The sequence below is a fragment of the Sceloporus undulatus genome, chromosome 2 (genome assembly GCF_019175285.1).
Source record: "Sceloporus undulatus isolate JIND9_A2432 ecotype Alabama chromosome 2, SceUnd_v1.1, whole genome shotgun sequence".
Classification (NCBI taxonomy): domain Eukaryota; kingdom Metazoa; phylum Chordata; class Lepidosauria; order Squamata; family Phrynosomatidae; genus Sceloporus; species Sceloporus undulatus.
The window spans coordinates 148,846,375-148,990,553 of NC_056523.1; the positions used below are offsets into that span (position 1 = coordinate 148,846,375).

At 42.4% G+C, this 144,179-nt stretch overlaps 3 protein-coding genes across 3 annotated transcripts in view; 1 reads left to right on the forward strand and 2 right to left on the reverse strand.

The window, feature by feature from the left end:
• Nucleotides 1-23,501: 23,501 nt before the first annotated feature.
• Nucleotides 23,502-52,088, forward strand: FSCN2 (fascin actin-bundling protein 2, retinal). Its single transcript, XM_042452693.1, has 5 exons — nt 23,502-24,321; nt 43,161-43,317; nt 46,206-46,327; nt 47,906-48,073; nt 51,319-52,088. Exons 1-5 carry the CDS (start codon nt 23,502-23,504, stop codon nt 51,522-51,524), a joined length of 1,473 nt encoding a protein of 490 aa, XP_042308627.1. The 3' UTR covers nt 51,525-52,088.
• Nucleotides 52,089-60,865: 8,777 nt separating this feature from the next.
• On the reverse strand, nt 60,866-87,578 carry FAAP100 (FA core complex associated protein 100). Its single transcript, XM_042453564.1, is given in 11 exon segments — nt 60,866-61,850; nt 62,726-62,812; nt 64,434-64,550; nt 70,444-70,580; nt 72,706-73,511; nt 74,307-74,460; nt 79,926-80,109; nt 80,111-80,852; nt 82,005-82,123; nt 87,270-87,380; nt 87,382-87,578. Coding segments are annotated over 11 exon segments (2,637 nt in total). The 5' UTR covers nt 87,436-87,578; the 3' UTR covers nt 60,866-61,724.
• Nucleotides 87,579-101,926: 14,348 nt separating this feature from the next.
• The window catches only part of NPLOC4 (NPL4 homolog, ubiquitin recognition factor), a 64,812-nt gene continuing 22,559 nt past the window's right edge, over nt 101,927-144,179 (reverse strand). Inside the window, exons 5-17 of the mRNA XM_042449143.1 lie at nt 143,055-143,103; nt 142,178-142,272; nt 141,281-141,404; nt 138,602-138,781; nt 131,171-131,257; nt 128,174-128,245; nt 126,705-126,831; nt 124,030-124,190; nt 109,306-109,377; nt 107,860-107,955; nt 106,570-106,686; nt 104,384-104,486; nt 101,927-103,920 (exon numbers count right to left, since the gene is read on the reverse strand). Of these exons, the coding sequence (XP_042305077.1) occupies nt 103,763-103,920; nt 104,384-104,486; nt 106,570-106,686; nt 107,860-107,955; nt 109,306-109,377; nt 124,030-124,190; nt 126,705-126,831; nt 128,174-128,245; nt 131,171-131,257; nt 138,602-138,781; nt 141,281-141,404; nt 142,178-142,272; nt 143,055-143,103 (1,441 nt within the window). The 3' untranslated portion in view covers nt 101,927-103,762. The remainder of the gene's footprint in view (nt 103,921-104,383; nt 104,487-106,569; nt 106,687-107,859; nt 107,956-109,305; nt 109,378-124,029; nt 124,191-126,704; nt 126,832-128,173; nt 128,246-131,170; nt 131,258-138,601; nt 138,782-141,280; nt 141,405-142,177; nt 142,273-143,054; nt 143,104-144,179) is intronic.

The window sequence follows — 144,179 nt, forward strand, 5'->3', positions numbered from 1 at the left end:
CTACAGTATAGATGTATCCTAGGATTCCAAGCAGTTAAAGTAGTGTCAGACTGCATTGTCTCTATACCCTAGGATTCAAGGAGACCAGGGAGTTTGGCGCACAGCTAAAAAAAGCAACTTACCAGTGCCAAATTTAATTCTAATTTAGGATGTATCCTGATATCATCACACATGTTTTGCTGCCCACACTGCCTGCCAGGTGAATCCCGGGTAACTTCCAGCTAGAATCTGAGTTCAGCCAGCCTCTTTTCAAAACTGGGAAGCTCCTGGCTTTGCAAATCGGCTGGCTGAACTCAGATTATTATTATTATTATTATTATTATTATTATTATTATTATTATTATTATTATTATTTATATGCAAGTACAATACATTATTCTAGCGAGAAGTTACCCGGAATTCACCCAGCCAGTACCGGCGGTGATAATATCAGGATACATCCTGAATTAGAATTTAATTTGGCAGTGGTAAGTCCCTTTTTTAAGCTGTGCACTAAACTCCCAGGGTTCAAATTCCTGCTTAACCATGGAAGCCCACAGGGTGGTCTCAGCCAAGTCACATGCTCTCAGCCTCAAGGGAAGGCAAACATCCACTGAACAAATCTTGCCAGGAAACCTCATGATAGGTTCACATTAGAGTCAACATAAGTTGGAAACAACCTGAATTTACCGCATATACTTGTCTAAATCGACCATGTGTATGAGTCAAGGTCAACTTTTGGGGCCAAAAATGTGGATTTTTATATGATCCATGGATACATTGAGGGTCCGACTTAAGAGAGCAGCCTAGCTGGGGAGAAGCTGCTGGCAATCGCTTGCCCTTGGAAGCCTTTCCCCAACTGGGCTTTCCCCGAGGAAGAAGTCCAGTTTGGGAGGGATTCCAGGGTGAACGCGCATCCTTGGAAGCCTTTCCCCAACTGGGCTTTCTCCTGAGGAGGAAGCCCAGTTTGGGAGAGACTCCAGGGTGAACGTGCACCCTTGTAAGCCTTTCCCCAACTGGGCTTTCTGCAATGGAGGCAGCCTGGCTGGGGAGAGGATGCGGGATGATCAGTCGTCTCTCCCAGCTGGGCTGCCCCTTGCAGAGGCAGCCTGGCTGGGGAGAGGTTTGGTCGAAGGACCTATTGCCCCATGCATAAGTCTACCCAGGATTTTGGAGGCTCTTTTGAGGCAAAAATTTCTCGACTTATAGTCAAGTATATACGTTATACAACAACATTACTAAACTATATTTCCCCTACTTTTTTCTGCCTACCAAAGAAACCTGAGTGTTCTGAGCAATCCTAAAGACAGAACTAGATAACTACTGGCTGTTTACAGTCCCAAGAGAAAATAAGACATACTATTTTGTCCTTTCAGCCTTTGGCAGAACTCAAGTGAATTTTTCAGGAGGGTAAGTCTGCTCATCAATTAAATACCATATAGGTACCAGATCCTATCAGATCTTAGATGCTAAGCAAGGTCAGCCCTAGATAGTACACTAAGGAATCCCAGGTGCTGTAGGCTGTTTTCCAGAAAAAGGAACTGGCAAAACTACGTCTGAGTATTCCTTGCCTAAGAAAACTCTATGAAATTAATGGAGTTGCCATAAGTGAACAGGCAACTTGAGGGCACATAGACACACACAGACACACACCAACACATATACAGAACGAGATTTGTTAAACTAGGGTCAAACTGCATTATTTCTACAGTGTAGATGCACCCTCACATTCCAGGAAACCAGGGTTCAAAACCCTGCTTAGCCATGCAAATCAACTGGGTGGCCTTGAGCAAGTTGCATGCTCTCAGTTTCAGGGGAAGGTAATGGCAAACATCCTGTGATGAAGTCTTGCCAAGAAAACCCTAGGATAGGGTCACTGTAAGTTGGAGTTGACTTGAAGGCACATAACAACACCAATCTTTCTTGGAGTAAGCTGTTGTTGTTTGGAAAATTCCCTTTGAAAATAGTGGATCTCTGTTCATGCAGAGAGCTGCTATGGGTGTAGCCAAAGTCTCCTGTGGCATTGTGTTCTATGGGTTGGGCTCCACTACGTCCCATTTTTCTCCCAGACTGAACTCTGAGGAAACTGGTTTTGCAGAGTTAGGGCAGAAGCCAGGTGTGCACAACCCTGATTAGCTGGAACAGGTGACCTCACAAAATCACCTACTCTTCCCTTGAGCACTTTTTCCGGTCTTTTAAAATGGATTATGTACTTATGTTTTCAAAGTTAAATGCACATGGCTCACTAAAAATAAAAGAAGCTGACAGCCCACCTAAAGCTTGAGGAGAGTTCACTGATGAGCAGTCTTCCCCCCCCCCCAGCACTTCAAAGCAAAGATTGCCCTCCCTTCAAAAGGTACAACTCTTGGGCTTTGGGACACATCTATATATACTGTACCCTATAGTGGGGTTGTGTGGCTCTGAAAGGACAAATATCCCTTGCTAAGGGATGAATTAAATAAAGAAACATAAATAGCATCTGGCAGTCTTGCCAAGTGCTCTAACCATTCAGTATTCTGCATGGCTGCTAGGCTGCAGCATCTCAGTGCAGACTACCCCCAACTAGTACCCTTCAGATGTATCAGACTCTAACACCCACTACCTAGTCATCATGGCATTCTGGCTGGGAATGATGGGAGCTGTAGCCCAAAAACACCTGAAGGATGCCAGGTTGTTTGTAGGCTCTTTCCTGAACACTGTGACCTGGTCTGCCACTGGTTTTTGTTTCTTTAAAAATCTTGGTTAAATCTATAATAGAAAAAAACCCCCATCTATCTGGTTTGACTTTGGCTGTTGACCTGAGGAGACTGTACTTTACAAGCCTCATCACTCTAACAAATCCAGACATCATTTTAGTGATTTCCCTGGAAGTAGATGGACAACACTTTTCTTTCTGTACTTATTTAAAGATTATTTTTTTGAAAAAAAATCCTTCATGATTCAGTAAGGATGTTCACTGGTAAAACTCATACAGACATCATGGCTGTGATCTGTGGGTGTTGCTGCTGGCTGCATCCATGTGCCTTCCTTGTTTTAATGTTTTGGTTGGAGCTCTGTAAAATGTATGCCTGCCTGCTGTACAAATGGTTGAGATTACATCACAATGCAATGACTGGAAAAATAAAGAAAGTGAATCCAGGGGGGGTGAGAGATAAGCAAGCCCTTCCCACTCCTCCCAACGGAGAGGCACACTGAAAAGCCAAGTGACACATGCACACCCACACAGAAACTTATGTTGCAGGTGGAAAAAAGACACCCTCTGAAACCACAACCCAAAGTGGCTGTGCATCACTCCAAAGGAGGTCCAGGCCTGGTGAAACCAATCTAAGGGAGCTGCAATCAGACATGCCTTACAACTCAGATCCAACTTTCTTTCCAGAGTAAATCCATAGGAGTTCCCCTCCTTTCACTTCAAGAGGAGCTCATTCACTCCTCCCACACTTTATGATTATTTGTTAGAAGGCACTCTTCTTATTAGCAGCAATCACTAGATACTGAGAGAGAGAGAGAGAGAGAGAGAGAGAGCAGCTCCTCATGGACTAATTACATATATTAGTATCTGTGTTTGAATGGGTTTATGGGTCTGGCAAGAGCTGGCCTATATACACTTTCTGAGGAGCCATTCAACTTTTCCACCTGGTCTCTTTTGTCCTCCTTTTGTAGGGGGAAACCTTCTGAGAGGAAGAACCCTTGCAGACAGATCTGCCAAGGTGTGCAAATTCCCAGGGCCCATTCACACTACAGTACTGTATTTATAGCCCATAAGCTGATAAGAAGAAAATCAACTCATTTGAAATGTGGTGCTGGAGAAGAGTCTTACAGATACTGTGGACTGCTATAAAATCCAATAAATGGGTTCTAGAGCATATAAGGACTGAACCTTCCCTAGAAACTATGATGACTAAACCAAGACTGTTGTACTTTGGGGTTTGGTTACAAGACCACCACCACCACCTCCCTGTGGATACCAAAATCCATGGATGCTCAAGTCCTATTATATACAATGATGTAGTAAAATGGTCAAATCACAAAGGATTTGAGACAAACTGGATCTCAAGGCAGTAGCTTTTTGCCTTGCAAATGGAATTTAAAGTTGAATTCCTGGACTGAATCTCTTGGTACCCAGAAGGCAGTTCTTAAGATGCCAGCCACAGATGCTGGCGAAACGTCAGGAAGAAACTCTTGTAGAACATGGCCACATAGCCCAAAAAACCCACAAAAAACTATGGATGCCGGCCATGAAAGCCTTTGACTTCATTTTGCTAGTTTTGGCCCAGCTTTCTAATCTTAAGGTCATTTTGATTTTTGATCCTCTCCTCTGGAGATTAGCTACTCTTCCTAATTTGGGATCATCTGCAAATGAGCATGCCTTTATTCTTTCCTCCAAATCACTGATAAAGATGTTGAATAGCTCTGGGCCAAGGAAAGAACCCTGTAGCACTCCACTGGTCACTTCTCTTCATGATGAAGAGGAGCCATTACTGAGCACCCTTTGGGTTTGGCTGGTTAAGCAGTTACTAATTCACCTAACAATTCCATTGTCTAGCCCACATTTTACTAGCTTGTTTGCAAGAATATGAAGTGAGATCTTGTCAAAGGCCTTATTGAAATCAAGATATGCTATGTCTACACAGCATTCCCTTCATCTACCAAGCTGGTAATTATATATATATATATATATATATATATATATATATATATATATATATATATATATAATCAAACTAGTCTGCCATGACTTGTTTTTGAGAAACCCATGTTGACTATTTGTGATAATGGCATTCCCTTCTAAATGTTCACAGACTCTCTGTTTAATGATCTGCTCTAGAATCTTTCCTGGTATTGATGTCAGAATAACTGGGCAGTAATTGTTGGGATCCTCTTTTTCCCCTTTTTGAAAATGGGGACAACGTTTGCCCTCCTCCAGTCTGCTGGGACTTCTGTTCTCCAGGAGTTCTCAAAGATTATTGCCAGTGGCTCCAATATTATATTTTGCCACACTTTAATATTCTTGGATGTAGTTTATCTGATCCCAGAGACTTAAATTCATTTTGATTAACCAGATATTTGTGTACTACCTCTTTACTTATTCAGTGCTGCATTTCCCCTATTGTGTCCTCTGTTCCATTTTCCTCAGGATGAGCACCCTTTTCTCCGCCTCTCTCCGTACAATCCGCCCCGCACACTCAGATCAACTGGGCAGCAATTATTAAGAGTTCCAAAGGCTAGACTAGTTACTACCACCAGGAGGGTCTTTACTACATTGGCCCCCAACCTCTGGAACTCGCTGCCCATTGAGCTCCGCTCGGCCACTTCCCTGGCCCAATTTAAGAAGGGGTTGAAAACATATCTTTTTGAGCAGGCTTACCCCTGACTCTACCCCCCGGTATATTTTCTCACCCCTCCGTCGTCAGCTGGTTGAGCTGGCATGAGTTTGCTTGTTTTTATTGCAATGTTTTAATGTATTTTAATATGTTTAATTGTATGGATTTTCTTGTTGTACACCGCCCTGATTTTTAGAAGGGCGGTATAGAAATAAATTTTTATTATTATATTATTATTATTTCTTTTTCTGAGAAGACTGAGACAAAGAATATGTTGTATTATTCTAGTGTTGCCATATTGGAAGAATACTTTAAATAAATAAACAAATGGATGAATAGTAAGAATGCAAACTGCAGCAACTAGCTGGCTGACTAGAATACCACAGAGAAGCCACTAAACACCAGTCGTGAACGCATCTCAGGAGCACTCTGGCAAGAAAGTTCACATCCTCACAGAAATCTATTCTTCTTGTGTCAAGGAAAAAGTAGCCAAGGAGCAGGGAAGGAATGTAATTTCTCTTGAGTATTTCTAAATTATGACATAAAACTGGCGTAGATAGTGCAGCATTATAAATTTTAGCAGTCAGCCTAAACAGTGCAGTGGAGAGACATGACTCTTGAAATGGTTTGTAGATCAGGCATGGAGAAGTGGCAGGACTGGAGAATGTGATGTCTTTTGTAATATTTGCTGGCACTGGAAGTAAGGAAGGTTCCTCCTCTCAGAGGGCAAATGGGTGCATGTCACAGATGGCCTGGGAAGCTGGCTGATGGTTTTGGTGATTTCAGCCATAGGGAGCAACCCTTGAGTTGACTGCTGGCTCCTCTGTTAGGCTGTAAGACTAGATTTTGCTCCCACCCATGCTCCAGGGATAGCCTTTGACAGTCAAGAGACTGATAATGAACAGTATCTCATTAATTCTTCCAAAACATGGTAGACCAGCCCAAATCATGTGGCTGTCTGAAATGAAGGATCACATGAAGCCTACCAGAAGCCCCAAGTCAAGATGCAAATTACCCAGCTCTGATCAGGCTGTTCTAGCTCCAAAAACAGAAAATGTAAGAAATACCTCTCAGCTCCAGGGTTGCCAAGCAGCAGGACACCTGCTGAAATCTCAGGGAATTGCTATGCTTTTGGGGTCTGCAGGCTAGGAGGGAAGTCTCAGGAACAGTGGTGCTAAAAGAGAAGAAAGATTTATTTTTGTACTGAGATTCTGCCTGGGCACCCTTTCCAAAAAGTGTTCAGTGCCTGGGTGGTCATATTTGTATTACAGTGCACAACATCAGTGCATCAACAAGACAGTAATGAGGGGAAGAGAATAGAGAAGGAGAACTGGGCCATAAAGCAACTGAAAAGTTTGAACAACTGTGTCTGCAAAAGGGACAGTTTAAGGATAGGCTTTAACCCTTTGGATGTTTTGGACTGCAGTTTCCAAAACCCCTTACCATCAACCATGCTGGCTGGGGCTTCTGGGATTTGCAGTCCAAAATATCTGAACTTTCAACAGCCTTTTCTTCTTATTTCTTCAGCCTACAGATGCTTTGAAAAAGACAACGGCCTGTTACAGACTGCCAAAATAAAGCTGCTTCGGGTCTCTTTGGAGGTATGCTATTTAAATGATGCATGCATCCTAAGAGTCTGGAAGCTGCACCAAAGCTGCACTCCAGTGCTTAGGAATGGAGTGTGGCTTTGGCGCGACCTCCGGACTCTTAGGACCCATGCATCATTTAAATAGCATATCTCCAAAGAGACCCGAAGCAGCTTTATTTTGGCAGTCTGTAACAAGCCAACAAAAGCACCATTTCAGGAATGGGTTATTCTGACCAGAAGAAAAGGGGGACACTGATCCTTTACCATCCCTGCCATCTCCCCACTCCTCAAGACCCTCTTCCTTCACAGGGGGTCAAACCTGTGCCCACTGCAAAAAGAGATCTTTTTAAAACAAAAACAATACTTATGCAGTAACCTCAGTTCTAGATGATGGATTTTATATTCCAAAATATTATCTCCTACATTCAGAGAACCTGAATGACATTGTTCGAAGTTACTGCACAGAGTAAGAGGAGGCACATGCTGATTTTACACCCATGTTTCCAGATTTGCTCCTGTGCCAGCTAGCCATTCTGGTGCCTTTTGATGATCTCTGTCCCCTTTCCTGGAAGATAGAACATATTTTAACAACTCTACACACACACAAAACATTTAGCTGTGCATCTCTGAGTCACACGTTCAAACCTGATTCTCTCCTTGTGAGAAAGTCTTCCAGGAATTCGTAAACACATTGCTTCTGAGGATATAGTTTATGTTACTGAAATGATAAATTCACTGTTTATTAGTGAATTGCACTCATAGTATTTATTTATTTATTTGAAGTTTTTCTGTATTGCCTCCCAGCTTCTAAGGGCTCCCACAATGATGAACAAATAAAAACCAGAACAATGCAAATATAAAAACATTTTAAAATATGTTAAAATACTCTTTACAAACTCTTAAAAGCAGTCTAAAAATAATCCAGTTTTGAAATAGTTATAAATACGTCTCTCTACCCACTCTAAGCTGGCAGCACACACCAGTCCAGTTTCCACCATCCTATCCCTTGGGATCAGATGGAGCAACACTTTTCAGGGCTGGCCCATTTATCACTCTATGAAAAACCTTAGAAGTAAATCAAACAAGCCCTGGATTCAGTATCCTCCTTCACCCAGGCCAGTGAAGCAGCCCCTAGCACTACTATTATAGAAAGATTCAGCACACAAGGGGGGAAAAGCCTGTGTTACAAACAAGATTTGGCTCTTAATTCTGGAAAGGCGTTCCCAGGCTTTTTAGCCCAATCCTCTATCTGTTCCCTGAAAGATAAGTCCCCTTGACTTCATACAGGGATGTAGCTAAGGGGGGGGATCCTTGGGGTCCGGACCCCCCCTTCCATTAGAAAAATGAATGGTGTGTGCTGCTGCGCCACCACACCCAAGCCCCATTATAATGGTGGCACTTAGTCTGGACCCCCCCCCTTCCTAAAATCCTGGCTATGTCCCTGCTTCATAGTAGTTTATGAATATGCCCCTGCAAAACTTGCAAAACTGCAAAACAAAATGGCATTTAAAAATTAAAACATGGTACTCACAGAATACAGTTGCTGCTTTGGGTCAAGTTTCTAACCAGCTCTCTTTCTGGACATGAAAAGGAACTCAATTAGAACCCTTATCTCCTTAATAACAAAGTTACATCAGATTTCATCCTCAGCACTATGCTTTACCTTTTTATGCAAGTACAATTGAGTCTCCACATTTTCAGCTTTGATTTTTGCAGATTTGATTATTCATGGATTTGATTAATATGTTCTCTCTAGGAATCTCTAGGACCTCCAGCATAATTCTGCCAGAGGTTGACCATAGAGTCACACTGGAGAACCTAAATATTTCTAAATAAAACAATTATCTGGGCATTTGTAGGTCCTCCAGTGTGATTCTGTGGTCAATGTGAGCAAGATGCTGACCACAGGGTTGCACTGGAGGACCTAGAGATTCCTAGAGAGCTGTTCTCTTGGGTAAAAAATAGGGTTTTAAAATCTGTGGTTTTACCACTTTCACAGGGGGTCCTGCACCCCTAACCCCAGCAAATATGGAGGGCCTACTATATTAGGGGATCCTGAGAGGCAGGACCTGGCAGGGTGCTGATACTCATACAGTAGATGACTAAAGCCTTGGTATTGACCATTGACGAATGAAGTTCATGTCCCTCCTTAGCCACTGGACTCACTGGTTGGCAAGTAACAAATCACACATCCTCAGATGCATCTGTACAATGGGCATAATAACTGCCCACATTATATAGAATGGTTGCAAACCAGAAGACTACAGAATTGTTTGCAAGTGTAATAAATCATCAGCACCATCACCAGTAGTGTTAGTTATTTATTGTTGGTATAGTGGTTTGAGCCTTGGACTACAACTCTGGAGACCAGAATTCAATCCTCCGCTTGCCCTTGGAAACTCCCTGGAAGACCTTGGGTGTGTCACAAGCTTTCAGCCCCAGAAAGCCCCTGTGATAGCTTTGCCTTAAGGTCTCCATAAGTCGGAAACGACTTGAAGGCACACAACAACAACAACAGTAAATTGCTATTGTTTCCTGGAGCATTGTCTCAGAAAATTATTTCCATGGTCACTTCAGAGACTGTGGAGTTTTGCCAACAGCCTTTTGCTTGTTTGGGAGTTCAGGTGCTGCAGTTTCTTATCTGATCCACCAGGTGGGTCCATGGGCTGATACAGCTCAAAGTCCAGTTTTGCTCAATCTCTCTCTCTGGTGGAATGCATCTCCACTTCAGCCTGTGTTGCACAGCCCCGTATGACCTTATCACAAGCCTAAGAAGAAAGAGAAAATGCAGGTTCGCATTCCATCCCTGAAAAGGGAACTTAAATGACTCCAGGCCAGCTCAGTGAGGACAAAAGCGAACAAAATGGGACAGGAAAGCATATACAGTGTGTTTTATAGTGAATGATTGGAAACTACAGTTGCATCTCCTTGGAAAGAGTGTTCCTGAGCAATTTTGGGAAGGAGGGAGTAAATACTTTATTAGATCAACAATGTAATGTTGTACATGTCTGTTCAAAAGTAAATCGGAAGTGAGTTCAATGGGGCTTACTCCTAGGAAAGTGTTATGCTCACTTCTAGGTGTAAGTACCATTGATCTCAGTGAACTTTACTTCTAAGCAGACATGGAAAGATAGAGTGTTGTCTCTCTTGCGATCTGCTGCAGTTACTACAGAAATTCAGCCATTTCTGGGTGAGAATTAGGGTGGTCAGATGGAAAGGAAGATGGGCTTCCTGCGTCTTTAAGAGGTATGTGGAAGAAAGAATTTCAACAGATCCTTGCTTGTCATACAAGCGATGCCTGCGGAAGTGTTGTCTTTTCCACAATTATCAAAGGTTCAGCAGCCTGCACTCCCTTATATCTGGTTCTCCCTAGTGACAGCCCTGTACTTAAACATAGAGGTTTGCACTGGGTAAGCTAATATGGTTTTAAAAGGAAAGGGAAGCTTTAGGGACAAAGGAAGCAGAAATGACAAGAATATAGCAACCTTCTTCCAAATCAGATTTTTTTACTCTTTCTTGTGGTTCAGGAATGTTTTAATATGCAGCTGTTTAGAAAAGGAGGTGCAGGAGAAAGAGACTTACCCAGAGTAAGACGGCAACTCAGTGACAGAGAGACAGTCCCTTTATTTTGCCAAAACTTTTAACTGACCAGAACACTACTGCCAAAAGAGATGGGGATCCGAATGTGACACCCAACCCAGTCCCATGTTGCTCCATGCATGCCTGAAAAAATAATCTATGGGCTGTGTATCTGTTACAGTGCTCACTTAGCCGCATTAAGTGTTACAAGAAGCTGTTACACTAAACCCCATAGCAGTGCTGCCCAGGTAACCTACACCTTCTTGGAGGGAGGAGATCAGCCAGTCTCAGGAGATTGTAAGCAGAGCCTGGGGAGAAAGAGAACGCTCTCAAGCATAAAAAAATTATTAGGCAACCAATCCTTTGGACCTATTTTCAGCAACAATGCCTGCTACTGGGTACCAATGAAACTTGAACTGCCCTTCCAGGGAGAAATCAGAGCCTTGGCCTATCTGAATGCCCACCTCAGGAGAGCAGCTAACACAGAGGAAGCAGTGGACCATTGTGTCATCATTTATGAGTTTCTGTGGGGGGAGATGCTTGCTGTCCGGGCAGGGTCTGCCCTACTGCTTTTTTGTATGAGTCGTTTGGCTCTGAAAGTTGTACCACCACATCCAAAGTACTTACAAGCATCTTCACTGCAATCTGCTGCAAAGTTTTGGCTTTTGACAGATTTTGCCCAAGACACACGCTAACAAGTGGCATCAATTTTGCTAGTGAAGCATGCAGTAAAGCAGGGGTAGGCAACCATTTTGAGCCGGGGGCCGGGTTGCTGTCCCTCAGACAACTGGGGGGCCAAAGCCAAAAAATAAATAATTAAATAATTTTTTAGATAAATAAATAAATAAATATGGAGGGCCTACTATATTAGGGGATCCTGAGAGGACAAATGTAGGACAACATTTTCAAATGGTGGACACTTTTTTTAAAAAAGCGGAGGACATGCAAAAAAAGTTGCTGATTTTTAAAAAAATGTTAATATAAATGCATGTTTCTGAGGCGTCTATAGACAATTGCCCCCCCTGCCCCTGCGTGCAAGAGGCCAAAGGCCCCGGCGGCAATTGGCGGCAGGACCGGGCTGGGGTCGGTCCCAAGGTCTCGCCGGGCCGCATCTGGCCCGCGGGCCGCAGGTTGACTACCCCTGCAGTAAAGGATATCAAATGGCTCTAATTTAAAAGACTCATATTTCAGAACCTTCCAAATAAATAGGAATACAGGGAACTAGAAAATAAGTAGGAGTATAGGGATATGTGTTGGGGATATACATGCACACATACTTGCTATCTACAGAGATAAGCAGCCTTGCAAATAAAGGTGCTAGCCCACATACACCTATGTTAGTCATTTGCAGCATGTTCATATTCTGCAAGCAAAACCAAACCAGTCAAGTCTCTTCCAGTTTACAATTGCTTCTCCACATAGGCAGTTTTTACTGTCTGAGATGAAAGGAATAGCTGTTCGAAGCCTCATAAGCAGGTGGTGGCATGATGACCCACAGCACCGCTTGCAGTACATTTGTCCTTTACCTATGGCTGCTTTTGCCTGGGTACCAGATCAAAGCTGAGAAAAGGGGTAATATGTGGTGTGTCATGACTACAGGCCAGTATCTGAGAGCCCCATGCCAGAATTGGATAGCCCGAAAGAAGGCAGGAATCCTGCAACTTTTAAACAGTTGTACAGAAGAGGGACTTTGAGCAAATGCTGTTGGCCAAGACCTATTGAAATTGGCTATTCTACCTAGTAGCTGAAGGTTCAGGAGTCTCGTCCCCCTTGCAGCTGGCTACCCCCTCACAAAGGGAGATGAGACTTGTGTCATTTCAGAGCAAAGAATCAGCCATGCTATCAGATGCCAAAATGAAACCTGTAGCCAAGCAGTTAAATCCAAGGTGCAGGATGCAAACAAATGCCCAAGAAGAAGGCCTGGAGGAGAGTCAGCAGAAAGAGACTTATCTCAGTGTTAAACTGGGAGGAGAAAAGATGACGCTAACACTGACGAGATTTAGGGGTTATTTAGATGGTGAACATAATCCAGGTAGAATCCAGGTTGAATCTTTGTTGTCCACATGCATTTTGAATGTATCTGTTGTGGGGGGTTTGGGGGGAGTGGCCAAAAATGTACTTAATCCAGGATAATCGACCTCATTTTTCTCCCCCCGAAATTTTCTAAAAGATTGGTATTCTCAGCTGTGTGAATAACTGACGCGAATAGATCTGGGATGAACTAGGATAAAACTATGCATGCCTTGAATGTGTTTCAAATACGTTCACGTCATCAACTCCATCTTTATTCAAGTGCTGGCACGTGTAAACAACAGAAGTCGCAGAGATGTATTTCCGTAGTGTGAACAACAAACAAAGCCATCATCTTGTGCATCCCCACCCCATTTAGTCTTTCCTGTGCTTAGCTGCAATCCTCATATTACTTGGGTGGCAAGGGAATGAATTCTCCCAGCAACCACATATTATTATGAGCTGTGTCCCTGTTGTAATTCAAAGTATTTTGTGGGCTCTTGGTTTTGAATTAATGATGAAGGACCCTTAGCTTTACAAAAGACCTGATCCTAGTGAGGAAGAAGACTGCCCAAAAATGGATTTGTTGATAGGGATTTTAAGATGGCTACAGGGCATTTTAGAGTGAGTGCTTCCACAAGTTATTCCTACAGTCCTAGTTAAGGGTGCCATGCACCCTGAAACAGGGCTCCCCTAAAATGATCTGGCAAAATTGAACCACGAAGTCATCTATATAGTTGAACCTCCTAAGGATTTATCAGTCAAAGATGTACTAAATGAGCAAGAAATATTAAGGCTGTGGTTGTTGTTGAGCCCTCCCAGAGGCTACCTGTGAGCAATTGTGTTTACAGTTACTTGGGAGCAAGCTACACTGTACACATGAAGAACATTTCTACATATACGCTGTGCTCATAAGAGTCTTCATGTTTATGGATGAATGATAATGGAAAGAAAAGTAATTTGCCCTGCAAATACATGTAAGGAAGCAAGATAAGTAACAACATCTAGGGCAATGTTGAGTCCCCATTCTCCACTGTTAAAACAGTTCCAGAGTTACTTGATGAGGGTCCATCACAAAAGGTAATTAGGGCACTACATGCACAAACTGGACACATACACAAGGTTCAGGGTGAAAGTAAAATAAAGCACTACCAAGGCTCAGGCACAAAACAAGGGTTTAATCTGCACTGCAAAAGCAATGCAGTTTAACATCACTTTAACTGCCATGGCTCAATGTTATGAAATCCTGGGATTTGTAGTTCTGTAAGATATTTAGCCTTCTCTGTCTGAGAGCTCTCATGCCACAATGAATTACCAATCCCAGGATTCCATGGGATGGAGCCATGACAGTTAAAGCAGTGCCAAACAGCATTAACTCTGCAGTGCAAATTTGACCAAGGCTACACAAGTTTGACCTAAATCAAGGTTAGATAAATCAAGGGCTTCCAGGTGTCAAAGAATTTCAATTCCTATAATTCCACACCTTGGTTATACCATCTACAGCTGATGGGAGTTTCAATCCAACAGTGTCTAAAGGATAACATATTTCCCTAGCCTGATTGCCAACAAACTGGAGTGAACTCATTCTCAAGCCTGGCTGGAGAGACTGATGGTCTCAGGCCAGGATGGAGTTGAGAAATGGCTATATTTGTGTGTATGTGCTTTCAAGTAATCTGTCAGTTTACTACAGCCCCATGAATTTCATAGAGCTTTCTAAAGCAAAGTATGTCCAGGGGTGCTTTTGCCAGTTCCTTCCTCTGAAATATAGCCTACAGCACCTGGTATTTGTTGGTGGCTTCCCATCCATATATATGTATAGTAACCAAGGCTGAACCTACTTAGCTTCCAAGTTCAGACAGAATCTGGTGCTTTTAAGGTATTTAGGCCCAATGGACTTATTTAACACCAGATAAACACACCATTGAGAACAGAGAATGTGCTCATTTGTGCCTGAACACCCATTTAGTTTCCATTGACCTCCCACTCATTTTTCAAAGTAAGGGAGAAGCAGGCGGGGAAGAGCCCTTCCAAGTTTTAATTGTTACTGTTTTGCTCCACTGTTGTTGTTTTAAGAAAATATTATAAAATATGGACAGCTTCTACATATTCTGACGCTGCTGGATGGTGAGAGAAAAAATACCTTATTAAGAGAAGGAAACAAGCTACGCTAGCGGAAATATCTGTGGTTTCCTTTAAACTCCATCAAAGAAACCCACGCTCATCTAAACAAAGGCTGCCCAGCAGTTACAGTTGTGAGATTGATCTGTGAATACCAGGGTCGCATTGGTGAAAGGGATGCCTTCCTGTTTGTTACAGCAAGAAAGTGTATAAATAAATACCCTGAGCTATTCTCTTTCCTTAGGTAACCAAGCAATTACTTTGGCGGGATACACACCGCCATATAGTACGTACTGTATACATACTAGGGTTAGGAAGGGGCGGTGCTTCCGCACCCCCCTAACCCTAGTACGTATACAGTACGTACAAGATGGCGGCGCCCCTTCCACATGGGCGCCGCCATCTTTACGTACTGGACGCATAGCGTCCAGACGTGTCGCGGCGCTTATGACGTCGCGAATGCGCCTGCGGTGCCTCGCGACGTCATAGATGCGCCGCAGAAAGAAGCTCCGAAATGGAGCTTCTTTTTTGCTCCGCGCGGGAGTCGCGCGGTTTGGCTGCTGCGGCTCCCGCACGGAGCAAATGGCGGCGGCGGGGGAGCGCCGCAAAGCGGCGGTCTGTATCCCGCCATCGATAGATATGGACAGAGAAGGGTTGACTTCTCCATGTTGTTATCATGAGGTGAAATAAAAGATTTTGATTTTTAAGCAAAACATGAACAGGAGTAGTTAGAAGAAGAGGGCAAGCTTTGTGAAAGCTATAAACAAACTGGTTGGAAGGTGCTGGATCCTATGGGAGTGAAAACATCTTTTCCTCCAGACATTTACTGTCAGGTCAGATTGAGTCAAAATGGGACACCTCCCTTCCATAAAATGTTTTGCCCCTAGCAAAAAGGAAGTGTTTCAGGGACAACTGATGAATGAAAAAGTGCTTATCTATGTGGCAGCACTGTGTGTAGCACCCTAATTTCCCCACCTCTCTTGACAAGAAAGTGCCTGCTACAGGCACTTCGAGGAAGGCAATTCCTGGGAACCTGGATTTAGGTCAATTTTCCATTCCCTCATATGTGATCATAACAGTTTGTAACTGGAAACATATTCAGGGATAGTGGTGCTGGCCATATAGCAAAGTACAGTAACATCCAAAATGCATAAAACAGTGATACCATCATTTGACCAACCATCGTGCACAGAACATATGATGCAAGTTTTTGAAGCTCCACAGGCTTCTTCAACATGCAAATGTGTTAAGAATAGTTTTTTGTGGGTTTTTCGTGCTATGTGGCCATGTTCTAGAAGAGTTTCTTCCTGATGTTTCGCCAGTATCTTTCTCTGAAGATGCCAGCCACAGATGCTGGCGAAATATCAGGAATAAACTCTTCTAGAATATGGCCACATAGCCCGAAAAACCCACAAAAAACTATGGATGCCGGCCACGAAAGCCTTTGACTTCACAGCGTTAAGAATAATACAGGAGAAAAAAATGATAAAATGATGATATTTGCCACAGACTTGCATTTTCTCAAGGTGTTGTGTCGTTCTGTGGAGGGATATCTATGCAAACTGGTCCCTCCTCCTCATTCTGGCCATATGGCACTGGTGGCTTCCCATCCATATACTGGGAACAAAGCATTCCAAAGCCAAGGAGATAACATTTGAATTCTATTAGCAATGCAAAAAGGGACTTCTTCTGAGATCCCAGATGTCTCCATCCTTTGTGAGGTCACAGCTCCCTTTATTTGGTAGAGAACCTTGAATCTCTCAAGTTAGCAAAAAATTAGTGCTGTTTTGATAAAACATACCAAATTTAGTCCCAATTATTATTATTATTATTTTTTAAAAAAGCTTTACCTTTCTTGGAGGTAGAAACCCCTAATAGTAAAGTTCCAGTCCATTGGTTCCCTCTTTAGGATCCCCTGTAGTGGCTAAAATGCGGTTATAACATATTCTGGGGTAGCTGTGTTGGCCATGTAGCAAAGTACAATAATAATAATTGGATGACAGTCCTTTAGTGTTGAGGCGTTGGTAATTTAAAGACTTGGGATGGGAAGGGATATAGAACCTGACTCACAAAACCATGCAAAAACAAGCAAGCAGCCAGTCAATAAATAAATGTGTATCAAAAAGTTACATGAACCTCAGGCTTAATCTGATAGAAAGAACGGGAAGATTATAAGAACTTAATGTAGAAATACATCTTACCCTTTTTATTTTGAAGGCTTGTTTAGATCCACCAATCTTCCTTCCATGAAAGATCCATGTCCAACGAACCTTCACATCTATTGGTACTAAAATAATTTGAAGATTTGCCCTGAAGTCATTTGTGGGGCCTTCAAGTTGCCTGCTGACTTGCAGAGATTCCATGAATTTCATAGGGTTTTCTTAGGATGATATCACATGACTGAAATTGGAAGTATAATTCAGTGTCATCCTCAACAGAATCATGCATATTCCTGTTATTGTGCGAAAGGTTACCACACACGTTCACTGGCAGTCCGAATGCACTCCGAATGCAATCACGTGTCAATCCACAGTTAAATAAATTCAGTGAACTAACGGAGTCGCAAACCCTATTCCTAGGCAACTTTGCATTCAGTGCACTGTTGTTTGGTGTGATGTGCATGTCTTCTTTGGTCTTGGTTTTTTCCCTCCCAATCCAAAGGAGGAGGGTTTCCCATAAAGCCACGCTGCAATTCCACTTCAATTTTGCTTCCGCTTGTCCTTCAGCTTTGGGGGGGCTGCTTCCTGCTAATTAAGAGGCATGGACTGGGAGCTATTGGATAATTATTATATTCATGTTATAACGCGACAAGAGTGAATATATGCTCCTTTTAACGTGAATAGAGATGTTCTTTCAAACATTCTTCCCGCCTCCCCAACTTCTTTTGTAAATTATGGGGTTCCTTGGTTCCTCTCTCTCACTCGCCTAAATATGCTATGCTCCAGTCATCTGGAGTCTCACTGAACATGCGCAAGGGGGCCAATTCGCAATTAAGAACCCATCGATGTGATGACTTACTTTGCACAGAATGTGGGTCGCATTCAGGGAGGCCATTACAGCGAATTTAAGGTATGATAAGTAATCATGTAATTGCGTGAATTTTCAAATTGACCTCACTATCTTCTCTTTCGAAATTGAGAGCCTCCCATCCCGTTTGATAAACTCCTTAGGCAAGAAATCAGTGGTGATCTAGTATATTCAACACCCAGTGTGGATAATTTTTTTAATACCCCCCTCCTCTTTTCAACAGTCTTTTCCAGATCTGGCAGAGCTGCTGGCTGGGCAGCAAAGGTGTGTGTGTGTGTGTGTGTCTCCTCACTGCCCACCCAGCAGAACCACCAAACCCAGAAGGCAGCCCAGTCCCACCAGCAGTCACTGCTGGTTGTGGCTGCTCCTGCCACCCCACAGCATTTTCCACAACTGGCAGCTGTTGGGTGAATAGGAAAGGGGGATAATCTTTTTACTGCTTGGCCAGCAGCACCACCAGACCCAGAAGGCAGCCTCTTCCTACCAGTGTATTGGGTGAGAGGCCCCTCTGTTTGAATCCCCTGCACTCCCCTAATGACACTCTTGGAAGGAATACTCAGAAGTGACTTCCCATTACACTTCTCTGAAATTTATCCTATTGTACCTGGTATTCTTTAGTGGTCTCCCTTCCAAGCACTAACCCAACCTGACCCTGTTTAGCAACCAAGATCAGATGGGATCTGGTGCCAATATACGCTACAGCATATCCTAAGTCTGTCCTGAATCTGCCTCTGTTTATTTCTGATCTGGATGTGTCTATTCATAGATCACACTGAAGTATTTTAGGCTGACTCTGCACTGGGCTTCCAAATCATTTGGATTTCTTTCAAGTGTAAATTTGGAGTAAGGAGGTAGTCTGTGGTGGGAGCCCATGCATCTGATGAAGTAGACTCAGTCTAGGAAAGGTTATCTACAAACTTCTTTCCCTCAGTTAGTCTCAAAGGTTTCACAATATACCTTTGCATACTGATCCAAATTAACATAGCTATGGACTTTATCAGAAGGGGGAAAGTGACAGGAGCATAGCAGGATGCTCCTGTCACTATTGCACTAGTGTCCTAAGATTATCAAACGAAGTCGTGTGACATTGCCATAATTCTGTCATTATCGGGTGAATAAAGAGGAACTCTAGCACCACTTTTCATTCATGGGACTTTCCCATAAATGAAAAGTGGCGCTAGAATTCCTCTTTATTCATCCGATAATGACAGAATTATGGCAACGCCACATGACTTCGTCTGATAATCTTAGGACACTAGGGCAATAGTGATGGGAGCATCCCGCTATGCTACCGTCACTTTTCCTCGTGTAATAAAGTCCTATGTCTTTGAAGCATATCATACCCTCCAACTGTCCCAGTTTGGCAGAGATGGACCTGGTTAATCCATTTCTATCCCACTTTTTCAGCTGCTTTTAAAATGTCCTAGTTCCTCTCTCTGCCTACCACTTTCCTCTTTCCTCTTTGGCTTACTTCAATTAATGTAAACTGAGTTCAAAATGAGAAAGTAGTTTGCACTTAGTTAACTCAACAGGAGGGGGGGGGGCAAATCTTCCCAGTAGGCTCATTTCTTTTCTTTTCTTTTTTTCCAGGACTTCCTAAACTCAGTACATAAATTACAGGATTTCTCTGCTAAATTAGTAGTGTTGTGCGTTCTTTCTCATTAATGATTTTTGCTCTGGCCACACCCTTCTGACTACTTTCTTAGCCACAGGTGTCCTAGTTTTCATCTGTGAAATGCTGGAAGATCTGGCATTGCAAACTATAGTAGTTTCCTGTCAATTTAACTGTCATGCCTTTCCCCAATGGATTCTGGTTTGCTGAAGGTGCAGGACGGTACCTCCTGGAGATCTCAGCCCTCTCTCCCAGAGCTTCAGTACTCAAAGGATCAGTAAATTATTGAACCAGTTAGTATTACAGATATGACTGTACAGTTGTTGCACCAGTTTCAGCAGACTGGGGAGCAGCAGCCATATAAACACATCCTGCCCTAGTTCTCAAACAGACTTATCACCCTACTGAAGGTGGAACTAAATTCAAGGCTGTGGATAGCTTTGCAGGCTGGGTTGAAAGGAGAACAATGGATTGTTTAAAGAGGATTGAGTTTTTCTGTGAGCTCTTAAAGTGTCAGAGTTATGTTCTCTTTGGACATGCCTAACTGGGAAGCTGGGTGGGATTGGACCTGCTAGCTCTACTATTGCTCCCTATGTACATGCACCATCACCTGTGAAAGAACACTGCATACCAAATGCTCTTTACTATGACATGTTGGGAGTGAGAAAAGGCCCACTGCTCTTCTGTGCAGCCAGTCTGTTTTGCACATTTATCAGCCCATCTGTGCATAGGCACTTAAGGGACCAGATATATGTGACACTGGAGACCAATGTCACTTTGAAAAATTAGAGGTGGCTGAGGGATAACCAAGGCAAGGCAGCATCAGTGTGTGTCTGTATGAGATGTCTGCTCTTTCTCCCACTATGCATTGTTCCTGATCAACAGTGTCCCCACCTCAAATAAATTTCCTATTATCCCCACTGAGAGGGAAAAGCAGGCACTGATTTCAAGCACACATTTAAAAAATGAAGTCAGAAGCCCTGATCAAAGTTAGATCTCCCACGTCATAACTATTTTGGTTACAGGTGAGTCATTTGTCATAAGCGTAGTGTAGTGGTTTGAGTGCTGAACTACAAGTCTGAAGATCGGAGTTCAATTCCCAGCTCAGTTATGAAACCCACTGGGTGTCCTTGGACAAGTCACATACTCTCAGCCTCCGAGGAAGGCAATGGCAAACCTTTTATGAACAAATATTGCCAAGTAAACCTCATGATAGGTTTGCATTAGGGTTGCCATATGTCAGAAATGACTTGAAGGCCTACAACAACAATGTTTTTGAAGGCAACCCCCCTCCCCCCGCAGTATTTCTTTGGTCTCTTAGAATAAGTTTTTACTTGCAACAGTACACCAGGTGAATAGCTGTTCTGGGACAAGCATGAAAGCAAAAGGAGCTCTCTATCATTCATTGCATTTGCAGTTCAGTTTACAAAGTTGTCATTTATGCATACGTCCGAAATATAATGGATGTTCCCCCACCTTTTTGTCTTTACTGAGTATCTAATGCTGTGCTCAAACACTGTCTTTTACCCACTTCATTCTGATACCTTCACAGTTGGCTTTCCCTAGCAAAAGTTGAGGAGTGTGGTTTCACTGGAATTACTCAAAAGTTGAGGAGTGTGATATTTGTTAGAAAGGAGGCAGGGTGCCTTTGGCTGTTGTGCTGGGATCTTTCCCCCCACCTTTGTCTTGGTAAAACCAGCCCAAAGTTACCCCACCTGCCTCTACCTTTGGATATTAGCTTTTCCATTAGTGCAAAATCCCATCATCATTTCTACCAGTTTTCTGGTGAGAGGTGTTTTAGGGCCTGAACAGACAGGCCAAAATGAAGCCACTTCGGATCACTTTGGAGGTATGCTGTTTAAATGATGCATGCATCTTAAGAGGCCAGAAGCCACGCCAAAGCCATGCTCCAGTTCTAAGGATTTGAGTGCAGCTTTGGTGCAGCTTCTGGCCTCTTAAGATGTGTGTATCATTTAAACAGCATATGTCCAAAGTGATCCGAAGCAGCTTTATTTTGGCCTCTCTGTTCAGGCCCCTAGATTGCTCCAGCTCAACCATAAAGTATCTTTAACATCTTTAAAATAATGTGCTGAAGAAAAAATTGATTAGATGCATGGGATGGGGAACAGACATAGTACTTGAAGTACTATGAACAGAGGAAAGGAAAGAGGCCACTCACCGCTTATTACCATTGTACTTGTGTCCTTTGAAAGGTGAGGGCAGTTCACTCCACAGCATGTGGGCCATGTTGCTGAGCTGAATGCCGCCCTTGCCTGAGTGCTTCCAGAGAGAGGCTCCCACAATTCACAGGTAATAGGCATCTCTCAGCTATTCTGTTTTTTCTCCCTCTGTCTTTCACCCACAACCCAAACAACCCAAACCTTGATATCTTGATAAAGCTGCATATTCCTTTTATAAGAGTGGGGGGAAAACTATTATGAGAATGCAGACTGAAATGCAAATACTGTAGTAGATTGGATCTCAATTTAATCTACTGAAATTGGTGGAACTTGTTAGTCATGGCTAATTCAACTACCATTGGTATTAATGCATTTGCTCAAAGTATGGCGAATTCCGAACCTAATCCACTGTGTACAATAAAATGTCTAATTGTGCACAGCACTCAGAGAAAATAAACGAAGCCTCATCATAAATCTAATTGCTAGTCCCAGCTAGAGTAGACACACTGAAGCAACAGGTTTACATTTTACCACTCAGTAGTGGGTTCTGTGGATATTCTCTGGTTAAGACTAGCAATTGGATTTAGGCCTTAGGATCCAAGCTCCACACACACTCACTGTGGCTGTCTCATACACCCTATAGATGGAATAAAGAAATTAGCATGTAGATGGAAAGATACTGTAGTAGGTTTGACTAGTCCTGTTCTCTCTCCTGCTTCTTCATAACCACTGGGCCTTCACTGTCTGCTGTCATGTTTTCCCCAGCTCTGTTTCAGCTTCAACTGTGGCATTACCAACCAAACTCCCTTACACGTTAGCCTCTGGGGCTTAACGGTGCTCAGATAGAGATCTTTAAAATATCTCTTGTGAAGTCATGCTAGGAGAAGCCTTGTTTCTGTCTCCAGGGAAAGAGAGAAGACCCAGCCTATTTGGTGTGGCCTCCACTTGTTCATATCCTAATTTGTTTTTCAACTGATTCCAAGTTACTGTGTTTGAATCCATCTCCATTTCTTCAGGAAGCATCTATTCAAGCAGTGGCAACTGCAATCAATAGTTGTCTACAGTTCCCTGTTGGCCTGCCTTGGTTTGATTCTTAGCCTGGCCATTTCATTGGCTTTGAGGGACCAGGCAATTATCCTTTTTAATAGAGCTGTGGATTTGGGGCTGCAGGACAGATGGAGGCAAAGGGGGCCAAAGGAGGATCAAAGATTTACACTAATAGAAATGACCAGCTAATTGTTAAGGAGATTAGAGGCTGGATGGAGGAGGTATTCTGCTCAGAGGTGACCTACCACGCACGGTCTCAGAGAGCCCTGTAATATTACCCAGGTGTAAAGAGGACTAAATTCTCCACCAGGAGAATAAGAAGTAGAAAGTGCCAGATAGGGTTCCCAGGCAGATTTTCCTCCTTAAGCATTGGGGATATGGAGGAATTTGGGAATCTGTCAAGCACCAAGAGGAGGAGGTTGAGTGAGGCTGCCAGGGGAAAAGGAGACATAGATACAGCATGGAGCACAGCTAACAAGGGGAGGCTGAAGAATAGGGCCTTATCAAAAGGCTATTGTGTAGCCTGTCAAACCTCTGTTCTTTGTGGCTTATGCAGAAGCCCCACTATTGGTTACAGAAGGCGGGCAGCTCACTGAAAGCTTTGTAATCCTAGCTGTGCTAATTAAGCAAGACTGCAGGTCCCCTAAGCATGAACATTTTCCTGAGTGTTCTGCCCCCACCATGGTGGAGAAGGCGAGGAGGAGGAGGAGGAGATGGTCACTCTGAGCCATGCAGGAGGCAGCAGTGCTGCCAGCAGGGGGGAAGAGACAGCCAAACGAGATTGGCTTTATGGGCTGCAGCAGCAGCAGCAGCAGCAGATTAAAGGAAGGTAAGAGCTGGTGCCAAGAGACCAGGAACTGGGGCATTTGCACGTCACGGTGGCTTTGACTGAGGTGTAAGGATCGTTTGTGCTAATCCAGATCTCTCGATTGTGAGGCTGGGCGTATGTACGCACACGGTTTTGTACCCTAGGAAGGACAGGGAAAAACCAAGACTTTTGACCTTCTCCTTAGGGCTATTTGCTTTCCGGACAGAAGATGCCAACAAATGGGATCCACCAGGTCTTGAAGATCCAGTTTGGTTTAATCAATTCAGATAACCGGTACCTGACAGCAGAGAGCTTTGGCTACAAGGTGAACGCTTCAGCGCCTAGCCTGAAAAGGAAGCAAATATGGACCCTGGAGCAGGATGGAGACAGCTCTGTGGTCTTCTTGAAGAGCCACCTAGGTAGGTACTTATCTGCCGACAAGGACGGCAAAGTTTCCTGCGAGGCTGAGAAGCCTGGAAGTGATGGGCGTTTTGTAATTGTCACTCAGTCAGATGGGCGCTGGGCTCTCCAGTCAGAACCATACAAGCGTTTCTTTGGAGGCTCTGAAGACAGGTTGTCCTGCTTTGCCCAAACCATCACTGAAGTTGAGCTCTGGGCTGTACACTTGGCCATCCACCCCCAAGCAAATCTTCTGAGCGTTAGCAGGAGAAGATATGCACACCTCAGTGCCCAAGAGGATGAGATCTCCACCGACAGCAACATCCCCTGGGGGGTGGACTCACTCATCACACTTACCTTCCAGAACAAGAAGTACTGCTTGCGAACCTGTGACAACCGCTACCTGCGTAATGATGGTACCCTGGTCAAGGAACCCGATTCCCGTGCAGGCTACACCTTGGAATTCAAGGCAGGCAAGCTGGCCTTCAAGGATTGCGATGGGAAGTACCTGGCACCAATGGGACCTACTGGCACTCTAAAATCTGGCAGGAGCTCCAAGCCAGGCAAAGATGAACTCTTTGATCTGGAAGAGAGCCACCCACAAGTAGTTTTCATGGCCTCCAATGGCAGATATGTCTCCATCCGGCAAGGTAAATCCATATTACTCTTCATTAATAGGCAGGGAATATTCCTCTGCCCTCCTGTCTCAATCACTACAATACACACGTCTAGTTGTTTGCCTGCCTTCTGGAATGGAAAGAGGCAGGCACTTAACTGTGGCTGGCTGACTGAATGCATATAAGAAGCCAGAAGAAGAGATGGTAGTAATTATCATTCTCAGTCCCCCACCCCCTTCCTCTCTCAATCAATTTTGCATTTGGGTTTTGAGATCCTGTCTGCAGCTGTCTTCCTCTCATGGGCACCTCCAGAGATGGTCAGGGAGGGAGGAATGCAGCTTATTTCATGAAGTGTACAATTCAGCTTCTTGTTGGCTCCTATCAACTTACTGTCAGAGCAGATTACTGTTTCTAGCAGAGGGCAAGGGCTGTGGTACAGGTGGAGAATTAACAAAAGATGTGGCTGGGAGAGGGATGCAGGGTCTCAGAGCCAAAGACAAGCACAGCGGAGAGTATTTGCTCTGATTGTGTAATGAGAGGGGGGAGTCAGAGGTTCATAGTTCTGCAGTACCCTTTATGGCTTTGCGTCAAAGTGAAGGGGCCTCTAGTTCACAGGACAATCAGTTCTAGTCCTGGGAGATTTACAGAATCAGAGACACCTTTTGCCACAAATTAAGACACAGGGACAGCCAGCAGAATCCCTTTTCTGATGTTTCAGGGATGAGAAATAGTGTAAAATATAGAACTCACTCGCCTTTCATTTTATTAATATTGTACAGTAAATCTGGTGGCTCTCTAAAAAGTCACACACTTGTTAGCCAGCCTTTGTTTCTTCATATGCACACAACAGAATGATCCACAAGGAAAGCAAACAAACAAGCAAACCCTGACTTTTCCACCCCACCCCACCCCATTTCATGGTGAACTTCTTCTGCACAAATCCTGCTAAAATAAATGGGATTTGCAAGAGTGCACTCTGGCGGCACATAGACCGCTGATTTGGCCATTACATTTAACTTCCTTCTGTGTCATTAAACAATGGCATTCAGAGGGAGAGAACGCTCATCTTTAACAGCCAGCTCAGCCATCCATCTTTCACTTTTCACTGGTTGTTTTCAATGGTTCCAGAGCATTGTCATATATTTAGTTATCCCTTTTGCACCACTGAGAAGCAACAGTGTGGTCCTAGTTTTATCCTCTGTGCCATTTAATCAAATCCATTCCTTTTCCAGACTTTTTTGGCCATTTTTTAAAAAAAGAAAGACGATATTGAGAATGTGCTAAGCAACATTTTGCAAAGAAGTTTCATATTGATTTGCTGGTGGAAAACATGATGACAATCTGATTAAATATACAGTAATCTGCCTAGCTACACCAACAAGGAGGAAAAGATGAGAGAGGCATGCAGTGGTGAAGATCCTACATCAGGATTGCATAGCGTAAATATCTACATGTGGAGTTACACATTGATTGTTTTATGCAGTCATTGTGTTGAATGACAACTTCAGTGCTAACCTATTTGTGCATCAGAACACACATCCAAAAGTGCATGTGCTCTCTTGTGTCCCACCTGCATGTGCATCCCAAGCACATCTGCATGTGCTCCATGCCACTATATATACAAGTCTGCTTCTGCAACTTTGAAATCAAGATGTATGTTCCATATCAGACAAAAATGTCTAGCTGCTTCCATAAGGGTGGTTGTGCATGCACAAGTCACCAGCCACTGCCCCTCTCCCCTTTTACTGTTGTCGTTGCTGCTAGTGCTAGGAACTCTGTGTCTGAAATCTGTGCATCAGCTTCTTTTCCAGAGCTTGGAAATTTGCTTTTAAAAAGTAATCAGCCACCATTATAGTGCCAAAGTTCAAAAGTAGCTAGTTACAATTAGTTATAATTTTTGAGGCGGTCAGTTTCTATACAAATAGTTAGTTACATTTATAAGCTAATTTGTTACTTTCCATGTATTTAAAGTAAGTAAATGGATTTTTAAAAGTTACACAAACCACACTCCACAAGTCTGAATGCTGCAACCTGCTGGCCTAGGGTACAAAATGGGGCTCCCCATATTCATTTCTTCATAGCCACAACACAGCATATGGCAGCATCCTGAGCCAGCATTTGAATCATATAATATTCCTTTTCCACCATGTAGTGAGTCCTTACTCCTGATAAATGTAAAAATAAAAAGTTACCAGTCACAGCATGGAAGGAGTGGTTTTTATATGTTACAGTCATAAAATAACTCAGTTATATCTTTAATGTTGGAAACAGGAACTGAATTACAAATAACTACTGACTTGTAACTAGTTCCTTACCAGTTCTATTCATATCTGGTATTAAGATGCTTTCTTCAAAAGACACAGGAGTAAAAGCAAGAAGAAAAAATGGCAGCCCATCTCAATGCAAATACACATTGAGTTGGAGCTGCCACTCAATCTCTCCTTCAAATATGCTTTTAGAAAAGGGAGGGGAACCAGTCTTTCACCATTATTTAATGGCTGATTGAACTGAAGGGTGATAACAAATCCCCTATATCCCTGCTTTGAATTGCTTATTTGACCTGTTTCTGTATAGAAGCATGCACCTTTTTTCTTGTGGTGTTTGTTTTCCTAGCCTCCACATTACATAGCATTATATGGAGCAGAAAGCAGGGGGTAGGGTGGGGAGAGGACAAGTGTTATTTGAGTATAACAATTCAAATAAATATATGGAGATTTAAAATATATGGAGATCTCCATTGCCTAACATAGAAAATACACCCAAAAGTTGAAAACTCAACCTGGTAATGTTACGAAATACTGAAAATCCTCAGCCACACAAAAAAGAACTATGAAAATGATTTGAACCTGCTCAGACAGGAACATTCACACTCCTTCCCTCCAGAGAACAGTCAACTAAATATAAGCTATTATTCTTTTTAATGCTGTTTTCAGAGTCTAAGCTCCATGGGATGATGAGGGTAGCCCATTTCTTTTCTAATATTTTGTCCACTGTGAAAAGAACTAAGACTTTGTACTAAAAGCCTCAATTCTGCATTGGTATCACAGACATGCAGGGTTGCCAACATCTGAAGCAGCCCCTGTCTGGTGTTGGTTTTTTTAACAGCAGCACTTTTAAAGCTCTGTTAAAAATGCAGAAGCAGACTGGACTTTTTTTTTTCATTGGCCAAGTGTGTTTGGTGTAGGTACATTTTGATTATTATAATTATTTTATTTATTATTATTACATATTATATTTGCTTATTTTATTGTCGAAAGATCAAGATGTGTAAAAATATAGAAAGACAAGGAATCAGGGACATAAGCATATGCATTGTGTTTGTCCCACCATTTCATTACCATAGAGTCCAAGCCCTAATCTGATTTCCAAATCTGGCTTCCAAAACTAGAGCAGACACTGTCCATATGTTTTATATTTTCACTTGTGGAAGCATAAAGGTCATGAGGAATAAAACTTTGCTTTTAAAAGCAAAGGAAAAACAAACAGAGATCATAGGATTCTGGAAAGGAAATGATTCTAGAGATTTAAATTCTGCACAATGTGATAAGACTTTCGTAGCCTGGTAGATTTATGTATCTCAATATATGTGTGTGTGTTTATGTTTTGTTACCTTGACTATCTGTAGATAGCCTTTTTCACTATTTCAATGGAGTTTCTGAGCATCAGATGAGCCAACAAAGATGCCAGTTATTTCAAGCAGTCAGCTGTCATCAGTTCTGTACAAATTGCTCTTATTATTTTAAGAAAAAACAGCCAACCAGCTGTTTTGAAATGTGTACTGTGTGCCTTCAAGTCATTTCCAACTTATGGCAATCTTAAAATGAACCTATCACAGGGTTTGCTTGGCAGGTTTCTGGGGCAAGGGGATGCCTTTGACATCTTCTGAGTCTGAAAGTGTGTGACTTGCCCAAGGTCACATAATGGATTTTCATGACTGAGCAGGGAATCGAATTCTGCTCCCCAGAGTCATAGTCCAATGCTTAAACCACTACACCACATTGGCTCTCTTTTCAAATGCAGATGTACACAAATAAATTGCCACATGCAAATGAAATTATGCAGACAGTGATTTTCCCACTGGAGATTGGATACCTCCCTGCAGTCTCCAGCAAAGTTTGTCCAGGAGGTGCTCCAACTGTGCAGAGTTTTTGCTAAACTGCCTCAACCCACCTTCCAGTTACAACCTAGTGATTCATTAACATAGCCTTTCCCAACCTGATGCCCTCCACATCTTTGGGATTATAGCTTCCATCAGCCTCAACCGGTAAAACCACTGACAACAATAATGGAATTGGTAATCCAAAACAAAACTAATCAGAAACTGAGTAAGTGACAGATGGCAACCAGAAATGCCACACTGCTGTGGGCTAATGGTGCCACTCTAGTCTGCACCATCACTGTAGTACTCCATGGCAATTTCAGGGCAAAGAAAGTCTCCTTAGATTTAAAGGACATGAATACTCTTGAAAATCATCACACACAGTTTGGTTTCCTTTCCAAAGGCAGATAACCTGCTAAGAAACAAGTGAAATTTGCTGCTCCGGGCTGATTCACATCATCCAGATTCCACTGTCGCACAGACAGAGTAGGGCCCTCAGGCAAGGGCCATCTCACACTGGAGGTGCCTGCAGAAGCACCAGAGAGTAGCAATCAAGGCCATGGGCTAGAAAATCTAAAAATCTTGGTTTATTGCCCAGAAAACCTGTGGACAGCCTCGAGCAAGTCACTGTTCTCTCAGAACCAAATTCACCTCCCTTGTATCATAGAATCATAGAATCATAGAGTTGGAAGAGACCACTAGGGCCATCCAGTCCAACCCCCTGCCATGCAGGAAATCCAAATCAAAGCATCCCTGACAGATGACCATCCAGCCTCTGTTTAAAGACCTCCAAGGAAGGAGACTATCACCCTCCGAGGGAGTGCATGTATCCGTTATCTGTGGATAATAACACTGCTCAGATGTTTTACAAACTGTCAGAAGGATTACTGAGATTATGCTTATGAAGTGCTTCAGGAAAGACAAGAAAGCCATGGGGTCACTAGCAAATCGGTCCTGGGGGGAAATCAGTCAGTACCACCTCTGCATCTGTGCCACACGGCCAAAAAAGGAGGGACCTGCTTGCATAGATATCCCTCCACACTATCTCAACACAGAACAACACACCAAACAACACACCTTGATAAAATGCAAGCCTGTGACTAACATAGTCGTTTAAAAAAAAAAATCTCCTGTATGATTTTCAACACCTTTGCCTGATGAAGAAGCCAGAGGAGCTTCGAAAGCTTGCATAATGTATTTTGTGAATTTTTGGTTGGTCCAGTAAAGGTATCACTGTTGTGGATTTTAGAGATTATAGTACCTTTAAATCTGGGGAATCTTTGATACCTCCTCTACCAATATCCCCTCCAGATTTTTTGGACTGGAATTCTCATTCTACCAAGGCAGTATGTGGATTGCAGTGTAACACATGGGGAAGACATCTCATTAGGAAAAGGTGAGGCTGACTATGAAGATTTTAACAAGAAAGATCTCAAACTGGGGGTACTGTACTTCCCCAGTTGTGTACCTTCAAGTTGTTTCTGATTTATGGGAACCCTAAAGCAAACCTATCACAGGATTTTCTGGGGCTGAGAGTGTGTGGCTTGCCCAAGGTCAGTCAGTGGACTTCCATGCCTAAGTGGGGAATTGAACCCTGATCTCCAGAGTCATAGTCCTGCACTCAAATGACTACATCACACTGGCCTCCCCAGGACCCCAAACAATTGCTGGTCTCTGTGAAACTAGCAGATTCCCTGCTAGTCTTAAATGCACCAGTTGCCTGGCCAAGTTTACTATCACAAGGAGTGGTGATGGACACTAGTTTAGGAGGCATTCAAAAAAATCATCACAGACAGTAGACATTCTCCAGGTGGTTATCTGCTTCCTGCCTCTGCACCTCATCATCCCATGGCTATTGACTTTTTTCTCCCCAGTTCCTTGTTCCTTATGGAGTTTAAAAGCTTTTTTAGGTGAGTACTTCTGAAAACCATAGAGTTCCTCTCAATCTGCAGATACTTTCTCCTTACATAGGTAGTGCTTTTTTTTTTTACTACATTCACAGTCTGGATTGTGCGTGTAGTGAAACTTCTTTTCCTCCATGCGAAGAACATAAGATAACTAGAAGGAAACTTTAAATAATGACATCTATGTTTTAAAGATCTATTATGTATCTTAAAAGTGTCATGCTATTTCAAGAACGTGGACCTGAAATTTTTTAATTTTAAAATTCAGGAGTCTTTGTCAACATTATAGTTCCTAGACCAAAAAAGGGAGTTATTTGCAATTATAGGTTTTAAAAAGCAGCAACAGTTTAACTTTTTAGATTCTAGTTTCTCAAAAAATAACTAAAATAATATCTTTGTTTTTTTTTTAAAAACCATTTAATTGCTGCAAGCCTCTAGTCTTATGATACAAAACATCCTACCATCCAGCTTGTTGTCACTTCAACACCCACAACAGAGCACACAGGAGCAGTGTGAGGCAGCACTTGAACCAGTTCGGGGTTACCCAACTGAAAACTGGAGAGGGCTCCTGTACCTTTAATGGTTGTGTAAAAGAAGGAATCCCAGCAAGTGTTGCTTGTCACACAACCTGATAACAAGCAGTTGTTGCAATTGTGTGTCTTCAAGTCACAGAATAATAGGCAACCCTAAGGTGAACCTATTATGGGCTTTTCTTGACGAGATTTGTTGAGGCAGCACTTGAACTGGGTGCAGGGTTACCCAGCTGAAAACTGAAGAGGGCTCCTGTGCCTTTAATGGTTGTGTAAAAGAAGGAATTCCAGATGATGTTGCTTGTGGCATAACCAGATAACAAGCATTTGTTGCTGTTGTGTGCATTCAAGTCATGTCTGACTTATGGAAAACGTATGGCGAAAACGTAAGGCGAACCTATTACAGGGTTTTCTTGACAAGATTTGTTCAGTGTGTGCTGCTGAAATTCCCTCTTCAGTTGTCAGCTCTCTCCAGTTCTCAGTTTAGTAACTCTAGCTAGCATTTATCCTCCAACATATATTGAGTCCACACCCTTGTAACTATAAAAGTAACAAAAAATTCCACTGCAGAAGAATTCATGACCTTTGTAGCTTTATAATGTAACTTAATTATGCTTTAGTTGTTGAAAATGGAAATAAATGAAAAAAGAAATAATTAAAAGTAACTTCCTTGTAATCAGTTGCATCCATGACCTGTATGCCACATAAGGATGTAACTGGTAGTTGAATCTTATGTCGGGGCCCATTCACATTACAAAAAAAATCGGTTCTGAAACCGATTCAATCACGTGAAGTTCCTACTCACCCCGAATCTCACACAAGTGAATCCGGGGCTTGCACACCCGTTCCGTGTTAAATGGCCCCTAGCGCGGGTCTTTTGAAATCGGCGCAAATACCGTTTCTTTTTAAAAACCCCGGGTCCTGGGAATGAGAACTTGGCCTTGATCACGATCGAGGCAAATTGAGGGAGGGATTTAGGTCAGAGGGTGGGCAAAGGGCAAGGCATTTCCTCCCCTCATCGGAGGGGAGGGGGAGGAGGAAAGAGCCCTGGGAAGAAGGGAGCAAGGGAAGGCATTCTTTAGGAGCCTCTTTTCCCTGCATCCCCTGCCCAAAGCCCTCTGTCGCTGGGCATTCCTTCCCTTGCAGGAGGAAAAAAATCAGGTCATGAACGGAGCTCATGTCAGGCAACCCCCCCCCTTTTCAAATTCAAACAATTTTTTTTGAGCGCACCTGCGCATGGTTTCTATTCCAGGGGCAGATGGAGCCAGGCTTGCACTTGCTTTCTGCAGAGGGAGAAGCTACAAATGTTGCAAACAATCAATGTTACATTTTTACCAATTTTTTTTGAGCAAATATGCGAATGATTTGTCTTCTTGAGCAGATACAGCAAGGGAAGCAAAGGGAAAGCTAATGTTGCTTTTAAAAGCATTAAAAAAATGCATGGCAATCCCATCCTCTGCCTGGGACAGGGGCAGATCTGACCCAAAAGCCCACAGGTTTATAAAAAAAAAGAGAGAGAGAGAGAGAGAGAGAGAGGCATCTCTCTCCCTGCTTCAGCCGCTGAAACCCCTGTGCCTGGCTCTTTAAAAAGGGAGGACACTTCCCCCGATGCCCTGCAAACGTCACCATGACGATAGCTTGATTGGCAGCGGCCAATCTACAGAATGCATTCGATTTCTGTCAAAATAATGGAGAAGAGTGAGATGAAGAAAGGGGTCTTTATATAACTTTATGTGATGTTTCCCAGGTCATGTGGTCAAGTTACTTGGATACCCAAAAGGTATTTATGTCCATGCATTTCAGGATAGGAAGAGCAAGGGAAGAGGGAGACAGGAAGAAGGATTTCACAGGCAGGAAATTCTATCCTATCCTTGGTTGTTCTAACAGCAACAGAAGGAGTGAGAGAGAAAACTGAAATTTTCCAACATGAGGGCTGGTGCTGGGCCATGAGCTACTGGCTGCTGGTTCACAGCAAGTTTCCAGAAAAGAGAGAAGTAGTTGTAATCAATAGACACAAATATGGTTCAAGTGCCTGGCCCATTTGAGGAAAAATCCTGCCAGTCCCCTATATCAAATAGCCTAAGCACTGAGAGCTGCTGCCATTGATCCCTCTAAATCATCCATCATCGGCTGCCTGGGTTGACTAGTTCACACTTCATAATGTTAGGGCTAGTGCTGCTCAGTCATTACTCCTAAAAATCCCTTTGTCCCTTTCAATATGGCCATCTCACTTTGTAAATTCAGTCACTGCTTATGTGATGTTGGAGAAACCCACCTTAGCCACCGGCAGTTGTGGATGCACACATACCCTGATATACCTCAGACATGGTAACCCTGGATCGCTTCTTAAATTTAATGGTACCCTATTTTGTGCTGGTGAAACCCAGCTAGCTGGTGAGCAGGAGAAAAGAGATCAAATGTTGTTAAGAGGTCAGGAAGCCCAGCTCTTCTGCTAGTCATTATGATCTTGTCCACATAATATTGTGTCAGCCCACCTGGTCCAACAGATATTAATCCTAGCCTCAGTCTTTCCAGGTCTCTCAGTCGCAGCTGCTGGGCTTGTGGGATACCAGAGATGCCAGCACATTGGCAAGAGCCTCCTTTTGTTGGCAGTGAGCAAAAGCCAGGAGGACAGCGCTGGGCAGGACTTCTTTGCCTGTTCCAAGCCACTTAGGAGCTGGCGAGTTATTAATAGGAGGCTTGTGTGTCAGCCAGATGGAAACAACAGCAATCAGATTAATGAGGCCAATTAAAGCAATTGTTTGAGGATTTTCTGGTAACACAGCAATGAGGGAAGGCAAGGCCCACAGATCAGTGCTAAAGGAAGGGTCTAGTATGAGACTGATGGGGATAATTTCAGGGGTATAGTAGGGAAGGTCACATCCTTTCCATCTGGAGGATTATCCAGCTCCCTTCTAAACTGCAACCTGGCAGCTGCGTGGATTCAGATGGATCCACCTCCACAAAGTGTGTGTGGTCTGTTCTGATTACAGTATAGGCAACAGAAGAATCCAATTAAACTAGTTTGTGTGAAGGGAGGATGAACTCAGATACATTTAAGAAATTTGGCTTGCCTACTAAGGCCTGGTTATATGGAATCTGGTGGAAAATAAAGGCAGCTTTTCAGGTGAACCTAGCCAGCCTTACCAGGATGGAACAATATGAAGCAGTTGCTTCAGATAGCAAATACTAGGGTAACCTTCAGTCTTCATAGACTGTATATTTATAAAATTATAATAGGCAACACTAGCTATTGTGGAGCCCATTGTGTAGCTCAGACAAAGTAACTCATGGCAAATCTGAATCACACAGAATTTATATACTGGGTAATGTAGGACTGATTAAATAACAGGCAAGCCTGAGGAATTTTCCATGTGGCATTGGAAGCCTGCTCTTTCAAAAAAAAAGGTCGGCTTGACACAGAGTACATCTATACTCCATAGTTATAGCAGATCGATATCACTGTAGCAGCTATGCTGCCATCTTACAGAATCCTTGGATTTGTAATTTGGTGTGGTACTTGAAATTTGCTACTAAAGAGTTCTTAAGGAAGTGCAGTAGAGTTCTGTAGCAGAGAATTCTAAGTACCTCTCCAAACTATAATTCTTATGTTTTTGTAGGCTGGCACCATGACAGCCAATGTAATTATCAAACTGACATAATTCTGTAGTGCAGATACCCTCCAAATGCATTTTTAGTGTGATGGCTGATTCCCATTGGGGGACACTTGGGGAACCCTTCTGCCCTCTCCTCTGCCAAGATTTTTTGTCATCCCTTTCTTTCAAATTTCTCATGGCAGCTAACAGCAAAGCTAAAACATTTAAATCAGGACTTTGCAACTGTGGTTGGGCCAGGGGCTGCATTCAGGCACCTAAAAGTAATGAGAAGGGCAAGTTTTTTGAATTTTAAATTAAAAAATAATAATGAATAGCCATTTATATAGTAATTCATTTTAAGCTGGGGCTGGAGTGAGGGTGATAGAAAGATAGGGTGGGAGCATTTGAAAGTGAAGGATGAGATTTTAAGCCAAGACTGGAGTGAGTGAGGGGGATGGAAGGAGGAGGAGGTGGGGGTGTTTTCAAGTGAAGGATGAAATTATAAACTATTGGTGTGAGTGAAGAAGATGGAAGGAGGAAGTGGGAGCATTTGCACATTTGTTTGCTGATATAAGTTGAGGCTTGTCCTTGGCAAGATGTGGCAAGCATTATTAGCGGTTTAAATTATCAGGGGTCTCTCTACTTTCAGGGGGATCCTTGGAGGACTACAGAGTTTGGTCTGGTGGGCCACATGCAGCCTGCAAGTCCCACCTGGCTCTCTGCTGGTTTAACTCATACTTTACAGTCTAACACTAAAACAATGTGAGAAAATGTCAGAATGTGTCACTTTAATAAAATAGCAGTTTATATCATAAATGCCTTCCTCAAGAGAACATGAGGGGAAAAAATGAGAATGAGATGGGCACCCCTTGAAAGGGAAGTCCCATAATATATTAGCAGCTACTGTATTGAAAACATTTAAACCATCACCAGTGTGATGGCTGAGGGCCGTTTTGTGTAAAGAGGATGCCCAGATATGCCATGTTGAACAGGCATGTTCCTTTTACATGCCTGTTTAAGCTGTATTATGTTTAAACTGGGTCTTATATTTGACAGGAGAACAAAGGAAGTCTTGGGCAAGCTGAAAGCAAAACCTATTTCTTGAGGTAGAGCTTTGATTGCTTTCTTTGTTGATGATGAAAAGCTGCTGAAGCTCTGATCTGAGGCAATTGAAATTCCCGCCTGGGTAAGGTGAAGAATAGGCATCAACAGACAAGCCAGCCTTTTACTGTAATGCTACAGTTCAATCAGCAAGGAGCAAAGGGGACATGGCACATACATATACATGCATGTACATATGTGTGTGTGTGTGTGTGTGCGTGTGTGCACACATGCACACACACCTGTTTCTGGAGGGTCCTACTGTTGCAGAGTTTGTCTGTGTTCATGCACATATAATGCGTAGGTGAAATGACACAAGATGCAGGAAATCTAGAAGCAGGTCTTGTGATATTTTGCTTTTACTTTGAAGCATCCAGAGGAAACTTATGTTTTTGATCATACACTCTGTTTATTGTGCAACTATATGTCCTACAGAGCTAACAACAGGTTTGGGAGACAATTAGATCCAAACTGGCAAGTGGTAAAGTGTTAAATACTGTATACACATCCCACCACTGTTGCGCTGATAAAAATTGGAGTCACTCAAAGCCTCTTTAATTAAAAGATAAAATACTGAGACATCCGGTTATGGATGTTCTGTATCACATGTAGTTTCATCCAGAAAGTGAAGGTGGGAATGGGATGGAGTAAAATCAAATTTAATTTATAGGCTCCAGTCAGTTTTGGTGGCTTGAATGCCAAATGGTGGAAGTAGTATCAATAAAGCCCAAGTAGGTATAAAGATAGGTGCGTTACAGACCGCCGAAAAGCAGCGGCCTTCACCCACCCCTTTCTCCGCCAGATCGGGGCCTCAGTGGCCAGAGCGGTAGCCGCTGAGGCCCCGATCCGCCGCTTTCCAGGCCGCGGGGAAGCGGCAAAAGGCCGCTTCCCCAAGGCCTGGAGAGGGATGTCTTTGGGGCTTCAAGCCCCAAGGACACCCTGCAGCGGCGGGGAGGAGGAGAAAGGGGCCGCTTGACCCCTTTCTCCTTTGTGTCTGGGCGCAGCCATCTAAAGGTTGTGCCCAGCGACGCAAACCTGGAAGGAGCTCCGAAACGGAGCTCCTTCCAGGGCTGCGGAAATGGCGCACTAGGCACCCTCGCGCGGCCCCACTACGTCACAACCGCACCGCCCCATTTACAGGCAGCGTGGTCGTGACGTAGTAATGGCGACGGCCGTATGGAATGGCCGCTGCCATTTTGTGCGTGCTCCGCGCATCCTAGGCTTGGGGGCATCCGGAAAGGACACCCCTTTCTAACACTAGCGTGCACAGAGCACACACTTTTAGGCCCATCTGTAACAGGCCATAGTTTTCTTGGATCCCACTTCAATGAATGTGGTCAAAACTGAAAGAGGCAGCCCACTGAGAGGCTTGATTCAAGTGTAGGAAGCATTGTATAGACCACGGCAGGGGTCAGTGACCTATGGCCTGCCGAGGCCTAGGGACCGGCCCCAGCCCGGCCCGGCGGCAGATTGCCGCCGGGGCCTTTGGCCTCCGGCGCAGGCGCGCGGGGCCCTCTGGCGCAGGTGCGCGGGGCCTCTGGCGCGGGGCAAGCGGCAGGCAAGGGGGGCAAGGGGGCAAGGGGGAGCAAGGGGGGCAAGAAGGAGCAAGTGGGGGCAAGGGGGAGCAAGGGGGAGCAAGGGGGGCAATTGTCTATAGAAGCCTCAGAAACATGCATTTATATTAACTTTTTTTTAAAAATCAGCAGATTTTTTTGCATGTCCTCCATTTAAAATTTTTGTCCTACACTTGTCCCAGTTTATTTATTTATTTTAAAAAAAATTTAAATTTTTATTTATTTATTTATTTATTTATTGGCTTCCACCCCCCGAGTTGTCTGAGGGACAGCAACCTGGCCCCCGGGTCAAAAAGGTTGCCTACCCCTGGACCATGGTTTCTCAAAGTGGTGGTCCATGAACTGCAGCTGGTCTCTGAGCCATTGGCTGCTGACCCACGGTGCATTCCAGGAAAGAAAGCAACTGTTGTACCCAGTTGGCTCAAATCCATGTAACAGTTTCCTTGTCTGAACTTTCAACTGAGCTAAGTTTTAAACAGAACATGTATAAGAAATGGAAAATGGGGGAAATCACCAAAGAGGAATTCAAACAAATAGTGAGCACGTGTAGGGGTAGAGTCAGAAAAGCTAAAGCACAAAATGAACTCAGGCTGCTAGAGTGATTACAAACAATAAAAAAGGCTTTTGGGGTATGTTCGCCTCAAAAGGAAAAAGAAGGAAATGGTAGGGTCACTGCACAGAGAAAATGGTAACAAAGGACAGAGAAAAAGCAGAATTACTCAACACCAGTCTTCTCCGAAAAGGCAAAGGGTGCTCAACCTGAAGATAATGGAGCAGAGGACAGAATAGGGGAAATTCAGCACAGAATAAGCAAAGATATAGTCTTTGTTAATCAAATGAATCTTGTTAATCAAAATGAATATAAGTCTCCAGGACCTGATGAACTACATCCAAGAATATTAAAGGAACTGGCAAATGTAATATCGGAGCCATTGGCAATAATCTTTGAGAACTCCTGGAGAACAGGAGAAGTGCCAGCAGACTGGAGGAGGGCAAACATTGCCCCCATCTTCAAAAAGGGGAAAAAAAGGATCCCAACAATTATCGTCCAGTTAGTCTGACATCAATACCAGGAAAGATTCTAGAGCAGCTTATTAAACAGAGAGTCTGTGAACATCTAGAAAGCAATGCCATAATCACAAAAATTCAACATGTGTTTCAGAGAAAGAAATCATGCCAGACAAATCTGATCTCTTTTTTAAATAAAATTACCAGCTTGGTAGATGAAGGGAATGCGGTGGATATAATATATCTTGATTTCAGTAACACCTTTAACAAGGTTCTAGTGTCTAGATCGGGGTAGGCAACCTTTTTGAGCCAGGGGCCAGGTTGCTGTCCCTCAGACAACTGGGGGGCTGAACTAAAAATGGAGCAGCGCGGAAGCTGCGGTGGGGGCAGCAATCGGTGGCAGGACCGGGCTGGGGCCGGTCCCAAGGCCTTGCCAGGCCGGATCCGGCCCGCAGGCCATAGGTTGCCGACCCCTGGTCTAGATTAGGGGAGTAATAGTGCCACTCTTTTCTGCTTTGGTCAGGCCCCACCAGGAATACTGCATCCAGTTCTGGGCACCACAGTTTAAAAAAGATGTTGAAAAATTGGAGTGTGTCCAAAGGAGGGTATCTAAAATGGTGAAGGGTCTGGAAATTTTGGGGCTGTACAGATGGGCGGCTAAAAACAGCCCATTTTTTCCCCAGAAGGAGGCTGCAACAATGGCCTCCAGAGGGACCAAAAGAACCCGCTTTGGGTTCTTTTTGTGTCCTGGAATGGTGCCATAGGCGCACTCGTGCACCATGACGACACCCCTTGTGCTCAGTGCCGTAGATGGGTGTGTGCCAAGATGGTGCTTGGGTGGCATGGTGAGGGCTCGAAGTGTCCGGATGCTCAGCCCTCACCACACATCTGTAGAGCCCCAAAGTTTTATGGGGAACAACTTAGGAAACTGGTGATATAATAGCCCTGTTTAAATATTTGAAGAGATGTCATATTGAGGAGGGAGCAGGCTTGTTTTCTGCTGCTCCAGAGAACAGGACCCGGAACAGTGGATGCAAGCTCCAGGAAAAGCTCAACATTAGGAGGAACTTCCTGACAGTAAGAGCTGTCCGGCAGTGGAACACACTCCCTCGGAGAGTGGTGGAGTCTCCCTCCTTGGAGGTATTATTATTATTATTATTATTATTATTATTATTATTATTATTATCTTTATTATCATATATACATTATACATTCAAAAGTATATAACAAAAATACATAAAAACAGAAATTCATGGTTTCCTTAACAATTCTCTGAGTTTCCCCTCTCCCCCCCCCAGAAGTCTTTAAACAGAGGTTTGATGGCCATCTGTCGGGTATGCTTTGATTGAGAGTTCCTGCATGGCATGGGGTTGGACTGGATGGCCCTTGTGGCCTCTTTCAACTCTATGATTCTATGAAATATTATGCTGGTCCTGGGAAATGTCAGGGCAAATAATTGCCAGTCCCTCCTATCAGAGCCACTGTGGTGTAGTGGTTTGAGTGTTAGACTAGGAATAGGACTCTGGAGAACAGAGTTCAATTTCTTTGCTTGGTCACAGAAACCCACTGCGTGACCTTGGGCACGTCACACTCTCTCAGCCTCAGAAGAAGGCAAAGGAAAATCTTGCCAAGAAAACCCCATGATGGATTTGCCTTAGGGCAGTGATGGTGAACCTTTTACAGACCAAGTGCCCAAACTGCAACCCAGACCCCACTTATTTATTGCAAATCCCTCTTGCTTTCTAGTAAGAAACTCTGGCAAACTCTGTGCTAGGGAGACAGCATGTGTGCCTACAGAGAGGGCTCTGAGTGCCACCTCTGGCACGCGTGCCATAGGTTCGCTATCACAGCCTTAGGGTCTCTGTAAATCAGAAACAACTTGAAGGTACACAACAAAAACAGCAACATATCAGAGAATCTGAGAAGCACTGGTATAGACAACATGCACAACTGAGGAAGCCAGAATCCAACAGAGAAGAGTGGAGCAATTTGACTCATTGCCTGGTATTGGCTGCCTGTGGTTGCCAAAGGAATGTCCAGGCCTGGGGATAAAGCTGACCAAATGGCTTCCAATCAATCCAGATGTAGAGCCAATCTGATGTCCCTCAAAATAGCCAGGAAAAGTGGGTTCTTCTAGGCCTGTGAAGATTACCAAGCTGAACTTCATATGTAATATATCCATGCAGAGAAGGTATAAATGGAAGGGGGAAGGAATTCTCATTCCAGCTTAGCCCACTTGATGAATGGGAACAAAGGATAACCAGCCACATCTGCAAACCACTCTATGCCCCTAGACTCTCCTTTTGCATGGTATGTAGCATGGCTACTACAGTAGAGCCAGAGAATGGGTGAATTTTGTGGGAAGAGGGGGAGGTGATGTTCCCCTCTCTGCTCATGCCTATTGGAGAAGTATCCTCTGTGAACAGCTCTTTGTTGACTCATGAGAGTCACTTTTACTTGGAAATACTTTGGGAACAAACGGATGTTCAACCCTGTCCTTCTTCCATGCATTTAGGGAGCCTGAAGAGTGGGAACACAATTGTTAGCCATGTCTCCTCCACAGCCAGCCCAAGATATTGTGCTACCTGAGTTCCTGATTGGAAATTTGATTGGCCAAAGGATTTTGATCAGGGTGAAAGGCATTGCCTGCATAGGGGGTCCTAATCTCACCCCACAGAATGGGTGGTTACTGGGGGCATGGATGGGAGCAATAAAACCAGTGGGAAAGCTCCTACTACCACATCCTCTGTTAAATGAACAAAAGAGCTGTTGGGGATTTGTTCATATTAGAAATGGCCCACTCTTGGCTTCTTTCCATGCCACTAAGGCTAGACAGATGAAACATGTGGACATTTGATAAGCATGGCTCCTTCTCATCTAAATGGGAGGATGCAATATTTAAAGGTGAGAACAGACAGGCCAGTTTGGTTGTATGCTGTTTAAATTATGCTTGTGTCCTAAGAGTCCGGAAGCCATACAAAAACCATGCTTCAGTCCTTAGGATTGGAGCGTGACTTTGGCACAGGTTCTGGACTCTTAGGACACATGCATCATTTAAGCAGCATACCTCCAAACTAAATGAAGCAGCTTTATTTTGGCCTGTCTGTATGGGGCCTGCAACACTGTAATTAAGAAGAACGTCTGTTAAGTGTTCCCTAAAAGATGGAACAATAATTGTCCACTATTACCAGGGACAAAATGTGGAACAAATTTGAGACCAAACTGTAGGACAACTGCAGGACAAAAGTCAGCCCAAAATGTAGGACATTTAAGAAAAAGGGAGGACCTTAAATGTCTTACATTTTGGGATGAGTTTTGTCCTGCAGTTGTCCTACAGTTTGGTCTTGAATTTGTCCTACACTTTGTCCCTAGTAATAGTGGACAATTATGGCAACCTGGCGGTGCCACAAAATGTCAGTAAGTAGAGTCCTGTTCAGGAGCCAGCAGTTCCCTTTCCCAGGAAAACCCTTTCCATTCCACCCACCCCAACACACATTCTGAATCCAGTGTAGCCAGTGACACACTCTCCAAGGCAAAAGCAGTTAATGAGGAAAAGCATACAAGCTAGGAAAGGCAGTAGCAATTTGCTTTTGCCTGAACCTACAGGGAAGGGCAAAATTCGTCCTCTCCCTCCCCTCTTTCTCCTTCTGTGTTAATGGAATGCAAGCTAGTTTTGCACTTTAAACTCAGTTTGCAGCTCTGAAATAAACTAGGACTAAATGTAGGAGGAGTAAGGAGATTGTTGAGCATTTCAGAAGAAGCTGGAACCTTCCCTTCCTCCCACACATCATTTTACTGTGGAGTAAACCTGCGCTCAGGGCACCCTCTCTTCCTGCCACACACTCATGAGTAAAATGGTGCATGGGTGAGAGGGAAGGCATGTGCCCCCTCACAAGCCCCGCCCCCCACACAAGGTGACACCCAGTGAAGGAACTTCTCTGGTTAGAGGGTATGCAGTGATCATGCTTAATCCCCATTCTTGGAGGGAGCTTTTTAAAAGAGAAACTTCTGCAATCCCTAGGGTCCTGCCCAAGTGGTTTACACCTCTCTTGTACCTGGGAAGTGCCATTTTGGTTTAATGAGGATCAGCATGCAGAAGTTGCTATTAGTACACAGCAAGAAAGAATTTTGTGGCATGTTTAAAATGGACAGATTTATGAGTTTTTGTGGATTACGGACCACTGCCTCAAATACATGGGGTATAATCTTAGATTATATTCCATTCATTTGAGGAAGTGGCTAATAATCCATGAAATCTTTGCTTTAATAAATAATTCAGCTTTCAACATGCTCCAAGACTTTTGGTTGCTTTGCTACAATGGACTAATATGGCTATCACATAGAATATTGTTACATTTTGTTGGACCTTGATTAAAAACTACAATCCTAGACAATCAGTTGGCTTGGAGAGAAGCACTATGTCTTATCTCACCCTTCATAGGGGGATGAGAATGACTCACGTCACTACTTTGGGCTTTGGATGAATGAGATAAAGCCAAGCAATCTGTGTGTAATATCTTTAGCCCTAGTAAGCATGTGACGCGATGGATAGAAGCATTCTAAGGCAATGGGGATGCAGCATCTGATGGACACGTTTTTGAAACTTTGGGAGGGCAAAACAAACATGACATCACTCACCTGGTTTTACTTAATACCAATGCCAAAATGTGCAGTCCTTGGAAGAGAAGAGGGGTTTAACTCTTTGCCTCACACTGTGGCTTGGTGGCCCTGAACCTGCTATTTATTCAGTTTATTATTTTTAAGGCATTCATGCAATTGCTTACTGTTAGGGTGAGAGCAAAAGAACAATATTGCATGAGCATTTTCCTCTGTGTCTCATTATTTAATATTATTTTTATGCACAAGTTTTAGAGATTTCTATCATTGTTAAAAATTATGTCTACAGTCTTCCCCACTGTATAGTTGTTCTTGACCTCTTCCATGTGTTTGAAGTATTCTTCTTACAGATCTTGACATCTGCTCTCAGAGGCTTAACAATGATGAAGGAAGGGTATGTGGTGGCAAATCTAAGTGATATGAAAGGATGTCCTTCCTTCTAGGTGTCAACGTCTCAGCCAATCAGGATGAAGAGACACACCATGAAACCTTCCAGATGCAGATTGACAAAGAAACCAAGAAGTGTATCTTCCATTCCAACACAGGCAACTACTGGACTTTGGTATCACATGGGGGGATTCAAGCCATAGCTACTGAAGTGTAAGTTGAACTATGACCACCTTGTTTCTTTGACAGGCCCAAAGGTAGTCAGTGAACCAGTGTGGTGTATTGGTTTGAGTGCTGCACAACTCTGGAGACCAGGATTTCAATCCCTGCTCAGCCATAGAAACTGGGTGGCCTTGGGCAAATCACACTCTCTCAGCTTCAGAGGAAGGCCAGAACAAATCCCTTCTGTCCAAAACTTGCCAAGAAAACCCCACGTTAGGTTCGCTGTAGGGTTGCCATAACTTGGAAACAATTTGAAGGCGCAACAACAAAAGTATTCAACACTTCAAAAGACAAAATACAGCTTTTCCTAGATGTCATGGTGGAAGACAAAGGTTCTATTATGAACACACAAGAACAGCCCTGCTAGACGCAAGGCTTATGCCAGGGGTGGGCTACTGTGGGAAGTTAGGAGGCTGCACCAAAATGTGGTGAACATGCCCCCACATCCCTGAAGGGGCATTTAGGGGCAAATCAACTGTTTTTTAAAAGCTTTTGATTTTTTTCAACCTCCCCCCCCCCAAGGACAGCCCTCCCCCCCCCCGGGACGACCCTGAAACAGCATTGTGGATTGCATGTTGCTTATAGGGTGTGTGTGTGTGTTTTGCCCATCCCTGGCTTATGAAGTCCATCCTGGTCCCAGAAGTCAGATGCCCCTGTGAGGCTGGCAAGCAGGGCATGATTGCAATGGCACCATTGCTTCCCAGCTGCTGGTAGTGAGTATTTCCATTGATACTGGAGGTAACAGAGAGACAGCAGAGGGAGTAACCATCAATAATCCTCCTCTAGGAACAGGCCTAATCCTTTTAAAGCCATGTAAATCCATGGCTGTCTTTGCATCTTCTGACAGCCATTTCCTAGTTTGTGCACTGTGGGGGAAAGTATTTCTTTTTGTCTGTCTTCAAGGAAAGGGGGAATGCAATTTGCTGGTGTTACTAGATATACACATTTTTTTCATATATCTCCAAGAAGCTAGGGCCATGGCATGGTTATTTTAATTTGAATAATTCAGGCCACTCAACACAGCTCTTGTTTTGGTATTTATGCCATGTTTTCAGAAGATCCCCTGGTAGGTAGCAGTGGTGAGTCCCAGGGGAAAGTGTATGTACAATGGAAGAGTATTTAAGCTGAAGTATAAGGTTACAGATAAGCACTACTGAAACTGGTGGTTCATGGTCTGGTACCCATCAATGACACATCAACTGTCCATCCCTGGAGCTTCCAGGAAAGAAAGGAACAACTGGAGTCAATGGGCTCAAATCTGCTGCCACTTCCTGGTACACTGGGGAAAAAAAGTTGCCAGTCCCCAGCATCAGATAATTTAAGAAGCACAATGAAAGAGAAAGCAATTCCGGTGCAGTGATTGTCCCAGTCAAAGAGTATGTGCCCTGCTCATGCAGCAGCAGAAAACATACTCTTTTCTGAAACCAGGCATTTTGACATGCTCACATAAGTGAAGAGGTCTAATGGGTGACCTACTCAAATTATTTGACATTAGTTTGTATATCAGATAGATGGCTTCTATTTTAAAAAAAATACCAATGCATCTTGAGACAGTGGGAGAACAATAAATTGATTCCTTATAGGGTTTTTAGAAGTTAAAAGCAGCTTCCAGAGCTGTGTGTGTGTGACTGTGTGACAGAGATTGGGGTAGAGAAGGAGGCTGAAGTACAAGGAAGTCCCTAACAGAAGTTACTATTTGTCTCATGGAGGAAAACACACAGGAATCCATACAGGTGCATGAATGTTTTCCTCAGCAGGGCAAAATGCAGCTTCAAGGAAACAATTTAGATCAAAGAAAACAACTCAAGGGAAAACGGTTAAAATCCCTACCCTACCGTCATGACCTCAATTTGGTTCATTCTATCCTTCCTGCATAGTTGTTTAAACTACAGGTGAGCCTACATTATTTGAAAACATGGGTGATCCTGTCACAGTTCTATCATACATCTCATTGTGCCCTCACTTTGCATTTAATATATGGCAATGCTTAATTTTTTTAAAGAGGAAGTCTGGAAGTACGTAAATGCACTATAATGCAGAAAAACATGAATCATAGGCTGGAGGTTAAAGGGGGACAAATGCGGATTAGAATAAAGCAAAGGGAAATTGTTTAACTGATGCCACTGAAAAGTTATTTTATCCAAATATGCTTCAGTATTTGGATAAATACTGCCACCAAAAAAAGGGAAGGGGGTTGGATTGAGTTTTCTGATCAGATGAGGCTCAGGGACATCCCTTGCTCTTAATATGAATTAATCTGGACTAACAGAAATCTGGACTGGATAAAATTCAACAGAATGTGACAAGGCTTCAGAGATATTGCCCCTCCCTTGCTGCGCTATGTGATTCAGGTTTATTCAGAAATAAGTTGCATTAATCTCAGTACTATTGACTACTGTGTCACTGTGTGCAGGATTGTAACCACTGTACTTGTGATAGAATCACGAGCAATATTTGGGGTTGAGAGAGTCAACTCTTTTCCTTTTTCACTTCTCCCACTTAACCCCCATCCCTTCATCCTCTATAATAAATAATTTATTATTACGACACACGGCCAGCACAAAATAATAAAAAGTTTACAAAAATTACATTGTGTTGCATCCATTGGAAACAACATATTCTAGCATATCATATGAATACATATGTACATATAAATGTCAAGGATAAAATCCAGAGTCGTGCATCTAAATGGATTTAACAGTATACTAAATATATGAGTATAACAAAGATAACTGACCATCTACTGTCAAAGTATCTTCGGAAGAAGTTATAGTAATTTACTGCATCTGTTTTAGAAAGTTTTTACGACAAATAATAGCAGCTGCAAAGAATTTAGCAACTTTGGTAGTTACATATTCACTGCTGTCTGCATCCTCTAGATCTGCCAACACCATGTTTGACATTGAGTGGCGTGGCCGCCGCATAGCCCTCAAAGCTGGCAATGGCAAATATATCTGCACCAAGAAGAATGGACAACTGGCTGCCGTCAGTGACGCAGTGGGTGAGTCTCACAACTGGAAGCTCAGGTTAAGTCTCTCTGCTGCCTCCATTCCAGGAGCTCAGGTCTGACACAGCAAGAAGCATGGCCTGTGTGTGTTGTTATAAAGCAGAGGTGAGGAACCTGCATCCCTTCAGATTTTGCTGGATCTATACAGACTTCATCACTGGCCATGCTGACCAGGGCTAATAGGAACTAGAGTTCAACATCTACCAGGTGACCAGTATCCCTATCATATTGTAAAGCACCATCCAAAGTAAGGTTGCTCAACTTCATTGGTTTGCTAATAATTTCTTATTGAAAATGGTGGCTGCAAGAACGAGAAAAGGCCAAGCCATGCACACCAGAGACAGAGTCCTGCCATCCAGATGTTTCTGGATTACAAATTCACCATCCCTCACCATTGTCTTAACATGGCTAGTACTGGTGAAAGTCACAGCCCAGTAATATCCAAACATTCCCCACTCCTGCCTTTGATAGCTGCATAGAATGGAGAAGACTGTGAAGTGCCACCAAGCCCGAGGGACCTGACAAGTATAGGTGAAGCTATGTAGCTTCATAGTTGGAGTATCAGTAGAGGGGAGAGAAGTGGAGAGGCTGTGCCGACATGGAACAGGACCCAGAAGAGCTATTGGATGGGGGGAGGGGGAAGTTCTATGGAAAACGGATGAAATTTGCATACAACACCATTTTGCCAGATAAATTGATTGTGAAAGTACAGGCTAGCACAGAGTGAAATCACAGAAACAGGGAAAGGAGCAATGTCATGCAAAGCAAGATATTTATTTATTTATTTATTTGAACTAAGATAATCCTGATAGACATAGTTCTAAAAGACAGTTATTGGGATCTCCTCCAACATGCTCTGAAGGTGAGGAGAACAGATGATTGAAATCAGCTCCCAGAACAACCACCCAGGCCTGATGAAGCTGACATACCTACTTTGTGCCACCTAATGCTGGATGGCTTCCTTGTGTCCCTGCAATGAGTCCAAGGGCAGAAAGGACTTTTTGGTTAGGTTTAGCTGGAAACTGGAGCAGGCATCTTGTGCTCCTTCAGGTGTTGTTGGTCTGTAGCTCCCATCATCCCTCCCCATTGGCTGTGGTGGCTCAGACTGATGGGAACTGCAGTCCAAACACACCTTCTCTGTTTCTGTGATTTCAGTCTGTGCAAATTTCAGTACACCAAAGCATATTAGAGCTAATGGATGAAAGCACTGCTAAGGCAATAGCAATCCAATTTCAAAATTAGGAATAATCCTAAACTTCAGTTGGCAAAGGATGGCATTTACAGGCTGCAGCCCTTAAACTGAAGAATGATAGGCAGATTGCCAGAGCCAGTGCCCCATTGAAAGAACTGAAAAGTCTGGTCTTCCTCATCTCTCCCAATGAAATGCAAATACAGGTATGTCAGTTTGATGGCTGCAAAAGGATAGCTCCTGGATGTCTGTATGAGGCTGGGGGAGTCACCCTGTACACTAATCCAAATTTACAGTATTCACAACCACATATTTTGCAGCTCTTCCCCCTCCCAGGCAAGCTTAGCCCCACATCTCACTGACCAGTACTTCTCTGAATGCAGGGGAGGGTGAGGAATTTGTTCTCAAACTGATCAACCGGCCCATCCTTGTTCTTCGTGGGACCCATGGCTTCGTGTGCTACCATCGCAACTCCAACTTGTTGGATGCCAACCGTTCTGTCTATGATGTCTTTCATATCATCTTCAACGATGGTGGTTATCAGATCAAAGGTAGTTGGCAGCAAAAAGGGAAATGGTGGGGGGGGGGTGAAGTGGGAAATTTGCTGACATTCATCACATTGTGGAGTAATTTGGGACCATCTGCTGAAGGAATGCTGAAAGCACATACATTTGCCAGCTGTGAACACAGAGACACCCTCCATAGAGATCAGAGATACCAGCCTGTAGTTTAGCAAAACTGCTGCCAACCCTTTACTCTCCCTGACTCCATTGTCAGTGCCTGGCAACTTCTGACACAGCTCCCTACTTCACTTCCACACCCAATATATTCTATAGTTTACTGTTAGCAGCGAACTGGTAAATTCTGAAATGTAAAGACTTGTCTACAGCCACATCCCCAAGAGAAATCCACAAATGCAGGCAGCTGTGTTGATCATAACAATAAATTAGTTCTTGTAGTTTTTCCATCCTAGAATCAGATCTTTTGTAAAGATAAGGACTTTAATTGGCCATACAAGCCCAAACCAACCCAAACTACACTGCATTGTAACAGGGATAACTCACAACAATATATTGTTGCAAGTTAAAATCTCCACCTCCTGCCCCAGTATTGCAAGGGTTTCAGCTTAAGTAAGGAGGCCAGAGCAGGGTGGCAGACACTGTTATCAAACTTCCTAATAGGAAGATTTCCAGCTCTTAGAAGTTGTCCCTCCACATCACTATTTACTGTTCCTCATAGTCTGAGAAGCTTTGACTGCACACTTGTCATGCAACCTTACTAAAGTGTCTAATATGTTTCAGTTACTGTACCATACGTGAAAATTACGAAAAACTCTTTATGTAGGCTTACAGTTTTGTGTCCTTCAAATTATGTAAAGTATCCAAACTATCTGAGGAGCCTCAAAATTGTCTTTCCATCTGGGACTCATATAATTTCAGGAAGCTACCGTGCTGTTCTTTGTACATGTGGACTGGACCTTGGTGGCAGTATATGTGAACATAAGATGGAGTCATGTCTCTCCATGCACCCAAAAAATAGGCCAAAAGAAAGTACAAATTTGCATAAAATACACACATTAATTAGTTTTCGAAACAATTTGTTGTTTCCAACATATACTTATAATGACCCATTGAATGAGAGACCTTCAAGTCACTCTATCATCAACGCCCTACTCAGGTCTTGCAGACTCAGGGCCATGGCTTCCTTGAGTGAGACAATCCACCTGGAATGCAGTCTTCATTTTTTTCTTACTTTTAGGAAGCATTGTCTTGTCTAGTAAGTCATGGCTTCTCACGATATGTCCAAAGTACGACAGTCGGTTTAGTCATCTTGGCTTCTAGGGAGAGTTCATAAATGATTTGCTCTAGGACCCATTTATTGCTCTTTTAAGCAGTCCACAGTATCCATAGAACTCTTCTCCAGCATCACATTTCAGATGAGTTTATTTTCTTTCTATTAACTTTCTTCATTAGCCAGTTTTCACAACCACACATAGAAGTGGGAAATACAATGGCATGGACCATCCTAACTTTATTGTTCAATAATGTATCTTTATACTTCAGAATCCTGTCTAGTTCTTTGATAGCCACCCTTCCAAGTCCTATTCTTCTTCTGATTTCTCGACTGCAGTTTCTATTCTGATTAATGATTGAGCCAAGGGATGGAAAATCTTCAACTAGTTCAAAGTTTTCATCTTCTACTTTAAAATTACATAAATCATCTCTGGTCATTATTTTTGTTTTCATAATGTTCAGCAATAAACCTGTCTTTACGCTTTCTTCCTTGACTTTTTTTAGCATTTATTCCAAGTCTTTGCTATTCTCTGCTAGTAATATGGTATCATCTACGTGTCTTATCTGTTGATTTTCCTTCCTCCAATTTTCATATTTTCTTCCTCTAAGACTAATCCTACTTTAGAAGTTAAATAGATGGTGTGATAGAATGCAGCCTTTCCTAATCTCCTTGCCAATTGGAAAACATTCCATGCTCTATATTCTATACCAGTTGTGGCCCCTTATCCAGAGTACACGTTACACATTAGGATAATAAAATGTTGTGGCACACTCATTTCTTTAAAAGCAATCCAATTATTCATGTGCTACATAAAGGTTTTGCTATAATCTATAAAGCACTGGTTTTCTTCTGAAATTCTTTTGTGCACTCCATTATCCAACATAATGCTTGCAATATGATCCCTAGTGCCTCTTCTTCCTTTACTGAATCCATCTTGGATACCTGCCTTTTTTCTTCCATATGGTAGAAGTTGTTGTAGAATTTTGAGCATCACTTTGCTTGTGTGGTAAATTAATGTAATGGACCTGTGGTTACTGCAATCCCTTGTCTTCCCTTTCTTGGAGACTAGAATGTATCTTGAGCGTTTCCAATCTGTGGGCCATTCTTTTGGTTTCATATTTATTGCAGATTTTAGTTAGAACTAGAGTACATTCTGTCTCTGTAACTTGAAGCAGTTATATTGGTATGCCATCTGTTTCTGGTGACTTGGAAACAATTATTAGAATGTTAATAGAAATACAACGTGCTCATCATAGTAGTGAAGATCATATGCAGCCAGCCAACATGCCGGTTCATTCTGTGGTTTGGGAGTTAACTATTGAAAGACATCTTCGGTGATTCTGCCTGCTCTCCTTTTTGGTAGTTCTTGATCTTACCTTGGGATGAGACTATAGAACTGTTAAAATAGAGGATTGTCATCTATAAAGTAGGCAATGTAGTAAGCACTGTACCTGTCAGTGACATCCCATTGTATTTTAATTGGTGTGTGTGTGCGTTTGCTTTCCTTTCCTTATGTGAGCTGTTTCGTCTCTAAGATGGTGTCATCCATCAGTTTTGCTCCACGATCTTGACAGTGTTTGTTCGCAGTAAAGGGAGCAAGGGTGTAGCTACGGGGGGGGGGGGTGCAAGAATTTTGCTCATCCTCCCAGAGCCGGCCATGGGTGGGGAAGCCATACATATGGTTTATTTATGAGGGACCCAAGGCAATGTCCAAACAAGGTTTTATTCCTTAGTCTCTATAGTTTAATATAGCTGGAGACACCAATTCACCCACCCTGAAAAATTGAGCTCCAGTCCTGCCAGAAATATCTATCCCTGATTTCCATTCTTCATTTTAGTGAGACTGAAGGTCTAGCCCACTCATTTCTGTACATTCCTCATTGTGAGTGGAAATGTCAAAGAAACTTCTAAGCAAAGGCAAGAAGGGGAGGGAAGCCTACATCATTTTGCTGTGTAAATTTATATGCCTCCCCACTAACTCCTGTCTCTTGGGTCCTCCTAGGCCTTGGTGGCAAGTTCTGGTACGTGGCCAGCAATGGCACCGTGTGCAGCGATGGTGAGATGTCTGAGGATTTCTTCCTTGAGTTCCGTGAGTGCAGCCGCGTGGCCATCAAAGGAAAGAACGGCAAATACCTCCGAGGAGACCAAGCTGGAACCCTCCGTGCTGATGCTGACACCTTGCATCGGGCCACCCTCTGGGAATACTGAGCACCGCTGAACCCCTGCCTGCCATGTAGCACCTTAGAAATGCTCTAGGGCCCCATCCATGGGGGTCAAGCCAGCTCAGGGTGGACACAGAGGTGGAGTAGGAGGGGACACATAGTGGCTCCCCACATGGACTCCAGCAATGTTTGTAATATTCCCAGCACCTTCCACAAAGGAGGGGTGTTCCTTCTTGTTCTGATCCCTATAGTCATCTCTCTTTTAGAAGCCGCTCCCAAATAAACCTCCTGGGAGGGGGGTAATTTAGGATTAAAGCATTAGAAACCCCATGTCAGAGCCAACACAATATGCCTACGTCTTGCTTCTCTGCCCGCCCCCACCACCTGCCCCACCTCCTGGAAGTGTCATGTGTTACGAAGCTGCCTGTTTCCCCCTTGATGCTGTTGAAGCTCCTGATAATTTGCTGTGACACATAGGTGTCATCTGCTCTGCACCTCAGACAAGGGAGGCAGGGGGGAGTAGGACACTTACAGGTTCCAGGAAGTGTTGTCAGGGTGGGAATTCAACTTGCGCTGTAGCCTGGAGGATTCAGAGCCTGACTAAAACTGCAAAAAAAAGAAGGGACACAAACTGGAGAGCACCCAATAGAATCCACAGGGAAAAAAGATCTGTCTCCAAGTGCAAAATGGATGGCTGTTTCATTTTGGAAAAAGCCCAATGTGTTTCATTCTCTACCTATTTCAGTGGTTTTCTTCAGGACTGATATGAAATCTAACTGCAGAAATTCTGTTTGCAGGATAGAAAAGAAACCATTTCTGTATTCTAAAGGTGCAAAAGGCAAAGATTAAGGATGCTGACAGGAACCACCAATCCCCACTGTACACAAAGTGACCAGAGCCTCATGTAGTCTTGCCCCAACCTCCCCAGCAGCCTTAAACCTGGAGAACAGTAAAGCCAGAACTATCTCTCCAACATATTCCCTGCTCTGCCAGTATCCTTCAGTCTGGGGCTACAGCTTATGTGGCATGCACATGATGTTTTTTTAATGTGGTGCTCTCTTACCAAGAGCTGTAGTTCCTGTAATTCCCTCACATAAGGCTCTGACATAGAAATTGTAGGCCAGGTTCTTTTGTGTTTTGTCTTTCCATGGGGCTGAGCTGCAAAGGCAGCTTCCTCTCTCCCTTTCTGGGTGAATGAAGGCCACATATGGCACTGGAAGGTGGGTCCTGTTCAGGAATCCATCCAGTCAGGAAGGAATAACTTCCATGGAGTGGTCCAATCACAAAGAACTGCTTGGACTAAAATGAAGTGGGTGGGGGAAGAAAACTTCATATGGGTTGAAGGCTTTAACAGAGATTTAGAAATTGGAAAGAAAGAAGCCTTTAGTTTGTTTTTTTCTTGACAAAAGCTCCCAGAACCCCTCTACCCACATAGTCATCCTTTAACCAGCATGGCCATCTTCCCAAGCTTTGGCCAAGGTTTTCATATGAAAATTGGGGTAAGGATAGGGAAGCCCTACCCGGGACTGCCAAGGCTTTCATCAGAAGTCCCAAAATTTTTGCAGCCTTCCAAACCCTTTTCACAAGAATTAAGCCTCTTTGGCCTTCAAACACAGCCTCTATTCTATGACTGCACTCAGAGTCATCAGCACACTACCCAGCACAGTCTATATCCCTTCTACAAATAATCTAAAAATGAGAAAGGAAGCTGCCTCAATGGAGTTTCCTGATCCATCTGTTGTATATAGAAGGTGCGCCCTCCATACCTCACTGGTATAGACAGTTTCCCTGATTGCATACCATCCAACTGTCACAGTTTGGCAAGGATAGTCCCGATTAATCTGACACTGTTCCACTTTTTCAGTTACTTTTAAAATGTCCCAGTTTCTCTTTCCTCCTCCCATTTCCCTTTGTTCTTTGCTAACTTCAACTGCTTGCTTCAACCGAATTCAAAGTGCAAAAGTAGTTTATACTCAGTTGGCTCAGCAGAGGAGAGAAAAAAAGGAGGGAGGCAGAAACCTGCCCTTCCCAGTCAGTTCAAACAAAAGCAAACTACTGTAGCCTCTCCTGGTGTGTATATTCTTCCTCATTAACATTTTGCCATCATAGACACACACTGATGTGTTTTGGCCACACATGTCCTTGTTTTCATCTTCTGAAATATAGGAGGGCATATTACTGCTGCCTGATCCTCCTCTCGGAGTAATGGAATGTGAGAAACCTTTGTTCCAGGATGATAGGCTTGAACAAGCCAAGCCCTATGAAATTTTGTCCATTTTTAAAAAATTTCTACACACTGTGCACAGTCTGTTTTCTAGAAGTCACCACCCTTATGGATTTTATTCATGGTATTAAAATGGTTCTAGCCCCAATCTAGTACCAAAGGTACAACATATCATGGAATTCCTTGGAGGCAGGACTCCTTTCTTGGGATAAGAAGAGTGGTGGTCCTCAACATTTAAATTTAATGTATTATTTAATATGGCTGTGACTATGATTATCATTAAAAAGAAAAGATATAGACACAGACTCCTAGGGTGGACTGGGAGAACCTACAGCTTCTAAAGATAAATGATTGGATAGATTAGTGCTCAATAACAGTAACAGTATCACAGTATCACAGATCTTTGCCATCCTCCACCTCAGCTTTATGAGCATCCAAGCACCAGACTAGTTATCACTTCTTCAGTCTCTGGAGAGCTTTTTTTAAAAAAAAGAGATCTGAGCAAAACTGCATGCTGAGGTAGTCTGTGAAATTATTCACATACCTGGATCACATCTGTACTCTACACATAAGTGCTATAGTTGTCACAGTGTCCATAAACTAGAATACTTGGGTGAATCATGGGTAGAGGTTTCTTACTGTACTGAATATTTATTTTTGTATAGAATACCCTAAAATTGGGGTGTTTTTTTCGGGGGGGGGGGGGTGATGGTGAGGCACATAAGTTTTTAAAAAGTAATTTAACTAAATTGGTAGAGTTAGTATGTAGAGAGATCTTGTAGCACCCTTGAGACTAACTGAAAGAAAGAAATTGGCAGCATGAAGATTCCAATCATCTCTGAAGATGCCAGCCACAGATACTGATGAAGCATCAAGAAGAAACTCTTCTAGAACATGGCCACATAGCCCGAAAAACCCACAAAAAACCATGGATGCCAGCCATGAAAGCCTTCAACTTCAAATTGGCAGCATGAGCTTTCGTAGACTTCAGTCTACTTCCTCAGATGTTGAGGTCTTCAGAAAATTTTATTGGAGACTATTTGGGAGCAATGCCTTCATTATGCCTTACCCTACAGCTACACCTAAGTCTAGTCCATCTACAGACTTAAGCCCCTACTATAGCCACTCTGCCAGCAAAACTTAAAAGCAGGAGTGAGGGATGAGTGATTGTTCAGACATTGTTAGATTATGGAATTTATCACACGAAGGAGATCAGGAGTTTATCCCATGAATATCCCAGAAAAACTGCATAATTACATGCAACAATTTCACACGACGTCGCACAAAACCCTCCATTAAAGTGGTCACAAAGAAGCATTAATGCACATATTTTTACTTTCAGGATTTCAGCAACAATGCATTTGTGATATCACTTTATTTGTGCAATTGCGTGTGATAATCATTCATGCAATTACTCACTATTTCTGCTTCATTTGCAAGATGCTTTAAATGAGCTTTAATCTCTCTTTAATGTTGAAATCAGCCCCAGTGTGATAAACTCCAATGACTCTAACTCCTGAGTATTGAGGATACTGGGTGGGACTGATGGAAGCTGGAGTCTCACAATACTTGGAAGAACATACGCACAGCATATAGGAGCACTAGTGAATGAACGACTGATCATAAATGCTGTGTGTGAATGACCAAAGTCAATACAATGAAGGCACCAGATCTTGTCTGATCTTGGAGGCTAAGCAGGGCCAGCCTTGGTTAGTACTTAGATGGCAGACTGCCAATGAACACCAGGTGCTGTTGGCTACATTTCAAAGAAAGGAAGTAGCAAAACCATCTCGGAGTATTCCTTGCCAAAGGGAAAAAAACCCAGATGAAATTCATGGGGTCACCATAAGTGGACAGGCAACTTGAAGGCATGTACACACACACACACCATGAATGAACATGCCTGAGCACATCTTCTTGAGGCAACTGCACTTTATGGGATTTTGGACTCAGAGATGGTAATCTCTGTTGCCATCAGCCCCAACCCATATAAAGACAGCTCTGGGGGAGTTCTTAGCAAGAAAAGGAAATGGAACAAGCTCAAGGCAGGGCCATATAAGGAGAAAATAGTGCCTGTACCAACAGGGCATTAGTCACCAAGGCCAGCAACCCTGAGCAAACCATCCCTTTTCCCCATGCAGAAGAATCCTAGTAGGAAGAACAACTTTATACTGAAGTATGCAAAACTAGTAGTATGCAAACAGACTCTTGTCAAAAAGAGGGATACATTTCTGGGGGATCCAAGTGGCACATCTGAGTAAACAAGGGTTGGGATCTGGCAAATTATCTCTTGAGGGGAGGGAATATTGTGAAGTTATATGGTCAGGGGGAAAGGGAGCCCAGATGCCTTCAGATTCCAGAAGAGTCACAGCTATTAAACATAAGAGCTCTTGCCTTCTCTAAATGTTCTCCTGTTTGCCAAACCATAGATCCCACCAAGGGGAAGAACTGTGCTACAGCAAGCAGCTCTTAATTATTCATCCTGCCAGAGCAGCAAAAAGAAGCAACAGCTCCCTCTAAGGGCAGTTTGGAGCACATTGCCAGCAACCCCCCTCCCTCCTACCCAGGACACAAGACCCTTGCCCAGAAAAGGCAGCTTTCAAGGATGGGATTCTCCTTTAGCAGCCATGTGAGGCTCTTCCTGTATTGGTAGCTATACCATTTTCACCTAAATTTTTATGGAATTTAATATTGTGGATTTTGCCACCTGTCTTGCTTACTGTGACAAGGGTAGGGCCCTTCAGAGACTGGACTGTAACGCACATCATGCACCAGGATTGCCTGTGTCAGCTTGCAGACTGATGGGCACTGTTGCTCAAGGTTTCTTGGGCCACAAGTTCCCCACTACTGGGTCTAGTAGCATCAATATTACAATGGACAGCGCATTGCTTTTCTATCCACATTTTGTGCACCCATTTCATCCTCCTGTGAGAGTTGGTGCACTAGGAAGGAAAGCAGTGCAAAGGCTATGCTTGTTTGCACAGCAGGCATCCTCCAGTTTCCTGGTGATGATACCGTAGTGCTGATTCAATATGGACAGTTTCAGAGGCCCATAGAATTCCTGAAATGGAAGCAATCTGCTTCTAGTCCAATCAGAGCCAACAGCAGAGAAACCACACTTTTTCATAAGGACTACTGTACTGTATTTTCATATCTTTTAAAACCCACAACTCCAAAACATTTCTAACCCATGTTCCAAGAAAGCAGGTAGGTGCAATATCCCAGGGGCACCAGGAGCAGCAGATGCTTTTTGTTCTGTCTCAAACATAAAATGTGGGGTGGGGGGGGGGGGGGGGGGGAAGGAGGCCCATATCAGTGGTGAAGCAAACCATTTTGCTGCTTGACTCTTGAGGCAAATGATGCCCTCCCTAATTCTACATACAGAAACCCAATTGGGACTGTCGGGACCAGCATCATCTCATCTTCTGTCACAAGATGCTACCCCACTGAGAGCTACACTGGGCACAAGGCAGATCCTATAGCACACACTACTTTATTCTCCACTCTCTTGCTCCCTCCCATCTGTTACCTGATGCAGCTATCTCAGCCTGCCTAAAGCAGGACCAACACTGTTCCAGCCCTCTCCCAGCTCTGGTGCATTCTCAGCAACAAAACAGTCAATTAAGGGTGGGGGGGAAAGAGGAAAATCTGCATAGCTGCCCAATGCCTTTGAACAACTAGATGCACCCAGGGAAACCCGAATGGACACATTTATTTGAATGCAGTGGGTTGTTTCAATTATTCAAAGACTCTGCAAGGAAGATCTACATAAAGGAGACTCTGGCCACGGCACAAAACCCCAAGTTTTGTAGTTCTATCATGCCTCACCACAGCATCCATAAAGCAAAGGCTGCATTCTTAAGGACAGAACCTCAGTTTGAACGAACTGGGCTTTACAAAACATAAGCCTACTTAGAACTTTGGTGCAAACAATCATCAGCTCAGCCTGTCTCTGGATGATTGTGACAGCCACACAGGCTAATATGAAAGCCAGCACGATCCACTGTCCATACATACATGCATACACACATAGAGTCACTTTTTTCCTGTTGCCCCACAGTTTGGGTTTAAGCAGGATTTTGAATCACTAGAACCTGTGGCAGATTTGTCCATATTACATTTGTAAATTCCTGTAGTCCACATGGTCAAGGACTGGCACTGAGTCTGCTGGACCATAGAAAGAAAGGCCAAAAAAAAAGGGGGGGGCACAAGTACTGTAGACAATGACAACTCTATCATATGGTTCCTTTTAACAGAGACTTGAAAATATCCCTACAGAAGCCAGGATACATCTGTAAACTATGTTGAAAATAAGTTCTAGAGAGGATTAGCTATTGAGTTTTTTAAATTTAGCAGGTTCTGAACTCTAGCAGCAGAGTTCATTTCCTGATACTGTCGGAAAGAAGGGATAGAGCAGATATGGAAATAATGCAACCCTCCAGGTGGTTTTGAACTACATAGCCCAGCACTCCTCGCCACTGACTATGCTGGCTAGGGCTGCTGAGGACAGCAGTCCAACAACCTCTGGAGGGCCACACAATTTCGATCCTGGGATACAGAATGCTGAAGAGGTACAAGTACACGAAGGTGCTATTGGGTTCAGCATGTGGTAGGAAATGAGGAAATAACCCAAATGGCTGAAGCAGCTTCACATTTCAGCTGGAAGAAAGATCCACCACCAGGTTATCAAATCCAGTGATGAAATATAAGAGACACATCCTATTGTAATTATGAGAAAAATGTGATGAGGCTCACTGTAAGGCCACTTCAGCCCAAATTGGCCTTTCCTAGCACTGAGCCTGCAAACCAACCTGGAATCATAACAGCAGTTCAACTGTACCTGCTGCTTGCAAGAACAACTCACACCACTGTGTGTGTGCATGCACACATGTACGTGTACACACACACACACACACACACACACACACACACACGAGAAAGAGAAAATCATTTTGGTGCTATGATGACCCCTACTGGCACCAACAGGATAGTACAAAAATCCAAGCTGTCTCCACCCAAAGATTGCAGCAGAATTCCCAGCACAGCGGTTTACAGAGAATTGTTCCTTCCATCCTTGTAAAATTTTGAGCAAGGTAAGGTGCTGCTGCTGCTGCTGCTTGTGATAAGCAGGTGCTCTCGCTGGCCTAATTCTTCATGATATGAAATACTGTATTGGTGCTGATGGTGGACCAGAGCAATAGAGGACCAAGGCTCAATTTGGTAGCAGTTGCCATGGCAGGCAGAAGCATTCAGGCAACTCATTTATAATCAGCTTAAAGAGAAATTCCATGAAAGCAAAGATAAACAGTGACATACTGGTGGGACACTTGGGATTCTGATTCCAGTGCAGAGGCTTGGAAAGTTACTTTTAAACAATAACAAAACCTACAACTTCCAGAACATCCTAACCAGCACTGCTACTGGCAGTCCCCAAAATTAGCACGTCCAAACTCTGCTGGAGAGCCGGTTCCTCTCGGCTGGAAACCTGCATTCTTTGGGCAGAACGGGCCGGGTAGGGAGCAGCCTTTGAATACCATGCCCTCCATTTTGGGCTAGGAGTGATTAGGGCTCTAGTAAGGAATCCCAATAGCTGCTTGCTACATTCAATCTCCCAACTTTATTTCTCTCCAGCTCTGGAAAGAGTCCTCTCCACAGTGTGAATCCACCTCCTCTGAGTAGGGAAGAAGCATATCAGAAAAAGGGCTTTTCTTGCTCCTGGTGGAGCCAGCTCCCACCAATCACAGAACCCGTTGGGCTTCGGCTCTCTGTACGTGCTCACAACTGACTGGCGGTTGGCTGGAATCCAATTAGGTTAGTCCTGCAGGGCGGCTGAGGAAACCCAAAGACCCAGATCTGTCAGTTCCTCCATTCAAGACTCACTGAGCAGGAGGGGGAGACAGGCAGGCTGTGGGCGCACTGGAGTGGGTAATCGCAACCGACACCAACCACCGGCAACCGCCTAAACCTTAACCTTCCCAAACCCACACAGGAGAGAATGCTGTGGTCACCCACCCACCCTCCTTCCTTCCCACTCCACCCAGCAACACAGCCTGGCCACCTTGGTTCACAGCAGGCAGGGGGGAAGACAATGACACTTTGGGACCTTTCTGTAGGGACAGCTCCTATCCCGCCCCTGCTGGTGTCCATATATATTAAGAGAAGGGAGAAAGAAAACGGAGAAACTGAAGAGGCAGGAGCTCTCCATCTTTATGGTTCAGTGCTCGCAAGCACTGAAGAGTGTGAGCACATGCATGAATGCACACACACACACACACACACACACACACACACACACACACACACACAGGCCCCTTACTCCACCCTCCCTTTCAGCAGCCAATTCTAAGTGCCATACTTTTGTGGAAGCTGGCGTGGTTCTTGCGTAGCCCCTATATAAGGGGGCTGAGCAGTACTGAGGAAACCTTAGGGAAACGTTCTTGGAAAGAAAAGTAGTGGGGGCATCCCATCATCCCAACTTTGACTGGAGAAGAAAAAAAGGTTATGGGTGAGCTGCTGTTGCTACTGCCATTGTTCTGCAAGATTCAAAAGGAAGGTCTGCAGAAGGCAAAGGAGAAACACTCATCTTTTAGTGCCATGGCTGCTTTCTTTCCATCCCCTGACTTCCATTTGCAGGCTGACCTAGTAGTGGCTTGGGGGGGGGGGTGGCAGTGGAGGAGGGTGTGGGATGGAAACCAGCTCCCATCTGCCTGCAACAGCCTCTCTGAGGCTCAAGGTGAAGAGTCTACTGGAGGTCAGAGGGCAAACACAACATCAATTATTCCAGATCGGACAACAGGAGAGTGCACCCATCTTTCACCCCTGAGTGTTGGAGCATTTCCTAATGGCCTTTAGTGCTGGCCAGCAAGCGCACTGAATGGCTTTTCAATTATTCATCAGGAGCAGGCAGCTTTTAAAGTGGACGCGGCAGCATTAGCTCAGTGGGGAGGCTGCAGCCAAGGCCCCCAAGCTCCCAAGGACCTGCTGGTAGACAGAGAAAGAAAGGAGATGCTGACAGACTGCACGGCAAAGGCAGCCTCTCATGGCAGGTGAAGGTTTGACAAAATACTGGGATTGATAGATTTGTGTCCTTTTGAGAAGGAAGGTAGTAAAACACCCACACAAGGGGAGGGGAGAAACAAAATGAAACAAAAAACACAACTGTGTATTAGTCTCCACCATGGAAACAGACAAGTACATTGTTTATATAGAAAGGACAAATACTGGAAAAAGGAGCAAAGCGCCCCATTAGAAAAAGGGGTACCATACTAAGAGCACCTCTGTGTTACTTAGTGTGTACTGTATGACATCTGAGGGGGTTTTTCCACAGTGTTTCCAAAAATATGACACAGCTAGAGGCATAGCCCTTTTTTTGATGTTGTTGCTGTCTGGAAAGAATAAGAAGTGATTATATTTCCAGCAGAACCTGCCCCCTTCCCTTCCCACATACAATTCACCAGACTCTGGCCTGCCACAGCAAAGCGACCACCACCAAAAGCAAAAGAAGCTAAACTAGCAACGTCAAGCGTGATCCACAACACACCACCCACACCCATTACAGCACCTTATTGGCCACCCAAGCAACACACATGTACATACAAATGCTTGACACACGCTTTGTACACAGGCCATCTGATCAAACTCTTTGCCTGTGTGTGAGACTGCCACAATGCACCAATCAAACCTGCCAAGAATGGACAGGAATTCAGGACCCTGGCAGAAAAGAAATGACCACTTTAAAAGGTGAGAAGTGGGGGGGTGGCTGGAGAAAACAGAGGACAAATGGAAAGGCTGAGCCCAAGAGCTTTCAGCCTTTGGAACCAACCCATTTGGACCCCAGGCTTGCCCAGCTGGAATTTCCCCTCCTCTTCCTCCTCCTGGCTATGCCTCTACACCAGCCCTCAGTCAGTTCACAAGGTGTACAGCCAGCTGTTCCCCTTCATCCTGTACTGGCACTGAGCAGAAATGGCAGTGAAATCATCCAAGACCAGTCCTGAAGACAGGTAACCAACCACAGCTTGGCGCTCACAAGACAATGAGGCTGGGGTTGCGCAGCTGCCGATAAACATGCAGGAGCTTCTCCACCGTAGCATCTGAATTGTTCCCTAAGCACAGCTGGTCACGAAGAGACTGGGCCTCCTTTAGCAGCATCTGGAAGAGAGGAGTGGTGTCAGAGGGTGCTGAGGTCTATTCCATTAAGCTGGCCCAAAGCCAAATAAGGCAGGATTCCCTTCTAGGTAACACAGTGCTCTTGGTTTCTTCCTCCACATTTATGCTCCTCATCCCTAGGCTTTGAGATTTGCCCTATCCCACCCAGTCTTTGCCATCCCAACCCACCCCAACGCTGGCAAATTATGAAAGCACCAAAGCACTGACATACATTAATGCAGAAAATGGAAGGCACTTTTCCTTGCTGCTGAATGGGGGTGGATAGGGATGGAAAGAGGGGAAAACCAAAAGGGAGCCCTTAAGTGAAAACCTTAGCACCCAAAAGGGTTACATTTCCAGCTCCTGAATCATATGGAATCCATTATATAAATGTGTGCTGTAAGCCCTAGGCTGAAAGAAGGCGGGGGGAGAGGAGAGGGAAAGGGGTTACTAATCAAGTTATGGAAAGCGTAAACAGAATGAACACAACCGCTGCCAGATTGGGTCAGCCCAACTGCCTGTCTCAGACCAGCAATTACAGAACAAGCCATAAATCCATTCCCTGTCATTTACTCTGTCAACCCAGATTCCAGTACAAAGGTGGTGTAGGCTGGCTTTACAGAGCTGAGGGGTCTCTCAAGGCAGGTGGGAAATGCAAAAAAAACCTGCTCTGTGCAGATGCAACCCCAGGGCTCAGCCCAAGTGCAAGGGATTGTGGTTGCAACCACTTTATCCTGTTTCCTCCTGTTACCCTGTTCCACCTCCTACATACACACACATTCTCTCTGAAACAGTCCAGGCACAAATACATGACAAGTATCTGTTCATGCAACACATGGAAAGAACCCGAGTTGCTCCAGGGCAGAAACACTGCTTACCTCATGGTTGGCTTGGATCTGGTGGAGGTACTGCACACGGATATCTGGTGGAGAAGATTCCTGGGCTGCTTGCTCCAAAACCAGAGCCTATGTAAAATAAAACACAATGAAACATTAACTCATTTAAAGCCAAGTCAAGACTTGTTAACTTGGAAATCTTTTTTGTTTATCTGGGCCTTTGCCTGTTAACTGCCTGTTTCAGAAGGTCTTTTAATTGTAGTTTTATCATTATTTACTATTTTTAACTGTCTTTTAAACTGTTTTAATATTTTAATTCAATTGTTTGTCTAATTGTTCTATGACTTTTGAATCACCCATCATTTAACTATATTTTGTTTTAGCTTATACCATGAGATGCCTTGAGAGCCAGTGTGGTTAGTGTTTTGAGCATTAGAATATGACTCTGGAGAGCAGGGTTTGAATCCTGCTGGGTGACCTTGGCAAGTCACAGTCTCTCAGCCTGAGAAAATGGCAATGGCAAACCCCCTCTAAAGACACCTGCCAAGAAAACCCTGTGACAGGTTCACCTTAGGGTTACCATAAATCAGAAATGATTTGAAGGCACAGAACAATAACAACAAATGAGGTGCCTTGGGAACACAAGAATACAGAGATAAAGAATAAAGACAGAATATAAATTAATGTATGAATAAAATCTGGCTCTTAGTCATCTAATCATAACATCTGCACTTTCCACATAGGATCCAAACAGTACAGAGTATCTCCATTTTCCCCTTTTCCCTTAAGGGGATCTCCTGGGTCAATAAGAAAATAAATATGTAATCAGAAAAATATGTATTGTCCTGCACTGTTAGAAAGAAAGGTGTAAGGAAACACCTATATTCAGAGATAGTGAAGGCAGCAAACCTGTGGTAGTGAAGATACACAAAGAGAGAAAGAGAAGCAAAAAGTCACCCACTTCTTGCTTGTTCTTTTCATTGCAGACCAATTCCTTTGAGACTTCAGACCAGAACTGCTTTTTAGCATGAAAAGCAAAGTTATGTTCAACTCTGCTTCCAAAAAGGATGGATAGAAGTAGGTTTTGGGGGGCAGGGCAAGGGTATGTGTCCTGAAAGTACCCAACACAGTAAGGGACTAAGGGTACACTTCATGTATTAATCCCAATTTGCAGAGGATGGGGTTAAAGGGAGGTGCTGCACATCTCCTATTCCACAGTGTTACTAGATCAGGCCCAATGCCACCTATGATCTAATTTTCTTTCCCGGCAATTATCAGCTATATATCTATGTATCTAAGCAAAGCATGAGGACAATGGCACCCTCCACTCATGCTCCCCAAAAGCTGGTATTGATTGAGAGGCACAGGCTACTGAAGGGAGGATGTCATCATCATGACTAGCATCTATTGATAGCTTCATCTTCCATGTGTTTGTCCCATTCCCTTTTAAAGCTGGTTGGTGGCCAACACAACATCTTGTAGTGGCATTTTCCATAGCATAACTATCTGCTGTGTAGTGCTTCCCCTTGCCTGTCCTGATTTTACCACCACTCAGCTTCACTGGACCCCAGATTCTACTATTAGGAGAGAGATGGACAGGTTGTTTAACTGTAACTGTAGTTCTTTGAATGGTCATCAATATATACAGGTTTTCCGATGTGATACAAGTTTCTACAAGCTGTTGGATAGACATATAGTGTTCTCTCCTCCTCGCACCCCACCAGCCACCCCTCTCAAGAATCTCACATACCTGAATCCGCCTGACCACGGCATGGTGCAGCTGGCACATGTTGGCCAGCGGGGAGCTCTGGATGACAATCTCAACAGCTTGGATGGGGCCTGCTGAGTTCATGTCACTGACAGCCACCTGGGGTAAAACAAGACATAGCATAATTGCCATAACGTCTGCTGAATGGTGAACATTAAAAAGGAAGTGTCTCAATCATCATCGTTTTAAAAAGCATATCATTTAGTTTACTTTTATTTTACTTTTACTTTTTTACATTCTACAGGTAAAGTGAAGTTGGTGTTGCAACCAAGACACCAAGTGTGTTTATGGCTGAACTGCGATTTACCATCCCAGGTACCTGTTGGCTAGTTCTACTGATTGTGAGACTTAATCATTTGTCACACAGCATGTAGGCTTTAGAAAATATGCAATACAGAACTCATAGGAGTTTTTAAAATATATATATATTATTTCAGAGAGCTTACAAATTGTTTTTATTTAGGTTTTAATCATTTTATCCTAGAACAATTCTCAATGTTTAAAATTATAAAAAATGACTTCAAATTTCAATCACTGGTCAAATTGCAGGTTAAATACAAAAACATACAAAAGTAAACCAATAGTGTTCCTGTTTTTTTGCTCTAAAATATTCCTCTCACAGTACCTCCCACAATGCTCTGCAACACCATACTCAAAACTCTGTAGGGGGAAAATACTTCTAGATATATATATATATGAATTTGGAGCAAGGAAACGGTTTATTGCCTTCACCCAGATAAAGACAAAGGTGAGAACAGCACCTTGTGTTTCCCAGCCTACTACCCTAAGCACTTTTGTCTTCTTAACAGTGAAAAAGTCCACTGGATCTTCCCCATGAAGAAGTATCCCAGTGCATAGTCACTGTCTCTTCTATTAGCCAGAAAAAAAAAATACATACCACAAAGCTTAGAACAGCACAAGAAACCTGACGCATCACAACTTCCTTTTTTTTTTAATGGATGGGAGGACCTGGAACTAACCAATACAGATAATACACCAACTCAAACATCAAAGGTATTATAAAGTTGCTGTACATAATCTAAACTTTAATGTTCTGATGGTATATTAGCAGCATAACATTGGTGCAACTTTTAGAATGCTGAACAGCTTGAGCAAGGGAGTCAAGAAGCAGACTTGTTTAGAGATGTGATTGGCTAATTTAAGTACTAGTATTATGCCAATGAAAGTTAAGAAAGAAAGTGCAAAAGCAGGGTTACTGTTTAATAGTAAGAAAACAAAAATAATGGCCACAGATGATTTACCTAACCTTAAAGTGTGCAACAAAGACACAGAAATAGTATCTTGGCTCAGTCAATCAAAATGGAGACTGTTGTCAAGAAATCAGAAGACTAAGACTTGAAAAGGAAGCTGTGAAGGAAACAGATAGAATCCTCAATTGTTAAGACATAGCATTAAGTACCAAAGTCAGAGTCATTCAGGCCATAGTATTTTTTTTAAAGTGTGATTGTGAAAGCTGGACAGTGAAGAACTCTGACAGGGAGAAAATCAACTGATTTGAAATGTGGTAATTGAGAAGAGTTCTCTGGATACTATGGACTGATAAAAAGACAAACAGTCTTAAATCAAGCCTGAACAATCCATAGAAGCAAAAATGACTAAATTGAAGTTGTACTTTGGACATATCATGTGATTACATGATTAACTGGGTCTGCATCCATACTTCAGAAATAATCCAGTTTGACAACACTTTACCTGCCATAGCTCAATGCTATGGAATTCTGGGAGTAACATTTTTGTGAGATATTTAGCCTTCTCTGTCAGAACTCTGATGCCACAACAAACTACAAATCCCAGAATTCTGTAGCTTTCAGCCATGGCTGTTAAAATGGTGTCAAATTGGATTATTTCTGCAGTGCAGATGCAGCCTGGAAAAAAAAGATAATACTTGGTAAATGGAAGACAATAGGAAAAGAGGGAAAACACACTATATGTGTATTAATTCAATCAAGGAAGGCACAGTCCTGAATCTGCAAGACCTAAATAGGGCAAGGTTTTGATTACTCTTGAAGATCTCTCATTTATAGGGTTGTTGCATAAGTTGAAATCAACATGGCAGCTTTTGCAGTAGTTGCAGGAGGTCAGACTTCTTCTCCTGTTCCCTTATCTGTTGGAGTTCCCCAGGGCTTTGTTCTGGGTCCCCTTCTGTTTTCTTTCTACACACTGTCCTTAGGAAAACTCATTAGCTCTTTTGGTTTTTCCTACCATCTGTATGCCGATGACACCCAGTTATATCTTTCCACCCCTGATCTTTCTCCAAGGCTTGAACAGCAAGTTTCGTCTTGTCTCACAGCTGTCTCGCAGTGGATGCGCCATCGGCGTTTGAAGCTCAACATGTCCAAGACGGAGCTTCTTGTCTTTCCTCCTAAGCCCACCCTTCAACTCTCCTTTTCTGTCTCTGTGGACAACATTTCTATTCAACCAGTCCAGCAAGCCCACAGTCTTGGCTTTATCTTTGACTCTTCTCTGTCGTGTATCCCTCAGATCCAGACCACAGCCAAGGCTTGTAGATTCTTTTTGTACAATATTGCCAAAATCTGACCATATCTCTCCGCCTCTACTGCCAAGATTCTGGTCCATGCCCTAGTGGTCTCACGACTTGATTACTGTAACGTCCTCCTGGCTGGGCTTCCTCTTTCTCACCTCCGTCCTTTAATCTCTGTCCAGCATTCAGCTGCACGCATTATCACTTCCACCCACCGCTCTGACCACATCTCTCCTGTGTTGGCATCCCTTCACTGGCTCCCCCTCCCTTTCCGCATTCAGTATAAGCTCCTGCTGCTGACATTTAAAGCCCTCCATGGACTGGCCCCTCCTTACTTATCAGACCTTCTTTCTCCTCACCTTCCCACTAGGGCCCTCCATTCTGGTAGTCAAGGTCTGCTGTCCCAGCCCAGGATTTCCTCTGCCCTATCCTGGATTTGCCCCTTTTCACTCGCTGCCCCTCACTCCTGGAACCTTCTTCCCCCGCAAGCAAGAGCGATCACTTCTTTAACCATCTTCAAAGCGGAGTTCAGAGAAGCCTTCCCAGGCATTGCATAATTGTTGCTTACTGTTTGATGTTCTTTTGGTGCCTGTTTATCAAACCATTTCCTGTATTGCTATGTACTGTATATGTATTATCCTACTTGAGAGTATGTATTTTCCCTGGAAGAAGATTAACCATCCATTATGAAGCCAAGCCCTCCCTCCAGTCCATCTGCCTTGGTCCAGGCCTTGGAGGTAGAGAGGAACTGCTGGACCTCTTACTCTTTCCCTCCACCACTCCCTTCTCCTTCTGTGTCATGTCTTTTTAGATTGTAAGCCCGAGGGCAGGGAACCATCTAAGATTGTATGTACAGCGCTGTGTAAGTTTACAGTGCTTCATAAATAAAGGTTAATAATAATAATAACAACAACAACAACAGATTATGCCAATTCATTATTGCTTTGATTTTGTTATCCTTGGTGAAGGTGTAATTTTATATAATTGATGATTGAGGCGTTTTTTGTTTACATCTATATTATTTTAAAATTACAGTAAGACACTTTGCAACATTTTTTTTTTAAAAAGACACTTAATAGATGTAAAAGTAGAATGGTAATAATTTGACTTTAATTATGTTTGTTAGCTATTTTTAAATGAAAAGATGGGTAAAAATGTAATAAATGAAATAAAGTAATCATGTAAAGCTCCCTCCTGGCCCCAGATAAGGTAGTGGAAGCTTGAACAACCAGTAGCAAGCCTTCTGGACATGTACAAAAATGCTACCACACTCAGAAACATCTCTTCTCCCTCCCCAACCATGACAATCCCTGATGTCCCAGATGTAGTGTTCCTTCTCTCCTAGAAACTTCACAAATCCCAAAGAGAGTCCAGATTAGTATACTTAATTAATATATTTAGAAATTTTCTATTTCTATCTTCCCTTAATTTACAGGGTTCTGCCAAAACTTACTAAATACATTGTACTTAAAATGTGAATTGGTATTCCAGAGTAGACTGGCTTACACACTAGGACAACAGCCCTTGCATTTTGCTGAAATGGGGTGGCTTCTTGTCTATGTCCCAATGAGATGTGTCCTCCCCGCACAAACTTAATCTAGGAGGTTTAGTGGGAACAGAATTAGTGGCCACTAATCACACTGGCATTATTAACACTCTCCTGCGCATAGCCAGAGGAATCTAGTTGCCGCCATGCTCAGTCAATCTTCTCTCTGTAAAGTTGACCAGCCAAGGCAAAAGAAGCAGCTAGCAATTAACACCCACCGTTTGCTGCTCCAAGAGGATTTAAGGGTGGGGAGCAGCTAGAGCTCAGCAACTCCACCTTGACTGGCCTCTCCTTTGCACAGAAGAATGAACGGAAAAGTAGCAATGCTGATAAACAAAAAAGCCAGCCAGTTACCTCACTCTTATAGCCAAATGGCACCAGTGGGCCGACCTCCAAAGTCCAAAGCAAGGAAGATTGACCAAAGCTAGAACCAGGAGGTAAGAGGAGCAGCCAGTCTGAAAGCTCTTGTGTAACATGTGCTTTTGTCCAAAATCCACAAAACAGTGATACAGTATCTTTACTGGACCAACCCAAAGGAAAAAAAAAGGGGGCAGTTAGCTTCACATGGAACAAAGACTGCCTGGATCTCATTGGAAGTTACTTTGCTGCTGCTAATGGATTTGAAATTTTACTGCCTGTGTTTTATTGCCCTTTGTTCCCAGTCTCTACAAAGCCAAGAAAGGGAGTGGCCTCTGCCTGCATCAAAATCCCTCCAATCTTAACTGATAACAGGTAACGTCTGAGACAAAACAAAGGTCTATGATTCTAACATTATCACTTTTCTTCTTAATATCCTTGCATGATGAAGATGAAGAAGCCAGTGAAACTTCAAAAACTTGCCTGATGTATTTTGTGCATTATGGTTGGCCTAATAAATGTATCCGAAATGTGGATTTTGGATTTTGTTGTACTTTGTTGCATGGACAACACAGCTACCTCAAATATGTGCTTTTGTATAATTTGCCCCCAGGGAAATGGCATAGATCCTTTTGATACACTGGAGAGTCAATATGGCTTCTAAGACAATAAAGGGTCCTGTGGCTAAACTCAATTTAATCCATCGTTTCTTAGTCAAGCTGCCAAGAAAGAATGGCAGCCATGAAAGAGGTTTGGAGCCAGAAACTTAAGACACTGCCCCTGGCAGTCTCCCCATTATTGTTACATTTAACAGACATGGCCAGCTAGGGATTTTTATTTCCTTCTAACACTGGGGATGGGGACCCACACCTACAGATTGGAATCAGTCCATGTGGAGTTTCCCAACCAGCAAGATTTTTGTGCCCACTATGGTCTTCTAGTCTGCACATGCAACAGTTATTTCCCAAGTCAAAGAAACCAGAGAACAGGACATGCAATATAACTGAAGAGTTGTGGATGTGCACTGGAGCTGCACAAAACTATGGGACAATCCCTGATCCGCCAGCTCAATCCTCCAACTCTTGCATAAGACCCAAGAGAAGGAAATGTCTTCAATCAATTGCAGGGTGGTCAAAGAGAAGACTCTGCTCCTCTGACTCAGATATTTTAGAACATCTTTTCTCTTGTCCAATTGTAAAGATACATAATCCTGAATCCTACTGTTAGTCCAACCTGGATTAAACCTATTGACTCAATGGGATTTACATGTGTGTTGACTCATAATTCAGCTGTTGATTCAGGGAGTTTACTTTAATCAGGAGTAGCAACTGAATTTAAGCCCCAGACTCCCGAGAAAATAAGGAGGACTGGGGACATACTCACAGATCTTATAAGATAAGAAGCAGTACTACATTTGCACATTGACTCCAGCAGCCCGAGTCAAGAGGCTAACTCCATAGGCAGGTCAAGACAGGACAGGACTTGCCAAGTGGATCTTGTAAAGCTGAATCAAGCCCACTCAAGATTCTGGCTAGAAGACCCCACCTGCACCTTTCTACAGGCCCCTTCTGCAACTCATGCCTTGCCTCTCGGATGTTCAGCTGCACTTCGCCTCCGTCCGGGGCCAGCCCTCGCACTTCTGCTCTTTCCTGACTCCGAAGGGAATCCGCCTCAACGTTCTCTGCCAGCAGCCACCGCAGCACAGCACAGCACAGCGACACATCTGAGCAACAACAACAAAAGAGAGGAAGACATCATGATTGGGGCTACTGGGGTTGGTGGATTGGCCTTTACTCTCCAAACAGACCAGGAGGGCACTGACCACATTCTCAAGCACAATATGGCCACAGTGAAGGCACAAGACTGCTTTGATGGAAGTCTGACATCCTGACTGAGTGTAAGAACTGGTCTGGTATAGAATGCTCCAGAGCTTGGAAGCCCCTGGCCAGAGAGTTGGAAGGTTCTGAACACTGACATGTAGTGGTGGAGATGCCACATTACTATGGTGGAGCCCCTTGTCTAGGGGTCCAAAGTAGGTGGGACATCCTGTCTCTCCAGGAAATTCCCTTTCAGATGTTGCTGCTACTTTGGCTGGAAAGCTTCCCTTGTCTTGCTATAGTGTTTGAGAGGAAACAAAAACTGGGGAGATCACAATACAATTAGCATAAAACAGAAGTCACATCACAAGATGCTCAGTGATGAATGATTTATTAATAAAAAGTGAAATGTATTACAGCCTGTATATACCCTGAAAGGCCTTTCTCATTTTTCTTTTTGTCCAGTAAATGTTTCAGCTCCAGAAATTTCTGAAGGTAAATTGCAAATAGTCCCTGAAGAATGTCTTTGAGAGCACACACAGGCTGAAAAGCACTGGGGTTTTTTAATTAATAAATCATTCATCACTGAGCACCTTTAGACAAGTCTCCTCGGCTATAGCATTTGAGAACTGAAAGTGCTGGTGAGCAGTAAAAATAGGCATCCAGGACACCCTCCTCTAACTTCTTATGGTCCCTGAAAAGATTCTGCATGAATTTTGTTAACAATGTTAAAAATGATTTTTTAAAAAAAGGTATTACTGGAGAATTTCAATCCCAGGCCATTCCATTAGCCATTTTCCTATGCTTAAAATAGCTCTTTGGGGCCTTTCAAGACCAAGTGCTTATGGATAGAAGAAGAATCCCATTTCAATCCCAGTTCTGGGATCAGTGAAGGAAATGGTTTCCCATTACTCTGGAGACGTCCTGGCACAAGGCCTTAATCCATATCAATTATTCACCTGGAATTCTACCAACTATTTTTTTCCAGGCAAAGCAGTGGCCACATGCCACCCATCTGTAGCCTGGAAATACATTTTTAAAAAAAAGGTTCAGACAGGATCAAGCAGGATCTTGCAGAAACATCCAAAGGAATGAGGCATGTGAGTATAAATCCACTATTTTCTCTCCAGAAAAGGTTCACATGGGTGATGCTGGGAAAGAGATGGTTTTATCTCATGAGTTTATTAAAATTCATCTGAAGCCACTTGCATGTTGCTTCAACTCTGGCCCAAAGACAGTGCAGAAGCAAAGACTGACTTGGGTAGCTTGCATTTTCATCAGTGAATGGAAGAAAGACCACTCAGAAAGTACTTCACATAAATCTAATACTGATGCAAAGCAAGTCTGGCCCAGGAAAGTAAGTGGGAACAAGGGGCAGGGCAGACACCACAGGGAAAGATATGTATGAAGCTTTTTAGAGGAAGGGCAGGATGTAAGTGTGATGAAACAAATACAAAATGCCAGCCAGCTGAACTGGCCTCAGACTGAGGCTTCCCAAGAATGGGTTAACCTCACCAGTTGCCAAGTGAACCTCTCCCCTTCTCCCCTTCTATCACCACCCTCCAACAGCTTCAGAACAGCCAGAGCTTTAGAACTACAACTCTCAGAACTCCCCCAACTGGATTTGTTGTCTTCAAAAGCAATTTTTCCAAGATCTGTAAATTTCATCTGGAAACTGCCAGTGAAGGGACAGCCTGTAAATACTAAAACAGGGGTGGGCCACTATAATAGATCCAGAGGGACATTTGATGCAATGAGACCCTCCAAGAACTGTACTGACTGCCAAAAAAGTTCAATCCTGGTTTTGAAAAATTAGTATTTTGTGATATTAAACGGTGCTGGAACCTCCTGCTACATATTTAAAAGGTGAGTTGCTGCTCCTGGAGGCTTCCAGAGAGGCCGTTCTGAAAAAGGGCACTATGGGAATGTCTGGAGGGACTGAGGGCTGCAAAAACAGCCTAGGGGGACACATTGCTAACTTCTCACAGAGGAAAAGCACCCAGAACACCTGCATTTGTCTGAATCCCGCACCTGCACAGATGTCCTTCAGGGCAGTTCTCAGCAGCTCAGAAGACACTTTGATTGAAGCCACCGAGGGAGCCAAGTAACCTTCTCCCAGAGTGTTCAGTGCTCTTGGAACTAGCTCATCATTCCCTTCAATGCTCTCAAGGTCAGACTGCATCTGGGACAATTTCAGAAAGGTGTGGAGTGGGTCCCCAGGCAGTGATATGGCAGCTGCAGGCAGGGTCCCATCAGATGTACTGCTGCCACTTTCCAAGCGAAGGCACTGCAGGAGGTCAACGGTGACTTCCTTCAAGGGCAGACAGATGCCTTCTCTGTCTGGACAAAGGCCTGGAGAATCATCAGAAAACAGGTCATCCAGCAGCTCAGTGGACTCCGAGACAGTGCCCAGGATTTCCTGTAGGCTGTAGTAGAGGGAACAGGAGACTATGAAAGGTAGCTCTATCTTAGAGCCTTCTGCAGGGCCCAGTGGGAGGGTCACCTCCGTCTTGTTTCCAGGAAGGAGCTGATCTATGGGGAAAGTATAAGTAGTAGCAGAATCTGAGGAGCCTTCATCAAAGTCACAGGAACTGGCAAACAACTGGACACAGAAGGTCCAGCCTCGCTCCAAGCTGCACTCGCTCAGGTTCTCCAAGATACAGGAAACTGCCAAGGTGTCCTGAACCAGGATGTGGCTCCAGTGGGCCGTAATGGTACAAGTGATAGGCTTTTGACCATTCTGGCTCGACAGCAAAGCTGCACTCACACTCATCACCTGATTCAGGCATGTCAATGCTTGGTTCTTCTGGTCCACAGCCTTCTTTAAGGATGACACTCTGCAGAGACCAAAAGAGAAAATATTGAATTGTGCTGATTCTAATTTTTCACAACTAAAATGGTCAAACTCTGGCTTGAATATGAAAGCAAAGAGATGAAAAGCAGCATCAGGCCAATGGAACTAACTCCACAAAGGCTTCCAGTGATGGCGAACCTATGGCACACGTGCCAGAGGAGGCACACAGAGCCCTCTCTGTTGGCACACATGCTGTCGCCCTAGCACAGAGTTTGCCAGAGTTTCTTACTAGAAAGCCAAAGGGACGTGGCACTTTGCAATAAATAAGTGGGGTCTGGGTTGCAATTTGGGCACTTGGTCTGTAAAAGGTTCACCATCACTGGAACATCGAACAGCCAACTTCCCCAGGCTCCCACCTCTTGTCTCCCTTCAACCTGCACATCCAAGGACATAGCTACTGACATCATGGCTGCCTTAACTTTTTGCTATGCAAAAATATCCATGGTCAAATCAATATACCATAACACGTCCAGAGGAAAAGAAATACATATATATTCAAGAATAGTTTCCTAATCATTCTTGCTAAGGCATGTCCCTTCTTCAGAACTGGCAACAGAGCTAACAAACTGATAGGAAGAGTTTTAGCAGTAATACTGCCATCTGATCTCCAAGTCCCATTTCCCTCGCTCAGGCAGGATAATCTAGGCAGGTTTAAGCAAAATTGAGCATCTCAATTCAGCAGTTTGGCACTTGTTAATGCATGGGTATGTAACATTTCTGCATGAACAAATGCGCACACACACACACACGTACACAGTCAACAACAAATTGATATTACCTCTCTGAGACATGGCCAATTCCAGACAGCAGTTCTTTGATCCTCTGCCCTGCTTTATCTGGGTTCATTTTGACAGGCTGTGTATCATCTGGACTGCACAAGCCACAGGTCATGAGGCGGCCTTTAGCAGATAAAGCCAGAAGTTCCGACTCACCTGAGAAGAGCAACATGAATCAGAGCAGGAGCAGGAACTAGCCACAAGAAAGCTGCGGTCCCCCTTCCACATACTGTCATCCCCCCCCTTCTGAGGCACTAAAAGATGTTCGGCTCACAAAATAGGTTACTTTTCAAGTATTAAAAGATGTTCCACCAACAGAGTACTGTACATGACTTCTGTAGGAACTGCTCTACCCTGAGCCTTTTGCTTGTTTCACATTTACATGCAAGGCATTTCCTAGCAAGCAAGATCATATAACAAAACTGTCTTGTGAGTTCCCCTCTACTTTGTATTCTCAAGAGAAAATAGCCAAGAACCTGGCACAAGGAGGCACTCCAAGATAAGATGGAAGGAAGGATAAGTGAATAATCATAACTGGGTCCAAAATGTCTGGAGGTGCATGTATTCCCTGCATCAAGACCAAGGATGGAGAACAGTGCCCCCCCCCCGGATGTTGCTGCACTACAACTCCCTTCATCTCTCATTGCTGGCGAAGGCTGACGGGAGCTGCAGTCCAACAACATATGCAAGGCCACACATTCCCTGTGAAAAAGCGGAATATAAATAAATTATTATTATTATTATTATTATTATTATTATTATTATTATTATTAACCACCCCTCATTTAGAGACCACAAATGATTCATTTAGATGAGCTACATATGTGAATCAATCTTTGCTTGAAATGGGAGGCCTGTATCATTTTCCTTCACGATGCTGGGCTGGGAAGTGACACAAGGAGGCTGCTACTTGAGTCTCTAGGTCAGCAAGCACAACACAATGGGGTGGTGTGTCTTTCTTGACTAGTTCCTATCCTTTGTTTCCATAGCATGCAGTAACCTGAATGATGGGTTAACTGGCTGGAAATAGCTCCAATCCCAGGGCATTAGATTAGGTAGCTCCTAAGAGTGGGAATTTTAAAGTCACAGGTGGTCAACATTATGAATTGTAATTCTCATTGCTGACGTCACGTAAATGCTCTAAAGCTCTAGCCAGTTTAGTCAATGGTAATAGGAAATGCAAGCTGCAGTCCAATGAGATGTGAAGGCCCCTATTTCCCCTGCCTTTTCTTTGAAGGAAGGCAATGATAAAGAAATCCTTATGAATCAGAGGTCCATAGAAAAACCCCAGCAAGAAAAACCTGAGCAGAGGCTGGATAGGCATCTTTTCTGATGTGTTTTAGTTGAACATTATTCCAGGGCAGGGGTTGGCGTAGATGGCCTTTGCGGTCCCTCCCAGCTCTAAGATTCTATGGGCAGTGTGATAAACACAGGGTCTTGGATTGGATCATATGGCTGTAGTTATTCCAAATAAACTGATACCTGTAAAAAGGACCATGCCAGCTGATCTGTTTTTAATATTTTAGAGCTATGGATGCATTTGTGGGATTATTCCACCCCTACCCCAACCCACTACATCTTAGAAGAAAGCTACTTCAAAAGCTGCCACTCTTTCATTGTGACCCTGTGAGCCAAGACCGTAGATCAGAAATGGGTGCATTATGAATACAGAATCTATGGCACTTGGAGGCTGCTTACAGAGGGAGTGGAAAAGATGCACAGCAGTCAGTTCTGGGCAGCTCAGAGAAAAGGAAGAGAAATGGCAGCTCCCTGTGGCTACATCAGCCACCTCACTACAAAGCAAGCTCCCAGCTCTCTGCTGCCCAGCACTCTATGGGGCATAGAGCAGGGGCTTCCATTTGCTTCTCCCACCACAGATCACAGTCAGGAGGGATGCAGAAAAACTAGCAACTCAAGCATATGGGTTGGAGTGCATGGCGAAACCACTTATAAAAAGAACTCTGCAGCACCCAGGAAAAGAAGGGCAAATGTGCACAGAGGCATCCTCTGTGAGACCATGCATTAGATGGAAGTTCCCTCCAGTCACTTTTGTGAAATGCACCTCTCAGAACTACCCAGCCAGCACAGCTGATGGCCATGCAAGTTGAAGAATTTTGGGAATGGTACCTCCAAAAAGTAACTCTGCCAAGCTCTGGCTCCCTTGGCCCTTGCTGCATTCCTTTTTCATTCTGTCATGGAGCCCAACTCCATTCTGGTCTGTGAGGCCTCATGATCAGGACAATGGGTGCAGAACTGAAGAAATCACTCAGGGAAGGGTGGAATATGGATACCCCAAGGGGCAAAGTCTAGGACTAGATCCAGAATCTGGCTCACTGGATTTTTCTGAATTCTGTTAAAAATAATTATCTGACCCCTAGCTCTCAGGAATACACAGAGGTTGGAAGGAAAGAGAAAAGCATCAGCTAAAACAGGTGTGAAAAACTGGGGGGGGGCCTGCACTAGCCCCACAAAGGGAACTTGGAGGGCCTTTCCCCCACCACAATAAAAAAGGAACAAAGGTTTTCCCAAATGCCCCATATGCATGTAGGAGGTATGGTGTGAACTTACATCATGTTTTAAAAACTCACCAGGCCATTTTAGGCCCAGGAAAGGCCTTTTACACAATAGATTTCCCATTCATCTCTCCTGGGCTTAAAGTGGCTTAGTGGGGATCAAACATTCTCCCCAATCCCTAGAGGGTATTTGAGGACATTTTAAGGGAGCAGGGGGAGATGTTGTATTCAGAAACCAAGCAGCACACAAGTCAAGGTCTAGGTCTCTTCCTCATTCATTTAGGTCCCTGCCCCACTACCACTGCTGTTTGCTACTGCAAGCACAGCATTCCGCCAACAACTTTCCCCTGCTGATTTCTTCACTAGTCAGTATAAAGACATTTTCAGTTTGACAGAAACACAAACAAACTTCTGAAAATAGACTGTTATTGTGAAGTTCTCATTAGCTGCTCTCTGGATTTGGAACTCCCTCCCTAGAAAGGCTAGGCAGATTCCCTCCTTCTTGTCTTTTTGCCAGCAAGTGAAAACGTTTTTAATTCCCATAAACTTTTAGGAACTGAGTATACTGGACTTCTAATGGTGTGCTGTTTTCTTCTGTCTTTTAATGGATTTTTGGATTATTTTAATCTTATAGTCAGTTGAACTTCATTTTAAAAATCACTTTTATTGGTGTTAATTGATGTCTTTATATTTTAACCAGCATTTGGTCAGTTTTTGTAAGCAGATTTGAGTCTTAATATTGGGTAAAAGGAGGGATATAAAAGTATAAATGAATGAATCACAAACAGAGGAATAGATAGCCTTAGGCCAGTCACTTCCACCTCCTCACTGAAATGAGCTAGCAATAAATGAGCTGTTAGGAAGAGTGGGTACAAAGAGCCCCAAGGCCTTATCCTCTTTCGATTTGCAAGGCATTATCCTACTCCTTTTCACCCCAAAAGACAAATGTGAGTCCTGGCTCCCTGAGCCCACACTAATGCTTGCTGGAAAGGAAGGCTGTTTCTTACATACAGGATACACAAACACCTCTTACACAGCAGGCAAGTAACTCTGAATAGCTACATACAGTGGTACCCCGGGATACGAATGCGCCGCGTTACGAAATTTCCGGGATACGAAAAAGCTCCATTGAAAAAAACTGTTCCGGGATACGAAGGTTTTTTCGGGTTACGAAATTTTTTTCGGCGCGAAATTCAAATGCGACCGCTAGCCGCGCTTTGGAAAAGCCTTTTTCGGCTTGCGAAATGCATCGGGTTACGAACGCCGCGGCGGAACGAATTAATTTCGTAACCCGAGGCACCACTGTACTCTACTAGTATCTCAGTCTTATGGAACCATTTTACCAAAAAAGGGCAGAGCTCCTCAGCTACTATTAAATGCCCTCTTTTGGCTTCAAAGCCTGGCCTTGATCTGTGCTGTCTTCAAGTCACCTGCTGTGCAAGATTCAGAATTGAGATAAAGTTGTGGCACCACTGAGCCAGCTCACAATGGATACAGGTCAGTCCAAAGCAGTCAACTCTACCTGAAGAAGAAAGCAAGAGGAGGCAAAGACAGGGTTGGGGAACACCTGGCCCTTCAGATATTGTTGGACTGACCTTCCCATCATCCCTAGCCACCAAGGCCATGCTGAAGGACCATGGGAGTTGCAGCCGAACTATACCTGGAGGACCATGTGTAGCATGCTCCTGGACTATGGAAAACAGAAAAACACATAGGGAAGCTGCAGAGATCACCCCACCCCAAACTAATTATTCTCTTTCCTGGCACAGGGAAAAGATAGGGAGAGCAAAACTCTCTTACCTGGGCTTGCAAGACCTGCAGCTGACTCCCAGTCAGTGCTTGAAAGCTTCTCAGGAAGAAACCTGAAAAGTAAGGGAGAGCAAAGGTATCTTGGCTGGGCATCTGCCACACTGGGCATCTTCAAGCCCAGCCAAGAGCCCTGGTTTTGCTCTCCTTTGCACTTCTTTGAGTAGGAAAAAGGAAGAGTGAGCTCAGTCTTCTGGGCTGGATTCTCAAGTGCTACAGCTGGGTTGACTCAGTCACAGCACTTGCAAGCCCAGCTGAGAGTGGCAGGCCAAGCCTTTGCCTACCTGTTCTGCCCACTTTCCCAGTGGGGAACACAAGTGGGTAGGGGAAGTAAAGCTTAGGCAGTGGCCTTTAGCTCGGAAAGAGATCACAGGCTGATCTGAGTAACTTGTGGCATTTGGTAGTGAGCTCAGGGCAGTGTTTTCAGATTTTAACCAAAGGTGCCCCTTTCCTGCCCTCTTTTCTGGTTGACTCGCATCCTTCCCCCTGTAGGTCTTGAGACTCATTTGTACCAGTCCCATCAAGGGAGTTGAATATTGTGAAAAGCTGGTTCCCTGTCTGAGGTGTTTTGGTCAGAGAACCCAATGACATCATGTGGCTTGGCCATTTCCCCCAACATCATCCAGCCTGCAAAGGGTTGTAGGGTGGTGTTTTCACTCCCTCGCAAAGTTCCCCACACTGCCCTTTCTCATCTTCCCAGGCCAAAACCATTGCAAGGGAGGCTCTGTAATCTGTGCTGTGGCCTATAGCAGTGGAACAAGCCTTTTCTATAGTACCAGCCATGCTGTGGAATGGTCTCCTTTCAGCAGTGTGTCAGGCCTCAGTGCTAAGGCATTTTAGGCATTTACATAGCTTTTTATCTTGGTTTTCTCCTCTTTGTGAACAGTTTTGAAATCTCTCATATGTTGAACAATCATACCCTTTTTCTGCCTCTGCACTAATAACTGAGGAGCTGATGGGACATCTCTCTCAGGGCCAGATTTGACCTAGGAGAAGTAGTCTGCAGCAGATGAGCCTTCAGCACTGCTTGTCCTGTTTTGGAAGCAAACAGGGTCTGTATTGTTTCTGTGTGTAACCACACCATAAACCAATATGGGCATGGTTTAAAAAAAAAAAAAAGCAGATAAGACTAGAACCAGAACCTGGCAAAGGCACATGGTGGCTACAGCAATTCTCCCTCATAGCTCATCAGTTTTTTCCTGTCCAGTGGCAATTTTGAGGGCTGCATTCATAGATGCGCCCAACAACCCAATGTCCAAGTTATCTCTCCCACAGAGTAATTTTCAGACTACATTTTTTTACCTTCTGACTCTCGGGAAGATAAGGAAAGTGCCACCACACTGCAGATACTCAAGCTGGCAGGAGACAAAACTGACGGAAGGGTTCCTGGTGAGTCCTCTACTTTCTCAGCCTCAGGGGTGTTGCTGTCCAGATCAACAGCATAGATGTCAGAATGGGTGCTGTAGTACATGCGGCTCCCCCCCGCTGCATGCTGCACACAGAACAGGTCCCTGCAAGTAATACTCTCGGAGCTCTGGAACCTTGACTTCTTCGCCTGAAGCTGCCTTGATGGCCACCATTTTCCCATAGTGACCCAAGGCCACAACACAATCACAGCCCAAGTCTCCATAGGCTGGCAGCTCTTCTACATCTGGGGACTTTCGGTCTGTCCTCAAGGCCCCAATGAAGACAACTGGCTCTTCCAAATGATGAAGGATCTTGACAGGGGAGTTTTCATGACTGCAGTTGTCAGACCTCAAGGCCTTCAAGGGCACAGAACACAGTTGCCCATCTGGGAAGCCACAGAGAATCATGGGAGAATCCAGCATGGCAGCATCTACACCAAAGAGGAGGCTAAAGAGAGGCTCCTCCAGCACAAAGCCTCCTGAGTGGCGAAGGCCCTCTTTGTGGTCACTGGCATCTGGAGAGGATGCACAACACAAGACTGGAAGAAAGTGAGCTAAGGACATGTCTCCATCACTACTGGTGCTGGTGGTGATGTCCACATGGCTGATGGGTTGGCGTGGCAAGTTCTCCTGGTCCTCAGGGCCCGGGAGCTCATGGAGATTCATGCACCACTTCCCCTGGATTTGGGAGAGGGTGACGAGGACGTCACTGAGCAGTGTGAAGGTGCAAAGCGTGGCATCGGGAAAGGTGCAGGCACTGGAGCCCATGGGGAGAATGCTGGAGTAGCAGTCATTTTCCTCCCCATCCGTTCGCTTCGCTAACCTTCAAAGCAAACAAGAAAAAGCTCTCAGAGTAGCCACAGGGTAATGCTCAGACATGAAGTAAAAAAAATCAGAATGTTTAGCATTCGCTTCACAGAGTTGAATTCAGGAGCAGCCAGCTGGATAAAGTGAAGGAAAGCTGCTGCTCTAAAGGGTGGTTCCAAAGCTTAACACTTCTGCTGCCTTAAAGATTCACATGCATTTCTAAAAAGAGCTTGAGAATGGGAAAACAAGAGCAGTGGAGGGCCAACTTTGAGACAACACAAGTGATTCACAAACAGGAACTGAGTGGGCAGAGGGCAAGAAGGAAAGATTTAGGCTGTGGGCTAGGGCAGGGGCTTTAACACTTTACCCACTTGTATAATTTTCCAGATAACAACAGCTCCAGCATGGACACACACAACTGCTATGGTGCCAAGGAGCAAGGTGTTTTGCCACATAGTGGTCAAGCAATTTGAACTGGTGAAATAGTACGGTAAGGGCAGGGAAGAATAGACCCCAAACCACTCAGTGCTGCAGTCCTCATCAGATTTGCCTCTCTATGAACATGCTACAAACAATTAAAAACTGCATGGGGCATTCTGGAAAATAAGGCCAGAGTGTGTGGTGGGTGGGGCAAAATATCACTAGCTTAGCAATGTAGAAAACCTACTATCCAGGCTGTCCAATCTACCTTTCTTGGTGTGCTTGGTGTTGTGTGCCTTCAAGTCTTTTCTGACTTATGGCTATCCTAAAGCAATCCTATCATGGGTTTTTCTTGGCCAGTTTCTTCAGAAAGGGAGTTGCCATGGCCCTTCTATGAGGCTTAGACAGTATGACTTCCCTAAGGTCGCCCAGTGCATTTCCATGGTTGAGCTGGGATTCAAACCCTGGTCTCCCAGTGTCCCAGTCCAATGTTCAAAACTACTACACATGCTCATCATTCACAATATACTTACAAAGTGGTAGCGCACATGTTTGGCATGCATAAGATCCCAGGTTCACCTCCAGATAAGGTCTGAACCCTGGAGAGGAGGGGAAGCTCTTGTGGGAGATCCTGGATACAAAGCTACATAAACTAATAGGCTGACCAGGCCTTCATACTCAAACTACTCCCTCTACCTGATGGCAGATACAGTTTGAAATATCAAATTAGGTCAGCCCTATCTCTCACCTGCTTGGGTAGTCCAAGGACACACAGTAAATACCCACTCCAGCACACAGAATATATAGCTGCTGATGGAGGGGCAAGAGTTCCACGTGCCAAACTTGATCAGGAAATCGGTAGACAGCCTGGAAATGAAACAGACAATGGGAAAGGAGTGGAGATCTTAAGAAAATGTATGGGAAGGAGGACACTGAAATGCACCACTGTGAACACACCCACTGTTGTCTACTTCTGTAAGCTTAGCAGGGTCAGGGCTGGTTAAACTTGGATAAGAAGTAGCCAGAGAACAACAGGGATCTCCAGGCAGGACTGGGAAAGAATCCTGCTGAAACCCTGGGGAGCTAGGGCTAGATGCACCAATAATCTGACTCAGTCTAAGGCAACTTCCCATGTTCCTCTCCTCCTTTTAAACAGACATATTCTGTATAGAATATAGAAGGCCAGGTGTACAAGCACAAAGCTACAACTGATTGTTGACGTTCTGAAGCAAACAGGCCTGGACCATTCTTAAAATAAATTGCCCTCACTCCAAAGGAATTTAAAAGGGCAAATCATCAATTTAGTCTTCTATCACCCTTTTTTCTTGTGAAAATTGCTTGCACTTTTATTACACACATACACTCCAGGCTGCTTTTGTGCCATTAATGCTGTGACTGAAACTTTTCCTAGTGTAAAAATGGGAGAAGTTTCACCTTAATTTCTCTGTGTTACATGACTAACAGAAGAATAGATTGCAATGCCAGTAAAAATCTAGATCTAGTGACCCTGCTTACATATATTATCACCTGGTATCCTAAATGGGAAGATTACCTTGAGAGTACCTTTTTCTCACCTTGAAATGCTATAGCCACACGTGGGGAAAGAGGCAAGTTCCAAAGCAGTGTTTGTTACCTCTTGCTCATTTTGTACCTAGCCACACAAAACATCCTGTGGGTATCATTTCATATACCCAGTGGCATGTAGTCAGCAGCCATTATGTCTGTACACACTTTGATTTAAAGCAAGCTCTAGTCTCATAAATCAGCTGGGTCTTATTTTCCCTCTCTCTGACTGAGGATATACAACTTCTGCTCTTCTCCCTGAAAAGCATACATTGCAGTCAGCAATATTTATATTACCCAATAGTTTACAGGCAGTTCTTCATTTTTACCCTCTAAGCAATTGTCACTGCTGCTGTACTGTGTGGAAGAACAAGTGACATCTTTTATCCAAGATGAGGCTCTGTTTCAGAATAGGCAGCAGCAAACATGTCTGTTAGCAACTCAGGGGCTGAGAAATGAGCATGCTTTCAGCATGAGAAAGCCAGCAAAACCTAGATTTTTAGCATTACATTTGATCTGAAGGACCAGTAATATGTATTTTAAAAAAAAAAATGTTCACCCATTTGTGACCTAATTCTCTGCTTGAAAAAACAGTAGGCGACTGAGCCAGATATTACCATAAAAGGTTCCTTAGAAACAATCAAGGGTATAAATTTTAAGGGATACATTTAAGATAATGCTAAGGTTTGCCATGAAAATCATATGGAGTCCATATGAAAAAAGACTTCACTGTTCATCAACACAAAGAATTAACAAAGCAAGAAAAGCACCCTTTTTAACAGTTCCAAAGCCTTTTACAGGACTACTCAAGAAAACAGAGGCATATTTATAATTGACAGAAGTGAGATGTCAAAAAAGCAAAATCCCTAAACCCTTTCAGAAAAATGGCAAGAACTGGAATCAACGTACCAGTTGATTGTGAAACACAGACAACCAAACTGCTACAAAATGGTGCTATAGTAAAACTATGTATAGAAGCCAGTAGAACATTTAATTAAGGGTTCAAATGGCTAATACTGTATCAGGTCCTCACATTGGGTAGCCCTGCCTATCAATTTCTCAGAAGACAAACATTCAAAACCCAGAGATTTTTATGCTAAAATATTCTCTGTAGAATAAAGCCCAAAATTATTTCTTGTTGTGCCCTTCCCTGCTCAGAGGAATTTAACTTCCACCTTCTATTTGCCACTGGCAACTAGAAAAGTGATTAAATACAAGACTGACATATACAAGAACAAAAGAGGCTGGTCATAGCCCTGAGTCTGGAAAGAATATATAGAGCCCAGTGCTCACAGGAAATCTCCTGCTACCTTCTATATCAGTAGAACACTAAGTCAAATTCCCCTTTGTATGGTTTAGCCACTGCAAATGCAGAGTTTGTGGCTCTACCATCCCTGCTAAAATCAAATGTCTATTGTTTCTCCATAGATATTCCTCTGAACACATCTGCTGAAAACAGATAATCAAAGTTATATCAAAAAGACATTCATTGGGACATGCACATTTCTGCTAGTTTATATAATTTAAGAAGCATGGGGGGATTAACACTAAAAGTGGAAAAGTGAACGAAGAGAGCATGTACGCAATTTGATGTCTGCCTTTTGCGTAAAATCATTTAGCTCATCCATAAAAGCATTCCAGTAGCTACTGCTGTATAATGCTGTGATGAACAAAACCGATTACAGGAAGGCTGCTGTGAAACTGAACTACTGAGAGAGTAAAGGCACATCTCCAATACAGTTCCTCCTTGCCCAGATGACTTCTCTCCAACCCAGCACTTCAAAAACCTTATACCCCTGTCACAATTTCAGTCTTTTTGTAAGGGTTTTTTTTCCACACTGATGGGTGATTTTAAATCAAGGAAGCAAATACATGTATGGAAGAAAAGGCAAACCTAACTGCACATTAATTAACACAGCGTACAAGTGTGTGAAAGATATCCTGGGTACCCAATGGGATTAAAGCTTCAGAGTTTGCTTCCGATTTTTTTTAAAAAGCAAGGGGTTGGGAGAGGCTCCTTTTCGCCATCCTTGGCCAAGCCTGACAGTGCATTAATTAAATGCAGCCTACAAGTGTGGGAGAGCCATCTTGGGTACTTAATGGGGTCACAGCATCACATTTCCTTCTGCTTTTTTTAAAAAAGCAGTGGTGGGGTTGGAATCAGAGAGGCTCCCTCTCACTTTCCTTGACCAAGCCTAACTACACATTAATTAATGCAGCCTACAAGTGTGCAAGAAACATCTTGGGTACCTGATGGGGTTTGAGCTTCTGAGTTTGCTTCCCAATTTAAAAAAAAAAAAAGCAGTGGCAGGGTTGGAATCAGAGGTGCTCTCTCTCACCTTTCTTGGGCAAACCTAATTACACATTACATAATGCAAATACCCAAGTGTGCAAGAGACATCTTGGGTACCTGACGGGGTTAGAGCTTCAGAGCTTGCTTCTGATTTAAATAATAACCAGTGATGGGGCTGGAATCAGAGATGCTCCCTCTCACCTTCATTGGGAAACCTAATTGCACATTAATTGATGCACTGTACAATGATGGGAAAGACATCTTGGATACCTGATTGGGTTAAAAAAGCAGGTTGGGAGAGGCCTCACTCCCTTCCTTGGGCAAACCTAATTGCACACTAACTAATGCAGCCTACAAGTGTAATTGGGTAATTGATGTGGTTAGAGCCTCAGAGTTTGCATCTCATTCCTCCCCCCCAAAAAAAGCAATGGTAGGGTTGGAATCAGAGCTGCACCCTCTCACCTTCCTTGGCCAAGCCCAGCTGCACACTAACTAATGCATCATACAAGGGGTGGGGGAGAGCCATCTTGGGTACCTGATGGGGTTAAAAAAACGGGGGGGGGGGGGGGTTGGGGTTGGGAGAGGCTCCCTTTCACCTTCCTTGCAGAAGCCTAAGTGCACATTAACTGATGCAGCCTACAAGTGTAGGAGAGACATTTTGGGTACCTGATGGGGTCAGTTAGAGCTTCAGAGTTTGCTGCTGATTCCTTTCAAAAAGCAGCGTGTGAGAGTGTGTCCTTTGTGATCAGGGGTGCTCCCTCTCCCCTTCTCCTTGGGTACCATTTTGATTATTGTTTTTATTACCATGTTTATTATTTGTTTTTAATAGGACTAATTTTAATTGTACTATGTTTAATTCTATTTAGGGGAGGGGGGATACGAGGATATTGGCTGTACAATGTAGTGGGTCCTTGGTATCCACTGCCATTTTGTTCCAGGATCTCGTGGATAACAAAATCTGTGGATGCTCAAGTCCCATTATATACAATGGCACAGTAAAATGGTGTCTCTTACAAAAAATGGCAAAAATCTGGGTTTACTTTTTGGAATTTATATGTTTTGGGGAATATTTTCAAGCTGTGGGCGCCTGAATCTGTGGATAAAAAAAACCTGTGGATACGGAGGGGCAACTATATTGTGTATTGGACACTGGTATTTAGATCTAAGCCATTTTGATTGTTTAGCAACAGAAAAATGGGATGTAAATAAAGTTTTATTATGACTATTGTTATATTGTTATCATCATTATTATCATTGGTTTTCTTTTTCTTTTCTTATTCATAGTGTAATTTTATTTTATATAGTAATTCATTTCTATAACTGGGATGAGGGAGGGAGGGTTAGGATTTGGGCATTATTTTAATGTATATTTTATATATACTGTGTTTTATCGTTTCTTTCTTGTAACCTGCCTTCATTCCTTCGGGGAAAGGCAGGATATAAATAAATCATATTATTATTATTATTATTATTATTATACTATTATACTATATTATTATATTATATCATATTATAATAATTATATTATATTATAGTATATTATTATAGTGTGTTATAATTATATTGTTAGTATAATATTATTAGTATATTATATTATTTAATTATTATAATATTAGTATATCATTGTATTATTTTTATTTTAGTATTTATTACTAGTATATTAATATCCTAATAATTAATAATATAATATACTAATAATACAATATTAATAAAATAAAAATAATATAATATAATATAATAATGTAATATACTACTAATAAAATAATAATAAAATAATAATAATAATATAACAATATAATACAATAATATCCTGTACTAATATTATATATATTATATTGTTATATTATTATTATTATATTATTAGTATATTACATTATTATTATATTATTTTTATTTTATTAATATTGTATTATTAATATATTATGATTATACTATTATATTATTTTTATTAGTAGTAGTAGTAGTAGTGGTGGTGGTGGTGGTGGTGGTGGTGGTAGTAGTATAATGACATGACCGGGGTGCTGGGTCTCCTGGGGCCATTCCCCGACAGGCAGCCCCTGGCCCCCTTCCCAGCAGCAGCAGCAGCAGCAGCAGCAGGAGAGGAGTGTCCCTCTCCCCCTCCTCCGCCGCCGCCTCCCTGTCCCTGGCGCTACTTGCCTTCATGAGGCGTCCCTCCTGGTCGTAGACGTAGACGTACTCGGTGCCGTTGGAGAGGTAAATCTGGCTGCCGTGGCAGAGGACGCGCGGCTTCCCCGCCGCCAGCCCCCCCGACCGGGCAGCAGAAGCCCGCCAGGTAGTCCACCCGGTGCCCCACCTGGGCCATGCCTGGGGCAGCCTGGGCGAGGGACACAAAAGGGGGGCCCGAGGAGGAGGAGGAGGAGCCACTCCCGGCAGAGCGCTGCCTCCTCTCGCTCTGCCTCCCTTCTCGGGTCTGTGAGAGGAGAGCCACCACACCACCAGCCACTCTCGCTCCAAAAGGGGCGGGGCCTCAACCTGGCCCCGCCTCCCTCTCTTCCTCCCTCCCCGTTGCTCGTTCCCGTCCTCACTTTACGGCTCTCTTTCTCTCTCTCTCTCTCTCTCTCCACCTGCTCGGTTTACGACACGCGCCGTAAAGCAGAGGGCGCTGTGGTGGAAGGTTGCTCCATGGCAACGGTTGCTATGGAGACGGAGGTTGGGATGGCGGCGAGGGCTCTGCATATGATATGTGTGTCTTGGCGCAGAGAGAGAAGGGAGGGAGCCTGGCTCAGGCGTTTCAAGGGATGAGGGCCTCGCCTCTGTTCTGTCTACACTAGAATTGACGCGGTTTGATTCTGCTCCAGGAGATGCACTTGCATGGCAGTTAAAGTGGCATCCAAGTGCATTGTCTCTTCTTTAAAAGGCTGTTATTTCAGTCCCGCAAAGAACACAGAGTCAACAACGACCAGCGTCCCATCAGGCTCAGGGCAGAGGGGCCATTCCATTAGGATCAGGAAAGGAAGAGGGACTTAGGGTTACATTGCAAACCTAGGATGGATATAATGGAGCACACCACCAGAAGAGAGTCAGCATGTGCTTTGTAGACTATGGCAGCCATGGCCTAGCTTAATACTGAATGTTAAGAAGAAAAAAGAATGACCTTTGGAGAGCCACAGGACTTCCTCCTAGGCAAGAAAATTGAAACCGAGTCCCCATGCCTTGGCTCAAACATTGATCAGGAGGAGGCTAGGATTGGGAAGGGCAGCTGTGAGAGAACTGTACAGGATCCTAAAGTGTAAAGATACGCGTCTCAACCCTAAAGGGAGGACCATCCAAGCCACCATGTAATGGATGCGAGGGCTGGACAGTGGAAGAATCAGACAGAAAGAAAAGGGATTCATTTGAAATGTGGTGCTGGAGAAGAGTGCTATGGAAGACCAAAAAAAGACAAACAAATGGGTCCCTGAACAGATCAAGCCTGGACTCTCCCTGGAGGCCAGGATGGCTGCATTGAGGCTGTCATACTTTGGCCTCATCATGAGCTGGCATGACTCATTAGAAAAGGCAATGATGCTAAGAAAGATCGAAGGAAGCAGAAAGAAAGGCTACTCATCAGATGGACGGACTTCATCAGGGAGGCCATGGGCCTGAGCCTGCGAGGCCTGAGCAGAGCAGTGGAGGATGAGGGGGCCTTGGAGAAGTCTCATCCACTGGGTTGCCATGGGTCACGTCCAACCGAGGGCAGTTCCTAGGCAATCCTGGGGGCTGTAGTGTTACAGGGTTGTTAGCCTTCTCTGTCAAAGCTCTGTATTGGTGCCTCACAAATCTAATTGCAGGACTCTAGGATAGCGCCATGGCAGTTAAAGTGGCGTCAAACTATTATTTCTTCTTTTATTTTACCCTTTATTTATTTCAGTTTCACAAAGAACAGTAAATCAATAACAACAACCAAATGTTAGGGATGCTTAGGGAAGTATAAGGGACGCTTAATGGGAAATTCCATTAGTCTAATTATCCGGGTGACAACGTAAGATGAGGATGAACACAGAAGTTCACTGAGACAGCCTTTTGCAACAGGACTGGGTTCAAGCAGAAAATATCTCCGCAAATCAATTTCTGATGATGGTCTGGGCAAATGTGAAGCAGTGGCAACATCGTCAATAAGAGCTGACCAGTTCCCATGAAAGGAGTGTACTGTAATTGCAGACGCACCTTTAGACAGCCCAGTTAGGAAAGGTGTCAGAAATATAGGTCCAAAACACGCTGCAGAAATAATCCAGTCTGAGACCACTGGCCTCAGTGCTAAAGAATCCTGGGAATTGTAGGTTATTGTAGGTTATTGTGGCACCAGAGCTCTCCTGACAGGGAAGGCTAAATGTCTCACAAAGCAACAGATCCCAGAATTCCCAGGCATGAGCTGTCTCAAACTGGATTATTTCTGCAGTGTGCTTTGGACCATAGTCCCCCCAGTCCAGAGTGATGAGGCTGGGCCAACTGGCCCCTGTCGCAGGGCATTTTTAAAGAAATTGCCTGTTCTCCAGTATGCAAGATTCATGAGTAGAAGCTTCCCCACTGCATACAGTCTTGGTATTCAGATGATGTTGAAAATGCTTTGCTTTTTAAAAACAGATAGTCAGTACAGAGCTGCAAATGCATTTATGCACATCAGTATCCTAGCAATTTTTATTTTGCCCATCCCCAAACACTTAGATGTAAAAGAAGATAAACCCCTAAATGTCTGACCAAAGTTTAGAAAAATTGCTTTAAAAACAACAACTACTGCTGGGGCTTGCAAAGGATATATTTAGGATTGTTTTTATGTTTGGTTTGCAGCAACTTGCAGAAGGCACTGAAATGGATTGGAATCACATAGTTCCCTTGTATGCATCTATTTGTCTCTATTGCGTGCCCAAAAACAAGGATTGTGTGGACATACGTTACTTTAAAAGTTCCTTGATGCTACACTGCCTGTGTTTTGGAGATAGGTTAGGCAGGGGCTAAAAGAGAAGAAACTGGGGGATCAGTGTGTAGAAGGGAAATAGCAAGGTAGTGCATGAGAGGCTGGTGCCAATGTTTTGTGTTGATGTGATGGCTTCATGGAGTCTCATTGTGTACAGAATAAAAATCCCAAAACAAACTCCAAATCTCACACTCGGACAATTTCTTTATTAGGACCAACTAAAATTCTGCAAGACCTTCAAGTTCTCCAGGAGCTTGCATTAGGCTGTGTGGTTAAAAAAAAAAGGAAAGGAATGGAAGTCCAAAATATTGACTAGGTGTCATGTATTGTTTGTGTGCCTTCAAGTCATTTCTGACTTATGGCAAACCTAACATGGACATTTCTTTGCAAGATTTGTTCAGATGGAGGTTTGCCTTTGCCTTCCTGTGAGGCTGAGAGTGTGTGACTTGCCCAAGGTCACCCATAGTCAAGCAGGGATTTGGATGCTGACTTCCCAGTGTCCTAGGTTGCACCTAGACTGCAGAATTAATGCAGTTTGTCACTGCTTTAACTACCATGGGTCAGTGCTATGGAATTCTGGGATTTGTAGTTCTGTTAGATATCTAGCCTTCTCTGTCAGAGAGCTCTGGGACCACAACAGATTCCAAACCCCAGGATTCCATAGGATGGAACCATGACAGTTAAGCATTAATTCAGCAATATGGCAGCAGCCCTACTCCAACATTCAAAGCACCACACCATGCTGTCATAACTACAGTTTTAATGGATAAATTCAGTCCCAAAAGGGAGATTGCATGGGTAGGTGTGCAGCATACACATCCCACCTAGCAATTATTACTAGGATGGAGAGGAATTGTTTTGTCCTTCTGTAGCTGGCTGAGTCTTAGCTTACGCACATCTCTTGAGGATAGCTTGAAGTAGATGGAAATTTTGTGGGGAGACGAGTACAAGGGCCGGTTTACCACTGAATCTCAGCTTCTAGGGACAGGCAGATTAACAGCAGAGTGTCAGTGCTTCCTTGGGGGCTTCCCAGAAGCATCTGGCTCATTGTCAAACTAGATAGACCTTTCTAGCTGCAGAGCTTCAGTCAGTGACAATGGCTTAAAAATCATTAAGGCAGAACTGCCGGTTTCCAAGACTGCAGCAGGCAGGTTCCAAATGTAGTAGTTAAGAATAGTACTGTATGTATGTTGTACAGCAGCTGTCATGGATTCTTTGTGTGAAAGGGGAAAAACGAGTTACCATGCTTATAGGGCCAGTAGATGGCATCACTGCTTGCAGTGGGAGGGTGCTGTCTTTGAGAAGTACTATGCTGTAGAAAGAATGAGCAAAGGCAAACATCACTGAGTCCAAAGGATTTGCTTATAACCAAGAGGCTGAGTTCTCCTTGTAGTGGCGCAGACGTACTCGCTGAAATCAGTATCATTTGTCCCCCACCCAACTATCCATCCCAGTTTTTCTCAAATCCCAGTATTTCCTTTTCAGCTTGCCATTAAAGCGGCTGCTTCAAAAACTAAAGAGAACAAACCAAAACCTCTCTCCAGTTCTCCATAAAACTGTACAGCAACAGTGCAGAACATGGATACTTTAGTGATGAATTTGCCTATTTTGTAGATTGGAGTGTTTTGTTCTGTAGAACTGCAAAAGTCAAGGGAGCTTGGTGTAAGGGAGGTTATCAAAGATAAAAGGAGTAATCAAATGTATGTACTGGTGAAAAGCTACACATCTACACATACATACACACACGGGGTAAAATATATGAAGAACTACTGAACCATTCCCAGATTCTGCCAATCCATTTTGGAAAGCCCATAAACTGCAGCTGTTATCTGCATAAATAAGAGACTTCTAGATATATAGGCACTACATAACAAAGATGGATGGTTACTTTGTGCTGCTGTGGATAGATTTGTCCTTCAGGCTATGATATAAACTAGGTTTTGCAGTGTTAGACTGAAATAAAGACAGGAAGTACTTATAGGGACAACTCTATCAGAAGCTTTGCTTAATTTTGACAGACTTTGCTCATTTGGCAGTATTAATATGCTTGTGTAAAGGCTATTCTTGTAAATCGTTTTGATGCAAATTGCAAATATGCAGTAGCTAACTGTAGACTCATCAGCAAAATGACATCAGAACACTGAACTGCCCTTTCTGTGTAACACACAGCTAAAAAGAGTGGGAAAAGCATTTTCTTAATGTTAGATACAGAGATAGCAATGCCGAATGTTCTTGTACTATATAACAAAAGGATCTCTGCAAATATATATGTGCCTGGCCTTGGAGGGAGAGAAGAACTGGCAGTATCTGCTGGACTTGATCCCCTTCCCGACTGCCATTCCTTCTCCTTTCATGTCATGTCTTTTTAGATTGTAAGCCTGAGGGCAGGGAACCATCAAATTAGCAATCTATAAACCACTCTGGAAACCTATCTTCACAGCAAGAGCTAAATATTATAGTTTCATCTGCGGTTTCAACCTACCAGTATACTTTTCCCTGGCTAACAGAATTCCCCTGAAGGTTCTTCAGTAAAGTCAGCAGCTACGAAGTTGTGTTTAGCAGGAACTTCATGCATAATATACTCCAGGATAACTGCTATGTAAGAACCCTTTTCTGTTGAAACCAGAGTCACTTCCAAATTAGTAGTTCAGCTATGATCTTCCACTCAAGCTGATTCTGCCAAGGATGAGCCTGTCATTTGAACTAACATCAGACAGCTCAGAAAATGGCTAATACTGAGATTTTAAAACACATACTTGGAAGTAAACTCTACTAAACAGAACATTATTATCTTTTAAGTAAAGATGCATGAAATTGAATCATTTTGTGACTTGAGTGTGTTGGCCACAGTGCTACATCCTTGCTCCTGAAAGAAATACCCTATGTGTGAAAACCTAATGGGCTTAATGAAAACAGAAATACGTATTCTCATTCTCCCTCTATAGAGCACAAGAGGCCTAACAGCTATGCATAGTATCATAAAGAGGAATGCCTGGCAGGCAGGGAAATGGGGAATATTATATAAAACTCCATTACTCATACTCTGGCTCAAAATCACCCATGATATTTGGCTATGTGGCAGTTTGGCCTGACATTCCCCATTTCCAAGAAAGGCCTTTGGCTGGCAAAATAAGCAGAGGAGGGAAAGATGAAGATTCTGTTTGCAACTCACCCCTTATTACTTTCTTAAGACACTGGATGGAAGGGAAGGATTTTTTTAAAATTAACGTTCCACAAACTAAGGCTGACTCGTTCACAAATAGCAGTCAGGGGAGTCAACTAACTCACTCAAGTCACTTTTAAGAAATGACTTAAGTTCCCAGTCAAAGTGCCATTTAGGCAAACAGTGTCTGAGATTTTCAGATCCTCTGCCCACAGATTTGCTGCCCCAGAATATAGTGTACACACATTTCTTTGCATGCATCTTCTCTGAGCAGTTTGATGTATTATTTTGCTTGGCATTAATAAACCTAGATAAATAAAAAGCCAGAATACCTCTTAGTTTTGTTAGGGAAGACAAAGAGACTGAATTTTCTATATTCTAACATGCATACATATGTACACATGCATGTCTGCCCATGCACATAGGATAAGTTAGGATTCTGTGTTCAGCATTAACTGCTTTCCTTTGTAATACCCACAGGCACAGTTCACTTATTGTTTATTGACTGCCTCCATTTGCCTCCACAAGCATAAAGGGAAAACAGTTGTGGCTATTCATCAGGTACATTAAGTATTGATAGAGTCTGTTTACATCAGTGCTTAAATGAATTCCTACACATAGCATCTTAAAAGATAAGAAACTATGCACTAGCATCCTACATGGGATTTCTGCCTGTTGAAGATCAATGGCTTTTCCACTTCCTCTGATGGAATATGTAGATTATCAAAAATAGCCTACAACTGCAAGGGACAGATTCATGTGTAGATGTTAATTCCAGTCCATGTCTGGGAGTACAAATACTACCTCCACATAGAGTTCATTGCAATTGTGGAAATCTGCAAAACAAAGAACATAATATTTTTGGGACCCACTAGATAGTGTTATTATGGAGATTATGAGGTGGGCCATGCGCCTGTTAGTTTGACAGTTTGGGAGCAGGCTTGCATCTTCACAATAAGGCTGAGCTGTGCACAAGTATTTTAAGGGACAGCCCTTTCTGAGATTCAAAATGATTCCTGTATAATGCCTTCTTGCTGGAACTAAGCTGCTAGCTTGCCATCATCCCTGGATTGTATCTTTGCCACATTAGAGCATAGGGAAACTGTGACTCCAGGCCCACTAGCCAAAAAAGGGCTCCTATGTGTTCTTCATATCTAGATCTTTTATGCTGTAACCTCCTTCAGGAATAGAGTTTTAGAGGAAAAGATAAGGACAGACAGACAGACAGATGCATTCAGCTTCTAAAAACTGGGGAAGTCCTCAATACTCTGGGACCAACCAGGGAAATCTCTGGAACAGTCTCTATTGTGTTCCATCTGTCAAAGGCTCCGTAGGCTTCCTCCCGTTTCGGACCAGGACCCTCCGCCGCTTGGCTGGCAAAGGGACAACTGCTTTTTCTGCCTCTGGCTGGGTAACCCTGATGGGAGCCTTAGCAGACTGGCTTTGGCCTTTGTTCATTTCATCCACAAAGGACTCCACTCCTTCAAAGCGTGTGGTCAGTTCTCCAAGACGTTCCTTCAGGGCATTGAATTCCTTGTACAGGTCATCAAGGGCATCAGAAAGGGGCTTAATTCTAGGAGAGGAAAAGAGAGAAGGAAGGAAGGAGACAAAGTTTTCTTGTCTTTTGCTAATAGTAGAGCTTCATCAGCCCTCTGTATCCACAGATTCAGCCAACCCCAGTTCAATTTGCTCAATTTGCTTTTTGTATATACAGTATGTGTGTGTGTGTGTACACACAATATAATCCAAAAGGCAAATCTTGAGTTTACCACTGATATAAGGATCACCATTTTACTACACCATTTTATATGATGTGACTTGAGCATCCACAGATTTTAATTTATTTTATTTACAGCACTATATAAATAAAGCTTAAAAATAATAATATCTGTGGAGCATCCTGGAACCAAACCCTAGTGGAATCAAGGGCCTACTGTAGAAGCACCTTTACTTCAACCCAGAATGCTGAAGGGAGAAGTAGTATGGCAAAGTTCAGAACTCAAGCACAGCCAGCATCTTCCCATATTGGCAAGCTCCACAGGGAGTATTCTAGACCAGGAATGGGGAACGTGACCCTCCAGATGTTGGATTGTAGTTCCTATCATTGTTCTTGGTTATGCTGGTTACAATTTAAATATAGCATACTTAAACAGAGAGCCAGTGTGATGTAGTGGTTTGAATACTAGACTACGATGCTGGGTTCAAATCCCCATTTGGCCATAGAAACCCACTGAGTGGCCTTAATCGAGTCACACTCTCTCGGCCTCAGAGGAAAGTCATAGAAAGCCCCACTCTGAACAAATCTTGCCAAGAAAACCTTTTGATAGATTCACTTTAGGGTTGCCATAAGCCAGAAACAACTTGAAGGCATGCAGCAACAACAGTCCCGAGCCAGCTATCCAAAAGGTGGTAGTGGTAGAAACTAGTAGGAGGACTTGTTATCCCATTTTTTTCCCAGTTTGGGTCCCAAGCTGCTTAGAACAGTTAAAGCAAACATAGCTGAAAATGTATGACATAGAAAAGTTAAACTTGTAATTAAACGAAAGAATAAAATAAAACCCGTTATAATCATAAACTGTTAAAAGGAAAACAGCAAATAGAAAATCCCAGATTAGTTACTCAAATAAACCCAAAATTTACCCTGATTGTAAGCGATTTCCCACCCAGATTTGATCATTTTTATTCTACTCTTCTTTTAGACTCCATCATTAAATTAGACTCCATCATTATTTTTAAGATGGCAAAATTTTATTATTTTAGCATGTTCTACTAAGAATCTGATTGTCAAACCTTCTTAGTAATTTTATCAATATCGGTAGATTCTGTTTTCCTCCTCTTATTGCTCCACAACATTCTAGATTCTAACAGGTTACTTATTAAGACAGTTATGTTTCTCTTACTGTGTGCACACACCTTGGAATTCTCCTGGTCTTGTAATTTGTACCTATTTCAGACTTGTTTGATATCTGTAGAGACTGGTCTCTGACCCTACTAAAGTTAGGTATGTACTTCTCAGATTGACAGTAAACCCTGGTTGTTTATTGAACCCCTGCCAGGTTGTGATGCATGGCTGGCAAGTCTCAAGTCATGCAGATCATCTGCTATAGATTTAGCAAGTTATACCAGAGATCCATGCTTTGCCTTTCCGCGTTGCTTACCTTCCATAGTCAGGCAGTACAGTCTGGTGATCAAATAGGAGAAGATTCTTGATCTGAGTCATGATAGCAAATTTCCAGTTGTCCAGGACAAGAGTGAGATTGGCGCATCCCTTCATGTTGACCTTTTCAGCTGAAAAAAAGAGGAATGAGCTTAATGGGAGTATCTGACAATACTGAAGTAATCACATAAAAGACAACACAACTTTCTCCCAACTACAGAACTATACTTATTAAAGAAGACACTTTCAACAATTAACTGTAATTAGAACTTTAAAAACTATTAGCCAGGCTTACTGCAAAGAAAAAAAACAGACTTAAGAAAGATTTAATAAAAATTCATAAAAATAAAGCAGATTTAAACTTTATGTCCCACCCATTTCATATGGGTTCATTGTGGACAGGATTTGTGAAAGTCACCCTAAAACAAATTAAATAAAAACAAATTAGGTTTATAATCAGCATTTTAAAACTTTGTATGCCACTGTTTTCACATGGATTCAGGGTAATAAGAAGCTTATTGGGAACAAAATTACAGTATTAGAATATCAAATGCATGCACTGAGAAAGTAAAGCCCCATTAATAATGGAGGTGTTGCTATATTTGATTAGAAGATTGCATTTTCCAGAGTAGGAAATACACAGGGCTGACATTCTTGGAGCATTCAAATTTAGGATGGTTTCTTTGGGAGGCCTGATACTCTGCAGCCATATCTATGGTGACATGTCTTTGAGGCTTGGAACAAATTTATAAGTGGATTCAAGAGTGTCCAAAAGAACTGACATTCTGGAGGATGGTGCATTTGAAAAAAGAGGTTTGATGTTTCTGTGTTCATATGTGTACACGTAAATACTAAGTTGTAGGGTGTAACTTATTTCTCAGCAATCATTGTGAAAAGTGGCCTTTTACTTTCATAGGTGAAAGCAAGCATAGATTCATCTACCTAATGTCTAATAAACAGCCAGAACCCATTCACCCTAAGCTTGGGTGTTACCTTTTGCAAAGTCAAGGTGTCTTTAGCAAGCATGGTCAAACCTGGCCAGCTGCAAGCCTAATATACACTCAGGCCGGAGCTGGGGCAAGGTGTTGCTTTTTTTTTTAAACTACAAATCCCAGCCTCTCCATTTTGTAGTCCAAAAAGTAACATTTCTGAATACACATTTGCACATTTTAAGAAATAATAACGCATCACGTTCCTGTGGTGCTGAGGGGACAGCAATTAGTAACACATTACCTTCTGATCTGTAGTCCCATTCAGAAGTTGCCTGTTGCCGTTTTGGTTTGGCAGCACAGCTGACAGCCACAAAAAGCAAGAGGGAGAGGATCTGCCTCATGGTGGCCCTTGTGGAGCAACAAGAGGAGTAAAAATGAATCGGATGAGTTTTACCTCAACCCTAAGAGTACCTCAAAATAGCACTATTCTCTCCCCACCTCCATGAGACACCATACACACACAAAGGATGTCCTTCCAGCTGTCAGAAGCTCCTCATCCCAAAAGAAAGAGGCAGGAGGCTTTGGCTCTGCACCCATGACACAACCATAAATCCACTTGATAAATCCTAGCAGGCTGGAAATGTGTCACAATAGTCTGACCAAGCAATGTGATAATCTGGACTCTGGGTTGTATTACTACCTTGAACTGGATCCACACATCACCATGAACAGTATTAAAGCTTGCAACATGATTTAGAGGAAATGTTGGTTGTGGTGGTGGTGGTAAAGCACAATCATGCAGTTGGTTAGCCAGCTAAGTGCTAAGCCTAAGTGGAAGCAGTAGACAAGGGCCATAACCAGTTCTTGCTTGCTTGTTGCAATTAAAAGACCAAAAATCAAGCAGAGGTCAGTTGGTCTGCAGCACTAAGTAGAACCAACTAGCAACTTTCACCATCCTGGAAGGGCAGCCAGCTGCCTCAAAGAGTGGTGTAAGACAGACCAATTGGCATGCACAAGCTTTTCCTCCAGTGTTTTGCAGTTCCTTCCTGCTCCTGCCCCACCATTGCAGGTGGTCACCTCACTTTACCTAATGGTAGTGCTGGCCATGTCTGCTAGTTATCTCCTTTCAAGACATCAGAGCCACAGTAGGAGAAAATGGGAGTTCAGAGACACAGCAAGAAGCCAAAGAAAACACCCCTCCCTGTCCAAGAATAATATTTTCCCAAGAAAGAAAGAAAAACAATAGTAAATGGTCTGTTGTAGTGCGCCTTCAAGTTGACTCCAACTTATGGTGACTGCATCATAGGATTTTCTTGGCAGGATTTATTCAGAAGACGCTTGCCACTGTCTTTCTTTGAGGCTGAGAGACTGTGACTTGTGCAACGTTACCCAGGAGGTTTCCATGGCTGAGCCCCTGGTCTCCAGAAGCCCTAGTCCTACATTCAGTTGGTTGTGCTGCACAAATACTGCAGCACCTTTGGAGAAAGTGAAAGCTCTTCCAGTATAGCTCTAGTGGCCACTCTCAACTTGATGCCATCCAGATGTACTGGGTGACAATCCTTATTCTGCAAACCACGGCTTTTGCTAGGTGTGGGTAATGGGCACTGTAGTCCAGCATAGCTGGAGGTTTTTGAGGAAGGTTGCTCCACAGTTGTCAATGCTCAAAACTATGTTTAAGACCTGCAAAGAAAAAAATAGCCACAAAATGATGTGGAGGAAAACCCCTTTCCTACCTGCTGAGAGGAGATCCTGAGGTGGCAAGCTGCAGCAGTGGCTCTTTCAAGTCTCCGCTTTTCTCCTCTCTCTGGCCAAGATCTGCCGCTCTTCTTTGCCTTATAACAAGCTGTCCTGAAATGCTGCCAAGCCACACAGCAGCCCTCTAATTGCAAACAGATCTGCTTGGCTGACGGAGATGCCTCCAAGCTGTGGCTTATTTCCCTCAAAGGGAAGGGAGGATGTCTGCAGGACAGCAGGGCACCTCCCAAAAAACTCAAAAGTACAATTCAGGACACAGGAACTTGGAGAAAGGAGGAAATAAAAAACTCTCTTCTGCCCCTTTAAGATGTGTTTAGTATGTAAGGGAGTTCTGAGATTCAAGTGTTTGGCAATCCAGCTTGGATGCACAACTAGCATCTGGTCACTGTTTACATAAAATACTTAAAATCTGCCCAGAATATGCTTGTTGTTAGATGGAAGAATGTGAAATTTATTCAAGGGAAAGGAGGTAGGAAATAATACCATGCAGACTAACTGTCTTGTTGGTGGGTTTTTCAAGTGATAACTACTGGACACAGTACAAGCCACACTGGGCCGCATATCTCCCCTATCACCAATCCAAATAAGTCCAAACAGACCAAGGATAAGCAGAATCAATGTGGCCAGTATTAAGGTGGGCCTACTGTTTATCTACTGAAATACTAACACTCCTCCCAAGCAGCAGAGTGGTGTGAGGTATACTTTACTCCTTGCAACAGCCTTTGCAATTCCAAACACACTAATGCAAATGCCAAATGCTAGTTGGTACCACTTTCTTTTCCGGGGTTCAGTCTGCTGCACAGAAGCTAAGTACTGTAATCCCGGAAAACATATGGAAAGTTTTAGTTGTAGGCTTGCCCCCGCTTCCTTCTATTTACATTTATATCAACCCTTTCTTCCAATGAGTCAAAGGCAGCATCCATGGCTCTCCTTCTCTGCACACGAATCTCATAACTTTGAGATTGTCAAGGCTGAGGGTGTGTGACTGGCTCTGGTCACTGTGGCTCTCAAGCAGATTCATGGGGGACTAGAACATGAATCTTCCAAGCCCAAATCCAACATTTTCACTCCTTTACAATGGAGCAGCAGCTGGTTTTGATAAAAGCATAGGCTGCTGCAGCAAGTACACACAAACCCAACTATACCAAGCAGGCATGATAAGGTACTCAAGAATAGAATTGCAAGAAACAGCCCAATCAGCCCAAGATAACATAAGGGCCACTTGAGTTTATATTGAAGCAATCCATATTGTTGGCACAATTCTTCATAGGCATTTGAGGGGTGGACATATGGTTTTGCATGTAACTTGGTGGAAGTACATACACTTACCATTGACACCTGGCAATATCATCTGTTCCATGCCCTCCCCCCCTCACTCCAAGAAGCAATTTACTTGGAAATTAATTCACTGTAAGCTGCCACTATGTATGTTAAGTCTCCCTGAATAGAAAAAAATTAGGTAATTTCATTCTCATTTCTTTAATCTACCATGTGTCAGAACCATATTACGAGGCTGACAAGATGGTTTCACTAGCTTATTTCACTGTCACACAGCTCTTACCATTTGGAAGCTTCTTGGCAACAACTCTCAGAAATAGGGCCAAAGCCCTGCGGTCCTTTGGGTTCAGATCTAGCCACACTTCTGCTCTTATTGGTTGACCCAAATCCCACCCTCCTAAAAAGAAATGAAAGATCTACCTGAAGGAGAACACCCAGGAACTCTGCTACCCCTCACTCTCTGTGGTCTGTAATACATAACAATGTTGAAAGGCAAAGGACTTATGTATTTGTTTCTGTCATTAGACTTATTCCAATTGGCATAAGAGGTGAAGAAATGGGGGAAGGAGAGGGATAAAATTTAAGGAGACTTTATGTAAGCTCCAAGTGGCCAGGAAAAGGGTGCATTCTTTACTATATTGCTGATGACTAGGGTGTCAGTTAAGAATAAACTGACAAAGTTCCTATACTGACTGAAAATTCAGTAAGTTGAATATTTTAAGCCTCAGGGGTATGTGCACAAGGAAATGTAATTCTTTTTGCAACTGATAGTGGTTCGCTGCCACTTTGCTGCATGGGCAATATAAATTTTTAGGCTTGCAAACTGTCTTCAGGGAGTCACACACCATTCCCATCTTGAGCTCTCAAGCAACAATTCACATAAACATGTAAGCAAAAGTTGTATTCCTTGTCAGACCTAAGGGGACAGGATACCAAAACTTAGCCTAAGATTATTAGATTTTTCTTTAGACAAAAGTCCACCATCCTTAGATGGAAATGCTGCTTGAAATGCCACAGTTTGCTACCTCTTATATCAACCCAGAAACATAGACGGGATACAAACTGCCATATAGTACGTATTCTATACGTACTAGGGTTAGGAAGGGGCGGTGCTTCCGCACCCCCTAACCCTAGTACGTATAGAATACGTACAAGATGGTGGCGCCCCTTCCACATGGGCGCCGCCATCTTTACGTACTGGACGCATAGCGTCCAGACGTGTCGCAGCGCCTATGACGTCGCGAATGCGCCAGCGGCGCCTCGCGACATCATAGAGGCGCCACAAAAAGAAGCTCCGAAATGGAGCTTCTTTTTTGCTCCGCACGGGAGTCGTGCGGATTGGCTGCTGCGGCTCCTGCGCGGAGCAAATGGCGCCGGCGGGAGACCGCCGCAAAGCGGAGGTCTGTATCCCGCCATAGGAAGCATTTTAGAGGTCAAGCATGAGCACTAGGGTTTAAAGTGAAAAGGCTCAATTGTTGAGAAAGCTGCCCTGATGAACACCCGAAGTTTTGTATGCGGAGAAATATGTAATCTGAATCTTGCACAAACTCCAAGTGGCTGAAAGAGTAGCAGACACAAAGGGTCAGGCAGGGAAATAAAAGGCTGAGGAAACTGTCATTTTCAGATACTTTAATAGACTTTTATTTTCAGGGCTGTTATTCAGTTAACTCCAATCCAAACCAAACACACACCTCTGCAACCCATAGAACGAAGAGGAATAGCAAGAGCAGCTACAGCCCAGTGAGCTCAAGAAATCTAGTCAAAATGCAAACCCATGTCACATGTCCTGTCAACCATAATTAGAACCAAATGGAAGTGCTTTCAAACACTTGACCAACTAAACCCAAGATACTTTTGCCATGGAAGATAAAGATCACATCCCTCATGGCAGTTGTCTGGGAGCCAGGCTTACACACCCATAATGAGAACAGGGAGCTGGGGTGGAGGCACATTATGCTGTGGTGATGAGCATCTAAAAAGACAAAACTTGGGAAGGTCTAAACAGAATGCCTTCTGTCCACATAACCAAACAGATGTCAAACATGTCTTGGTCTCTCTGTAATAAAGTTGATGGATTTGACTAGGAGAGAACAGTTTTGTTGTGCAGAAATACTTGCTGCAAGAGGAGCCATATGTGCACTTTCACTGCTGGCAGAGATAATGAGAACTTCTGGATCATGAAAACATATCTCCTTACAGCTAGAAATTAAGGAACTCTACTACCAAAAAAATAAGGAACTTGAGGGCACTGCTAAGTTTTGGTTACATGAACAGTCAGCAAGTTTGGTGTTCTTGAGGCAAGAAAATTTCTGGTCCTTTGGCTACATTGCACCTGGATCATGGCAGAATAAGACAAAGCTCCAAGATGCCAAATAATAATAATAAAAATACCCCGTTTAACTTTGCCCTGCTGAGATCATAGTCAGAACATTAATAGGCATGTGGAAGGTATGTCCAAGCTCTACCTGCCAACAGTTACAGATATCAGGAATTAGTTTCAATGTAAAGGGAAGATGGCATGTGGAGACCTGGGGCAAATAACTGCTTGTGAACTGTTGCCTGCCTAACCATGACACAGCCCAGATGATTTTGGTCAAATTGGTGTCTGCTTTCAGACCAGATAGCCATTGTCATTGTCTGATCTGGGTGATAATGTTCCTTTCTGTTCCACACCCGCTAGATAAGAAACACTAGGGAACAGCAGCTGATAGAGCTCTTGTCATTATGGCTGAGCTGGACAAGAAATGGGTCAACAGGCAACCACAGATACCCCTTCCAAGTTAAGCATAATGCTCTCTTTTCCTTTTAGCGTCAAGGTGTTTTGGGGCTTAGCCTCTGGCTCTAAAGCCACAGCATGTTCTGTCATTGCAAGTCACTCAATCTGGAAGCTATAGTTACAGGGTGGACTGCAGTGACTCAGGCACCACTGACCCAGTGATTCTGGGGCTAAATGCAAAGCATGTCAAGAGAACAATATTAGGCAAGCTAGCCCTCGGGGACCAAGTCATCCCTTCAACACTGCTGCCTAGCCTCACTGACTGACTTAAGGCTGGGGAAAGCTTGTGGCATGCAAGCTAACAGGGGGGCATGGCCACTCTGCCATGTGCCCATAGAGCTGATGAGCCACACGTGTGACCGCAGCTCAAGGGAAACATGACCTCTGGCTTTCTACAATACTGAGAGCAAAGAAAAGGCAAGGCAGCAGCACTGGACAGAAGGGCTGTGTCATCTTCTCTCACTGGAATATCCAGTCCCAAATGCAAGCTACCACCCTCTGAATGGCACTGAGGGCCTGCAATATGGGTCACCACCCCACTTGCCCATTCTGCCCCACCCCTCATGGTGCATTATCCCAGGAGGAAGAACAGTCCTGCCTGGCTTAAGGGTTTGCCTCTGTATTTTTGCCAGTTGGTCTGTAATGGCCGCCCTGAATGCCAAGCCAAACGGGGCCTAGCTACGTGGGAGGCTACACATCTCGCAGTGATCTGTGCCTGGCTGGTTCATGAAGGTGCAGTGCTGACAGGCCCACATGGAAGAGGTTGCTGCATGTGCTGAGCCACCGATGGCACCATATTCTTGGAGTCCTGGCAACTGAATACCAACTGTGCCTGAAAAGACAAGACAATGCCATCAGGGGAAGGTCAGAAGAACCCCAACAAGCAGGAAAATTCTTATGGAAGCATTATTGAAAATGGAAGCTATCTACAGTTAAGGAAGAACCTGGCTATGCATCACAAACATTCCCCCTGCTGCCTTGTCTAATTGCACAATTTTCCCTGATTGCATCACATTGTGAAAACCTATTCTTCCCTGTGCTAAATCATTTCACTTTGTTATTCCTGTACAGGTGGTAGACTTTTGTCAGCAGTATTTCACAAACTTTTACTCTCTTTGGCCTGGCAGGCTGCTATTATCAGAATAACATTCAATTTCCTTCCGACATATTGAACTATTCCACAGGTGACTAAGGAAGTTTCAAACCCAAACTCCAGCCTCATGCAGAAATAAGCCAAAGTTCTCCAATGAGGTGTCTTAATCTCAGTTAGTAAATGAGAAATGCCTAAGACATACTGCAAAGCTGTTCGATGGTGGCCCATTGTTCTGATTTTTTCCAAGTCTGTGCAAGCTCCTCATTTCGAGTCCTTACTGCATCTAGTAACAAGCTGATGCTATCCTGTAAGAGAAGACAGATTGTATAACAGCTAGTTTCATTTAATGTGTGAGGCAGTCAGCTATATTCCAAAAGAATCCAACTCAGGAGCTGCTACCACCTCTCATTCTTTACTAATTTAAGTATTTAGTAAAATGATTTGTTATTTAACATACTTATATAGCCCTGCAAATAATTAATTTACAATTCACTAACGAAAATCTACTCTCCATTTCCCTCCCTCAGCCTTTTGAAGGTCAGGATTGAAAGCAATGAATGACAGACTTGACTTTCAGGATCCTAACAACAGTATAGTGACCTCCCTGGCATGCTGTATATCGCTTTAAATGTAAAGGGCCAGAGACATTGGCCTGTTACAGACTGCCCAAATAAAGCTGCTTCGGGTCTCTTTGGAGGTATGCTGTTTAAATGATGCATGCATCCTAAGAATCCGGAAGCTGCACCAAAGCTGCACTCCAGTGCTTAGGAATGGAGTGTGGCTTTGGCGCAACCTCCGGACTCTTAGGACCCATGCATCATTTAAATAGCATATCTCCAAAGAGACCCGAAGCAGCTTTATTTGGGCAGTCTGTAACAGGCCATTCAAAAGCAAGATGAGCCACACCCCATCCAAAATAGTGTCACCTAGCAGTTTTGAACCCTGAAACATTCTTCAGTACTATGGTGGCTGCATGAACATTGATCTCCCCTGCCTTGAAGGGTGACTGCCAAAAGAGTATGCACACAGACAATATGGCACAGAGCTGTATTATGAGGAAAAGAACAGTCAGAATTAGCTTTTCCAGACAATACCCTGGATAGCTTCGAGAGTGACTGTATAAGTGGCAAAAGACAGATGGCAAGGCAAGGCACAATTGCAGATTCACTCATTTAGAGTGGCAACTGTTAACTGCCACCTGCAAATGGCAAATTGCATGCCTGCTCTAAAATGGCTGATGAAAGGAGCTTCTTGTGTTACAAACAAAAGAGGGTGCTAGACATAAGTTATGAGCTCTGTGCATGCACACATGCAGGGCTATTGTTGTTGTGTTCCTTGAAGTCATTTCCAACTTATGAAACCCTAAGGCAAACTTATCACAGGGTTTTCTTGGTGAGATTTGTTCAGATGAGGTTTGTTTGCTATTCCTGTGAGGATGAGAGAATCTGATTTGCCTAAGATCACCCAGTGAGTTTCCAGATGGAAATCTACACTGTCTACACCAAAATAAGTTGGAGTGCAGGTATATATAGTGTGTGTGTAATATCCATCACTAATAATTCACCCCAACAGAGAAACTATAAGCTGACATCAAGAAACCAGTATATATTTTTTTTCTGCTGACTTTGTATTTTTATTCACACTATAAGTATCATGATTCTGTATGTAAAGCACATCACTAGACAATCAGGATAACGTGTAATAAATCTGATTGGTCCTGATCTCCAGTTGTCCACTGGCAGCCCAGCTGTTCTACACATGGCTAATGTTTACAATTCTTGAACCTTCTGGAAAACACATGGCTTGATTGTTGTTTAGTGTTTTTTTTTCCTTTTGGCGTGTACCTTTTTTTTTAATGGAGGGGAAAAATCCAGATGTATAATCAGAGCCTCATGTGCAATTTTGCTCTGGCTGCTGAGCCAGTAAAAGGGGGCGTAGGCGTGAGGTGAGAAGCAAACACAGGAAGTTGCTGGTCTCGATGAGACTGGGCGACTGATGTTGTGATCATTTACAACAGGAAATTCTGATTCAGAGGATTTAAAAATATTTCCAGTTGTCGATGCAGCATCCAAGTTGGCTTCATCTAGTCTGAGAATGTATTGATGCACAAACATTACTAGCTTACCATTCCAAGTGATACAAAGGGTGAACTGAAACTGCCAAACCTCATATCTATTAAGTATCTTTGATACTAACTTTGAAGAAGCAATTCAAAACAAAGGACAAACTCTGGTGTCTGGGAAAAGACTTTGCCAAATTAACAGAAGGTTAGCCTCCCCCCCCCCCAAAAAAAAGCATGCAAGATATCCCAGAGGCCAGAGATGTTTAGCACCTTCCTCTGCAAGTTCTCATGTGAGGTTTCAGAATAAATTCCTTCTCATTACATACCCGTAAAGGCATCACTTCATTGGTGACCAAGAAGAGGAGCAGATGGAAATCAGAGATGATGTCAAGGAACACAGAGGAGGTGTTCTGGGACAAATATGTAGCCAGACTATGAAAGTCCTGTAAAGTTTGTGAAGGGGACAAATATTTCAGTATTTGTATGATTTCTTAAAATGTCTAGTACACTCACATTAATCAAATCCCAACAGTCTTTGCTATTTGCAAATACATGTAGCACCATTTGCCCATCTGTATCTTCCTGATGTCCCTGGTTTATTCTGGAAAATGAAGATTTAATGGGAAACCTTCTAAAGTCAGGAAGCAACTGTTGTCAGCCTCATGAGAGAATATTGCAAGGACACCAGAAGTCTAATAATATTGGGGTGTAAAAGCCGAGCAGGCTGAAGCTGAATCTTACAGGATGGTATTCTCCGTGACACTTGTGAGCAACAGGCTAGATTAGGGAGCACAGGGCAGGCCATGAGGGACAGAGAGCTATGTCCTCCAACACTTCACCTCATTTCTCTAACCATCAGCATCTGGCACTTGAGAGCAGTTGCCTCACTCTCTTTAATATCAGTGCCAGAACAGGACAAGCCCTAAAAGGTTCACAATAACAGTTCTACTCAGATCTATCACTTATCATTTGCACCTAATTTCTGACCAATGATTTAAAGACATCCCAAGCCTGTTTCTATGGACTTTTCTGCCTGCCAGGAGTTGCCAGGGAAACTAGAGTGAAAAGTCAAGCTAGTTTGAAGTGTTTTACACCAGCAGTTTGTCAGAAGACATATGGGCTCAAGCTGAAGAAGCAAGAAAAGACAAGCCAGATTCCCTCTGCCTCTGCTAAACATGGTTTCCGCTTCCATTGTGTACTGCACATGTTCTTTTCTTCAAGCAGCACTAAGCAATTATACAGACAAAACATACACATGTGTATGTAACTTGGTAAGAAATATTGTTGGGACATAAAATTTAACATCTCTCTTTAAAGAAACCAAGAAGTATGCCAGTGCTTACAAGATAAAAGTGTTTCTCTTACAGACATAAGTGCAATCTTTGTTTTAAATTCTGATGCACACACCTCACAGCAAGAGGTACATGATTATATGCAATTTGTCCTCCCAGAACTGCTCTTCCCACACACAAATTTAGCACACGAACCAAAGAGAGATTACTACCTAGCATATGAAACCCAATTTTTGTGCATGCTTGATGAACTCCAAATATTAAAATATAACTCAGTGCAATTGTACAGAGCCCTCTCACCTACCAACTATTATTCACACTTACCTGAGTCTCCCCCAGCACATCACGGTTCTCAATAGGGAATGGATTTTGAGAAATAGAAAATGTATAAACTGGATCTTTAGGGAACGTAGTAGTAATCTTTAAAAAAAAAAGGAAAAAAGGATATGGATGACAATTAGCATAACTCAAGAACTGCAAAAAATAAGGCAAAAGCCAGATGAATGGTAGGTGAAGGTCTCAGTTAACCACCATCATCTAAACATTCAGAGACCCAGCTGTGAAGGTCAGAAGGAAAAACTATGAAGTGAAGCTTCTCAGAGCTTTTTAGATTTACACACATTCTGTCTAACCCTTACTTGCCCCTTTTCCCAATGAGATACTTCACCATGTATGGCTGAACAAACAGATCACAACAAGGAATCTCAGTTCAAACTGCAAGGATTATTTGGGAACCTGAAGACCTACATGAATTGGCCAAGAGTAGGCTTGCCATCTGATATAGACACTGTCACAAGGGCCAAGCTGAATCCTTCAGGAGTTCAAACTTGCATTGTCCTTTCCCCGTCTTAACAAAGGTGACGACTGTAAGACAAAGACACCTTTCTCTGGAGTGGCTTGTAAACTGTGCTAATATGAGGTGGCTAGGATTCCCAACAACAAAAAAGAGCATGCTTGAGGAGTCTATGGACAAGATAACCTGACTAACAAATGGCTTTTCAAACAGGGTTCAGTATAATTTGTAACTAACACCAAAGCTGCAGAAATAGCTCAAATTATAAGAGAAAAAATTTAAAAAGCAGAAGAATTGTGAAGAAAGGTTTCAGAAATTCAGTTTTATCTCTTTTCAGACGCCTCCTAAGTGCATGCTTTGTCAATCTGTTTTCATCTTAATTATACCCCAGGTAGTCCAAAAACAGATGCTTTTTCTTCTCTGGTAATACATGTGTTTCTGGGCTGTCAATTGGAGTAGAAAATCTGCAGGCTCAACACAATGGCCACCGTTATTGCAACAGGCAATATCTCACCCCAGGAATCAGACAACAAATGCCTACAACCCAAATTCAATTCTGAGCAGCAACAGAAATACATGTAGGAGGAGGAGGAACAAGTGAAAACCTGACACCACCATTAGAGACTGCTATGACAATCCTCTTTGGGTTCAGCTCAAATTTTACTGCCACCATCATACTTCTCTGTATGGCAATTTTTTCATCCTATAAAATGTCCCTCTTCCTTAATTTTAATGTTAAAGTGAACATTAAACATTAACACTGTAGTCATTTTGCTGAGGTTGTCAGTGGCTTAAGCTGAAGGGTCTACCAAGGCAATGAAGATGCCATAAGCAGTCAAGTCACATCTGATTCAGTCCCTCTAAGTACCAAGCTGCTTAATCACTCCTCTCAAAGTTAAAATTCGAAGCTCAGCACTAGGATGAATTTTGCCCATTGGTACTTTCCCTCTACAGCATTAAGCATAATAGATACTTACATCTATAATAAGGTACTCAACAGGAAGGGGACGAGCTAGCTGAGTGATCTCATTGCCAAATTTGTCTATATCCTGTAATGAGCAGAAGTGAACTGGTTAGACAAAATATTGCATGCAGAAACATCAATAAATCAGGACAGGCAACAGTTAAACCACAAGCTTCCAGTTCGGCTGTGGGTCAATTTCTAGTGAATTATTTAGTGCCAGCTTGTTAATAGGATTCTTGCACTCAAAAACCTTTCTGACCTAGTGAAGGACATATATTCTTAAGCAAGAAAGCACACAGTCAGCATTACTTAAGACACACACACACCCCTTAACCATGAAGTGATCCCAAACATGTGCTTTAAACACATCTCAAATAGAACATGGGGTTACATAAAAACAGTCAACTCAAAACAGAATTCAGCTCATCTATGCAGTCAACATGTCTGTGGAAAGTTGTAATAATATGAAAGAACGTTATCTGTAATAAGTAGTTTTGACTACTATAAAGAGGAAAAAAGAAGAAGAAGGGAGGATGGCAGGCCATCATAATTAATTTGATCTCCATATGGAGTAACACAGATGGCTCATTCAGCACAGCAAACCATCTCTGACAGTGGCTAACATAAGCTTTAGACAATGGGTTGCTCAGATATGGATGTCTTTACAGTAGGCTGTATACATGAAAAAAATGTGCGGGGTCCCCACCCCCCACTTTCCAATCAATACCTTCTGTGTACAAGACAGCATAGAGAATTATCAGAATGAACTGAAAGAGCATACAGCTATTTCTGGAATTCCAGTGATAATTTTCACAACCTCCTACATAACAGGCAGGGACAGTTTGGAGGAACATGGGAAACTGCTGATTCACATCTACAAACTGGCCTTGAAGGGCTCTTTGCATCACACCATCCAAATATTTGATTACACTATCAATCACATCTGTTGGAGGACACAGGAAGCCTCCCACACCCTGCAAATGATACTTTTCCCATGAAATACTCCAATATGTGAATGTGGACTGCATGATTCATAGCTAAAAAAAGATGATTTTAGGGCCAAAACAGATGTGATGTCTATTATTCATATATTTATCCCATTCACATGCAGAAAGCCCAAGTGGGACTGGTGTTTAACATGAGGACAATGTGGGTGAAGACAGTTGAATTCTTGTTTGCCTTTTAAACTCACAAACCATTAATCCAGGACTTTCTTCTAATTCAACACTGATACTAGTCTTTAGTCTGGAGTATGTTTGTGTGTATGGAGTGATAGAGGTGCATGCTGACAATTGGTGATCACTGGGCACTTCACTTCTTCCTTAATGCTCCAAACTGAGGCCCTCTGGATGTATTGGACCACATCTGGCTGGCTGGGGATGATAGAAGTTGTGGGCTAACCGTTTCAGAGGGCATTAGGTTGGCAAGTCTGCTTTGCAGATTATAGAAGAGGGTTTAATTGTCTGAATTAATTGGACTCATGGCAGACAGGACTTTCCTGTATCTTCACAAACCCAAAGGGGAAGACATGAAAGTTATCACACACTTAAAGTACAAGAAGCTCCTAAACCTCAGTGAAGGAAGACTCTCTGTAGGGTTCTAATACGAAAATGTCTCTTCCCACTCCAACTTGGCTAGAGCTTTAGTTCTTCCCAGCCCAACAGAAAGAAAAAGATCTACCATTTTTCAGTAGTGGTGGATGCTAGTCACAATTATACAGATGTCACACCCCCCTGCATGATAATTGATAGTTCTACAAGAGGCATAACAGGATTACTGTAACCTTCATAACGCAGAGACAAAGCATCTAATTCAAGGTCACAAATGAAAGAAAAGGCAAAAAATAACCTCTGCCAACCCCACATGCCCTTATGTTGCTTTTGTATCTGAAAAAACATAGCAGGACAACAGTCTCTTTGACACACTGCCCTTGCAGAACCTCAAAAGTGTAAGTAAGTATTTAGTTGGGAATCATTTTCCTTTGGGTCTTCACTGTCAAAAAGAGAAAACCTCAAGAACTCTTATCACTCTTTCCTTAAAACAGAGACCAGGAAAAATAGATTCTGCCAAGTCTAAACTTGTTTCACTTTGCTAGATGAAATGAGCACAAGTTCAGTTATGGGGGGAAATGGCTAACATATGTTCATTAATCACAATATGACAATTAGACCTGGTTTATGTCAAACACACTGAGTTTAAACATTGCTTCAGAAATAAATTCGTAAGAACAGACATTTTTCATTAAAGATTCTGCAAGTCAGGGTTGTATTTTCCAACTAAATCACCACTTAACAGGATATAAATCACTCACTCAGACCTATATAAATTATAGATTTATAATTTCCAATGAAGAGGCCTTACATAAGAGTTTACATTCACTAAGCTTTCAAAAGCAAATGTGGCTATGAGGCACATCCCAAGGACAAGTACTTAGACACTCCTGGCAGTGTGCAGATTTGATTTACTGCAAGAAGAGGGTGAGCTCATGGGTGTGCACACACACATATCCTCTCACCCTGCACTGCAAGTCAGGGAATAAGGAAGGGAAGTCATCAGATGAACATTTCGGATGAATTCTTCTAATCAGCACTCCAGAATGTTGTCAAGTGATTCAGTCATTATTAGTCTGGAAGGCTACATGTTCACATTCTTCTGTTTGGCCCTTAATATTCACTGGTGCTGCAGCTTATCTCTTTTTCATGGAAATCCTAATGAAAACCTATCAGAAGTAACAATTTTGTTGAACGGGGTGGTGGTGGTTGTTACCTGTCCTTGAGTCAACCCTGTGGATGAGATTTCTTCAAGAACCCCTGTCCTCCACTGCTCGGCTCAGGTCCTATAGGCTCAGGCCTGTGATCTCTCTAATTGAGTACATCCATCTGGGATGTGGTCAATTTAAAGTTTGGATTGCTCAAATGTGATCCCAGGTATAAGCATACTTTCTTGAGGCTGAATAATGAAGAATTGCACCAACTTGGCTCTAAGATGTTGAAACAAACAAGAGTGGCCTCACTGAACTCTATCAGTCACTTTTCATTTCTAGAACCTGGCCCAAACCCCCCTATTGTCTTTGATTCTTCTCTCTTTCCTACTTTGGCATTCCAATAGCCTATGGTTATCAAACAAGCAAAGAGAAGGCGGGCATACCTCTAATTTAGGGATAATACAACAGCATTTTCCCAAATTCACCAAAGTTTGCTTTTTATCCTTAATGAATGCGGTTTGGTGGTCTGTAATGAAATTTCACCATCTTCAAAACAGAGTACTGCACACCATCAAATTCGAGGGCTATTTTGCCATAGCATCCGGACCAAAAACTATGAGCACACCAAAGTTTTACTACTGCAGTTTGACTGTAAGATTACTATTATGTCATCCTGAGATTTTGCAAGAAATTAGCATACAAATGAATGAATGACTGGGAACAAGCAATATCTTGTCAACGTGAAGTTGAATATCTTGTCATCACTCTCCTGCTTCAAGAAAATCCATGGTACATCAAATCAGACACCTGCCCAAAATGTGCTAAGCTGGCAAGCCCACCCCAACATTCTCTGAATGAAATGATTATAAAGCAAGTCTTACAGATACTTCTCATTTCTTTAACAAGACTTGCTTGGTATACTGGTGCCTACAGCAACAGACTATGAGGCTTGGTCTTTAGATTTTCTGAATTCCAGCAGGAGAGAACAGTGAAGGAAATAGTTGTTCTGAGGTAATTTAGTATGTTAAAAGCCCATTTCTTTTTATGTGTATGTCTTCATAGTGCTTACTCAGGGAAACTGCATTTACAAAGCACAGACAATTCTGCAGTCCTCTACAGGATTTTATTCTATACTGATCCTCTTCATTAGGCACAATGTCATCAGGGAAAAAAAGTTAGCTGCCTTTCTAGGGGTACTTTCCATATTTCTGCATATGCACTACAGCACCCAACCAGCCTCTCACAGGCTGCTATTGTGCAGACATTTCCTTAATCTTGACAAAACTGCAAAGAGCAAAATAAAACCCAATGAAACCAACTTGCAGACTTGTCCATGCAAGAAACAACTTGCCATACCACCCGTATAATTAGCCCATCTGGAACTCATCTTCAAATCCAATTAGGTTCTAATATGCAGACACATTTCCCCCCAGCACCTGTTCACTTTCATCTTTCCCTCTAGGGGTTTCCACATTAAGTGTTGTTGTTTTTTTTTTTAAAGTCAGGTTACTGAAATCTGAAATATACTTGCTTATTTCATTCTTATCCAACAAAAGCTTCTGTCTTCATACCACAAAGCAGTATCTGTAAATTCAGCTCTTCAAGAAAAGTCTCAGTGAACCACCCCTTCTCATTTTATTAAGTAAATACATTTTTGAAGGCCTTCAAAAATGTCAGGTTTGGAGACTACTAGTGTGTTCATTGCTGAATTGGCAGTAAGTGTGGTGTATGCCTTTGTTAATCACAGATGCACTACCCTATGTAAAAGGAGTCTCCCTGACCAAGTTACTGTAATTCTGAATTCTCAGCACCACAGAATATGACATGCTTTGCTGACCAACAGTGGCTCAATGCAAAGAAAAGCACAGAGTTAAGCACATAGGACCTAGACAATTTTTAAGCAGCAAAAGAAATAGGCAAACACACTGAATGTAGAGAAGTCGAAAACTTGGTGTGCAAGTAACATATTCTTGAAAACATAGTTTATTCTGAAAACAGAGCCACTTCTAGCTCTAAAACATGCAGGAAGTGATTATGCCATCAAAAAAAAAAAAAAAACAATTTGAACAGGTACAGGAAATGTAACCTTTGGATGGGAGTCCTTGGCAAACCCAAACTGGCACAGAACTCCACATGATCTGTAGCAGACTTCTGAACAGGTAGGTGGTGCAGTGCTAGGTGTGCCTTTGGATTCATCCTTACTTGCTCCTTATGTCTTATCCATCCACCCTATATAAAAGAGGGCACTGAAATGTATGCATAGTTCATGTGGAAAAAAGGCCTTTCTTTTACCACTTTGCTGCCGATTCACATTCATTATTCTATGTCACTAATAAAGATATTTTTATACCATCCTTCAACAGTTAGTCCCAGAATGATCTACAGTGGGCCCTTAGTATCCTCTGGGGTTTGGTTCCAGAATCCTCCATGGATAACAAAATCAGTGGATGCTCAAGTCCCATTAAATACCTGAAACACCAACCTCACCAAGGCTGTAGACATTATCGCTCCCAAGCGTCCTTTCCAGACCACTTCAAATCCTAAATTATGGTATACGGAAGATCTTTGGAAAATAAAGCAGGCTGCACAATGACTAGAACACCACTGGCGGAAGACTCAACTTTTACCTAAGACTTTTTGGACTCGTATGGAATGGCAATAGATATAACGAAGAAATCTTTCTTTGCTGCACATATTGCATCTGCAAAGTCTCATCCAGCGGAGATATTCAGGGTGGCTAAAGATTTAACTCAAGTGCCTCCCACCCTGAACCCTTTATTGGAACCAATAAAAGCCTGCTGTGACATATTCAATGACTTTTTCGCAGATAAAATCTCTCAGATAAAATCTGACTTGGATGCCGTCTTAATTGAGGAAACGATAAGAGGCGTCCAGCAACTCTGTGGACAATATTAAATTAGATCACTTTGAGTTTGTGAGTACTGATGAAGTGGACAAGCTTCTTGGTAGCATAAGGAAGACAACCTGCCCTCTTGGTCCTTGCCCCTCATGGCTGGCCACCCAGGGAGGTGATGCAGTAAAATAATTACTTCAATCTATAATTAATGCATCCTTCAGGAAGGGAAAATTTCCAGCTAACTTGAAACAAGTGGTGGTCAAGCCACTATTGAAAAAACCCTTCCTTGAACCCCTGGTAAGAAATAGGCCAGTCTCTAACATTTCTGGGCAAGGTGATTGAGAGGGCAGCTAAAAAGGCCAATGCAATTTTGGGCTGCATCAACAGAAGTATAGTGTCTAAATCAAGGGAAGTAATAGTACCACCTTATTCTGCTTTGGTCAGGCCCCACCTGGAATACTGTGTCCAGATCTGAGCACCACAATTCAAAAAGGATTTTGAGAAACAGGAGTGTGTCCAAAGGAGGGTGACTAAAATGGCGAAGGTCTGAAAACCATGCCCTATGAGCAACAACTTAGGGAGCTGGAGATGTTTAGTCTGGAGAAGAGAAGGTTAAGAGGTGATATGATAGCCCTGTTTAAAAACTTGAAATATCATATTGAGGAAGGAACAAGCTTGTTTTCTGCTGCTCCAGGGAACAGGACCTGGAACAATGGACGCAAGCTGCAGGAAAAGAGATTCCACCTAAACATTAGGAGGAAATTCCTGACAGTAAGGGCTGTTCGACAGTGGAACACACTCTCTTGAAAAGAGGTGGAGTCTCCCTCCTTGGAGGTCTTTAAACAGAGGCTGGATGGCCATCTGTTGGGTATGCTTTGACTGAGAGTTCCTACATAGCAGGGGGGTTGGGCTGGATGGCCCTTGTGGTCTCTTCCAACTCTATTCAAACCTATGTTAATAAATCATAACTCACAGTTCTAGTACAATGAATTGCCTGTGGATGGGAACATTCAAATACTGATTTAGGGGAATGGAAGGGACAAAACAAAATGCAATATGCTCAGTGCTGGTCTTGATATACTCTCAGTTTGAAGAGAGAGGCAACTCTGCTGTCAGAAACAGCACCAGTAATGTTGGGTGGTGATGGTGGTGGAATTTCCTCTTACTTGAAATCCATCCTTGCATTGTTTCTGGGACAGAAAGAAGCAGCCATTCAGCTCTTACAGTCGTAAGCAAATCCTTTAATGAGGGAGGGGGAGATGTAAGAGCTTTGTAAAAATTCTGCATTTATTGGTGACAATAAGCTAATAGAACATTTCTGCATTTTAAACCATCTTCCGGCTTTGGAAAACAAGCAAGAAATAGAAGGGTAGTAGGATTTGGATGGAGAGCTAGAGATGTTTTCACTCAATATTTAGCTCAGCACTATCATAAACCTCACATCTGCTGCTTCAATTTATCATAACACACAGGCAAAGGAACAACCTTGCTTTTAAAAAAAACCTTTGCAGAATCTGTAGTGTGCAAATTTATGAATTCCTTTGAACGGACTGTGGATATGATTCTTTAATCGTAGTCAAACTACATATGCAGAAGAAGTCAATCTAGTATAAAGACGGATAATATGTGGTCATTAGCATATCTGAAAAAAGTAATACATGACAGCATCAGACAGCAGTTACAGGAAAACTTCCTACTCCCAACAAGTCAAGACAAGAAATCTCTGAACATCCAGGATGCATCTGTAACTAAAGCCCCTGGCAAACTCTTGCATTAAGACCAATGCACTTACAAATATTGTTAGGTGAGGGCAGAAAAAGAAGAGCATTATCTGGAAACAAACTTTTGGTGGATAAAACTTTACACAACTAAGTAATTAAAATTCAGAGATTAAAAGGAATGTGCTTGGATGTGATCTGATGTTACAAGCTGAAAATGTCCTGCCTTATTGGATAAGACCAATGTTCATCTTGCTCAGCATTCCTGTCACAATTTCCAAATGCCTTCAACAGCTCCTGAGCAGCACATGATAGTGGTAGCTATCTGTTTGACCCTCAGGCATCTAGTAATTAGAGATGCCATTCAGCTAACACAGCTAATAGTTGTTAACAGACCTTTTTATATTTGGGTTGACTAATATGATTATTCCATTTAATATCTGGATTATTACTATATTACTGTTATTTCTATTTCCCCCCCACTTTTCCCCCAGTTGGGACTCAAAACGGTTTATATCATTAAAAATCCACAAGATACAAAAGTTAAAATGAGATTAAATAATAAAAAACCAAAACAAAACAGATCAACACACACACCCCTAAACAACAATTAGTAAATAGGCACCCAGTACTTTATGTCCCAGGTAAGAACTGTGGCAATTAGCTTGACAAGTCAAGAATCAGCAGCCCAGGATCAAAGAAGCCCTGGAATTAGTTGCAAGCCACAATATCTAGCTCTCAAATAAATGTTAACATAATCTGGCCATGTAGAGTACATGCAAGGAAAGAAGCAGATTTCCTTTTTACACATGCCCAATATGCCAGAAAATATTTCTTTCAGTGAACTGCCACAGAAGGTATTGAATAAAAGATCCCCCTCTATTTGAAACTACATTTGAAATTTTACTATTTAATCTGTGCACCAAAAATTAATTTGGAGGACATTTTATCAACCTATGCCCCTCTGTAATAATTTTCAACTTGGTACAAGAGACGTGTCAATTCTCAACTCATGGAAAGGCAACACAGTATCATCCATCCCTATCTGGAAACTACAATCTTGTCTATAATGTCATGACACAACAACATGGAAACTTTTGGGGTGGATGAAATCCTTTTCGTGATCCAAATTATAATGCAACTGGCTAGTGCTGGTAGGAAATACAGAACTAGACAGTGGCACTATAGAATTATATGTAATTATTTTTGTAGAATGTACACCATAGGCAGGTTTATTTTATCTATTTTAATTGTATGTACAGTGCTGTGTAAATTTACAGTGCTATATATAAATAAAGCTTAATTACACTACAGGAAAAAATGGATAGGTATGTGGAATAACAAACGGAAGATCAGTCAGCAGGGTGATTCTATTGCAAGAGAGATGTGCGAACTAAAAATAAATGTAGAGAATAGAATAGCTCCATTCTCACACTAACTTAGCCCATGGTCAGCTACTAGGTGGATTGCCTCTTTCTTCTTTAAAGCAGAATTGAAAACTGAGGAACAAAGGACAGTAACAAAAGACTATAAAGGGTTTACACTGGGACCAGACAATTATTTGTAACAATATAGAACAAAAAGCAGGCTGCATGTAGAAAGGTTTCTTTATAAACCAAAAGGCAAAATGGGCATTGAAAGTTGGTGAGAACTTCCAAAAAAGATGCTTCTCAAAAACTGGATCCAATAGTGGCTTAGCAGAAAAAGCCACATGCTGCTTTCTAATAGCTGTTGGGGGGCAAGGAGAAAAGGGGATGGGCAATTTCTGTAGCTTTTGCTGGGCCACAGGAACCCAGAGCACCACGAATTATTCTTGCAATGCAGCTCTATATGTGGTACCTCATGTCCAAGTCCCTAGGACAAGAATCACAAACATCAACAAAATATCAGATTTCTCACTTTATTCCAGATGGTATAAAAGGGTTTTGATATACCAAGTGGTTGTAACTTATAAATCTACAGGAGTATTGTCTTAGAAAAGGACATCAATCCTAAGTAGCTCTTAATTAAGTGACAGGCCCTCCATTACTGCCACTGGAACCTCTTGCTAGGATGACATCTTAAATACCAGGCTTTGTACTAAAACAAAAATCCAGCAGCTTTCAATTATTCAGATCAGCATACCACAGGAGACTGAAGCAGTAACCCAAATGCAAGAACCTTATCCAGATTTTGGATTTTAAAAAAATGAAATAGGGACCAAAGGTCCTTTTGTAATACAAGTGTCATCAGGTGTCTTTCGTCTTTTACCAGCCCCAAGCAATTGCCTAGGCATTACAACATCAATAAAAGCATAACTTACTGCAAAAGATGACATTTTTGCATTCATGCTAAGATCACAGGTGTTTTTTCTAAAGTCAACAAGGGAACACAGTCCTGCAAAGGCATTAAACCTCAGCTACTTTGAATGCTTCAAAGGATCCATAAAATTCAGACCCCTTTTTTGTGAGGGGTTGTTTTATTTTTTTTATTTTTTTTTTGGCATTCTGCGTTTGATGGAATGTTGAGACATCCATGAAATAAGCCTAGAGCTGGATTCCTGTGGTGCTGAAACCAACTTCAAGAGTGCACCACAGCCTGAGACTCACAGGGGTGCCCAATAAGATGACAGCTAGATAATGGAAAGTCAAACTTGGCAGACTAGCTGAATACTACTTCAGGAAGAAGAGGAAGTGTTTTAGCACCCAGAACCACCAAAATAAAAAATGGGGAAATGTTCACCATACACACAAATTACAGATTGACACATATGCCATGCTTTAAGAATGTTCAATATTCATAGCTACCAATGACTTCACCTGATTATATTATGACAACTAATGCCAATGTATTTTTGGAAAAGGCAAATAAAATTCAAAGACAATTTACTGCTATGCTAAATGTGGACTGAGCACACTTGCTTGTCACACTTCTTTTCCCACCTCCTTATAAAACTTCCACAGTGCGCCATTGGAATCCATCAGGGTTTGGTTTCAGGCCTCCCATGGGCCCCAAAATCCGTGGATGCTGAAGTATCATTATATATAATGTGTAATAAAACGATGTCCTTATATAAATTGGTAAAATCAAGGTTTGCTGCTTGGATTTGTTTTTGGAAAATATCTATGAATTCTGTATCCATGGATCCCACCAGTCACAAACTGTGACTGGTGGGATCCATAGATACAGAATTCATGGATATGGAGGACTAACTGTACTTTCAGCCATCGATGGATATTTGATAGAGAATTAAAAATCACCACAAAGGCAAGAAACGTCTGGCATATTAGGCCTGTGTAGCCTAAATGTGATGTAAAGTCAGAATGCAAGAGAAAGGAAGTCTTCTGATGGAACCTTGCATACTCAAGCTTTCTACATTTTTGAAAATGAAGACACTGTTTTTCTGATTTAAATGCTGGCCTAGTATTATTGTTCATAGTAGTGATAAAGTAATAAATGCTTGACCAAACAGAGCTATAGAGTGGGAAAGTGTCTTAGGAGTTGTGTAGACAGTGCTGGCAGCAGGACACTGATATTAATGCAGTCTTAAGACAGCAAGTTGGACCTCTTCTATTCCAGAAACTTTCCTGGAGGAGGGGCTTCCCCCCTTGAGTTGGGTATGGCATAAACATCTGTTTGTAACATAGTGTTTTCATCCTGTTCTATAATTTTAATTTTCACCCTAAAGCACCCAGTCATTTATACAAGCTGGATTTGAAAATCCAGATGAAGTCAACAGCCTTGCTGCCAATGCTGACATGGTCTTTAAAGGGGCCAAGATAAAGAGTATGGTAAAGACATAAAGGACTTGCATTGCCAGAGGCCTGGGGAAAATGCCTGGTTTCTTAAACTGGAGCAAACCTGGTTGGTTTTCCTGTTTTTGTGATATTTTAGACTCAAGTGAATCATACTTGTTCTCACAAGAACCGGCAATGCCTGAAACATGCTGTCATGGGTGCCACAACCTCCAGCCCAGTCCCATAAACACATAGTGATGCACACCACACAGTGGTGGCCTGAGAGAAAAGAGGTCTGTTATTTTCCCTTTAAAGCACCTCTCCACTCACTGAGGCCCCTGCAGCCAGCAATAATCTCAACAATTCTTCCCAGCTGTGTGGCTTTGATCTCGATATGGTTTTCTATTTGTGGAGCAATACTAATTCAGAAACTGTTTTCCAAAAGTAAGAAACAGCATACCAAGGCCACAAACCTTATGCAATGGAGCAGGCTTTGTATGGGCACTGCTTCAAATGTCTCTCATTTTACATACATCACCTTCTCTCTGACTGCAGGAGTTTAAAGAGCATCTGTTCTCCTGCCCGGCTAGACAACAGAAGGGCTCAATAGCTTCTGTTGTATTTAAACTGTAAGATAAATGCACTCCACATTACACAAACATTGGTTTCTTGAGGCATATCCAACAAATTTCTAAAAGCTTTTTCATATGAGAACTACTGGTGAACTACTTTACAAAGCTCCCCCATGCAGATCTTCCCTTATTTTTCAGAAGAGTAGCTGTGCTGATTTGTAGTAGACAGCTACCAAGTGACCAAATTTTAAATCCTTTTAGCCCAGTATATAACGTAACCTAAGTAGCTCATTAGTTTCTTCCCGCTATGTGCATGTTAACAGCAAACACTATATATGACAGAATCTCTCTTATCTCTAACCTGAACCAACATATGTACCTCCATCTGCAAGTACAGTTGATTCAATACTGTAGACTGTTTTCCTGATATGAAGGTAAGGATAAAATAGAAACAAAGAAAGACTGTTACACCCTCCATTCAGAAAGGAAAAACTATCTTTCTTTGTTTCTATTTTATCATTACCTTCCTATCAGGAAACCAGTGTATTGAACCAACTTCTCCTATTTTCTATTAAGTAGTGTAACTCCCTTGTGTCTGGTCTCTGTGGGTGCATCTATACTGTAGAAATAATGTAGTTTGATAGCATTTTAACTGCCATGGCTCCATTCTACAAAATCCTGTGAGGCACCAGCACTCTGACATAGAAGGCTAAAGATCTTGTAGAATTATAAATCAAAGGATTCCATAGGATAGAGCTACAGCACTTAAAATAGTGTCAAACTATATTAATTCTACAGTTTAGATCAGTGGTCCCCAAACTGTGCTCTTTAAGGTATTTTGGACTTCATTTTTTTTTTTCAACTCCCAGAATCCCACACTACTGGCCAACATGGCTGAGGCTTCTGGGAACTTAAGTCCAAAATCTGGTAAAGGGTACAGTTTGGGGACCACTAGTTTAGATGCATGCTGTAAGATGCATCTTACAGCATCACTATTGCATCACTATCTCAACACAACTGTCATGAGGTCACAAAAGTAGCACTTCCCTATTGTAAATGACAGGATCTGAATGTGGAAAGGTTAGCAATAAACAGATAAAAGAAACAAGACAATATTTGGATAGCGTGATGTTGTTAAACTGGTTAGTATTCCAGGAGGGCTTTACCAGAGCAGCTCCATAGGAGTGACCAACTGCAGTAGGTGTAGGGGGTAATTTTCATCTTTGCAAACCCACAGTGGGCTGCACCACCTCATTTTCAGTTGACAATCAAACTAAAAGAACACTTCAAAGTCACCAGAAGTCTACAGTACTTCCATTTCAATATGCAGACTTTTCAGCCATTTTTTGGGAAAATTTGGAGGGAGTTGGGTTCAGAGAGTGTCAAGTTATTTAAATGTAAAGTACCACTCAGAGTGGCGATTTACAATTGACACAATGCATCAACAAAACATTATCTTTCACATTTATCAGGTACTAATGAACATTTGTTTACTATGATTTCCTGTAACTAAATACTGCAAATAGAAAGGAGGAAACAGCAAACTCAAATGAGTATATAGGCCAAACAGTTCATGAAGTAATTCCTGTTGCAAAATGATGCTACTTTTGCTTTATGATAAAGAATATTTTGCATATCAATGCCAGCTATACATAACTAATTACAGCTGCTCAAATGTTGAAAAACTGGGGAGATTTGTGTTAATAGAAAAAGAAACATAATTAAAGAAAATAGAGTAAATTTTTGCCATTGAATTTCAGGTTTTTTCAAACTTCTGTAGCTCAAGAAGTGCACACAAACAAAAGTAAAGGAAAAATGTCGTATTTCCTACTCTTTGAACCACAACATACAAGGCAGATAAGTTGGAAATATTCACAATGAGACATAATTTCCATAGTTATTGCTTGCAGCAACAGGAAAGGGAATTATCTATATCCCCACTGGTGTCTAATCTTCTAGATCTATTGATCCTTCTCTTATAGTTTACTACTCACAGCTCTTTCACCTTCTCCACTATGACTGCACACACCTCACCCTCTGTCCTGAAGCATATATTCCATTTTGTTACTTTGCACTGTGCAGTAACTGATGTTGCTCACCAGGTGTCTGATGAGCATATTCCTCACAACAAAATCTATTCTCATTGGCTGTCAAGAAACCTGCAGCTATGAGTTGTATCATTTTGCTTCAGTGAGCATACCACCTAAATGTAAACGCAAACATCAAATAGGGATTAAAAGTCAATTGAGGGGTGGCAGCCACTGTCAAACACAAGGATACAGATAATTCAGAGTGCTGGTTAGGAGACACAAAGTGGCACACAACATATTTTACACTGAAGCTGAACAGGGACTGGAGAGTACTAGTACCTTCAGGAAACAGGGAAATAAGTTCAGACACGTCAGTACTGCAAATATGTACAATGCGCCAGCATCATATGCGGGCGCGCTTTACGCAGGTTTCAGCATACGCTGAAAGCCACGCAGGGAGAATGGAGCTCGAGCATAGATGGTATTTGCTTTATGCAGGGGAGTTCAGAACGGATCCCCCACATAAAGTAAGGGCGCACTGTATTTCCACATGTATTGCTGAACTACTTTTGTAGACTATGTGTTAAGTATGAATGTTATAAGTTCAGACACACAGCTTATTACAATGCCCCTCTAACAACCACTCAGTTCCAGGTTCAAATGGCTCTGACAAGAGGTAACAGGAAAAACAGCATCTCAGCAGAGCTACATTTATGATGAGAAATCCTAACTCATGCAGCTCTTCAGATGTAGCCAGCCCAATGTGGTAATGGATGACAGTAAATCTTCCTCCTCTTCCATTTCCATCGTTAAATTAAGGCCTGAGAAATGATCTACAAAGCTAGAGTGGAAGGACATCAAAAAGTATAAATCCCATGCAAAGACAGAAGGCTAAAGTATCTTAAACCAGAGAGTGAACATTAAAAAACTAAAACACCTGTTACTTTGACAGCTAGGCCCTTGCTCACCCATCAGAGGGAAGAAGAGAACTTTAGTCTTCAAGTATTGGGGAAATGCTAGCCCACTGTTTGCAACTGTGATATCATTCCCACAAGGAAAAGTATAAGGCAATCTGTGTTATTTTCAGAGTAGGTCAACAGTAACCATATGCCAATGGAAGTGAAAGCTATCAATACTTGCCTTATAGAACACGTCAGGCACATATTGTTCACTGCTTGATTCCTTTGCATAGCCAAGTTCAGGAGCATCACGGCACGGCAAGAAGCATTCATCACGTACTAGAGCCATGCACTGGTTGGATACCTGGTAGCCCTCAAAGTGGACTTGGTTATCTGGACCCCCTGGAAAAAAAAGCACCCTCTTTACTGGCTTTAAATATTTATGCAGTAATTTACTTGTATTTAACAGGCCATCACAACAGAATCACAACTAGGTTAAGTTAGACATTATTCGTGACAAAACAGCTATGTTAATTTCTTCACTGTTTAGCAAAAAGAGCTACAATGTAACATAGGGTTGACAAGCACTCAAAAATTCCACTAAAATATCCTGAGATGACAAAGATAGTAAGTAGGGATTAACAAGGGGGATTTCTGCCTTAGTTTTGTATAAAATGACAATTTCATGCAATGTTTACAATCCTCAGCTGACCAAAGCTGTAAAAGTATTTTTCATTGGCAATACATCCAGTTATCTCCCCTAAAAACAGGCAAAGGCAAAACTGAGTAAAATATTAGTTCAGTGAAAGCCCTGTGAATCTGATAAGGAACTAATGTTGGAAAATAATTTCCCCTATAATAATTCTTTTTATCTTAATGAAAGAAGAGAAGAAACAAGAACAGTTAGTAACTCTCCTATCTTTGCAACCCAATCAAATATCCAGTTCCTAAGGTATCTGGAAGCTAGCATGATCTCCATTGCCAGATTTTGATAGTGCTGTAGTAAGCTTCCAAAACTGAGCTACTCAAATCAGGGTTGCAATGCAATGTGGGTTCCATTCATTCTGTTCAACTAGTATGAGTAGTACAGCAGCTCAGTTATGGCAAACAATGGCTGGCATTAGCCTAAGAGGGGTGAAGAATATGGCAAGATGAAGTCCAAGAAAATTTGTTATGAATTTATTTTGGAAGATCTCTAAAAACTACCCTAGATTTTAATCCTATACCACCTGTGGGTTACGATTTCACTTTAAAACAGGCTAACTAGTGGTTACATGATTTTCCAGTTGTGGTCTCTGTGTAGGAGCAAAACCTGTTTGTTTGAGGCACAGAAACCACAAAGAAAAACTATACAGCTGGAATAGAAAAATCCCTACAAGTGAATGATAAAGAGAGGAGAAGATAGATGAACACATACTGCAATGTACTTGCAACCACAATGATGAGATGTCATTGACTGTAAAAAGTAATCAGATCACTTGATTAGGGATCAAGAGAAGAGCTTCTAGTTTAGATACAGCAGACTACTGTTTGGCTAAAAGGCTTTGAAGGGTAAATAATACACTAAATTCCAAAAGATTTATTCAAACAGAGGTTTGTTTGTTTTTTAAAAAAAGTCACACACATCACTGGATATAATGTATAGTCCGCCTTCACTCTCCTGTAACGTTTTAAAGATGGTTTCTCAGGTTTGTACTATTCTCAGAGCACTTAAGTGTGGCTGAGAGACTGCTTTGTTAAGTTTTTTATATTGTGGTATAGACCCTGGGCCTGTAGCACTAAGGACAGGGTTATCAACCAGAATTCCTCTCTTCCCTCTTCACCACATTCATGTCCACAACTAGGTAGAAATCTAGAATATTTAGGTTCATCCTAATTCTGAGAGTTTTATTATTTTTTTACATCCTAGATTTTTAATTTTTTAAAACTTCCTCAAAACAAATTGATTAGAAAAAAACACAGAAAAAATGTATCAAGGCATAATCACTTGTGCCTTTTCCCACCATAAGGCCTGTGCATCAGCTACAATGTATGGCCACTGATGCTGTACCAGCAATGATGAACCAGTTTGCAGGAAATTAATTTCATATAGTTTCTAGTATGATTAGGAGTGGCTGGGCTACATTACACATGGTCTTTGTTTTATGTAATAATCTCACTTAATACTACTATATATTAAATATTCTATGGGAGGGACATTTCAAAGTTAAAAAACATTTAGCAGAAGAGGTATTAAACATGAGACCAATGGTGTAATTTCCCCCGCAATCACACACAAAGAATACACAAAAGGCGTACTGACATACTTTTACACAAAGCTATACAATTTTTAAATTATTAGTGAGTTGCCAAATTAAAGTCAACACCAGACTTGGTTCTATTCATTATGCATTAGGGATGACTGTCAATTAACTGATATTTCACGGAGCACTAAACATGATGGTTCCAATAATATTTCAGGTGTCCCATTTTCAACAGCCTCTGTTAATTGGTTGCCATAAAGTGAAAACAAGGACTTCCAGAGTGCGCACAAGAGTAACAGCATCTAAGGACTACCATCATCACTGCTGAAACAGGCTAATTTCTATGTTCAATTTGAATGCCCTAATAATCTTCAATTGTATTTTCATAGCTCAGAGTAAGGCAGCCTCTTTGTTCCATCAAAAAGGGAAAGTCGGTCACTTGCTTCATTTCTTGATCTTAATCAGGCATACCATTCACCAAATTAAGTGTGCCTTGGTGTTTTGTTAGCAAGACAGCAAAATTATGAAGGAATATTTTAGAATATTGGGTGAAGAGCAATATGATTTATACAAGCACTTTCAATCGCTGAAACATATTTTCAGCATTACCCTTAGGGGAGGAAAATTCCCTTCAGGCAATCAAAATCAGGTTGCAATGTGTATGTATATTTACCTGTAGCCACAACAGTGACAAATTTGGATCCAAAATGACCATCTGGAGACAGGCGGCATATGTTCGGCTGCTGATTCTGAAAATGTCCAGCTGTGATGCACTCTTCTGCACTTAGGAAATATGTATCCTAAAGAAGGTGGGGAAACGACACTGGTAAGAGTTGATCCACTACATGATTCCCACAATATATTCTTAAGATGATGCATGGACCAGGGATTTCAAGTCCTGCACAGATTGCCATGATGGAAAATCATGACACAGTGCATTATATGATTCTTCTGTCTCTGAGTTGCTCATTTCACCACCCATTAGTGCCCACTGAAGCCTTATGATTTGTACAAATACATTTTTCCTAGTGGAAGAATAAAAACATCATATTAAGGGGGGGTTGAATGCTTCTTCACATGTGTATACAGTGAGTTATGTGTTTGTTTAAGGTTTTGGTTTTAACAAATAATTCCTAGCATACAGAAAAAGCAAAATCAGAAATGAGATATTTAAAAGGAGGAATAAATCATTTATTTGGCTTCTGGTTGTTGAAGCTTTAGAGAAAAGGTTTATGGTCATTCCAAGACCAGGACACCCGAAAATTTACTGTTTAAAATTGATGGAAGCTTAGATTGCCAGGAAACCAGTAAGAGTCCACAAGCTGGAGAGAAAAGTATCCTGGATGCCACATATGGTCTAAGATCTTCATGCTGCCTGCCTGATCACATCTGGTAAATATAAAATCTGGTAGGTGGCAAAACTAAGGCTGAAGGAGAATAAAGTCAACGATTTTCCCAGAAAAAGGTTAATTTCAGCCATGTGTGCTTCTTGTATAAAATGAAGAATGCAGTGGGATGCACTTCACCAGTAGAACACAGGTGGTTTTAGAATGCCTGAATTTCTCTCAGAAGTGGGTGAACAAAAAATAGTCTATGATGTTTTGCTACAAAGAGTAGTGTCTAGTTGGGAGACATCACTATCAACTTCACTGTAAGAGCCCACTTTCTGATCCTATCACTGTAGGAGTGGGCTTCAGCTGACAGATTAAAAAAGGAATGGAGAAGCACTTCCAAATGTATCTGGAAACCAAGACATTACAAGGAGATGTTAGGGCATTCACCCAGCTGGATGCTTTTAAAACCAACCAAACAAGTATCAGGGAAACCTTATTTAAGGAAAAAGGAAAAGATGGCAAAACTTTATAGTGCAGCTTTACCAATTATCTAAGCAGCTAGACAGAATGCAAGCCTCTCTTCCACCTTCCACCCACAATTCCATGACAAACATATCATGTCTCCCCTACTTTCCCCCCAGAACCATGAATTGTGGGAGTTATAACAAACGATACTCATCCTGAACAGCAAGGCTGTTCTCACACTGCTTTCTGTAGACACATCTGCTAGGCACAGCTTGCATACATGACTAATTAAAAATAGCAAGAAACAGAAGAAGACAAGGACTAAAAAACACTTGATTCTCACCTTGTTCCGGCTGTACCGGACAGTGCCCTTTCTTGTGTCCTCTGAGACCAGATCTGTGAATATCCAGCCAACCTAAACACAATGCTTGTTATCACTTTTCTGATACATATATTTTTAAAGGCGCCCTTCCTCCACATGTACAAAATGTTCTTGGCTAGATACATCTCTGAAAAAGATTAATCAATAGCAGCCCAAAGAAAACGACTCCCCAAGTTGGGGAGAAATTTGAATACAGTTTACACATTTGCAATGCTAACTGGCGAGATCTTCTGCTTTACATCCCCCTCATGGAAAGATTTGGAGACAACAACCTCCCCCATCCTCATTGCCAACAAGAAGACAGTTTTCTGTGTTCTCACTGCAGAATCAGAAACAATTCACAAAAATATGCTCAAGATTTCATATTTCTGTGCTAGTCAATCTAAACGGGAACATTTTACTGCTCAAATGTCTTCTTTCCTGAAACCCATTTGATCATGCTGAAATAGTTTTTCAGAATACTTTATGAAATGTTATGCATATTCAGGTATTCCTCTATATATAGCTTAACCTTCAAACACTCTGTACTTGTCCAGGGAATATTTCTGTTATACTTGCAGAAAACATTATGATCTAAATCAGGTGTGCTTTGCAGATCAAAAAAGGCTATTGGCCATTTATGTAACAGAATAGCTTTAGCAGAAGACTAGATCCAGACAAAATGCATGAAGTCATATGTCTCTCTCTCTCTCTCTCTCTCTCTCTCTCTCTACTGATGAATTTTCTGCCTATGCAGTCAATTGACATGATGCTTGAGAATATTCAAACTGCAGACAGTGGGGTGGGCAATTGATTTCATTCTTTTATTTTGGCAAAAGAAGCAATAGCTTCATAAAAGAAAATAAAGTGTGAATATTTGGGGGGGGGGGGAGGTATCTGCCTTAATATAGTGCCAGAATTAATGTACCTATTAAATTACTGACAGTTTGCAAGATCTAATTTACTGCAAACATGGGGGCGATGAATCTGCAGCTCATAGGCCATGTACAAATCCCAGATGCCTTTCTGTAGAACCCAAGGCCTGCTACAGACTGCCAAAATAAAGCTGCTTCGGGTCTCTTTGGAGGTATGCTATTTAAATGATGCGGAGGTCGCGCCAAAACCACACTCCATTCCTAAGCACTGGAAGTCAAAGCTTTGTGCAGCTTCCGGATATCTTAGGATGCATGCATCATTTAAACAGCATACCTCCAAAGAGACCCGAAGCAGCTTTATTTTGGCAGTCTGTAACAGGCCCAAGTCTCCCTAGCTACACAACCTAAGAAATAATCATCACAGAAAACTGAAAGTTGGTAACAAGCTATGTTAGCTGCTTGCCAGCACTGTAAATCCTTGATTACTTCTCTCTCAAGCCCCAAGCCCTCCTACAATTCCAAACCCAAAATCAATGGCAAGAAGCACTGAGACCACCATGATCCTGCTCATCACAACTACAGCTCCTTTAATACTCAGCAGGAGCAAATAGGGACAGATGATGCTCAGTGCTCCCACTGATTCACTGCCCCTTCAGCTCCAGCAGTAAAGAGGTGCTAGTGTAAGAGTTCAGAAGTGTGGCAGGGATAGCCATTCATTGCTGGATCTCCTTTGTCTTCCAACTTTCTCCTCCTCCATCCCCATATCACTGACAACTGAAGACAGCTTGTGCCACGGCCAACAGCTAGCTCTTTCTGAAATGCCTGGTAATGTGAGTTTTCAGAGTAAGCATTCAAGAAGGAGCTGGTTGCTAACAGCGGCATGAAGCATTCTTAAGCTGTTGGTGGCACACAGCAGGGATAGAGGAAAGGGAGGAAGATTCAGGGTTGGAGAGCACCTTGACTTCACTGCTGCCCCTGCTAGCTGTCATATAAGAAGCTTTCACCTATTTAAGGAAAGGAGAAAGAGGGGTTGAAAAAAGAGCCAACGTTTGTGCACACAAAAACTCAACATGCACCCCATGAGGACAAAAGTGGCTGCCAGCTGATGTTGCCTACCCCTGGCCTTGCCTACCCCTGGCCTTAACATAACAAAGCAGCACATCTGAGCTAGTGTTTAACATTTTTAGCTAAGATTCCTGTTACACTTGTTCTCCTAAGAAACAGTTGATAAAGCTGGTGCCTGTTGAGCTGATCGTAGAATTCCAAAAGATCTGTGAATGTAAACACATCTATATTTTCTTTGCCCTATTGACCAAATCACTATGTTTTAACTGCAGCAGCAGTTTGGTCTGGGTAGAGATGAATACAACAAATTTAGGCTGCATCTACACTGCAGAAATAATCTGATTTGACACAACTTTAATTGCCATGGATCAATACTATGGAATTCTGGGAACAGTCATTTGTTGTGGCACCAGAGCTTTCTGACAGAGGAGGCTAAAAGTCTCACAAAACTACAATTCCCAGCATACTATAGCAGTTAAAGTGGTGTCAAACTGAATTATTTTTGTAGTGCGGATGCAGTCTAAGTCTTTTCAGACATGCTATGAAAAGCACATACACACAACCACACACACATACAGGAACTGGAATCCTCAGCACGTAAGAGCAATATAAATAAGATAAATCAAAGAAGAAAACCCTGAACAGCTGTTATATATAAGCACTGGGGTAGGGATGGGAGCATGCTGCTAGCAAGTAAGTTTTGCTTCTTCTATTCTTCTAAGTCTGGTATTTAGAGTAGCCTTCCTGATTGCTGATTATACATTTTGAGGGTACCAACTTTTAAGGCAACAGCAATACAGGCTGGCTTAACATCCAGTTCCATATTGGTTCAAGAGCAGGCAACATGATGGGAAAAGGCTGCGCAAAACTACAATCAGCCTAGTGTCCCAAATCTACTATTATTTGCTTCCAACACACTGTATCCCTAATTTTGACCAATTCTAGTTTAGCAAGCATGACTGATAACAATGGTGCTCAGTAACATTCCTTCCAGCACAGAATATTCACAGAATATGCTGGCCAGAACGTGTTGCGATACCTTTCTCAGGCCAAGCTTGGCAGCAATCTCATCCACAATCTCTGCCTTTGAGTCTTCCAGGAGCTCCAGGCTGTTTTGTGTACCAATCTGAAAAGAAGAGAAAAACATTACAGGACTAGTTTACAAATAGGAGTGAATATTTACAATTCCAGGAAAACAAAATGTTTCATTTTCAGCAATTAAATAATGGACAATGTCAGAAGAATGAGAACTGACAAGCTGGTCTCTCTGATTCACTCGTTATATATACGACTCCAGAAGGCAGCTATTTGATATTCTACTTTCTATTTATTTAGAACCAACAAAGTGTTATCATTTCCAACTGGAATAATCTGTTACAGTGAAGAAGCTAATGCTTTGTTATTGATGCTGAAATCCTCTAATGCAATGGTTCTCAACCTTCTTAATGCAGCGACCCTTTAATAGAGTTTCTCGTGTTGTGGTGACCCCTAACCATAAAATGTCTCAGTTGTTAAGACCATCGGAAATATGTGTTTTATGATGGTCGGGCCACTACAGGTTGCGATCTAATGCAATGCAGAAATTAAGCATTTTTATATTGAACCCATTTGGTACTTGATAGAAGAGGAACTGAAAGCATGTAGCCAAGCGTCAAACAAAGAGGAGACAAGCTCAATGTGCTCTAAGATGGTCAACTGTTTATTTAGTTTGAAAAGCCCAGCATGTTTCGGCCACACTAGGCCTTCCTCAGGGGCCTTCAAAAGAAATCACTGGAGTTGTAAACACTTTCCAAAACATAGGACCACATCTCTATAACCTTTATCTCTATGGTCCTGTGTTCTTGAGAGTGTTTGCAACTACAGTGATTTCTTCTGATGGCCACTGAGGAAGGCCTAGTGTGGTCAAAATGCGTTGGGGTTTTTAAACATTGAATAAAAATTTGATCATTTTAGAACACGTGGAGCTTGTCTCCTTTTTGTTTGCTGATTGGTACGTGATAAACATGTAAGGTCTCAAGACATTAGCAATGTTAACTTTGACATCATAGTTTGGACAATACATTTACTCCATGTAATATAAAACCAGTACCTAAGAATAATTTTATGACAATTGAATATTGATCTGTAGCAAAGTTAAATGATTTAATTCCCAACATTTTGCCTTTTTGATTACAATGTACTGCTTTCTTATTCTTCACCTTCTTTTTCTTAACTCATATCTCTCACATTCTTCCTTACCTTCCTTCTTGTCTGACTGAAATCAGAAGTGTATTTTCTATAATCTATGTATCTGTCACCTGTTTTCTTCCCAATACTTGTATGCAATCCATTGAGGAAATGTGTCATTTTCTTAAAAACTAGGAACATTTAACAACACAATAATAATAACTTACTTTTACATGTCACAAAAGAATCAGCCACAAACATTATCAAATTCTAGCAATCATGAAGGATAAATTTTCCAATACGTGAGACCATGAAATAGGGGGAAAGGTTCAGAAATTAATCTAAAGCAGTGATGGCAAACCTATGGCACGCGTGCCAGAGGTGGCACTCAGAGACCTCTCTGTGGGCACACATGTTGTCACCTTATCACAGAGTTTGCCAGAGTTTCTTACTAGAAAGCAAAAGGAACGTGGCACTTTGCAATAAATAAGTGGGGTATGGGTTGCAGTTTGGGCACTCGGTCTGTAAAAGGTTCACCATCTCTGATCTAAAGCATTCATGTAGGACATACACCAAATATACTTTGAGAGGTAAAAGTTTAAGCAGAAAAGGATTACTTATGATCATAAAACTTAAAACTTCATCTGTTCATGCAGCAGAATAAGATAAGGTGCAACACTTCAGGTGGAATATTGGGAGAAGCTGGTTTGCACACCTGTGTGTCCAATAAAGTAAAAGAAGTAAAGTAAACTTACTCCCAAACGTAAGTTTAAGGTTAGGGGAGAAAGGCCAACTGATTTCTTGTTGCAGTAGCTTTCTGCTTTTTTTTCCCATTCAGGGAACTTTCAAAAACCTTATGCTTAACTTGCATTTTGAACTGACACCATCCATTCTAGTGCTTTTAAACTCCACCACCTCATTCATCTAGAATATACACCAGGCCTCTTACCTAATGCTCCATCTAATGTTTTCTTCTTCATAGAAAATGTTTTGAGTTGACTTGTGAATGACAATGTTTCACGTATTTTTACAATGGCATATCTTTCATCTTTAGCTATCTCATTGGGACAACATGCACTAAATGGGGTGTCATGCCACCCAAGGTATATAATTGATTGAGTCGGATCAAGAACTTCTGAGTTTTATTGACCGCAAAACATTACTGCTATTTATATTTGTTAAACCAGCATAGATGTAGAAGGCTTGCAAGGATCCCAAGGAATACAACATCTCTTGCCAATCACAGAAATATCACTTTAAAAATTCCAAAACATAATACTTTTCTTTTTAATTCTTAGGTTGCAGTGACATGGTATTTGCCAATTTCAAGTCTAAAGGGCAACTGTAGGCATTACCCATTTGTCTTGGACTGCAGAAGCTTCTGAGTATCTCTGATATATCACAAAGCAGTCTGGAAACTGAAGGCCAAATCCTATAGTCCTTGCTGCATGGTTATTTCTATACGCAACACTATGATGCAATATAAAAACACATGAGCTGGAAAGACATCAAACACCTCAACACTTAGCTTCATGGTGTGCAGAGAGCTTAAGGAAGCTGATGTAAGTTTGCTTTGCAACTTAACAGAAACTCATGAATTTTGCCACTGAGCAGGGTATTACAATGAAATATTACTCCTTGTGTCTCAAGTCACCCAAAATACATATATTTTATATATATACATGAGGGGCAGCCAACCAACAGCTGAACATGAAGTGCAAAGCTGCAGGAGTCTCTCCAATACATTTCAGTAGGAGCTCCCCATCAGTACTTCCAAGGTCACTTTGTGTTGAAATGGCTTTGAATAAACAAGAGAGAGAGACCACCAAATGGATCATGGGGCAACAGGTTGTCTTTTTTCAGAATTTAGAGGCACTATGATACACTAGTTAAATGCTCTAAAAATGGCCCGGATTTTAATACCGTTGGCTGCTACTTGTCATTCTGTTAACACTATAATGAAAAATGCTGTATGTTGTAAATTACTGGGAAGTAAGCTGAAATGAGAAATACTTTTATCAACAAGAATGATCATACATTAAAGAGGCTGCTAAGTTTGTTACAACTCCTTATTACTTGTAGCTTTCAAATTTAGAGATAGCCAAAGCAAATGCAATTAAGTTAAATGTGATGCATTACATCCTGAATTACAAGAGACTGTCCAATCTGGAGTTGTGTAAATCTCCCTGCCTACATACTAGTGGCTATGCTTTCCTCCTCTGGCACACATCCCTATGCTTCTACCAAAACTCCTTTTTGTGGGGAACTTACTTGACTTCACTCCTTCATTCTCTATGGAGAAAAGTGAGGGCACCCACTTGCAATTTCGACTTTTGCAAAAACCAAAAACTAGGAGTGCTGCTTCCTGAAAAAACATGCATCATTTATTCACTTCAAAATAAAGAATAGGTCTTCTACATTCCTTCCTGTTCAGTTTTTGCAGGAGACAGCCGCAAGGTACTGCTGGTGCTGTCCACAAAACCCCAATATTTGGGAACAAATCCCTTGCCAATAAACAAAATGCAAATTCAGAAATTAGACTTTTACTTCATTGTTGCCCCAGCAAAATCCCCAAAAGAAAGGAATAACACTTTCTTTTTCCATAGAAAGTCGTTGGGATGGGGAGAGGAAGAATAGTTTCTTAGTTTCTCTTCCTTCCTATCTGTTCTCATAGGAGGCAAGAGCACTGACATACAGCTGATGCTTTCTCCAAACTTCCAGGAGAAAACCCCTCTTCTTTCTTTATATAGTCACTATAAAGAGAAAGGTAGTTTATTTCTCTTCTCATTGGACTTTTAGCACGAGGCAGTGGCAGGAACAGCAGCAAAATGCTACTTGAATGTTCTGTAGAACAGCAGCAAAAATCCTTCCTTTGACTTCTATGCTTGCCACAGGGCTGGAGGAAAAGTGTGGCTCATGGCAACTACAAGCAATGGGTTTAGCTAAGAACCCAAGTTAAGAGACCTCTATGTGCTTTTCTACTTCTGTCAATAAATCTATGAATTTGTATACAATTTCTATCAATAGTTTCTATGCAACAATTACTACAAAAGCTAGAGTTGTAACTTTCCTTCACAGTAATCTTTTCTCTCACACATACAGGACTCAAAAAATTATTCAGGGGTTGCCGTGTTGGTCATATAGCATGATACAGGACTCATATAGATACAGGACTCAGTGATTAGTGCCATCTAGTGATCTGATGTAGTTTTACAGTTTGAAAAACATTCTAATCCACTATAACCACACCTTTTGACATCATACTTCCCAGAAATACCACCTTTACACAGTAGTTTAGGTGTTCTCTATGGATAAAAAAGAAGTGACAAGCAGGTGTTATGAATTATTTATTATGTAGTTTTCAAAGAGATAACCCCACTCCTAGTTTTCCTTCTTCCCATCTTTTTATGTTTCAACATAAAAAGATGGGAAGAAGAAAAACTAGGAGTCTTGTGGCATCTTTTGAGTCTAATTTATTTCAGCCTAAGCTTTCATGGCCTTCAGCCCACTTTAGATGAACAGATTGTGGCCTCAGCAGACCAATATTTATACACATTCTGTATTTGTGTGTATGTGTGCTCTGAGAGAGAGAAAGAGAGTGAGAGACAGAGGGAAACAGAAATGCAAAATGTGTTGGCATAGTGACAGGTCTTAGTGGTGGTTGTTAATGGCATGTAACAAGGATGTAAGCGGGAGACAAGCTCATTTTATATTTGTGTTACATTTCACATCCCCACCAGCATCATGTATGTATAAATGTTCGTCTACTGAGGCTGCATGCCATGGATCTGAAGAAGTAGGTTGTAGCTCATGAAATCTTAAACTGAAATAAATTGGTTGGTCTTAAAGGTTCCACAAGTCTCCCGAATTTCCTTCCACCCATCTTTTTTATGTACATACTTGACAGAGAACTGATCCCCCACCATTGCAAATGCACTGGGTAGCAAATCAGAGTTCTGCGAAAAATCTCACATGTCCTTTGCTTTCCACCATACTTGGCATTTCTACACAGTATACACTGAGTATTCCATGTACTTTACATTTTCTAAGCAGTGGACTGTAACACACCTGTTTATCCAACTTTAACGAAAGAAGGCAGCTTTCTAACTTTGTAAAGAAGACAAGTACCCTCACTACAACATGGTGCGTGCAAAGGCTCAAACACCATGATTTCCTTTGGACGCTGCGAGTTTATGGCTCAGGAGGTTTTGAACCAGGAACTTCCTAACTCACAGATTCACCCTTACCTACTATGTTATATTTGCAATGTGTTGAGTTTAAGACACTATAGGTACTAATTTGGAGGCGAAGAGGTTGGGCTAGGAAGGGTTTTTTTTTCTTTACACAAAAGAAAATCCATAGGAATTGAAATATTTCCAACTGCTCCCTGAAGTCACAAGCATGGATACTTCTTGCAGGCTACAGGGTGATCTTCACAAACAGATTTAGCACCCTGGGAAAGGAGATAGCCAAATGATACCTATTATTACAGGATGTAACACAGTGAGTTACAAACAATCATGGAAGAAGGGGGCTTGCAGGGCAGGAATAGGATTCTTTCCTGTTCCCAAATTCTGTCCCCTACTGTTTTAGATGCTGGAGAAAACCAAGCTCACTCTGAGAAATAACAAAAATCCCCTGCAATTCCTTACAGGTTCCCACTTACATAAGGGTTCTCTTATCATTGAGACTTAGGGTATTAAATTGTAAAAAGCAGTTTTAAGATAAAATCATTTCCTTGAATGAACATTATCACTTCAAGAAATCACTGGAAAATGTTCCCATAAGCACAGCCTTTTGAGTACCGTATATCATCGTGTACAAGTCAACCTCATGTATAAGTTGAGGGAAGGTTTTAGGCCTAAATCATGGATTTTTATATAACCCGTGTATAAGTCGAGGGTAGAACTTAGGGTCAGTAACAAAGGATAAAAAGGATAAAATAAAAGGAAAACACCACTTCCTTCCCTCCTTCTCTGTCTCTGGACCTCTCCCGACCACCTAACACTATTTCCCTGGTGCTAGAAGGATTTAGCATGTCATTGAGAGAGGAAGGGAAGTGGGGTGCTCTGTGGGGCAGAGATCCAGGAAGAAGATGAGGAGGAGAGAAGCTTTTAAAATCCCATGGTGAAGGGAAGGGAAGTGGGATGCTCCATGGGGCAGAGATCTAGGGAAAGGAAGAGAAGGAGGAAAGAAGCTTTTAATCTCCCATGGAAAAGGAAAAGGAAGTGGGGTGTTTTTTTGGGGCAGAGAGCCATTGAGAGGAGGAGGAAGGAAGCTTTTAAAATGCCATGGAGAAGGGAAGTGGGGGTAAGTGGGGTGCTCTGTGGGGAAAAGCTCCAGGGTGAGGAGGAAGAGGAGGGAAGCTTTTAAAATCACATGGAGAAAGGAAGGGAAGTGTGGGAAAGTGGGGTACTCCATGGGGCAGTGATCAAGGGAGAGGAGGAGGATGAGAGAAGCTTTTAAAATCCAATGGAAAAGGGATGCATCTCTTTTATACACATGCAAAACGTACCCTGCCTGGGCAACTCTTTCAGAGATCACTGCCGAGGCTGGGAGTGGGGTGGTACTTCTTTCATTAACATTATTGTATTGACCCATATATACATCAGTCCAAGGATTTTAGGGTCAATTTTTTAGCATAAATTTCTTGACTTATAGTCAAGTATATACAGTATTCATAAAATGCAGTATTCAGGCTCTAAAACTAAGTAATGCCTCACTTCCATCCCTGATTTCAGCACTTTCAAGACTGAGAAGTTGAGTAAAGTAATAACTGACAAGTGCACCAGGCATTACAAGACAGAAAATACACACAGTACTGTACTGGATTATTTTCATGTTCCCTGTGTGACTTGCAAAATGGTATTTTATACCATCAATCTCATAGAGATGAGCACGATTCTATCATTTGTAATTTTTATAATAAACACAAAATAAAGAAGTGCAAACCACTTGTACATCATTTTACCATCTTTTAATTTGCAGCAACCCTAAATAAGGATTGAATATCCCTCTCTTCGAAGACTATTGATATCAATGTCATCTAAATTAATTTAATTGTTGAGCTTTCAGTGGGAGTAACTGGTTTATGTGTGGAAAAGTCTTTTCTGAAATATATTCAAATAAAATTAGTGTCATCTGGCAGGTTGTAATGCTGGACCTTTGAATTAGTACTATATTTTTTGAATGGAAAAATTCATTTTCCTACAAAGAAGCTCAATATCCTCACAAATAGTATTTTCTGTTGCCATCCTTTCTAAGACAAGCAAGCTAAGATATTTTAGAATGGAGGCTATGTTACCTGTGGGGGTTCGTAGATGGCAGCAACCTCAGCTCGGATACCCAAAGGGATGTCTTTGTGTTCTGTATACCTCCCATACAAGTATCCAAAATGCTGGTTTCCTGTTTTTCTCCAGAAGTCCAAGAAACGATCTGCAATGGTATGGTTCTCAAACATGATGTTATCCACATGTCTGTATTTCTGTCATTTGGGGGGAGGGGGAAACATAATATAGTATCAGACTAGGGCCCTGGTTAGGATCAGCAACAGCAGAATCTACAGAGCAGGGGTGGGAATTGTATAGCTCTCTGTATGCTGGTGAACTACGACTCCTAGCAGCCCTGGCCAGGATAATCAATGATGAGGCATACTGGAATTTCTAACCTGGCACCACTTAGAGGGCTGCACAATTCCCGACTTATAGTGAAATATCACGTATCAGCTGCATAAATATTAGCTCGTTATCTTATAGCTTAATGGTGCCTCATAGCCTTTTATCCATTTATCTTTTACAGCAGAGATCACCACCCATTTTCAGAATATGTCATGAAGACCTTCATGAAATGGCTGTTGTGGGAGGTGGCAAATCACAACATTTACTACTACTTTTGCAAACAAAGGCAAACTAATGAGACTAAAAGACAAGGAACTTGACTATACACCTGAGTACAAACCAAAGCACATTGGGTTTGACCTCTAAAACCACTGATCTACTTCAAAGAAAGGATTCCTTCCCTCAACCCCTTTTCTTTCTCTGTCTAGGTTCTGTCTGACTAAAATTCCCACTGTTTGTCAAAGAAAGAAACTGCCAACATAAAGTCCCAATCTAGACGAGAATTATAAGGGGGAGGTGGGATTAAAACAAAATAATAATAGGGAAAGGAAGAAGGAGTTAATTGGATATCTAGGAGAGGGGGGTCTGTAGAGATTTGCCTCAGATTTGTGTGCTCTCTATTCCCTTCTGATGTGGCGGGGGGGGGGGGGGAGCAAATCATAAACTTTTCATCCACTTGCAATTAATAGTGGTTTATTGCTATGCTAAGATCTGAAATGAAGTTAGTGTGAACTATGATTTAAGCTAGGGATGGAGAATTGACAGCTTATGGCCTGCATATGGTCCCACAGGGGCTTTCTGCAGGAACCCAGAACCCTATCAGATCCCTTAAAGACTTCACACCTTCCTAAAAATTTGGGAGAGAAAATTCATCCACAATTGGTATATTGCCATAAATAAATTAGTTAAAAACACACCCAAACTCTTAAACTAGCCCAATATTAGGGAGATAAAAACAAGCCCAACCCTTCAGGAAAGAACTATGAGTTACTTTTTTGAAAAGACAATGTTAAAGTGTTCTGGCCTGTCACAGGAGCAAAAGATGGTCCTTACATTTTCTTCAGTTGGCTACCTCTGGGTTAAGGAAAGAAACCATAGCCATAGACTTTACTAAGAAGTTGACCTGTTTCCATCTATTGTAGTCAAGACCAACTATGGTCTACCAGGTTTGCATATGCCTGTTATGGAAATGTGGCTTATTGCAATGTGAAAACCAAGGCCTGTTACAGACAGCCAAAATAAAGCTGCTTCGAGTCACTTTGGAGGTATGGTGTTTCAATGATGCATGCGTCCTAAGAGTCCAGAAGCCACACCAAAGCCACGCTCCAGTCTGGAGCGTGGCTTTGGTGCGACTTCTGGACTCTTAGGACACATGCATCATTGAAACACCATACCTCCACTGTGACTCGAAGCAGCTTTATTTTGGCAGTCTGTAACAGGCCCATATTTTATTAGTCCGTCACAAACCACAATTGGAAAATATGGCTTGTTGTGATCTTGCACACCTAACTGTAACTCGCCACAATATCTGAATCCATAACTGTTGCTTGTCCCTGATTTTACTTTCCAATCTGTCACCCTAAAGAAGAAATTGACGAAAGGGAAAAAAGAAAACTGAGGCCCCATACAGACTGCCAAAATAAAGCTGCTTCGGGTTACTTTGAAGGTATGCTGTTTAAATGATGCATGTGTTCTAAGAGTCCAGAAGCTGTGCCAAAGCCGCGCTCCAGTCCTTAGGACTGGGTCGTGGCTTTGGTGTCGCTTCCAGACTCTTAGGATGCATGCATCATTTAAACAGTATACCTCCAAAGTGACCTGAAGCAGCTTTATTTTGGCCTGTCTGTATGGGGTCTGAAATGGGGGAAATAAACCATGGGCCATATTATCATTTTATGCCTTAAGCAACAAACCAAAGTTAATACAAATCTTGGCTTATTGTGATGTGGGTGAACCTAACTATGGAATAATGGTAGCTGACTGAAAATGGGGTAATATAGTCAGTATGTCTTAATTTCGGAAAATACAATCCCAAATGCCTTTTTACTAAGACTTTATTCTTCTTTATAATCCCACACTCCTTTATGATTGGTTTACTGAAATCCTGAGGTGGTTCTTAAATCCACTAAAATTCGCTCTCCTACCTCATGCCCAAAGTTCTCCAGTTTCACTTGTAAATGCTAGACAAGGATATTTTCCTGTCTGCCTATATACAAGCTAACCAACACTTGCTTACTAAGCAATTGCCAAAAGGAAAACACTGTCAAAATGAAACTGGCTCTTCCTTTCCAAAACCAAACTGCAGACATTAGGAATGTCTCTGCTGTCCTGAACAGCAAGTTTATCTTAGCAGCTCGTGCTGATCTTACCTGCCTGTTGAGTGTGATGGCACTTGGCTGGCACTTGGTACAAATGCCTTCAGGCCACGGAGGGTGTCCCTCACATCCAGATTTAATCTTGCAGCTAATGTTTTCAAGGGCAACAAACTTCCCTCTACACAGAAAAATGAAGCATACTAAATTGTTGGACATTTCTTCAAATTACAAGTTCCTACACTGAACAGTGTGTGCCAGAATATTTCATCAGTCTTGGGACTCTAGTAACACCACAGACAACTTGACCCACCTGAAATAAAATAAGCAGGGAGTCCAGAGGCCAACCTGTCTCTTCTACCATTTAAGTGGATGGTAGAAGAACTGCCAGAAACGCAGCAGACGGTTAACCTGGACTAAGCTATGCTGAAGCTGTAGTTAATGTGAAGAAGATTAACACTATCTGCTATAGTTTTTAATGTTGCTTTTTTCACAGTGTGAAGACTATAAGATATGCAGCATGGCATCTGTATTTCACATATTTGTGTGTGCACAAAGTCTTTGCTGTGAGAACAAGCAATGTGTATGTGAATAGGATAATGTTTGGTATTCTCTAATAAACAAGGGTGAAAGATTATGATAAAGGAGAGGATTGAGACTTTGCAATATACTAACAATATAACAAATCTTGGGCTGAAATAAAAATACCTCCAGCTTTCCCACTGCATCCATCTGTGGCCTAGGCTGGGAGAAAATATAGTCAAGATCTACCAACAAGGGAGATAGATAAGTTCTCAATCTTTACACTTATCTGCTACACAGGCTTTAACATTAGTATCATATCACTGGTTTGAAGCAAATTTGTCCTGTACCATAAACAACCTTCTAATTTTTCACATTTTATTTTATCATCTATAATGAGATTCCCCTGCAGAAATGGTGCAAATTTCTTACTTGTCTGCGCCTCCGGTCAGTTTCCTGATGTAGGCATGGAATGACATATGCTTCACAGGAGGCTCCAGATGGTTTAAATAATCCTCATCAAAAGGCTGCCAAAAACCCACATACACAAAGGAAAACCAGGTCAGACACCTGCTTGATAATACATTGATCACTGAACAAATGGATGTTTTAGTCTGAAGCCTCTGTTGGCATTCAATGTGGAAACAATTAGGAAGCTTTGTGCTCTTCGTCCACAGCAGTTATTACTTGACAGTAATAGCAGGGCGCTTTCTCCCAACCCCCTCACACAGTATGGAGTTTTAGCCTTGCTTAAAATGGTTACAGAAACCCAACCTGCCTTATGGGTATAATATTCTTTTTCTCCTTCTTCTTCTACCAGCAGAGCTAAAGGGTAACTGATCAAAGATAGCTAGAGAACTCTGGCACATTTATCTGAAGAATCTGTGCAGAACTAAGAAGAATACCAGAAGACCCTTACTGCACAAAGATCAAAACAGAATGTAAGAACATAACAGTAAGTGTTTTTGAGACACAACTTTGAAAGGGAGTGGAGGGGGTGGGTGGGGAGAAGATTCACAATGCAAGTGGGAGACACAAAATGCATATATGTTTGTCAGAACCTTTAGCAGTATATCTTATTAAATCCATTACTGGAAAAAACAGATATCAGAAGCCTGATAAATCCCGGTCCTGTCCAGACAGATATATCCAAGGGACTTGTTTAGCTTCTTTTACCATTATCAGCATAGACAAGATGCATTAATACTTCACCAATGTCCTCTCAACAGCTGCCATAGAAGCAACCATATACGTAGGAATTTTTTTACTAAGTAAAATGTTACCATAGTACTTTAGTTTGAGTCCTTACCTCTAATGGTACACAGTGCACACATTTACCCAATGGGCCATGTCGACAACTGTGTGAAGAGAAACAGGAGTTAGCAGCCACACTCAGTAGCAGAAATATAAAATACTCAGTTCTATGGAATTTTACAGTCCTAATTAATTTACAAACTGAAAATATAACCTATTATACTATCCAGAAAATAAGGTATTTTGGGGTAAAATGATTCAGGCATTAATAAGCTTACAATTATTAGTTAAATCACTGTGCCAATGACTACCTTTAAACTGACCCATAGACATCTGAAACTCTCAACTATACAGAATGCTGAAGTAATCCACTTTAATATATATGTGTGTGTGTGTGTGTGTGTGTGTGTGTGTACACACGTGTTGGTTACTTTTGTAGGAAAGGGCCAATGTGGCACTCTTCTGTATCAGATGTAAGGAATACATAAGGCTTCATTTTCTCAACACTCATTTGTAGCAGCCTTCTTAGAATAATTACCCCCGGCTACTGGTTCCTTCCTTCATAAATATCAGTGCATTATTCTTCTTGGTGAGAGTATAATACCTTTATTCTGTCAGAATACATGTGTAGTAGATGTAACTCTAACAATTTTTTTTGTCTTTGATGGTTTCATAAGCACAAATTTTATCACTGAACTGTTATTTTGAAAAATCTTGAAATTACTTCACTATTGAAAGGTTTCCACTTCTCTTATCTTCACTGAGACACTGATTCCTGTGCATGGAAAGTCATAAAAAGTAGCAAAGAGCTATTGCCTTTTTAAAATGAATCATGTATTTAAAATATTTAAATCAGACTCATAGGGGAGTTATTACTAATAGGAAGTTCACTCCCAGAACTAATTATTGATGTAAGCCAGTGGCCATCAGATGATCATAATGCCTCTTCCCCAACACATGCCAATACGTACTACAGTGGACCCTTGTTATACGCTGGGGTTTGGTTCCAAGATCCCCTGTGTATAACAAAATCTGTGTATGCTCAAGTCCCATTAAATATAATGACATAGCAAAATGGTGTCCCTTATAAAAAATGGAAAAATCAAGGTAAATTTATACTTTTTTGGAACATTTTCAAACCGTGTATGCTTGAATCCGTGTATAAAAAATCAGTGTATAA

Coding starts and splice junctions, on each gene's coding strand:
- FSCN2 (XM_042452693.1), top strand. CDS start 23,502: ATGCCAACAAATGGGATCCACCAGGTCTTGAAGATCCAGTTTGGTTTA. Junction 43,318..46,205: donor CAAGCCATAGCTACTGAAGT/GTAAGTTGAACT, acceptor TGCATCCTCTAG/ATCTGCCAACACCATGTTTG. Junction 46,328..47,905: donor TGCCGTCAGTGACGCAGTGG/GTGAGTCTCACA, acceptor CTCTGAATGCAG/GGGAGGGTGAGGAATTTGTT.